This window comes from Astatotilapia calliptera, chromosome 2, assembly GCF_900246225.1.
Source record: "Astatotilapia calliptera chromosome 2, fAstCal1.2, whole genome shotgun sequence".
NCBI lineage: Eukaryota > Metazoa > Chordata > Actinopteri > Cichliformes > Cichlidae > Astatotilapia > Astatotilapia calliptera.
In genome coordinates, this window is record NC_039303.1 from 15,964,084 (window position 1) to 16,108,262 (window position 144,179).

The 144,179-nt window shown below is 42.0% G+C and overlaps 1 protein-coding gene across 5 annotated transcripts; it reads right to left on the bottom strand.

Moving 5' to 3' along the window:
• Positions 1-24,416: 24,416 nt before the first annotated feature.
• On the bottom strand, positions 24,417-85,169 carry LOC113032515 (uncharacterized). 5 transcript variants are annotated; one of them, XM_026185504.1, is made up of 2 exons: positions 25,700-26,889; positions 24,417-24,439 (listed from the first exon to the last, which is right to left on the bottom strand). In XM_026185504.1, the coding sequence occupies exons 1-2, from the start codon at positions 26,429-26,431 to the stop codon at positions 24,437-24,439; spliced, it is 735 nt and encodes a 244-aa protein (XP_026041289.1). In that variant the 5' UTR covers positions 26,432-26,889; the 3' UTR covers positions 24,417-24,436. The 5 variants fall into 5 exon arrangements, with proteins under 5 accessions (XP_026041289.1, XP_026041256.1, XP_026041281.1 ...); XM_026185471.1 differs by adding an exon at positions 85,060-85,169 and having other exon boundaries at positions 24,428-26,793; XM_026185496.1 differs by adding an exon at positions 35,446-35,570 and having other exon boundaries at positions 24,428-26,783.
• Positions 85,170-144,179: the final 59,010 nt, after the last annotated feature.

The following is a 144,179-nucleotide window of genomic DNA, read 5'->3' on the forward strand; positions in this document are numbered from 1 at the left end:
GTTTTTCAAAGTTCAGTTCTGTTAGCTTCCACATGCCGGTTGTTGTGTGCTAGAAACAATGGCCACCAGGCCAAAGCAATGGTTTTGACTCGATCAGCGTTAACCCCGGCCCCTGAGTTTGATGGGTGAGGCTGACAGATAAAATTATTTCATGATGAGAGCCAGGCGCCAGGACTGCCAAAATAAAATAAATAAATATATCATTAAATAATTAATTAAATGTGTCAATAATTAATTAAATAAATGTGTCAATAATTAATTAAAATGTGAAATACATAAATAATTAATTAAATGTGTCAATAATTAATTAATTACATGTGTCATAACTATTTATTTAATTAATTAATTCCAATTTTAATTAATTATTGACACATTTAATTAATTATTTAATGGTGTATTTAATTAATTCATTATGGCAGTCCTGGCGTTCCATAGAAATCACAGCTGACGAGACAGGGGAAACGTAAACTGAGCACACTCACATACGACACAGACCTTCACAATAAAACAGGAAACTCAGACACATGGAACCAGACAAGACATTGAACTAAACAGACAGATTCACAAACAGACGGGGTGACACCATAGACAGACAGATACAGACGCAGACCGAATATAACACATAGAACTCAAACAATAATAATAATCATGATAATAAATTGGAAAATGATAATAATGAACTTAAAGCGCTGGGTCACCGACCCAGGACCATGACAGTACCCCCCCCCCCCCTCAAGGGCTGGCTCCAGACAGCCCAACAGAAACACAAAAACTGCCCAAACCCCCCCCCCCCCCCCCCCCAAAAAAAAAAAACCCAAAAAACAGAAAACGACCCGACCATGGTGGGCGGTGGGGTTCCAGGACGGAGAGACATAGTCCAAAAAGGCCCAGACGGACAAGTTCAGGGGGCCGACTTGGAGGCCGACAGCGCCGGAGGCCAAAACAGTTCAGTTCTGGGGGCCGACCGTGTGAAAGGCAGCGGCAGTGGGGCAGGTCCGGAGGCCGGCCACGCAGTAGGCAGTGGCGTGGAAACAGTTCTGGGGTCCGACCGTGCGGATGGCAACAGCGGCGTGGAAACAGTTCTGGGGGCCGACCGTGCGGATGGCAACAGCGGCGTGGAAACAGTTCTGGGGGCCGACCGTGCGCACAACAGCGGCGGTGACAATGCAAGTCCGGAGGCCGGCCACGGTGGCGAAGATGCCCAACATGCGGCCTGGCAGATGACCGACGATGTTGAGGCGGCAGCTGGGGACCAGAAGGCTGCGTGGCCCCCGCAGTACCAGGTGAGAAGGAGGCTGGACCAGACGAGGCAGAAGCAGAGGCTGGACCAGGCGAGGCAGAAGCAGAGGCTGGACCAGGCGAGGCAGTAGCTGGACCAGGCGAGGCAATAGCTGGACCAGGCGAAGCCGAAGCAGAGGCCGAACCAGGTGAAGCGGGTGAAGCTGAAGCAGATGCTGGACCGGGCGAAGCTAATGAGGATGCTGAAGCTAGACCAGGTGAAGCTGATGAGGATGCTGAAGCTGGACCAGACGAGGCTGAAGCGGAGGCTGGACCAGGCGAAGTTGAAGCGGATGGGGAGGCTGGACCAGGCGGCGGCGTGGGTGAAGCTGAAGCTGGACCAGGCGAAGCTGAGGCAGAGGCTGGACCAGGCGAAGCCGATGAAGATGATGAGGAGGCTGGACCGGGCGAAGTCGATGAAGCTGATGAGGAGGCTGGACCGGGCGACGGCGTGGGTGAAGCCGAAGCTGGACCAGGCGAGGGTGAACCCGGAGCTGCAGCTGGTGAGGATGATGAGGCTGCAGCTGGCGAGGATGATGAGTCTTGGGGCTGGACGGGCTCCTCGGGCCCTCCAGCTGACGAGGCAGGAAGCTGGACGGGCTCCTCGGGCCCCCCAGTGAAAACCGTCTCAGAACCAGTAGGCACTGGAGCCCCTGGCACACACAGGACAGAACCAGCAGGTGCGGGGACCTCTGGCAGGCACAGAACAGAACCAGCAGGTGCGGGGACCTCTGGCAGAGACAGAACAGAACCAGCAGGTGCGGGGACCTCTGGCAGGCACAGAACGGAACCAGCAGGCGCGCGGGCCTCTGGCAGGGACAGATCGGAACCAGTAGGCGCGCGGGCCTCTGGCAGTAACAGAACAGGACCAGCAGGCACACGGGCCTCTGGCAGGAGCAAAACAGAACCAGCAGGCACACGGGCCTCTGGCAGGGACGAAACCTGAGGCCAGATGGGCTCCTCGGGCCCTCCAGCTGGAGCAGATGCACGGCCAGAGGCAATAGGGACCCCTGACCGAGGGTGAAGATGAGTGGCTGATTTAGCAGATGACAAAGCTAATGATTCCTCCACTAACTGCGCTACTGACTGGGCTATGGACTGTAACAAGGTTTGGAGAAAGTCTGAATGTGGTAGAACCTGAGCTATGGACAGCGGGGGTGAAGACTGAACTTGAGATGAAAGTGATGGTGGTGGAGTGACTGGGCTACGGGTGGCTGCTGAGCAGGGGACACTGGACACTGAGCTACGGTCGGCTGCTGAGCAGGGGACACTGGACACTGAGCTGAAGGTGGCTGCTGAGCAGCTGGCTGAGCTGAAGGTGGCTGCTGATCAGCTGACTGAGCTGAAGGTGGCTGCTGATCAGCTGACTGAATAAACAGCCCCAGAATGAAGAGTTCCAGACAAAACAGTTCTAACTCCTGGGTCCGAAGGAACATCAGGAGCACAGTCTCTTGAACCAGGAGGAAAATACACGTTCTCAGAACTACTGTAAATGCCGGCAAAGCCACTTTACTTTGCACTTTTATTTTGAAGAGTACCTTAGCACTTCCTCTTTTATTGTGTCAGACTTCCTGTTCTGTTCTCGGTGAGGCGACGCAAACATGTTGCTTCAGAGTGAGTAAAAGCGTTTGTTTTTGAGGGTACTCATGCAAAACTATGTGTTTTATTTATCTGTCACATGCTATAACTTTGAAAGTTTACTCAATGTGGTTGAATTCGTTTTTTATTGTGTATGCATGTCATTTGTTTGTGGTGTGGAAAGACTGGCTAAGAGATGCGCATGGAGGAGGTTGGCTAGCTGATTCAGCATGATTAGCACCCTTGGAAGCAGAAAGAGGTTGGTTAATGATTGCAAACGATTGTTTATGTATTTAAGACACAGAAAGGTTGTTGTTAATTTATTTTATTAAATGCTGTAACATAAATAGTTTAAAAACTATTGATTTATGTCAATATCACTATTTGGGTTAATCAAAATAATTTTCTATAGTAAAATGCGAACATTTCTGCACTTTCTACTTGAATGTTTAATGGTATTTGTTTGTGCATCTTTATAGTTTTCACGGTGTGGTGCTATGATGTGGAAATGCCGGGTGAGTCAGGCGGCACGATAATAATCCCTAACATTTTGTAGAACGCCTGTGCAGGCGTAAACTGGTTGCTTGCAGGCTCGTAGTAATCCTCCCGGGACCAGCTGGAGCGTTTTCTGTGAGACCGGGACGTCTGCGGGGAGGAAGCAGACGAGTGGGCTGTCAGCGAGGAACGGCAGCACGGAGGCCCTCCAAGCACTAGCCGGGTCCCGTCAAAACGGCAGCTGCGCTTGCACAGGGAGTCCGCTGGATCCATTACTGGTCGCGTCATTCTGTCAGGGCTCTGTGTGCAGGCGGATGGAGAGGAGGATCCAAATGCGAGACTCTGAGACTCTGGAATTGAATTGAGACTGAATTGAAACTCAAAAACCTCAGCTTTATTGCTGGTACGAAAACAAAACATGAAGTGAACATGGACTATGGAGAACCGAAACACACAGGCATAATCTGATGGTACGACACGACACTGACACAGAGAAACACAGGGCTTAAATACACAGACGGCAGTAATCAAGGGATGAGAGACAGGAGGGGAACACACCTGGGAGAAATCACAGCTGACGAGACAGGGGAAACGTAAACTGAGCACACTCACATACGACACAGACCTTCACAATAAAACAGGAAACTCAGACACATGGAACCAGACAAGACATTGAACTAAACAGACAGATTCACAAACAGACGGGGTGACACCATAGACAGACAGATACAGACGCAGACCGAATATAACACGTAGAACTCAAACAATAGTAATAATCATGATAATAAATTGGAAAATGATAATAATAAACTTAAAGCGCTGGGTCACGACCCAGGACCATGACAGGGTATTGCACCACTTTAACAATGTAATAAATCTGCCGGCTGTTCAACACTCAATTCTCTCAAATTTATTTTACTCCTCTCGAATCTAGTCTATAAGTTTAACCCTACTATACTAAGCAGATGTTACATGTGTAAAACATGAATTAAAATAGGACCTGTTTAGTGCTATTGTGGAATGAGCAATTAAACTAATCATAACCACACTCGGGATCATACAGTTAATAAAGACAGTGTTGGGAAGGTTACTTTTAAAATGTATTCCACTACAGAATACATGGCCCAAAATGTAGTTTTTAACGTAATCTATTAAATTTCAATTTAACTTATTCTGAATACATTGGATTACTTAGTATATTGTCATGCTTTTTACAACCACGTGAATGTGCTATTGCTGTGGAATTTATTTCTATTACTAAAGACTTCTCGCCACCAAGCTAACATTCGTAGCTGGCATTAGCTGAGGTTAGTTCATAGACTCCTTTCAGAACTGCACATAATTATTTGCACCTAGCAGGTTGTTAATCCTATCCATCAAATCTAACAGTCTGCAGTCTATGAACTAACCTCAGCTAAAGCCAGCTACCAATGTTAGCTCAGTGGCGAGTAGCCTTCAGTAATAGTAATAAATCACACAGCAATAGTGCATCGAACATACTAAAATGGCACATAAGGTAGCTACCACAATTAAAACAAGGTAGTTGCAGTAGGTAGGCTAACATTCGTTTTTAGAAAATAACTTACTTCCAGATGTTTCTTTAGGTTGGAGGTGGAGTCTTTTGACGCTGAGAGCAGCTTGGTTGCTGGCAAACAGTTTGCATTGCACGGTCAGATTTTGCCCCTCCCTTTCTTCTTTAAATTTCCAAGTAAGAAATGCATTCCTGCCCGTGCACTGCTGGCTCTGTTGTGCTGGCTCCGGGTTCATTGTGTAACTGACGCCACCAACATTAACAGGACGCTTACATTAGAGCCTCTTTTGTGTGATTTGTTTTGGTTTCCGGCAATGGTGGAAATACCAAAATTAAAGAGGAGACAGAGAGGGGATAGCCTAACATATGAAACAGGAAACGACAGTAATTTTTTTTTAATTATTATTTTCATGATCATCATTACAATTACAATTTATTCCAAAATGTCAGTAACTGTAATGAGATCAAATTAAGTATGATTTATGATAGTAGCCCTACAGATCTCACCTGATTCGTGAACAACAAATTCTGTATATGTTGGTAAATACGGGGCCCCGTTTGTAACGTGAAACATGCTGAAATTAAAGGCAACATTTTTCCACATTTAGCTCAAAACCTTATAAAAACATGTTTTTTCAGAGTCTTTCTTAAAAAAAAATTCAATTCAATTCAATTTTATTTATATAGCGCCAAATCACAACAACAGTTGCCTCAAGGTACAGTAGATCTTACAATAATAGATACAGAGAAAAACCCAACAATCATATGACCCCCTATGAGCAAGCACTTTGGCAACAGTGGGAAGGAAAAACTTCCTTTTAACAGGAGTGGCAGAACCAGGCTCAGGGAGGGGCGACCATCTGCTGCGACCGGTTGGGGTGAGAGAAGGAAGACTGGATAAAAGACATGCTGTGTAAGAGAGACAGAGATTAATAGAAGGTATGATTCATTGCAGATAGGTCTATTAACACATAGTGAGTGAGAAAGGTGACCAGACAGGAAAAGCTCAATGCATCATGGGAATCCCCCGGCAGCCTATGACTGTTGCAGCATAACTAAAGGGGGATTCAGGGTCACCAGCCCTAACTATATGCTTTGGTAAAAAAAGAAAAGTTTTTTACAACATTTAGTAAAATATTTGTAACCTATTTATATTTAAAACACAATTTTAAATATTAAATCTAAATGTTAAATCTACATATTATATTTAAATCTAAATGTTAAATCTAAATATTACAGGAAACAAAATATTTAGCTAATACTTAGCTTGTATGGATCAACGGAAATACCAAAACAAAGGCTTTACGAATCCTGCGGCGCGAAAGTGTGCTGGTGGTCAGGTTGTGTCTGCTCTCCCCTGACTGTCCCTTCTCTGGGCATGCTGGTAAACTGAAGCAGCTCATGGCGGTGAGAAGCTGAAAACATCGGAAGATCCGTTTTGTTGGCCATCCAAAGATTCAGCAGTAGTGCACCCTCAGCAGCTGCAATCTCCACTTCACAATCGTCGCACCCCATGGCCGACAAAACGGATCTTCAGATGTTGAGCTGTACAAGCTAAGCGAATAAATTTGCATGTTAGCTAAATATTTAGTTTCCTGCAACATTTAGATTTAACATTTAACATTTAGATTTAAATATAATATTTAGATTTAACATTTAGATTTAGATTAAATATAATATTTAGATTTAACATTTAACATTTAAATGTAACATTTAAAATTGTGTTTTAAATATAAAAAGTTACAAATATTTTACTAAATGTTTTGAAAAATGACTCAAAAAAACATTTTGGTAAGGTTTGAGCTAAATGTTGAAAAAATATTGCCGTTAATTTCAGCATGTTTGTCTTTACAAACGGCACCCCATAGTTAAATGTACTGATTCTTATATAGCGCTTTTCTACTTTCCCGGCGCACTCAAAGCGCTTTATACAACATGCCACATTCACACAATAACTTTCTACTATACTTTAAGTGTTTTCTAGCTAACATTCACATGGATGCATCTGAGTGTTAGTATGCCCAAGGGTATTTGGCATGTAAATATGGGGGAGCCAAGGGATCGGACCACCAATCCAAGTAAATTTGAAGTAAACTTATGAAGATGTGGCCAAATTTGGTTTTCACATTCCTATGATTTATTAGCTTGTTGCCACTTAAAAATTGCATTCTCATAGATTCTTAACTCGTGGCCTTGAGTTATTAAATTTGTGGCACCGCACAACAAACAAAAAACCTCCCCACTGGGATGGTGCCTAATATGCCAGATTACCAGCCCAGCCCTGGCTACAGTAATGCTGATGCTAAAGAGCCTTTTCCAGCTGCGTTATGATCTTACACTATACCTGTCAATGAAGGTGGAAAACACCAACATTATACAACCCACCAGCCTTTGTATTTCAGAAGAATGGAGTGTGTACCAAACAGCAGGTCATATCTTTTTCCCAGCTGTTTTAATATTAAGCCATGAAGGTTCTGATATAGCTGAGCCTTTTTTGTGCTGTATTTGCTCTGCAGTACTGCTTAAAATGTCCCTCAAATCTGTAGCACTTACAACTAGAGATGGACCAATCCGATATTACGTATTGGTATCGGTCCGATACTGACCTAAATTACTGGATCGGATATCGGAGAAAAATAAAAAATGTAATCCGATCCATTAAATATCACGAAAGCATCTCACAAAACTTGCAACACGCCGTAACTCCCCTCAGAACGTTAGCACGTCGGAGCAGCTGCTGTGGCATGCGGGACCTGTCGGTGGTCTGGATAGCATTTGGAGCTTCGCTAGCAACCCGGCATTTCATCTCCGACAAAGTTATCCCCGAGAGAAGTAAAGCAAGTGTGTAAGTCCATCTCTGAATGTTTGTAAAGCATTCCTACGTTAAGCTTAACAAACGATATATGGAGCGACTGCCTCTTTTTGCTGCTACTTCAATCATGAAACTGCTTAATGATCAGCTGATCAGCTTTTCTGTCGCGAGTCTGTCTCTCTTGTTTGTTTTTGGCCCACTTTGCACCAGAAAGAGGAAACCAGTGGATAAACAACAGCATTCCGTTTAAGCTTGATAAGCTGTTGTTAGAATTTATTTAATATTACTTTCTACAGCAGGATCTTTTTTTACGTAGCTGACCCTGGTAACTGGGCCGATACGGCATTAACAGGGAAAAGGGGAGCACAAAGACACACTTTTCTTTCTTATTTTCATTTAAAATGTCTAGCTTTTAATAAATAATTATCTGACACCCAAAGTTTTAATTTGATGTAAAATGAATAGAAGTCCATTAATATATATAGTAACTATTAAGTCTAATATATATACCCTAGTAAGCTATAGTACTTTTTCCTTTGGGAAGGTACCATCTGTGCAGTCTGCAATTTTGTTGAAGAAAGATGTTGAATTTAATATTTTAATATATTGAAAAATAATTGATTTCTCTGCATTTTTTTTACACTGCATCAAATTAAGGTTGATTACGTCGATTAAGCATCATGAGATGGAGCGTGAGGGGTGGTTCCCTATTTTTTATTTATTTATTTTTGTTGTTGCTGGGAGTTGGAACCCTATTAGTTAGGTTGCTTAATATTTACGCTAAGTACTCTTTAAAATACCAGAATAGGGAGGATGGTGTAGGTTTATTAGATTGATCAGTATTGCTGAACTATGAAATATTTTTTTTGCATACAGGTATAACAGAATAGCTTTAGTGTAGTTGTTTTAAACTTGAGTATGAACTTATACAAAATGCAGCAAGATATTTAAAAAAAACAGTTTTGTTGATTAAAAAACACTATATCGGATTCATATCGGTATCGGCAGATATCCAAATTTATGATATCGGTATCGGTATCGGACATAAAAAAGTGGTATCGTGCCATCTCTACTTACAACATGCACATTTATTATTTAAGACAGAAAAAAACATTTTGCTTTCTTCCTCTCCTGTCCTGAAAAACCCTCACTTTCATTCATGCTGTCTGCATTTGATCATCTAATCAATGTCCCGGTGGGAATTTTGCAAGAACATTGCTCTGGGATAATTATTGTTCTTACTTTAAAGTTTCAACTGTCCAAAGATAAAATAGAAGCAGTTGGATTGAGATAGGTGCTCTGTAGTTTGAGCCGTAACAGACAAGCAACCATGATGATGAGATGATTATTGATACGTGTGATGTTGATGGACTCTGGACCTCTACTGTGAGACACAAGCTATAAGCTAGATGACAGTGGCTGGCTGAGAGTGAAATGGCTATCATCCTGTTAGTAAAGTGATGGCTCACCCATGCCGTCTGACAGAAAGTATTATTTCAGTTCAGTTCAATACAGTTTTATTTATTTAAACACCAATTCACTACAACAGTTGCCTCAAGGTGCTTTATATTGTAAGACCTTACAATATTAGAAAGAAGCCCCAACAATCACACTATGAGCAAGCACTGGCGACAGTGGGAAGGAAAAACTTCCTTTTAACTGGCAGACCATGCTCAGGCAGGGGTGTGACCAGTTGGGGGAGAGGGAATAGGATTATGCAAGAAAGTAATTAAAAAAAGATAAAAAGTGAATAATAGACACCAGAAACCAGCTCCTATGCCAAAGCATATGAGTTTTAGTATACAGGCCTGAATTTAATGATAACGTACAAATACTGAACAGCTCTTTTTCACCAGCTATAATTAAATATTAGACAGAGGCCACATCATTGTCCCAAGACACGATATTCAGCTGGGTGACTGCTGACCAGTGCTGGGACTAACGCATTATTAGGTAACGCGTTACAGTAACTACGTTACTATTGTAGTAACGAGTACGGTAACTAGTTATTATGCCAAAATCAGGAACGCGTTAATCATTACTGGGATTTAGATAGCGTCGTTATTTGTTACTTCGTGTGGCGGCTATCGCAGAGCTTCCACTTAGTAACATTAGCAAGTGGTGGAGGCCAGCAGGTGGATGAGGGAAAGGGGAGGCAGGAGGAGGAGAGACCCGAAGCGGATGCCGTCCGAGTGTCAGGTGAACTGAACTTCAGGTAAGAAGTTATGACCTGCAGTCTATCTGGGTCAGATATAAACCAAGTTTAGGTGGAGTTTATTATCGTTGTGCTGACTTTTTCGTACTGGGTACTCGCTAGCATAATGTTCAGAAGGTTAATTATTAAAAAACGGAATCGTCTCGTATTCAGAGAAAATATTTCGTATTGAAGTGAAAAGGAACACAGTTTGTCCCGTACTTCAGCTACAATGGAAAAAGACACAAAGCTGGAGTTATTCTGTGTCTTCTTCTCTCATTCTCCCCCCCCCCCCCCTCTCCTGTTGCTACTTCAATCATGTGTAGAATGTTTAGCTGATTTAGAGTTTAGAAATGTGTTATCATAGAATGTAGAACTATTGTAGAGACACTGATACTGCCCTTAATATAATAAAGGGCTCATTCTGTTGTGAACTTAGGAGTAGATTGTAGGAGACCCCTTCCCCACTGAGTGGAAATTCCCCAGAGGATGTTTGGGTGGGGGTCTCAACATTTGTAACTGGATAACTGTGGTCTGGAAGGGAGATGGGTTTTATGACCTCTAGGGAGTTACCTACACCCACAGTGTTTTAACGGTTACGCACACACATACACACGCACACTCACTCATGTGCACTCACACATACACACAGGTATGTGTACACAGTCACACACGAGCACTCACATAGACACGTGGGAACGCGCACATGTAGGCATTCATGTGCTCGTGCACATAGACACAAACAGAGTTTGCAGCACACCGTAGGGGGTTTTATGATGGAGTCGCTTCTATAAAGCTGGCTGTAACTAACAAAGATGAAGATTTTTTGCAGAGGGACACCAGCCTCGTCTTCCCTTCTAGAAGTGCATGCTTAAATGAAGATGAATAAAGATGAATAAAGGTTTTGTGAAATGACTACTGAGTTCCGGTGGCGTCTCTGGAAGTTTCGACGAATAAAAGAACCGGAGTATCACTGATTTCTCAACACATGAAACTGATCAATGATCAGCTGATCGGCTTTTCTCTCTTGTTTGTTTATCGCCCACTTTGCGCCAGAAAGAAGAAATCAGCGGATGTCGCGTTAAACAAGAGCAACACGTTTAAGCTTGGTCAGCTGTTGTTAGAATTTATTTAATATTAATTTCTAGTATCAACTGATGTTTGCTGGAGCCACAGCTGTAAAAACTGCTGGTCATGATATCGGTTTGGATATGTGGTGAGAGGCAAACATGAAGATGATACCAGGAGATGTCCTCACTGAATCATCAGAGCTGAACAGGTGATGGAGAAACAGGTTTACCTTTTAGGTGACATGAATGAGTTGAAGGGAAGTTATGAACTGTTTCTGAGAGGCAAATAACACCAGGATCCTTTTCTAAGTAGCTGACAGCTGGTAACTGTGCAGGGGCAGGTCTAGCAAAGTTTTGTTAGGGGGGCAGGTAGGGCATTAACAGGGAAAGGAGGGCACAAAGAAATACAGTGGGGCAAAAAAGTATTTAGTCAGCCACCGATTGTGCAAGTTCCCCCACTTAAAATGATGACAGAGGTCAGTAATTTGCACCAGAGGTACACTTCAACTGTGAGAGACAGAATGTGAAAAAAAATTCCATGAATCCACATGGTAGGATTTGCAAAGAATTTATTCGTAAATTAGGGTGGAAAATAAGTATTTGGTCACCTCAAACAAGGAAAATCTCTGGCTCTCACAGACCTGTAACGTCTTCTGTAAGAAGCTTTTCTGTCCCCCACTCGTTACCTGTATGAATGGCACCTGTTTGAACTCATCATCTGTATAAAAGACACCTGTCCACAGCCTCAAACAGTCAGACTCCAAACTCCGCCATGGCCAAGACCAAAGAGCTTTCGAAGGACACCAGGAAAAGTATTGTAGACCTGCACCAGACTGGGAAGAGTGAATCTACAATAGGCAAGCAGCTTGGTGTGAAAAAATCAACTGTGGGAGCAATTATCAGAAAATGGAAGACATACAAGACCACTGATAATCTCCCTCGATCTGGGGCTCCACGCAAGATCTCATCCCGTGGGGTCAAAATGATCATGAGAACAGTGAGCAAAGATCCCAGAACCACACGGGGGGACCTGGTGAATGACCTCCAGAGAGCTGGGACCAAAGTAACAAAGGTCACCATCAGTAACACACTGCAACGGCAGGGAATCAAATTCCGCAGTGCCAGACGTGTTCCGCTGCTGAAGCCAGTGCATGTCCAGGCCCGTCTGAAGTTTGCCAGAGAGCACATGGATGATACAGCAGAGGATTGGGAGAATGTCATGTGGTCAGATGAAACCAAAGTAGAACTTTTTGGTATAAACTCAACTCGTCGTGTTTGGAGGACAAAGAATACTGAGTTGCATCCCAAGAACACCATACCTACTGTGAAGCATGGGGGTGGAAACATCATGCTATGGGGCTGTTTTTCTGCCAAGGGGACAGGACGACTGATCCGTGTTAAGGACAGAATGAATGGGGCCATGTATCGTGAGATTTTAAGCCAAAACCTCCTTCTGTTAGATTTGTATTGTTGATTGTTATTTATGCTTAGAAATATTTACTTATATATGCTTAGAGTTTTGTAATTAGTTGTAGATTGGTAGAGGTTTTGATCCTTGATAGTCTTCAAACTTTGTGTGTATTAGACAGCACTCTGGGAGCATGAGAGGTCGTACCGTGTCTTATTGTTTTATGGTAGGATTAACGTAGTTGCGTCTGTTCTAGTCTAAGTGCTCTTTGTTTAGATGAACTGCAGGACTTCCTCACCGTGTTTTCTAGGGTGAACCATCTAGGGTGAGGGGGAGGCTACCCTCTTCCTGACCAAGGATGTTTGACCCTTTGATCAGCAGTACACACACACACACACACACACACACACACACACACACACACACCCACAGGCAAGGTACTCTTTGTGTGTATGTAGACGTCATATGTTAATGAGTGCTATGGGGAGCCTGGCTGAGAGTCTGATGGAGGTCAAGTGGTGGGACGACGCTTGGCTCCAGCCAGATCTCCCTCATGCATGAGTAAACATGAAGAACCTTGCCTACTTGTGTCTTGCTTTGCAGTGTAATTATATTGTCTTCAACGTTCCAGCGGATGGGTTCAAGCTACAAACCTATCACCTTCCATCAGTGAGAACTTTGAAGATGAAATGAGGCTGGGTCTTCCAACATGACAATGATCCAAAACACACCGCCCAGGCAACAAAGGAGTTGCTCCGTAAGAAGCATTTGAAAGTCCTGGAGTGGCCTAGCCAGTCTCCAGACCTCAACCCCATAGAAAATCTGTGGCGGGAGTTGAAAGTCCGTGTTGCTCGGCGACAGCCCCAAAACATCACTGCTCTCGAGAAGATCTACATGGAGGAATGGGCCAAAATACCAGCTACTGTGTGTGCAAACCTGGTAAAGACCTATAGTAAACGTTTGACCTCTGTTATTGCCAACAAAGGTTATGTTACAAAGTATTGAGTTGTATTTTTGTTATTGACCAAATACTTATTTTCCACCCTGATTTACGAATAAATTCTTTACAAATCCTACCATGTGGATTCATGGATTTTTTTTTCACATTCTGTCTCTCACAGTTGAAGTGTACCTCTGGTGCAAATTACTGACCTCTGTCATCATTTTAAATTCAAATTTCAAATTCAAATTCAAATTCAAATTTTATTTGTCACGTACACAGTCATACACAGTACGATATGTAGTGAAATGCTTGGACAACTGCTCGTGACCTAAAGAAAACAAAAAAAGGAAAAGGCTATGAATAAGATAGGAAATCAATATGAAAAATTAAAAAGGGTAAATTTAACTAGGAAGGAATAGAATATAAATTAAGGTTAAAAATGAAATAACTGTACAACACAAATTAGAATGAAGGGTAAATTTAACTGGGAAGAATAAGATAAAGATAAATATATAAATTAAAGTTGAAAATAAAATAACTGTACAACAAAATACACAATACACAATATAGAACTATATAAGAATGTATGAAGAAATCTAAATATAAATAAATATATACACAATAACAGCAGCTGTACAAGTATTAACCGGAAATGAAGAATATAGTGACCAGTGTTGTGCAAAACCAAAGTCCAGAAAGTCCAGTGTGTGTGTAAGAACTGTATGTGTGGGTCAGTACTGTGTGGTGGTGTGATTGAGAGACCGTATCGCCTGCGGGAAGAAGCTCCTCCTCAGTCTCTCTGTGTTGGTCTTCAGGGAGCGGAATCGCTTTCCTGACCTCAACAGAGAGAACAGTCTGTTGTTGGGATGGCTGAGGTCCTTCACGATCTTCCTGGCCTTGGTCCAGCACCGCCTGCTGTAGATTGAGTGCAGGTCAGGGAGCTCGGAGCGGATGGTGCGCCCAGCTGACCGCACAACCCTCTGTAGAGCTCGTCTGTCCTGCATGGTGCTGTTCCCGAACCAGGTTAAGATGTTTCCCGCCAGGATGCTCTCTATGGTGCACGAGTAAAAGTTCCTGAGCACCTTGGAGGGCAGTTGGAAGTCTCTCAAGCGTCTGAGGTGGTAGAGACGCTGACGGGCCTTTTTCACCATGGTGTTGATGTGACAGGACCATGACAGGTCCTGCGTGATGTGAACTCCGAGGTATTTGAAGCTGTCCACTCTCTCCACTGGGCACTCGTTGATGACGGGGGTCTGGTAGTTCCTCTCCTGCTTAGTGCTGAAGTCCACTATCAGCTCCTTTGTCTTACTGACGTTTAGAAGGAGGTTGTTCCTCTGGCACCAGTTCTCCAGATTCCTAATCTCCTTCAGGTAGGCCGTCTCGTTGTTATCAGAGATCAGGCCCACCACGACGGTGTCGTCAGCAAACTTGATGATGGTGGTGGAGCTGGTAGTGGCCACACAGTCATATGTGTACAAAGAGTACAGCAGGGGGGTCAGAACACACCCCTGGGGGGCTCCAGTGCTGAGAGTGGTGGAGGCTGAGACATGTCCGCCCATCCTTACTGCCTGTGGTCTGCCAGTTAGGAAGTTGGAGATCCACTGACACATAGAACTTGCAGTGGGAGAACTTGCACAATCGGTGGCTGACTAAATACTTTTTTGCCCCACTGTACTTTTCTTTCTTATTCTCATTTAAAATGTCTAGCTTTTAATAAAAAAATTATCTTACAACCAAAGTTTGTATCTGATGTAAAATGTATAGAAATCATACATATACCAACAAGACAGTGTACATCACTGTCACAACAGCGTCTGTTTTCATTCAAAGGCTTTTCCTATAATACCTGGTGAGCTAGTCAAAATGCCCAGCCCGATTTTCTGTCACAGTCCAGCCCTGTATGCAGCTCATCTGCAGTCTGGTGTTAACTACATCTTCCTACTCGGAAGGCAGAATTTCCAAGTTCTGAGTTGAGGCTCAGGTGTGAAATGTATGATTTTCAGGGTTTTTATTGGTTTTCAGCGTTATTTTGTTATCGTTTTTATCATTAACTCGGTTTTCCTGGGTCTTTTCACGTGTGTTATGAATAAATCTTTTTTTCTGTGAAAATATTGTCGGGCATAAACCGGTCCGTGGCGCAAAAAAGGTTGGAGACCGCTGCCTTATGTGACCATAGGGTTGCCAACTCCCTAAAAAATAAATAAGGGACACCTCGTAGCCAGGGCCGGGCAACCCAGTTGTCTTCACCCTTCCCAGTGTGGTGAATTTTCTAGCTCTTTTTTTGTGTGTGAAATTATTTTTTTTAACCATGTGACTTGAATTTGATTTAAGTAGATGCATATTCTATTCTTTGTGATATGAACATGTGTGAAACAAACGATCATTTAGCCATTTATTTTTAGCTCAAAATGACAACATTAACACTTTACTGTCTCTTTCTTAAACAGAAGCCTGTCATGCTTAACTTTTGAGAATATAAGTAAATCTTTCTTTAAAAGAACTCTGTCCTGCTTAACTTAAAATAATAGAAAACAATAGAAAGAAAAATATTCTTGTAACTGTGCACATTTAGTGCATTTAGTACAATTGGCTTCAGTTGAGGTATTATTTAAGCTTTTCTAATGCTAATCAGCTGCTCCTGTTTGTAAACCCGCTTGTTCCCATGATTAAGCATCATAACTCATCATCATTATTCATCTATCTATTACTTTTATGTATTAGTCATCAATTTGTTGTAATCATCTATCCTTGCGGTTGTTTATTACACAAAATAAGTTATATTATCACACTTCTGGCCGCATAGCGCTGATATTCACTGCACATGCCCATATTAACTTTTTCCAGCCAGGTGTTTTCCTTTTCCCATTCTTCCCTTTCTCTGAGGGGAACAAACATTTCTGCTCTAACGCTGGGCTTACACTGTGCGGTTTTAGGCCCATTTTGAGCCAATTTTTGAGTCGTGCGACCGTTTTGGTGATCGGCCCGATTTTGGCCTTCATTGTGCATCGTGTAGTATACGTGGGGTAACGAGAAGTGATTAACACCTCGAGCAGCTCCCGATCATCAATCTCTTGTGAGGGTGTCACTGCAGCCGCTCACACTGCTCACGCGCAAACACGTAAACGTCGGTGAAAAAGACCGAATAGCATAGCAGTGCAGCGTGTGCACTATCCACAAGCGATGGAGGCACAACTTGTAGAACTTTGGAAAGCCCATCCAAGCCTTTTCGATGTGGCATCACAAAATCATCACGACCACAACAACCGTGAAAATAGTTGAATTTGCATTGCTGCTCAATCACAGCTGCCTGATCAGTGTTTTTCATTAGCAATTTAGAAAAGTTGATGGTGTGTCTGTGTGAGTGAAAGAGAGAGGGAGAGTGAGCGACAGATTTTCTGCTATAACCTTCATTTTATGGACGCACAGGGTGAGCTCTCAGGTCGCATCAGAGCATCGTGACCTACGAGCTTCTAACCCCTGCAAGTCAATCGTGCAGTTTGAGCAGGAGCTGAATAACGTGACTTAAAAAAAAATCGCACAGTGTTTGCTCAGCTTTAGGTGTACTGTCGTCCGAGACTTGCACCGCAGTGTTGGCGTTTGTTACCCTGTTGGCCAGGCTTGTTGTTGTGGTCATCTGTTGTCTTCCGGTATTTTCTCCGTAAGCGACCTTTCCTCGACCAATGAGATGAGCGGTAATCTGAATTGTCATACTCGGGCTGGGAATTATGTTTTCAAACAAAGCGTTAATTCCATTAACATTTATAGACTACTTTTGATTCTCACTGTATTACGGGACAAAGTGCGTCCCTTATTAGCTCAATACGGGATGTGTACTTTTGTTTCTAAATACGGGACGATTCCGTTTTTTAAGGGACGGTTGGCAACCCTATGTGACGAAGACAGTTATGTGTGATGGGCCACATTATATAGCAGAGACCATTGCTATGGTTGCGTGTCACTTTGATCTCACTTTGTGAACGTGGCTTGCTTGATGCAACTACAAAAAGTGTATTTACAAGTGACTATGAGAGTATAAAATACATACAACGCTTATGCTGCTACACACATACACTCAAACACAGTTGATCTGGGGCAAGTGTGCTTTGTCTTGGCAGGGGTTCCAAGCGATCCAAACAGGCAGTGGCGTGTCCAGCGGGGTGGCCTGGGGGGGCACAGGCCACCCCCCCAACCAGACTGGCCACCCCAGGTGCCACCCCAAAGGCAAAACAATAAAATTCAATCAAATATCAAATGTCAGATTATGTTTTCACGGTGAAGCTCAGATATCCGAGTGTAAGTGAATGCAGCATCGGCTTCTGCGCTATGCGCATCACGTTAGCAAAGGTAGGAGAGCCAAGCACGAAAGACGGCACTGCAGGAAACAATTTTTCAGTGAAAGAAAATGAGGACAGAATAAATGTCCCGGTAAGTAATATTAAGTTTGTTGAGTTTAGTAAACTTTGGTGAAATTAGAATACCAAGGAAAAAATAACACTTAAAGAATTATTGCAGCCGTCGAATATTTCAGACAGTGTGCTACTGAGGGCAGCTAACATAAGAGTTATGCGTTATAAGATATAATCTAAGTCGTAACATTGCTGTATGGAGCTGCAGATTTGGTTGCAGGTTAACATAGCTGGACTGGCCATCGGGCATACCGGGCATATGCCCGGTGACTTATTTTTTATTTATTTTTGTAAGGGCATGAACAATGAGAGGTGGTGGATTGGCCAGATGTAGGTCGATGTGTAAAAATAACTCAGTTATTTGGTGGTGGCTATGGCGGGGCTTCCACAGAGGCCAGCAGGTGGATGAGGGAAGGGGAGGCAGGAGGAGAGCCCCGAGGCAGCCGCCAGTCCGAGTGTCAGGTGAACTGAACTCCAGGTAAGAAGTTATGACCTGCAGTCTATCTGGGTCAGATATAAACCAAGTTTAGGTGGAGTTTATTTTCGTTGTGCTGACTTTTTACCCTCAGTTGCAATAACTCATACTGCGTTCTAGCCAGCTTGACGGAGTTTACATACAGCTGGGTGGGTGCTATGATGTTACTGATAGTGAACTTTATTTTATTCATAAGGTTAGTTAGTAGAGTTGCCAACGGCTCCTTAAAAAAATGGAATGGTCCCTCAATCAGAGAAAATATTACACGTTTCGTATTGAGCTGAGAAGAGACGCAGTTTGTCCCGGACTTTCGCTATAGTGAAAAAAAGACACAAAGCTGGAGTTATTCTGTCGTTACGCTGCACAGCTGCCTCTTCTTCTCTCATTCTCTCCCCCTGCCTCTCCTGTTGCTACTTCAATCATGAAACTGATCAATGATCAGCTTTTCTCTCTTGTTTATTTATCGCCCACTTTGTGCCAGAAACAGGAAACCAGCGGATGTCGCGCTAAACAGCAGCAGCACGTTTAAGCTTGATCAGCTGTTGTTAGAATTTATTTAATATTAATTTCTAGTATCAGCTGATGTTTGCTGGAGCCACAGCTGTAAAGCTGCTGGTCATGATATCGGTTTGGATGTGTGATGAGAGGGAAACATGAGCATGAAACCAGGAGATGTCCTTACTGAATCATCAGAGCTGAACAGGTCATGGAGAAACAGGTTTACCTTTTAGGTGACATGAATGAGTTGAAGGGAAGTTATGAACTGTTTCTGAGAGACAAATAACACCAGGATCCTTTTTCTAAGTAGCTGACAGCTGGTAACTGTGCAGGGGTGGATCTAGGAAAGTGTTGCCAGGGGGCCAGGTAGGGCATTAACAGGGAGAGGTGGGGCACAAAGAAATACTTTTCTTTCTTATTCTCATTTAAAATATCTAGCTTTTATTAAATAATTATCTAAATCTTACAACCAAAGTTTTTATCTGACGTAAAATGTATAGAAATCATATATATATACCAACAAGACAGTGTATATCACTGTCACAACAGCATTTGTTTTCATTCAAAGGCTTTATGGCTTTAATACCTGGTGGGCCGGTCTGTAGTCAAAATGCCCGATTTTCTGTCCCAGTCCAGCCCTGCAGGTTAATACTGGCAGTGTCACCATGCCAGCTGACTGTATTTCATCATCAGCCAGTGTTGTTCTTTATCAATATTACCAAAGTTTACCATAAGGCAGCAGAGAAAGTATTTACTTGCTTTCAGGTTTGTCAGGGGTTGACATTAGTTCAAACACAGATAAGAGAAATGAGACAACTGCAGACCGACTCAGAGAGTAATTAGAAGACGTGCGCACGGGTGTGAATGTCTCTGAGAAGACACACACACTGAGCACAGGCTTGGTTCTTTATTTATAGTGAAAGTAAGTTACATAGTACTTCCTCTTTTAACTGTAAAGGGAGAGGTCAGGCATTATCTCAGCTTATCTGACCTTGCACACATACTGAAAATAACAATGCAGAAGTATATCATGCTGTAGAGTACACCCAGCACAGACACACGCACACACAGGCAGGTATAGCCAACTTCCACGTTTATTGATATATTTGTATTTTGACAGCTGACTCAGTCGCACCGTCTGACAGCTCGAGCCCAGCTGATCTCTCTTGGCCGCTCCTCCTCGTCTCACTATAAACACAGCGGAGGAGACCATCATTAGTCCATAAACAATATCAGCTGTTCTTACCAGCCTCGCGGCGCCGCCCCGTTGAGCCTTCCGCTCCACTCCTCCCCTGCAGCTGCGCCCGGGGCCACGCCTCCGCCACACACCCCCACCGCCCGTTCGAGGCCGGGGAGCCGTCCGGCCGAGCCAACTCCCCCCCCCCGCGAGCGAGAGAGGAAATCGGCCACTGCCATCTGCGCCCCCGGCCTATGGATCACCTTGAACTTAAAGGGCTGCAACGCCAGATACCACCGGGTGATCCGGGCGTTGGCATCCTTCATGCGGTGGAGCCACTGCAGCGGGGCGTGGTCCGAACAGAGGGTGAATGAGCGTCCCAGGAGGTAATAGCGCAGGGAGCCGACCGCCCACCGGATGGCCAGGCACTCCTTCTCCACGGTGCTGTACCGGCGCTCGCGCTCTGCCAGCTTCCGGCTGATGTATAGGACAGGGCGGTCGGCCCCCCTTACCTGCTGGGACAAAACGGCTCCCAGCCCTCTGTCCGAGGCGTCAGTCTGCAGAACAAAAGGGAGGGAAAAGTTAGGAGTGTGAAGCAGCGGCTCCCCACAGAGAGCCTTTTTCACCTGCACAAACGCCGCCTGGCACGGCCCCGTCCACTGGACCAGATCCGGGGCACCCTTTCGAGTGAGATCGGTCAGGGGGCTGGTTAGCTGCGCAAACCCCGGCACAAAGCGACGATAGTAACCCGCCAACCCCAAGAACCGTCTCACCTCCTTTTTCGTCCTGGGGCGCGGGCAGGATGCGATAGCCGCCGTCTTCTCCACCTGTGGACGCACCTGCCCGCCCCCCAGGTGGTACCCCAGATACTGCACCTCCCTCCGTCCAACCGCGCACTTCTTCGGATTGGCCGTGAGCCCCGCCCCCCTCAGGGACTCCAGGACCGCGGCCACCCGCAGCACATGCTCCGCCCAGGTGTCGTTGTGGATGATCACGTCATCCAGGTAGGCGGCAGCATACGCTGCGTGCGGACGCAGTACCCGGTCCATGAGACGCTGGAAAGTGGCCGGGGCCCCGAACAGGCCGAACGGAAGTGTCACGAACTGGTACAAACCGTACGGAGTGGAGAAGGCCGTTTTCTCTCTGGCCTCGGCAGACAAGGGAATCTGCCAATAGCCCTTGGTTAAGTCCAGTGTCGTGAAAAAGCGGGCCGTGCCTAACCGGTCCAGGAGCTCGTCGACCCGAGGCATGGGGTAGGCATCAAAGCGTGACACTTCGTTCACCCTGCGATAGTCGACACAGAACCGTATAGACCCATCCTTCTTCGCCACCAGAACGATGGGGCTACACCAGGCGCTGTGCGACTCTTCTATTACTCCCATCCTCAGCATTTCCGCCAATTCCCTCTGCACGATTTTTCGCTTGTGCTCCGGGAGCCTGTAGGGCCGTGAACGCACCGTCACGCCAGGCTGCGTCACGAATTGGTGCTCGATGAGGGACGTCCGGCCGGGCAGGGGGGAGAACACGTCCGCAAAACGCTGTTGCAACGCGACAACATCCGCTCTCTGGGCCTGTGTGAGATGGTCATCACAAGGGAGGGAGGCGGGAATGATAGAATTTGGCACCTCCGGCCCCAACTCATCTCTCTCCTTCACCAAGCTCACCAGAGAAGCGGTTTCAACCTCTCGCCACAGTTTGAGGAGATTGAGGTGATAAATCTGCGTGGCTCCTCCCCTGTCCGACCGAGCGACCTCATAGTCCACGTCCCCGACTCGCCGTGTGACCACAAAGGGTCCTTGCCACTTGGCGAGCAACTTCGAGCTGGAAGTAGGGAGTAACACAAGCACTTTATCTCCCGGTGAGAATTGCCTGAGCCTAGCCCCTCTGTCATACAGGCGTTGCTGACGCTGCTGAGCCTGGAGCAAATTCTCCCGTGACAACCTCCCCAAAGTGTGGAGTTTTGCTCTCAGGTCCAACACGTACTGAATCTCATTTTTGGCGGGGCTCGGACCGTCCTCCGAGCTTTCTTTAATCAGGTCGAGCACCCCACGTGGCCTCCTGCCGAACAGCAGTTCAAAGGGAGAAAATCCCGTGGAGGCCTGGGGCACCTCCCGCACTGCGAATAACAGAGGGTCTAGCCAGTGATCCCAATTGCATTCATCCTCGTTAATGAACTTCCGAATCATGGACTTTAAAGTCTTATTCAGCCGCTCCACCAGCCCGTCAGTCTGAGGGTGGTAGACGCTGGTCCGAATAGATTTAATGCCCAGTAATTCGTACAGTTCCCGCAGTGTACGAGACATAAACGACGTGCCCTGGTCAGTCAGTATCTCTTTCGGGATTCCGACTCGGGAGATGACCTGAAACAGTGCCTGCGCCACACTCTTTGCAGAGATGGTGCGCAGCGGAACTGCTTCCGGGTACCGCGTTGCGTAATCCACCAGGACTAACACAAAGCGGTAGCCGCGTGCACTCCGGTGAAACGGCCCGATGAGGTCCATGCCGATGCGCTCAAACGGGACCTCAATGAGGGGGAGAGGGCGCAGCGGCGCCTTCGGTATGGCCGGCTGGTTAACAAGTTGGCAGTCCGGGCAGGACGCGCACCAGCGGCGCACATCCGCTCGGATGCCCGGCCAATAAAATCGGGCCGTTATTCGCTCCAGAGTTTTCTCGTAGCCCATATGCCCTGCCATGGGGTTATAGTGGGCCGCCGGGAAACGCTTTTCCAGGCGGCCCTGCGGCACCAACAACTGGGTGTGTGTTTCCTCGGTCTGAGTGTCACGACTCACTCGATATAACCGGTCGTTTAATAAGACGAAACGCGGGTAGGTCTGCGCGGCCTCAGGGCGCACCACGTGACCATCAATAGCCATCACTTGGTCAAAGGCTGAGCGTAGGGTGCCGTCACGAGACTGCTCCAGTGGGAAATCACCCATGGGGGACACTTCCGGGGCCGGCGGGACGTCCCGTGAGGGACCCGCCGGCTCCTCCCCCCCGGAGTCGGTGTCGGACGACCCCGCGTCACCGCTGAATGCCGCGCACACGCTACACCCCGCTTCCGGTCGTGATCGCACCCCCGCGTACTGCCCCAGTAGCTGATGAAACCCCGGCCAATTGGTACCCAGAATCAGGGGGTGCGACAGGCGCGGGCTAACCGCCGCCGTTACTCTATGCATTTTGCCCTTATACTTTAATAACAGCGGCACTATGGGATACCTGTGGACGTCACCATGCACACACCTCACCTCCACCCATTCTGCCTCCAGCAATGCCCCGGGGCGAACCAAGCTTTGGTGTACGAGGGTCTGCGTGCAGCCCGTGTCCACCAACGCCTGGCGTATACCCCCTCGAGTCCTTACCGGAATACTGTATGTCCCTCCTGGACCGGGGGAGGGTGCTGGGGCGCCAGCAACACGAAACACCTGCCCCACTTCCATAAGCGGACAATCCCTCCTCAGGTGCCCCGGCTGCCCGCACTTCCAGCACTCCGGCCCCGGCGTCTGTGCTGCTCTCCGTGGCTCGGGGCGGCTCCACTTGGCTCGGCTGCCCTGGACGGCACCAACGCCGCGAAAGGGTTAGTGGGGCTCAGCGCCGGCAGCCGCTCTGCCTGCCCTGGTGCCGGCACACGGCGTCTCGGGGCCGGCACTGGGGCCTGTTTGTTTGGCCTCCGTCCGGCGTCCCCGGGTTCCCCTGCTCCAGCGGCAAGGTGGTCTTCCGCTAGCGTCACCGCTACCTCCAGGCTTGCGGGCCGGTGGCACCGGACCCATCTCGCCGTCTCCGCTGGCAATCCCTCCGTGAACTGCTCCAGCACCACCTTGTCCACCAGCTTCGTCTCGCCCTCCGATGCTCCCGGTTGCAGCCAGCGCACCGCCGCATCGCGCAGCTGCCGGGCCCAGGCGAATGGTCGGTCCGTTGTAGCCAGCCAACAGGCCCGGAACCGCCGGCGATGGTCTTCGGCGGTGAGCCCCAGCCTGTCCACCACCGCCCGGCTCACGTCCGGGAAGCTGCTCCTCGACGCCGGAGGCAGACTCAGGGCCGCTGTTTGCGCCTCCCCAGACAGCAGGGGGAGCAGCCGCGGAGCCCACTCCTCCCGCGGCCATTGGCAAGCCTCCGCCGTGGCACGGAAGGTCTCCAAAAAAACTTGTGGGTCGTCCCCGTCCCCCATCCGGGGCACCGACACTGACAGCGGCGAGGGCTTCGGCGTGGCAGCGGCCCCGACCAGCCGTTCCAGAACTTGCGTCTGTCGGTCCGTCTGCTCCCGCAGCGCGGCCAGGTGGGCACGCTGGTCGGCCGCCTGATCCCGGCTCATCGTCGCCATCTCCGCCAGCATCTGCGCCAAGAATTGCAGAGGCTGGGCGGGTGGCGTGGCCTGTGGGTCGGACATTTCCCCACCGGCACTTTCCTGGGTTTCGGCACCACTTGTAGAGTACACCCAGCACAGACACACGCACACACAGGCAGGTATAGCCAACTTCCACGTTTATTGATATATTTGTATTTTGACAGCTGACTCAGTCGCACCGTCTGACAGCTCGAGCCCAGCTGATCTCTCTTGGCCGCTCCTCCTCGTCTCACTATAAACACAGCGGAGGAGACCATCATTAGTCCATAAACAATATCAGCTGTTCTTACCAGCCTCGCGGCGCCGCCCCGTTGAGCCTTCCGCTCCACTCCTCCCCTGCAGCTGCGCCCGGGGCCACGCCTCCGCCACACATGCTTATCTGACATCACACACTAAGGTAAGGAATGCATTATGTTCTCTTTAACAATAAGCTTGGTTATGTGAAAATATATGAACACACAAAATATAAGGCATACTTGGTTAGAATATAAGGCACACTTGATTATATTGTATTATAGAGATTTGGTTATAATGTATAATGTAGAAAATCTCTAACATTTCCCTCCTGATGTTAATATATTTCACAGGTTTATATCAATGCATAGTCACTTGTTAAATCACATTTTCAACTTGCATGTCATTCAGTGAAGTATTTAAACAACAGCTCCTAATAAGAATAGAAATTCTCCACTCTTTCCTCTATGTTTAGCATATCATACTGGCGAAAGGGATCCTCAACATTTCTCTGGATCAAGACATAATTTCCTAAAGTATGGTTAAACATATTCATCACCATGCGTCTCAGACAAGGGATAATGCAAGCAGCAAAAATGCAAAATAGTAACATCATACTGCAGAGGGCCAACAGGCCTTTAATCAGCAAAGATTTCCAGGAGCCGTTCAGCAACCAGTCCCACCAGCCTTGCTCATCGGTTACGTAGTCCTGTTGCTGAGCGTCTCTCAGTTGTTTCAGAACATTCAAAGAATTTGTCATGTTTAATGAGTGTATGTTGTCAGGTATGTAAGTGCAACATGTCTTGTTAAACAATATGCAGAGACCTCCTTTCTCTGCAAGAATAATGTCTAAAGCTACTCGGTGTTGCATGACAGTGATGCGGATTGCATCAATTTCTTCATTCTGTGATTTGTCAATGCGGGTGGAAGCTTTCAAAAACAGTCCAAAACGATAGTCTAAAGTCTCTATTCGTAGTGCGTGCTTTCCTACTCCTGTCCAGGGAAACAGAGCGTGGACTACCTTCTCGCCGGTGTTCCAGAGTTTGAAGTTCTCTGGAACGTCAGTTCCAAGGATTGAATCATGAGGCTTGATTTCTACATCGCGCTTAACTCTGGTCTTGTTGTGCACTGTTATCTTAAAAGTGTGATCTGAAATGAAGATAGGTGCACAGCATCCTGACCAATTGGGTGGCAGCATAAAGTATGCACGCTGTCCGCACAGCCATGCCATACCTTGTACCCAATAAGTACCATTTACCTGTCGATGTAGTTTGACTGTCCCGTATGGTACTGTTCCATAGGTTGTGTTGCAGTTGCTGGTCTGGCCCAGGGGGTGGCGTCCTTGCTCTGCTGCTTGGTAGAAGCACAGAGGATGCTGCTTCTCTGTAGGGGTCATAAAAACAGGGAAAGGGACAGAAGCATTTCTGTTTTTTACTGTCATATCTACCCAGAATTTGTCGTCACAGGTTCCATTCTTCAGGCCTTTTGTTTTTGCCCCTGGGAGTGAAGCTCCAATTCTGATTACATAATGTTGTCTTCCAATGCTGGCGAAACTGGCTGCACATTCACTTTGCCAGTGGCTGCTCATCATATGACCATATATGGTGGGATAGACTGATATACTAGGCATATGGGAACAGACATAACAGTCTTTGTCTTCTATTGTGTTGTACAGGTATCGGTACCAGGCATTATTCATCCATGGGTGAAGGTGATCTTGGGTCATTTCGGTCAGATGGGAATTGTCATGGGTCCACCTCTTGAGACGGGGAATAGTTGGTGCTGTTCTGGGGGCTCTTCCAGGTATCAGCCAGAAGAGCATCATCACTAAGATGACGGCCATCAGACAGAATAGGCGACACATGAGCCGTTTCCGTTGAAAGTGACAAGCACTTAAGCACAACAGCTTTGGGGCTGGTGCTAGTGACTCTTCTTCTCCTGGATTCATCGGGCTGATTTCGTGTATTTCAGGCGTCCCTGGTGTTGTCATTGGTTCTTCTCTTTGGTGGGATGGGTCACTCTTTATTATGTGTTTGTTCTTCAGGGCGACCAGGCACACCCGGGCTCCAGGTGAGTAGACCACTGGCGAGAAGACAAAAAGGCGGGATATACCCAATCGGCCCTTCCCTCCACCAGGGATCACTTGAGAGTCGGGGGAACCGGCGTCTTATTGTGGTGCAAACACTCTCTTCACGTGACTTTGATGGATCCACGAAGGTTTTTCAGCTATCTTGCAAGCTGTCGGTGTAGTTAGCAACACCTGGAATGGACCCTCCCACCGCGGAGCACTCCAGTTTCTTCTCTGGAGGACTTTAGTCAGAATCCAATCACCGGGGTTCAACCTGCAAGAGACTGGAGATGGATCACACGGCAGCTGATTGTTCAAAATCACTTCTTTATTCTCAAACAGTTTTGTCATCCATTCTGCCATTGTTGTTTCGGCAATAGATTTATTAATTGGCTCACTGGTTATGGGGAGAGGGAAGGGTCTGCCATGTATAATTTCAAATGGAGTCAGACCTCTTGCTCCTTGAGTTATTCTCATCCATAGTTTAACTAAACTCAAACATTCAGGCCATGGTCTTTTAGTTTCTTCCATACATTTTCTTAATCTCTGTTTAATTGTGCCATTAGTTCTCTCGACTAATCCTGCACTTTGTGGATGATAAGAACAGTGATGTTTTATGCTGAAACCTAAAGCTTCAGAGACTTTACTTATTACTTCATTTACGAAATGTGTGCCATTATCTGATCTTATCAGAGACGGAATGCCGTATGTTGGAATGAAATGGTTGCACAAACATTTTGCTACTGAGATTGCATCTGCTTTTTTCACTGGGTATATTTCTGGCCACTTGGAAAATACATCTATTATCACAAGTGCATACTTGGAGGATTGAGATTCATTTAGTTCTATAAAATCCATGTGGATTGTGTGAAATGGGTGTGGCGGTATAGGAAACCGGCCTCGTTTTGGTCTTAAATTGCCCTGAGCATTGTGTTTTTGGCAAATCATGCATGTTCTAATAAACTCTTTTGCTGAACTTTCAAAATTTTTTGTATAGAATTGTTTATTAAGTATAGAAACCATCCCTCCTGATGACACATGAGTATTGGAATGTGTCACTAAGGCGGCAGTTTTATGCAAAGATTTTGGAAGAACTGGTTTGTCATTGCACATCATGAGATTGTCTTTTAATTCTGCTCCATCTTTCAACCAAGATTTTTGTTCACTCAGTGATGCTGTCTTTTGTGCATCTGCTAGTATTTCTAATGGTATTAAATCTATGGTTTCTGTTGTTAAAACATCAATGTGTTTTTCTGCAGCTGCTTTGGCTGCTTTGTCAGCAAAGTTATTTCCTTTTGTTATTTCTGTGTCATCCTTTTGATGAGCTGCACATTTGCATAGTGCTAATTCTTTTGGCAACGTTATCACTTCTAATAGCTGTTTTAGAAGGCTTGCATGTTGAACTGGGTTGCCTGTGGAAGTTGTCATTCCTCTGTTTTGCCATATTTTCGCAAAATGGTGAACTGCTGAATAGACATATTGGCTGTCTGTGTGTATATTGACACTTTGACCTTCGTACAGTGTACATGCTCTAATGACCGCGGTTAGTTCTGCGCTTTGAGCAGAGTTTGAGGAACTGAGAGCTTTTGCCTCTACCACTGTATCAACAGTTGTGACCGCGTAACCCACACAATTTCTACCGAAAATGTCTTTTGACGCTGAGCCGTCTACAAAAACATTACTGAAACTGCTCTGGGGGGAACTATGTATATCAGTGCGAGGTTTTGTGTCTTCCTCTAATTTTTTAATGCAACAATGTTGTTCTCCATCCAGAGGGGTCGGCAAAAGTGTGCTTGGGTTCAGCTGGCCACACTTCTTTATTGTTATGTGTGATTGCGAAAGTAAAATCCCCACATAAGAAAGTTGTCTGGCGTGTGTGAGGAAAGAGAGATTTGCTTGGAGCAAAATAGAGGTCACAGCATGTGGGACTTTGATGATCAACTTATGTCCCAAAACAATGTCTGCACATTTTTTAACTGCCTCTGCTGCTGCTGCGCATGCCTGAACACAGGTAGGTAATCCAGCAGCTACAGAGTCAAGTTTGCATGAATAGAAAGCTAATGGGCGTTGTTTTTCTCCAAAAGCTTGAGTTAAGACTGCTTTCATGTACCCTCCTGCACCATCAACATGGAGAATAAAAGGTTTTTCATAGTCTGGTAATGCTAAGACGGTACATGTCTGCAATGCTATCTTTAAATCAATGAAAGCTTTTTCTGCTTCTGGGGTCCACTGTATTTTGTCTTTTAATGCTAGGTCTTTACCATAAATGAGGTTCTGTAGTGGCTGGGCCAGCAGTGCATACTCTGGAATCCAGCATCTACAGAAATTGCACAGACCTAAATAACTCATCATTTGTTGTTTGGTAATTGGCTTAGGAGCATTTTGTACAGCTACTTTTCTGCTGTCTAACAGCTGCCTGCCTTGTCCTGTCAGTTTGTGGCCAAGGTATGTCACTTCCTGGCTCCACAACTGCAATTTATGCTGTGAGACTTTATGGCCTTGCTCTGCTAGATGTTGCAAAATTGTCAGTGTGTTTGCTTTGCACTCATCCTGTGTATGGCCTGTAATCAATATATCATCTACATACAGCAGGAATTGCCCTGGAGCAGGGAGGGAGCAAGATGACATTGATTTTCTCAGAGCCTCTGCATAAAGAGTGGGGCTATTCTGGAATCCCTGAGGCAACCTTGTATATGTATACTTTTGATTGTCAAAGGTGAATCCGAATAGCTTCTGTGAGTCAGGGTGTAGTGGCACGGAAAAGAAAGCATTGGACAAGTCTATTACAGAGAACCACTGTTCCTTTGGTGTTACTTGATTTAAAATTGTGTGTGGGTTAGCAACCACTGGAGGTATTTGCTCTGTTACCTCGTTTATTGCTCTGAGGTCATGAACTAGGCGATATTTTCCTGTATTAGCCTTTTTTACTGGAAAAATTGGTGTATTACACGTGGCTTCATTAGTTTTCACGAGAATACCTGCTTTCTGCATGTCTGCTATGACTGGTCTAATTCCTTCTCTCGCTTCTGCACTCAAGGGATATTGCGGTTTCACAGGCCTATATGTGGTTGTAGTTTTCACCACTACTGGATCTGCTCCTTTAATTAGGCCTACATCTGTGGGCCCTTGAGACCATAATGTTTGTGGTAGCTTTTCTAGTTCAGGGTGTGTTTCCAATGTTAACACTTGTCATTCATCTTGTTCTGTTGTGGTTAAATGTGTAGCCGGCGTGGTGGTTAATGGCCAGCATAAAGTATATCTCATGCAGCCTGTCCTGCGGCCTTTTTGCCAGCCATCACACTCTGTTTTGTCATATCTGTCCATTTCTACAGATCTCAGCACTGTACCCAACTCAGACCAAGGCGTTTGGTCGTTGCGTGCAACAGATACGTGAGGGTTCAACATCTTGTTTACGCGCTGTACTGCGTCTGTCTGTAACACTGAGCATACTGCATTGCCACTCTGTGTCACATACAGATGTTGTAAGACTAGTTTTTGCGGTCCCAGTCTGTGTACTTGCTGATCATAAATTTTGTCTGGGCCTGGGACATGTTTATACCACAGGGTGTTGTGGTATTTCGCTGGGTCCTGCCTTTGTGAGTGCTCAGGTAAGTACATATTAGCTTTGGCCTCTAGAGGTTCAAGTTGTGGTAAATCTAAAGTCCAATAATAATTTGGCTCACCTAACCCTTCACAAACAAAAATGTCTTCAGTTTGGCTCTGACTTTCAGAGAGTAGGAGTCTGGCTTGCATGCCACTCTCTTCAGGGATAACTGCTATTTTTGATTTTGTTAAAGCATCTCTTCCTAACAGATTCAGCGGACAAGATGGGTCATAAATGCACTGATTTTTGCAGCCACGGCCACTTTCTCTATGTGACATGAAAAGGGGAACGGTTAGGTGCTGTTTTGTCACATGTCCTGAGGCTGATTTCACAATTAGAGTGTCTTTTGAAAAAGTTACATTTGGGACTTCTACTGTTAGTACACTTTTACACGGTCCTGTGTCGCAAAGAAATTTTAACGGGACACCATTCACGTGTACTATAACTGTTGGCTTTGCCTCTGATCCTAGCAGCAGTTGTTCGATATTGTAAACTTCCCCTTCATCTGTTTCACTTCCTTCCTCTCGTGCTAGTCATTCGTCACGACGTCTGCGCCTGTCATCATCACTTTCCTGTTCTTGGCTTACACTTCTACAGTCTCGAGCAAAATGCCCATTTTTACCACAGTTATAACATTTCATATCTCTTTTGTCTCTTCTTTGTCCTGCTTTTTGCTTTCCCTTACGTGGCTTATAGCCTGTTGTGTGTTTTTGCTGTCCTGAGAAAGCTATAAAGCCTGTCTCTGGGTCAATCATGAAAACTCCTTCTGTTTTTTCTTTCTTTCTTTGTATTTTTACTGCATGTTCCGCGTGCTGCAGAGCATCGGGCAGAGTGCCTGTATTTTGAGTCACCCACTGTTTGTCTACTTGTGCTTTTATTTTGGGCAGCAGGCCATTCAGAAAAGCATTTTTTAATTGTTGTTGAAAAGCAGACTGTGGATCGGGACCATGATTCAGCCCTGAGTTTTGCCTGAAAACTGGGCGTAGGCAATCCAAATAGTCTGATGCTGTCTCTCCTTCCTTTTGTTTGCACTCTCCTATTTTTCCATAATCTGGCCTTGGGGCTAAATTAACTTCTACTCTGCCGTACAAGTCATTTAGTTCCTGTCCTAACTGAGGAGTGTCTGGTCCTAGCACGTCGCCGTTTTGGTCATTTCCTGTGTATTGGCCTCTGGCTCTAGGAAAACGTAAACCTAATAAATCTTGAAGAACTTGCAGCATTTCATGTCCGTTCAATCCCCAGCCATGTCGAATCAACTCTACTGCGTTTCGCCACGGCTGGAAACCTTCGTTAAGGGGTGGCACATCTTTTAGCACATTCTCTCTGTCCTTATGGGACCAGGGTCGGAATGCGTATATCAGAGGCTCTCCATCTATTGGTATGTTTCCTTGGGCGTCTGCGGGCCCACAAGGTTGCCCAAACCTAGGATTTGATAAGGCAACCATTGGAAACTGACCTACAGTTCCTTCTTTTTTGTAGTGATTATATTTAGTCATAAGATTAAGGTGATGTTTTGCCTCTGCATAGGGATCTGGAAGAAAAGGGTTGTGAGGAGAGATTACAGGAAGTGGTGACGTAGGAATTGGTGCAGCTGCTGCTGCAGTGTGTGTGGGCTGAGGTGCATAAGGGGGGGGGGGGGGGGGGGGGGGGGTTTCTTATTATTTGTTGCAGCTTTCTGCTTATCTTTATTTTCTTGTTTTTGGGTGCGTTTAGCACTGCGTTTATCATTTTCTGCCTCCCATGCTTTGAAAAGCTGCCATTCTTTTACACGTTTTGCTTTTTTCTTTTGACTTTTTTCCTCATATAGTTCTTTTTGCAAAGCAGCTTTTAAAGCAGTTATTGACTCTGGGTTGCATTTGCCTTGCCAGGCTGGACAATAAATTTTATGTGGATTTCTCCACCTATTTGCACTGACTCTCCCTGCATTTTGACAGTTTTTTTCTAGCCATTCTTCATCTGCTGTTAATTTGACTTTGGTTTTAGAATTACCCATTTTGAACTAATTACGTCAGAACTGTGACACTGTCTCTGGTATGACGAAGCGGGCAGGTTACCAATAACAGCCTTCTACTCACTCGCTATTCGAGTGAGCGGTTATTGATTTTACGTGATGACGCACAACCTTATTTTCCCACTTCAACCAGTACGTGAGTGTGCACAGGAAAACAACTTTGAGGAATAGTTCGACCGCTTATTGGGTCGTAAATGACAACTTACTCCTGTATTTCAACACAAACAAAGCGCGTTTTTATGATTTTTATTGAGATTTTCCGTATTTTTTTTTATGTAACACCTTCAACCTGTTCCGTTGCAGCCACTCCTAGAGCGACCGGAACTTGTTCCATTACAGCTGCTTCCCAGAGCAACCGGAACTTTTAACAGCGATTTCTAGAATTTCGCTCTTGCCTGTTTGTCTCTAAGTCCCTTCTGGACTGAGATCTGTCGGCGCTAACCAGGTTTACACACTATTTTAAAGGAAAATCTCAATATCAACGTATTTTAGTGCTTGATGGAGTGCAGTGTTTCATATTCACCTTACTGTGGCGCTGCGTTTTGAATCCGGCGCTCATCGGGTCCTGGAGCCGTGAAGGCCTGTATAAGACGCTGACCGGAGATCGAATTCACGCTTCCGGTTTTTCTTGTTTACTGTGCACAGATTTTTCCCAGCGCAGGCGTCACGACGTCAGGATCCGATGAAGACCGTTCTGTGGAAAACTAGACGTTAAAAATAACAGTCAGTTATCCGGCTACGAAGGACCAATTTAATGTCAGGGGTTGACATTAGTTCAAACACAGATAAGAGAAATGAGACAACTGCAGACCGACTCAGAGAGTAATTAGAAGACGTGCGCACGGGTGTGAATGTCTCTGAGAAGACACACACACTGAGCGCAGGCTTGGTTCTTTATTTATAGTGAAAGTAAGTTACATAGTACTTCCTCTTTTAACTGTAAAGGGAGAGGTCAGGCATTATCTCAGCTTATCTGACCTTGCACACATACTGAAAATAACAATGCAGAAGTATATCATGCTTATCTGACATCACACACTAAGGTAAGGAATGCATTATGTTCTCTTTAACAATAAGCTTGGTTATGTGAAAATATATGAACACACAAAATATAAGGCATACTTGGTTAGAATATAAGGCACACTTGATTATATTGTATTATAGAGATTTGGTTATAATGTATAATGTAGAAAATCTCTAACAAGGTTTTATTCAAATGTTAGTCTTTTCAGTTGTTTCCCCACTTTTTTCCTGTTTCAAAATCAAACACCAGTTTGTGAGAAGATTATCTTCTTTTTTTAATAGGCAGATAAAGTTTTACATTGGAACTGGCTAATTTGTCAATTGTTTGTTACAAATGTTCGTATTTTAATATTCAAAAATGTTTTTGCCCAAAACATATGTGCACTACATGTCAGTAAAAATACTATGCAAATATTGCTGTCCTTGAATGCTGAGTAAACATTGACAAAGCACTGATTGTATCTCTGGTACTTTACCAACGCAGTATCTAAAAACTTTGCACCGTAGTGGTTAAAATCTCATTCTAATAAGAGTTAAAAGCGCATTCGGTTATTAGGTTTATAGGGTTATTGAATTATGGTTAACGGTTGGTAAAATTTTTTTTAAAACATTATCTGCCAATTACATCTGCCACCCTTCTCCAAATCTGTGCCCCTACCTGGCCCCCCCAACAAAAATTTTCTAGACACGCCACTGCAAACAGGTACTAAAATGTGACATCATGAGACTGCATGCGACTGATTGGCTGGTCAGTGGCGTCACTCAATGAGTCATGAGAGCTTCTTGTTCACGAAAATGAAAATGGTGTCCTGCCTTAATTCCTGAGATTCTGTTCTGCTGGGTTGGGCCATTGGAATCACGAAAGAGCATAAATGAATTCTGTATATTTACAAATCCTGTTTGCTTCCCTTAATGAGCTCAGCTAAAACTATACTTTTCATAAGAACACTGAACTCGAGAGCATATAATGCTTACTTGAGAGCTGGCAAGCTGTCACTTTCTTTTCAAACCCTCAGGAACACAGAACCCCCCCCCCCCCCCCCATCCCACCCCCGTCCCCCCGTCCTGCCTTCAGTTCAGACCTTTCACTCAGTGGAAATATTATAAAACTATTACATTATAAAATAAAAAGTACAACAAAGGAGACTCTGAGTGACTGAAGGAAGCATAGCATTTCAGCTTCAAAATGACAGCAGCTGGTCTCTTCAGTTTTAGCGTTTTAAGTAAAGGTGATGTAATCCAGTAGGGTAATGTACTCAAATCCCAACATGGTGTAGGCATCAGCTTATGTCAACCAGTTATTTCACCTACTAAAACAACAAGTCTCATTCTTCTTCAGCCACACAGGCTTTATATCCGTCCTGTATACCAACTGTCAGGTAAGTCAAGATCAGCTTTACTTTGACTTGACTGCTGATAAACTGAATGGGAATTACTTACAGGCTTCTTGAAAAGTACTTCTTGAAACATTAATAAAAGCAAAATTTTCTCTTAGACTGCATAAACTGCTAGCTACATAACAGATGATCTCTCATATATCATTCATATATAGATTCTTTTGTAAATTTAAAGAAATTTACAATCTGTGATGTTGTTTTATGTGTGTGTGCAGGGCTGGACTGGGACAAAAGCCATAAAGCCTTTGAATGAAAACAAACACTGTTGTGACAGTGATGTACTCTGTCGTGGTGGTATATGTCTGATTTCTATAGATTTTACATCAGATAAAAACTTTGGTTGTAAGATTCAGATAATTATTCATTAAAAGCCAGATATTTTAAATGAGAATAAGAAAGAAAAGTATTTCTTTGCGCCCCCCTTTCTCTGTTAATGCCCTACCTGCCCCCCTGGCAAAACTTTGCTAGACCCGCCCCTGCACAGTTACCAGCTGTCAGCTACTTAGAAAAGGATCCTGGTGTTATTTGTCTCTTAGAAACAGTTCATACCTTCCCTTCAACTCATTCATGTCACCTAAAAGGTAAACCTGTTTCTTCATCACCTGTGTGACAAAGTGGCTAGGACAGAATTCATTTACCATTTGTCACTTGCGTGTATTGTTATTCTGTGTTCTGTTATTTACAGTCAGCCATAATGCTTTAATTTAGACATTGCTGGTGTAACTTCTCTTAACACACAATATCCCGGGTTTTGTTTGTGGTAGCAGTAGTTACATTCTTTACATCCATGCATGTGTTTTAAAGCAAACACTACTAACCATCAGATCATCTGAATTCTCTTCTGTTTACAGGCACATGTCTAGTAATTTATGTTTCTTTATGTTGCTTTGGTTATACTTACCATGGTGTCCATGTTGTGCTTGCAGGTCCTATATGTGAGACAGGTGTATGGGAAGGGCCGCCCACTACTTCCTGTTTATATAGGGTCATGAGGTCAATGATTGGATCACTGGGTGTAACCAAATGGAGGGTTTGTTTTCTTTAAAGTAGCCTTTTGAGTTATATTGTATGCAGTGTTTTACTTTACAAACCATTTAGTTGGAGTAAATGAGTTTGTCAGTTTCATGCATGACTTTATTCCTGTTCTTTATTTAGAATTGTATAATTTGGTTTGACCTATTTTGTTCAATGGTAGGGACTAACGAGGTCAGGTGTGGGCAAAGTCTTGTATAAAGCCAGTGGGATTTTTGCATGCCTGATTGATTGTTTTATGGTAAAAGGGAGATGCTAGCAATAAAGTATGTTTAAAAAGAACTTCAATTGTCTGCTAATGCTATTTACTTATCACCTTCCTTGCTGCTTAAGTTATGCTACTTCACAACCTGTTCAGCTCTGATGATTCAGTAAGGACATCTCCTGGTTTCATCTTCATGTTTGCCTCTCACCACATATCCAAACCGATATCATGACCAGCAGTTTTTACAGATGTGGCTCCAGCAAGCATTAGTTGATACTAGAAACTAATATTAAACAAATTCGAACAACAGCTGACCAAGCTTAAACGTGCTGCTGTTGTTTAACGCAACATCCGCTTATTTCCTCTTTCTGCCGCAAAGTGGGCGATAAACAAACAAGAGCGACGGGACTTGCGTCAGAAAAGCCGATCAGCTGATCATTGATCAGTTTCATGATTGAAGTTGCAACGGGAGAGGGGGGGGAGGGAATGAGAAAAAAGAGGCAGCTGACAGCGTAAAGGCGCTGAATAACTCCAGCTTTGTGTCTTTTTCCATTGTAGCTGAAGTACGGGACAAACTGTGTTCCTTTTCACCTCAATACAAAATGCGTAATATTTTCTCTTAATACAGGACGATTCCGTTTTTAATGGGACGGTTGGCAACTCTACTAACTAACCTTAGGAATAAAATAAAGTTCACTATCAGTAACATCATAGCATCCGCCCAGCTGTGTAGAAACTCCGTCATGCTAGCTATTACACAGTACGAGTTATTGTAACTGACTGTAAAAAGTGAGCACAGCGAAAATAAACTACACCTAAACTTGGTTTATATCTGACCCAGATAGACTGCAGGTCATAACTTCTTACCTGAAGTTCAGTTCACCTGACACTCGGACCGGCGGCCACCTCAGGTCTCTCCTCCTCGTGCCTCCCCTTTCCGTCATCCACCTGCTGGCCTCCGTGGAAGCTCCGCCATAGCCACCACCAAATAACTGAGTTATTTTTACACATTGGCCATCCACCAGCTTTTATTGTTTATACCCTTACAAAAAACAAAAACAAAAAACACACATTGGCCCATAAAAACGAAAAATCACCCTCGGTCCACCAGGCAAATGCCCGGTAGGCCCGACGGCCAGTCCAGCTCTGTGTGTGTGTAGAGATAGAGAGAGAGAAAGAAAGCGACACCGCGGCTGGAGTCTCTTCAAAATGGCTACAGAAAAGGAAATACAGAGATACTGTGTCTCAGTTTCGGCAGCAACTATCCAAACTGAGTCTGTGTGTGTGTGTGTGTGTGTGTGTGTGTGTGTGTGTGTGTGTGTGTGTGTGTGTGTGTGTGTGTGTGTGTGTAACCCATCCATTCCCCCTAATATGTGATTAATGATAAGTGATGCCAGAGGCATTATCCTGATCATGACAGAGCAACACGACACCTCTGTCCTCCAAATGAGCTCCAACTAGTATGTCTGTGTTAGTGTGTGTGTGTGTGTATGCAGAGAGCTATAGCAATGAAGGGATAGGAGAGGAACAGGGGTGAAGAAGTGGCAAAAAGATGGACTGACAGCAACAGAGTGATGCAGAGGAAAACAGAGAAATGATATAAAGGCACTGCTAAAAGAAAAGAAGGTTAAATTAAGAAGCGTGAGGAGTTAAAACGATAAGCAGCATACTGAGACAAATCTTCACCAGATTTCAGCTAAAGAGCTCCCTGTTTGTTAAAAGTATGTGACTGTTTTTTTTGCTTTTTGGTTCTTTTGGGGTTTTTTTTTTTTTGGGGGGGGGGGGGGGGTGTTTGTTTGGTTTTTTTTGCTTTAACCCTTAATTGTATACCTCAGGTATTATCCTCCCCCAATCCATTTCATCCAACCAACACTCCATTCTTCAACCTCTTTTGTATAAAAAAAAATCTGGAAAAATAGCTGAAATAATTTTTCATACTATCATTCAAACAACAAACATATATCAAACTCTGACCAAGACAGAAAGTGTTTGTGGCATGTATAAATCAAGTTTCGTAAGGCCCTGGAAAAGACAAAGATAAGAAAAAGTTGCTGAAGTCTACAGAATGATTTCTAAAGACTTTTTCTGACTGTGGAGTAGTGATGCGCGAATCATGAACGAATCGTTCAATACTCGAGAATCACTTTACTGACTCATGAATCATGATTCACAAGCCCAACTGACTCATCCCTGTTGCTGTTAGCAGCAATGTATCTAGCTTATAATTAAAATTGTGGAGAAAAACACAACATCCAGTATCTTAACAAAAAAATTTCTGCTCTGAACTGGAAGAAAAAACCTTGAATAGAAGCTCACATCAAGAAATAGCTCCTCGGTTCACAGTAGCATCGCTCTGCTAACATGCTAACAACACATTTGAGCTACTCACCCCCTCCATTCCTGTGCTGAATCCTAAGCGTAAGTGAATCACTCAGGACTCGCTCACCCCCTCCCTCCTGTGCTGAATCAGAGAGCGAACGAATCACTCACTCACTCACTCACTCACTCACTCACTCACTCACTCACCCCCTCCCTTCTGTGCTGAATCTTAAGTGAATCACTCAGGACTCACTAACCCCCTCCCTCCTGTGCTGAATCATAGATCAAACGAATCACTCACTCACTCACCCCCTCCCTCCTGTGCTGAATCATAGAGCGAACGAATCACTCACTCACTCACTCACCCCCTCCCTCCTGGCTCACAGCTTCTTCTTCTTCTTGGTTGGTAACCAATGTTAAGGCGCATTACCGCCCCCTGGCTCACAGCTCAGTGGACATTTAGATGAGAAAATATATATTTAACACATTTAAGGAAAATACTAATAAAATAAAAATAAACAAAATAAATGTTTATTAAGCAATTTTGATAGGAAATTGCTTAATTTTAGAAATGTTTTTGCTCTTTTTTTGCTCTATAAAATAGTTTGGGTGTTTTTTAGAATTATTCATCTTTGCAGTAGGATTTACATGAAAAGACAAACAAATTAAGTTTGAGTGAAAATGTAAATTTTTTGCACTCTCTGGTCAACTGACTCAGTGAATCAAATGACTCAAAAAACCCGATTCACTTTGGTGAGTGACTCATTAAAACTCGATTCAGTAAAAAGAATCAAATTTACCATCACTACTGTGGAGACAGTGGTGGAGTGCAAACAAGAAATAGAAAAAATACCATTTTTAGCATGGCGAGCCAGACAGCATGGTTTATGGTGGATAAGGCCATCCTATAATTAATGAGATGGCCTATCTGACCTATCAGCACAAATAACAAGTTGCAGATCATGTAAATGTTCATAGTGTGTTTTCCATTTGATGCCATAGACTGCTAAAATATTGCACATTAAATGTATATCTTTAACTACAATTTTGAACATGATAAAATCAGTTTCTTTACAGGTCCTATATAAAAACTGGACATATCCACTGCTGCATTTATGCATGCTAACAAGGTTGGGTAGCATGGTTGGTATCTCACAACAGTCCATATTATTTGTCAGACTCATTAAAAGATAAAAGATAAGATCTCAAAGAAACACAGTCAATGACTTCAGTTCAGTGGACTCCACTTTAGCAGTTTCCGATAGCTCTGTGTGTCATCAGGGAGATGTCAGCACATCTGTCAATTAAAGTGGCCACACATCTCATCCCATTGTTCAAAACGATGGCCAAACTTGAAACCTAGTTCAACTCTGTGTGGAGCCAGCCTCAGCTGATTCCCACATTCTGGGACTTCAGTCATGGCATTAAAAAAAACAATAAATGCTAACGTTTTTATTGGCCAAGTATATGCGCAAACACAGGAACCAGGGCACCCCTAATGAGAAGTGGGCTACTGGAACAAGAAGGCATCGGTGGGCAAGACACGAAAATAGGGCATTGTTGGAATGCTACTACACAAGTAACCCTGGTGGAAGGGGATACATGAATAGGATAACCAGCACCGGTAATCATTAGTTCTGCAGTTTTAATCCATACTTGCATTTTATTTGCCCCAAAAACAGTTATGTACAAAATGAAGGACAACATGGCAGGTCCGTGCAAAGACAGAGCAAAAAAAAGTACGAGGAAAAAATCAAAGGAGTGAAAGGGTATACCCATACAAGCATACAGAGTGGACTGAAGACGTTAGCGTGCTGCCCAACTTGCATTACGCACATATTTATAATTATATGGTTCTAAGTGTGAATGCATACACTCACAAAATGTTTAGTAACTTCAGAGCCATGCAACAGTTTGGTGATTTGGACTATTCCATTTCACAGCTGTTGTTACATTTTTTTTCTTTATCTCCTGTACAGATCAATACAATCTACACTGTAAAACCTAATAAGTTCACAGAACTCAAAAATTGTTGTGTAACAGATTACACAACAATTTTTTAGTGATGTTTTTAAAAGTTTTAAGTTTAACTACAATAAAAATTATAGTTGCAGTTGCCTTAAATTACCTCAATGTTAACTCATAAATGTTGATATTCCTCAACTTATAATTAGGGAGTAATAAACTCAAAATGTTCAATTTTTTCAACTTAATTAAGGTGGGAAATACACTCAAAATATTTTACATATTGCAACTCATACGATGTGGGAAATAAACTCAAACTTTTTCATATTTTCTAACTTATAATATGGGAAATAACACTTAAAATCTTCAATATTTTTTAAAATACTGTGGGAAATACACTTACAAATAATTCTAAACTGTTTACCCAGTAAATTATAATCAGCTAAAAGTGTTATAAAACATGAAAGTAACAACACTAACAATTTAACAACTTTTTATTAAACACAATGTGCTTTTAAAAAGGCACAAACAACAGAGCTCACTCATAAAAAAGTGCTTCATAAATAAAACAAGAGAAAAAGACTCCAAGGGTCTCCATCTCAATTCTAAAATTCAATAACATTTTCAGTATTAACAGCAATTGCAGCTATTAGAACATTGATGCATTTAACACTTACTGTACCTTGACAGCTGCAGCTCACTTTCTTTTTTAAAAATACATAAAAAAAAACAGTACTGGTTTCCACTGCTGTACTTATAGGGAACAAACATCAAGGCAGTGCATTTACGTATTAGGCAACAGAACATTAAACATGAATAGTGAACTGAACAGTCATTCATCTTAAATGTGAGGTAGAAGAGGCAAATGATTAGGAAAAAAACAAACAAAAAAGCTTCCTCCATACTCAGCTTAACAAGTAGTCCATTCTGAGTGATTCACTCATTGAACAAATCATTCTTCAGCATCAGTAGACGCCCTTTCAGTGGTTTGTTGTCCTCAAGGCACATCACAACCTTCTGGATAAATGTGAATGTAAGCTCAAGTTTCTTTGGGTATTGTAGGTCTAATGCATAGATGTACCCAAAGAGCAGGAGAAATGACTCAGCCAGATTTGTGGGACCATTCACAAGTATTTCATCCTCAACGACAATGCAGATGCTTTCGGGACTGAAGAGGGCCGAATCAGTAGTGTCATCCGTGACAACTGTCAGCAGAGCCACAGGAGTGTCAGTGAGGTCTGGACCATCTGCTGACTGCAAAACAAAAATAATACAAGAATGAGTTCAGCCCCACAAGGACACAAATCATGCTATTGATTAGAGGTGTGAATCTTCATAAGTCGCACGTTTCTTTTAGGATTATAATGTCAACGATTTAATTTGATATTGCGATACATCATGATGCATTACAATAATCTTAATTTGGGTTTGGTTTCAAAACATATGTGTAAATAAATGTTTTCAATAATAAATATATGCCAAGATATTTGTTTTTGTTATTTACCAAACATTTCTCTGACCACAACATGGCACCTCCAAAAAAATAGAACACTTGAATTTTAAAAAGGGAGATAGTTTTTATCTGCAGATTTTTTTTGTATAATAATCTTTCAACTATTTTCATGTTTTCTGGTTTATGCGTAACAATCTTCTTGCAATCTTATTCAACAATAGTTGATATATGGGAGAAAACAAGTCAGATGAGGACTGTGTTGAACATCCTTCCTGATATACAGTGGGGCAAAAAAGTATTTAGTCAGCCACCGATTGTGCAAGTTCCCCCACCTAAAATGATGACAGAGGTCAGTAATTTGCACCAGAGGAACACTTTAACTGTGAGAGACAGAATGTGAAAAAAAAATCCATGAATCCACATGGTAGGATTTGTAAAGAATTTATTCGTAAATCAGGGTGGAAAATAAGTATTTGGTCAATAACAAAAATACAACTCAATACTTTGTAACATAACCTTTGTTGGCAATAACAGAGGTCAAACGTTTACTATAGGTCTTTACCAGGTTTGCACACACAGTAGCTGGTATTTTGGCCCATTCCTCCATGCAGATCTTCTCGAGAGCAGTGATGTTTTGGGGCTGTCGCCGAGCAACACGGACTTTCAACTCCCGCCACAGATTTTCTATGGGGTTGAGGTCTGGAGACTGGCTAGGCCACTCCAGGACTTTCAAATGCTTCTTACGGAGCCACTCCTTTGTTGCCCGGGCGGTGTGTTTTGGATCATTGTCATGTTGGAAGACCCAGCCTCGTTTCATCTTCAAAGTTCTCACTGATGGAAGGAGGTTTTGGCTCAAAATCTCACGATACATGGCCCCATTCATTCTGTCCTTAACAAGGATCAGTCGTCCTGTCCCCTTGGCAGAAAAACAGCCCCATAACATGATGTTTCCACCCCCATGCTTCACAGTAGGTATGGTGTTCTTGGGATGCAACTCAGTATTCTTCTTCCTCCAAACACGACGAGTTGAGTTTATACCCAAAAGTTCTACTTTGGTTTCATCTGACCACATGACAGTCTCCCAATCCTCTGCTGTATCATCCATGTGCTCTCTGGCAAACTTCAGACGGGCCTGGACATGCACTGGCTTCAGCAGCGGAACACATCTGGCACTGCGGGATTTGATTCCCTGCCGTTGTAGTGTGTTACTGATGGTGACCTTTGTTACTTTGGTCCCAGCTCTCTGCAGGTCATTCACCAGGTCCCCCTGTGTGGTTCTGGGATCTTTGCTCACCGTTCTCATGATCATTTTGATCCCACGGGATGAGATCTTGCGTGGAGCCCCAGATCGAGGGAGATTATCAGTGGTCTTGTATGTCTTCCATTTTCTGATGATTGCTCCCACAGTTGATTTTTGCACACCAAGCTGCTTGCCTATTGTAGATTCACTCTTCCCAGTCTGGTGCAGGTCTACAATACTTTTCCTGGTGTCCTTCGAAAGCTCTTTGGTCTTGGCCATGGCGGAGTTTGGAGTCTGACTGTTTGAGGCTGTGGACAGGTCTCTTTTATACAGATGATGAGTTCAAACAGGTGCCATTCATACAGGTAATGAGTGGGGGACAGAAAAGCTTCTTACAGAAGACGTTACAGGTCTGTGTGAGCCAGAGATTTTCCTTGTTTGAGGTGACCAAATACTTATTTTCCACCCTAATTTACGAATAAATTCTTTACAAATCCTACCATGTGAATTCATGGATTTTTTTTCACATTCTGTCTCTCACAGTTGAAGTGTACCTCTGGTGCAAATTACTGACCTCTGTCATTTTTTTAAGTGGGGGAACTTGCACAATCGGTGGCTGACTAAATACTTTTTTGCCCCACTGTACACCCTGGTTCTCCTTGAGTTCTGAGCGATGTCATATGGTTGATGCTGAGGCCAGTACACTTACATCACAAGTCCTGAATAACGTGGAGGCATCTTCACGCAGGTACACAGGAAGTGCACGAAGGACGAGGGCCCGTCTTGTATTTACATCATGCTGTTCCTAGATGAACACACAATATCTATTAGAATAGTATTTACACAAATGCAGAGTAAAAACAAAGTGTTGGATAGCCATGTTCTGATTGTCATTGTTATAGATCAGGGGTGTCCAAACTTTTTGTGTAACGGGCTAAACCTGTCAATCTAGAAGGGTAACCCAAAAAAAATCTAAAATTTTTGAATAATTCAAGGCAAAATTCTCTAGTTTCTTTGTATTTATTTTTTATTTAAATTGGGACACAAATTATAAAACTCACCCACTGACAACTGGTGAAATGTTGACTCTCTGTAGCGCTCTTTGCAGTCTGATATCTGTAAACAATATGTGCACAAAGACGACTTATTAATGTTCAAAAACATTTTTTGCACAGCACACACACACAAGTAGTCAGCTGATCTCATCTGATGCAGATCTGCTCCTTGATCAAGTGACATTTGTCCGGATTTTTGGCACGAGTGACGTCGAATCAGCACCGCAGCTGGATGGCCCGATTTACATACCCAGCGCAGCTGATACTCACCACAATAATTTACTAAGATTATATGCACTCCTGTTATTAAGTCCAGTTCAGTCTGTTAATGTTAACCGTTTCAAACTAATGTTGATAAGTGTGTTGCTAAGCTTAATAACTTAAATAACAAACTTGAAATTTACCCGTCCTATTTTCCCTTTTATTGTTTTTTCTCTGTGCTGTAAATCTTCTGTCTAAGAAGAAATCTGAGGCTGCTGTTCTGAAAATAAGCTACCAAAGCTTTTTCTGAATGAATCAATAAAGATCCATTTATGGAAAGCTGTGATGAAAGCAGTTTTGTCTTTAATTATATTCAACAATATAACATATTCAACCACTTTTAAGTGATTTTGTGATCTTTAATACACTTTAATACACTAAAGTTAAGGTTATTTACCTAATTTCTAGTAAGTAGCCCTCAGTGAAAAAAGTTTGGACACCCCAGCCTTACAGGTTAGGGAGTATTTGTGATCCGCACAGTCTGCATCAATGATTCTTTCTTAGCCTGGGAGCAGAACGCGGCTCTTTATTTTCATTTCATTTCAATTTATCTAGCAAAGATCGATAGGGTCTGGCTTAAAGGTGTCAAGGAGGCGCCTCAGTCTGGCTGGTTGAGCCTTGTCGAATTAGCGCGAACAATTTAGCTGAACTTCGTTCGTAGCACCGAGTTCGACCAGTGTATAATGTTAGGCTGAATCAGGCGATGCATTTTTCCGCAAGCCTTGACTTGTAGAGCTCGCTTAGTGGAATACCCCTCTAAACTGTTAAAAGGATTTCGAGATTATCTCACAACCACACATTTGAGACTACGAAAAAATACAAACGTGTCTAATTACCATCATGATAACACACTCATGTTGTTTATTATTGTTCGCTTCATGCTAGCACACACACACAGCTCAACAGCGTAAACTACTGACTGTGTAACACGGACACTTATTGAAATAAGTATACTCACAATACGCACGTACATTACCGGCGAATACGACAACCAGTGGAAAGTTTTAGTAGAAAGTTCAAATGCATGGAGCTAGAACTGCCACCGTCAACTTCCCGGGCAAGAATACAATGCATTATGGGAAATGTTGTCCCCCACGGAAAACCGCCAAAACGTTACATCATTCTAATTTGAAATAACATTACGTATTTGTCACATTAGAAAACTTCTAAAATTACAATTACTTGGATTCGAATTCATTTATAACAAACATTCACTGTGCACAAAGTACGAATATATTTCCAGTAAAAAATAAAAAAGAATGTTTATCGAAATTAAATTTAAACAAAACAAAAACACGTTAGACTTACCAAATTTAGGGCAGTTGATGAAAAAAAATAAGGTGGTGGTCGTGGTGGGTTGAAGTTGGGGACTCTTAATCCACACGGGCTGGCCAAAACTTCCCCGTATCAAGGTAAATTCAAGATGGCTGACTAAGCTTTCCTGAGGGAGCGACAAGACTCCACCCACCAGAACGTCACTAATATATGCTTCTTAAACTTTTTGAGCGTTCCAAAAAATTTAGCTAAAAAATATTGAGCCCTATTCAATTAAAGCTGCATAAAAGCCAACAGAGCTCAATACTTTATAGTTTGCTCAACTACAAAACGACATTTGAGTGTTATGAGCTTATTAGTTATGAGCTAGAACAACTGTTAGGGATTACAGTGTATTTGTCTTTTCAGGTTGTAGTATTACACAACATTTTCAGATCCAATAGAAATAAAATGTGTTTCGTAATTCATTCAATTTATTGTCTTCATTTATAACTGGCATTACTGTTTCATTCTATTATAGAATCTTACAAGAAAGAGGCAAAATTGCATTCTATTATGCTTTATTAGCTGCTTCGGTGAAAAACAAATCAACAATGCAAAAAACCCAAAAATCATTTTCAAAACAACATACTGGGAAACAGTTATTCATCACTTGACTGCCGCAAAGCCACAGTAAACAAAGCAGCATAGCGCAACAAATTCAATTCAAATCAATATAAGACTTATTTGTAACCTACATCAACAATTATGTTATGATAAATTACGTAATAACTACAACAGAAGACTTGGAGCAGACTAACATGTGAGCTGGAGTGATCTGGAACGTTGTATTTGGTCTTTGAATGGTTGCAATCCAGGCCATCTGTCGGCTCTTTGTTACTTCGGAAACATGGCTTGAACAATTTCTCTTCCACGACGGAATCCGATTAAAACCGATCTCTTTACCCGTCGGTTTCCCATGGCTGTCATGCGACCGGCTATTGCGGTTAATAATACAACAGCTTCTTGCCATTCTTTGTGTTTCTTTTTATCGCTGTGTGACTGTTTTCTTGTGAAAGCCTGCGTGGCATAGTACCACTTGCCACTCTTACCTACAATCCTTTGTGGTTTTACCCCAGAAATGACGTCACATTTTCAATCTGTATTCTGAGTTCCCGGGGGAAGAATAAGGGGATGAGAGGTGTGATGGACGTCATTGAGTCTGGACTGGGGGGGTTAGGGGAGAGGGTGGAGGGTCAGAAGCCATCTATGTCCACTGTGAACGACCCTCAGTTGGTGTCATAGGCCACCAACTGTCTGTCATCCATTATCTAGTTCTGAGATCCATTCCCAGACGCCTTGAGAGTCTGTCCATCTCAAAGCTACAGTAGAATGTATTCAACTCGTCTGCCAGGACCAAGTGTGTTCAACAGGGGGTGGGGGGCATCTGTAGCTGGTGATGTCCTGCAGACCCTTCCAGACTGATGCAGGGTTGTTGGCTGAGAGCCGTTCTTTCACCTTCTGAGAGTAGATCCTTTTACATATTTACACTATGCCCAGCTGGCTGTGCATTGTGCTTCCGGCACGCCAGAGTGTCCCTTATTTGATAGTTTAAAAGTTGGCAACTCTACATACAAGGCATGCAGGTTTCCAAAGAAGTTCTGAAGTTTTTCAGTTTTGACTTCAGTATTATCATGTGTCACAACGTGGCGAGTTACACACAGTAGGTCGGTGTGCCCGTGTGGCGTGCTGGCTAGACCCAAACGCGGCTAGGCTAGCGGTGGGTTGGAACAGACACGCAGTTATTCTAGTAACGATCAGTGCACGAAGCGTGGCTTCGGAACTGTCGTTACAGACAGACAGCGAGCGGAGCCGGGATGAAAAAGAGGATCGAAGGGAAAAATACTCACTGTTGCTGAATCAGGCGGAGACTGACGTCGGCAGAGTTTCGGAGCTCCTGACATGAAGAGAATGATGTCTGAGCGGCGAACAGGTGGGTGGTGTCTCTCTTTTAAACCCGACTCCGTGATCAGCTGATCACCGGCTGACATCATGCACAGGATATCAGTTATGAGGTTAAACTATTAAATAGGAAGTCTGAAAGTTATAAACAGGAAAAACTTGGACTTGATGTTTGAAAGTGAAACAGCATGTTTGAGCTACGTGGAACCAGCCACAGATTAGAGTGAAAAAGAGCGCTGTTTACAGAAGAGAATGTGGCAAACAGAGGGGAAGACACACAGAGCTAATGTGAATGTCTTGTTGTGACTAGCAGCTATTTCTTTGTCTAGTTATCAGGTAGTAATTAGTGAGCAGTGTTGGGTAATTATTAGGGCCTCTGGCTGACAAATGAAGCACGGCTGTCACCTGGATGAGATTTATACTGACAACCAGAGCCCATGTGGGTGTGTGTACTTCAGTGAGGTTGTATTTAAAACCTTCTATGTGACAAGATTTTATAAAATAACAGCATTTATACACAGTCAGGACCTTTCTGCTTGGTCCCAATCTTTCAAATAAGAAAAGGAGAGAACATAACTGCAGCCATTTGTGATCATTTGAGTGAGAGCATTTTGGAAGTAAAAGGACATTTTTTGTGAAGGGAATAGAAGTTGTTATGAGGCCAATGTGTCTGTTAAAAAGTAAGAAACAAGTTCTAAACAAGCATTGAACAAGCTTTTATTGAGTGAAGAAGCAGTTGTTAAGTGAGAACACTTTCTTCATTTATCTTGTTTACTGTTTCAGTTTTTTCACAGTTACTATTTTGAGTATTATTTAAAATGTATAAAAGTAATGCTGAACACTATCTAACATTAATTAAATATTACAGATAATAGTATTTTCATATTATGCAGTGTAAAAATATCTGCTGCTCTCTTGAACTTACCATAAATACACTATATTGCCAAAACAGTACAGGTTCATCTATCTCTACACTCATAATTTTGGCCGACCCCTTGCAGCTATAACAGCTTTGACTCTGCTGGGAAAGCTTTCCACGATGTTTACAAACATGTTCATGAGAATTTTTGACTGTTCTTCCAGAAGCACACTTGTGAGGTCAGACACTGATGTTGGATGAAAAGGCTTGGCTCACAGTCTCTGCTTCAATTCATTCCAAAGGTGTTCTTTCAGGTTGAGCACAGGACTCTGTGCAGGCCAGTCAAGTTTTTCTACACCAAATTCATTCATGTCTTCATGGACCTTGGTTTGTGCACTGGTGTGCAGCCACGTTTGAACAGGAAGGCGTAATCCCCAAACTGTTCCCACAAAGTTGGGAGCTTGAAATTGTCCAAAATGTCTCGGTATGCTGAAGCAATAAGAGTTTGTTTCACTGGAACTAAAGGACTGACCCTGCTCTGTGATTCTACATGTCCTACAAGTTTGTGGCTGAGTTGCTGTTGTTCCCAATCAATCACTTCCATTTCCCGACTGGACTTGTTGCACAGGGGCCATCATATTATATGAATGTTATGTTGAGTTCTGCTGGAAAAGGCTTTGACCTGCTAAGTGCTATACTTGAATTACAAGTATATTTAGGTTTGAGTTTTATTTTAATTTTATTTTAAATAATTTAGGTAAACTTGAGTTTTTGTTTTATCTTATTTTTAATAGAGCCAGCTACACAGGCTATACTGGTCTCTGAAGTAGTCTTAGCATTAACCCTCAACAAATGTGTTTTGGAAAAAGAAAAAAAAACAAACAAGAATTGTAACAAGGATAGAAAGAGAGGCCATATTTCCTTCATATAAACTTCTCTGCATTGGGTCTCTGTTTAATTCAGAATTCAATTTAAAATGTTTGTCACATATATATTACTGAGTGATTTAAAGATCATGTTATACAAATCGAACACTTCACTCTATGCAGCCTTATTTGTAATTCCCAGAGTTTCCAAAAAAAGAATGGGATGCAGGAGCTTCCAGCTATCAAGCTCCTCTCCTGTGAAACCACCCATTTTGGATTCAGGAGAAAGATTATAAAGATTAAGCTTTGTTACAAAATCAGTTTTACCCTGGTTCTTTTATTCCTCGTGCATCCAGAGATGGCACCGGACTCAGTAGTCATTTTCACAAAATCTTTATTCATCTTTACTCATCTTTTACTCATCTTCATTTACTCATCTTCATTTATCTTTACTCTTCTTCATTTATCCTCATTTAAGCATGCACTTCTAGAAGGGAAGACGAGGCCGGTGTCCCTCTCCAAATCTTCACCCCTTTGTTAGTTACAGCCAGCTTTATAGAAGCGACCCCATCATAAAACCCCCTACGGTGTGCTGCAAACTCTGTCTGTGTCTATGAGCACGAGCACATGAATGCCTACATGTGCGCGTTCCCACGTGTCTATGTGAGTGCTCGTGTGTGACTGTGTACGCATACCTGTGTATATGTGTGAGTGCACATGAGTGAGTGTGCGTGTGTATGTGTGTGCGTGACAGTTAAAAACACTGTGGGTGTAGGTAACTCCCTAGAGGTCATAAAACCCCTCTCCCTTCCAGACCACAGTTACAAATGTTGAGACCCCCACCCATACATCCTCTGGAGAATTTCCACTCAGTGGGGGAGAGGCCTCCTACAATCTACTCCTAAGTTCACGACACAGTGAGGCCTTTATTACTTAAAGGGCAGTGTCTCTACAATAGTTCTACATTATATTTTAACATATTTCTAAACTCTAAACTGTATTCTAATTTTTGCGTCATAACTTTTGCACTGTCCACTTCCTGCTGTGACAAAACAAATTTCCCACGTGTGGGACTAATAAAGGTTATCTTATCTTATCTTATCTTAAAATCAGCTAAACATTCTACAAATCCCCCTTTTTATCTGCCCTATGGCAGATAAAACTAAACTAAATCTCTCACCAGAATGTTTTCATACTGTGACTCCCCATTTCCCAAAAGTGGCATCATGGTGTCTGCCTTTGTATCAGATTCTCCCACAGCACAATTGATGAGTCTTACAAGGAAAGCTCTGATACAAGGCACACAACAACACCCACATGTCACTAATACTGCAATAAAACAAACAAAGTAACCATAATTGACATAATGAAACCTTTCCATTGCCCAAAGACAGAGGTCATCCACGCTTCCAGCGGGTCATCTAATCCCGTATACTCATACATCTGTAGGCCTTCCAGAACTCGGGTCACAGAGCTGTCAGGAACTGTGTTATTTGGAATGAAAGTACAATAGATATCCCCAAACATCGCGCAAACATACATATCTAACGCCATCCGATTTTGTACTGCCATTAAAGACGTTGGACTGAACTGTTCAGCAAGCCCTTGCATTTAATGACAGATCAAATGTATATGAGATTGTGGACCCTTTAACGTAGTCCAACGCTATACCGCCATAATAATCAAAACACTCATCTGATTTACCTGTTTCACTACGTTTGGTTTGCTTCACCGTGGCCTGTGATGGTGGAGTCGCTGGAATGGATTCAGGTCTGTCTCTGGGCAATTCACTTATAAGAAAAAGATTTAACACTAATTCATGAGTTACAGCGTGGAGGCTCACTAGGTTTTTCCTCTGGTGGAACTCCCATCCTTCTTTCAGGCCCTCAAGCTAAAGTAACAGTAAACATGCAACATTCCCAGTGATGTGAATTTTGGCTAGCACCAGAGAATGAGCAATTCGTCCTTCAGCAGTCCAACCTATGACAGCCAAAATGCTTGAGCATGATGCCAGCCAGTAAAAGTCGCCCACACTGATATGACTGACATGAACAGAATGTTCTCCTATTATGGGCTTGTGCAGCACAGTTTCACAGTTGGAATTGGGCATCCATCAACAGCACAGACATTATTAAGAAATTCTGCAGCATGAAATCTAAACACTGAGGCATTTCAGGGCCTGCCCTGCAGACCTAAAGTGTGGGGTGATTTTTTTTTTTTTGTAGAAAAACCAGATTCATTTTGTGTGCAGATTCATCTAGATAGTGTGGCAAACATATCTGCATCCTTCCTGTATCAACGGAGAATGTCTGAGAGTCTATAGCAGGGGTAGGCAACCTTTCTGATGATGAGTGCCATCTAAAATTTCCTCAGAAGTCAATGTGCCATATAATTGTGTTAGTAATAAATTTTATAACGCTCTATATTAACAATTACAAACTAAATAGAACAATTTTATAGAATTATATTTGTTCGCAGATGTTGGCAGCTATCAGCGAATAGTTATCAGCTATTTTGAAACAAAAAAGGACACTTTTTCTCCATAACAAGAACTCCATAACAGCAAATGAACTGTACAAAAGAAAATGGAAATGCTATTTAAGGTCTCCTCACAACAATGATACGAAAAATAAACTGGGCCAATATGGCATGATTGTTAATACAGGGATACACATGTTAATCTGATCTTTGGTCTCCCACTCAGAGACACAGTTCTCTGACTGTCCAGCATTCAGACGGCTACCTGAGGACACTCATGTGAGAGAAAATCTGCTCACACAGATTTGTAGAGCCAAATACTGTCAATAAGGCCACTGCAGTGTTCTGAAGACAGTTAAACTTGTCAGGTAATGATGTCCAGCAGGTAAAAATGCAAGCTCCATGAACACGCACAACTATGGATTCCAGCTGCGTTCGTAGTTCTGCAAACTTCGACCCCCACAGAGTCGAGCTTTTCAGTTCAATCAGCTGCATTTCGATGTCCTCTGTGTCCAGGCAGTTAATGCGAGACAAACCCAGGTGCTCATTAAAGCTTTCTGGTTTGATCAAAAAAGAAAACATTGGTCCATACATCTGAAAATCCCGAAAACACATTGTGAATTCTGTCTACAGATGTATCCTGTATTTCTGCGGTGCTGATGCTGCGCTGAGAGGACAGCTCCTGAAACATTTGAAGTGTTGGAATGTGGAAATTTCAACATGGCTTAAAAGAACTGCCAGCTCGCAATGTCCCTCTTACCAGAAGGCGAAGTTATTTTTAGCCAATTACAAGTTGAATCTGGTAGTTAAGATACCATGATTAATCCTTTAAGACCTACCATAGAACCAAGTCCACCAGAGCTTATATTATAATTTTACATGCTGCAGTGCAATTTTTGGGAGTATGTCAAGTTGCTATACATCAATACAACCATAATAGCCCAAATTTTAATAACATGTATGCATTAAGTGCATAGTAATTAAATACATTGCAAAAAAAGTGCAATAAACTACAAAAAAAATTGAAAATCATTTTCGTTTTAACATATATTTAACATATATTTTAACATATATTTCTAGTTAAAGAAATTTAAGAGGTTTATCCCTCAAAACTGTAAATACAAAAAAGTTGCATAAAATAGTTTACCACCACAGGAAATTTATTTTGAGTGTCTTCATAGTTTCATTTTTGAAATACACCAATTTTTATATACTGCAGGAAAAACTAAAATAAATATTATAGTGCAAATTTGCAAAAAAACAGCATATGCATCAAAATAAACTATTTCCAGCAGTGCAATTGGAGTTCTAAGCATCCCAGCAACTATTCAGAAAAGCATAAAGTCAAACATAACTTTTAAAAACACCAGTATATGCTTATAAAGCCCTGAAGGTAAAAAAAACCACATTTCTGCGGAAATGACATCACTTTCGGTTCCGGGCAGGTAATTGGGGACATTCAAGTGGTTTTTATGCAGTTTTTGCAAAGCTATATGTGGAAGGAAACCGTGACCTAGGGCAAGCTGATGGCATAAGATGTAAGTACAACTCCTCCGGTTTCATATGGAAAAAAATTTATTGCCCTAGCTTACGTGGTTCCGGTTCTACAGGGATTTTAAAATAGTTACGCAAAATGGGCCGTGCCCGCTCAGACCAGTTTTAAAGGGTTAAAAAGCGGCACAACTAATGGGTCTATGCGAACTAATTTGCAATGTGCACTGCTGGCCGGCCATTTATTTTTTAATGCATCTTCTCACATTAATTCACTGCGTGTCGTGCCCAGAGCTGGACTGTGAAAAAAAATCAACCGGGGCATTTTGACTACAGACCGGCTCACCAGGTATTGGATATATAGGTATAGGAAAAGCCATAAAGCCTTTGAATGAAAACAGACGCTGTTGTGACAGTGATGTACACTGTCTTGTTGGTATATGTATGATTTCTATACATTTTACATCAGATAAAAATTTTGGTTGTAAGATTCAGATAATTATTTATTAAAAGCTAGACATTTTAAATGAGAATAAGAAAGAAAAGTATTTCTTTGTACCCCCCTTTCCCTGTTAATGCCCTACCTGGCCCCCTGGCAAAACTTTGCTAGACCCGCCCCTGCACAGTTACCAGCTGTCAGCTACTTAGAAAAGGATCTTGGTGTTATTTGCCTCTCAGAAACAGTTCATAACTTCCCTTCAACTCATTCATGTCACCTAAAAGGTAAACCTGTTTCTCAATCACCTGATTAGCCCTGATGATTCAGTAAGGACATCTCCTGGTTTCATCTTCCCCTCTCACCACATATCCTATCATATCTCACCCACTTATCCACATATCACATATCATGACCAGCAGCGTTTACTGTGGTTCCAGCAAACATCAGCTGATACTAGATATTATTAAATGGTAAATGGACTAATTCTTATATAGCGCTTTTCTACTCTCCCGGAGTACTCAAAGCACTTTATACAACATGCCTCATTCAACCATTCACACAAGCACTTCTAAACATTCATAAACATTCACACTCCAATGAACGCATCGGAGAGCAATTTGGGGTTAATATTTGGCATGCAGACTGGGGAAGCCAGGAATCAAAACACCAACCTTCCAATCAGTAGCTGACCTGCTCTACTGCCTGAGCCATAGCCACCCCCATAAATTCTAACAACAGCTGATCAATCTTAAACATGCTGCTGTTGTTTAGCGCGACATCCGCTGATTTCCTCTTTCTGCCGCAAAGTGGGAGATAAACAAACAAGAGAGATGGGACTTGCGACAGAAAAGCTGATCAGCTGATCATTGATCAGTTTCATGATTGAAGTTGCAACAGAAGAGGGAGGGGGAGGGAATGAGAAAAAAGAGGCAGCTGACAGCGTAAAGACGCTGAATAACTCCAGCTTTGTGTCTTTTTCCATTGTAGCTGAAGTACGGAATAAACTGTGTTCCTTTTCACCTCAATACAAAACGCGTAATATTTTCTCTTAATACGGGACGATTCCGTTTTTAATAGGATGGTTATTTTCCACCCTAATTTACGAATAAATTCTTTACAAATCCTACCATGTGAATTCATGGATTTTTCTTTCACATTCTGTCTCTCACAGTTGAAGTGTACCTCTGGTGCAAATTACTGACCTCTGTCATCATCTTAGGTGGGGGAACTTGCACAATCGGTGGCTGACTAAATACTTTTTTGCCCCACTGTAGCTGCTCCTTGCATCACATGCTGTCCAGATGTTTATTCCACATTTCCCTGGTTTGCTTGGAATGTACACCTTGAAGGAACAGCGACCTCTGAAAGGAACCAGGCACTTATCAACTGTCACCTCAGGGCCTGGATTGTACATATGTGGTAGGCGCTCCAGCCACCTGTCCCAGATGTTCCTCATGGCAGCCAGTTTGTCATTTCTCCAGCGAACAGGTCTTGTATCTCTGTTATCAAATTGAATAATTCTTGAAAGGACATGAAACTGTTGTAAGGACATAGTTACCCGGAATATAGGTCGGCCAGACTCTGCATCCCACAGACTTTTTGTAGCCTCAATGTTTGAGCAATATACTCCTGCTAAAATCAACAGGCCTATGTAGGCTTGGAGGTCTAGCAGGTCGATTTCTCTCCAGGTGTCCCCAAACACACTTTTTCCTTCTAGGTTTGTCATTTCCAGTATAATTCCCTCAATTGACTCTGGTAAAACGAACTTGAAGCTGGACTTGATGTCATCCACATAAGTTATTGGATACCGTGTTGGCCCTGGCGTCATATTTATGACTTCCACTCTCGCTCTACTTCCTCTGACCTGGGGGGGTAAAGACCAGAGCAAGTGTCCACTCTTGGACTGGAATGTCTCCTCAGGTGCCTGTTCTTCAGGTGCCGCTCCCTCTCCATCTGTACACTGGTCAGTCTCCTCAAAGTCTGCATCAAAATCTGTGTTGTCCTCCACTTCTGACACATCCTCCTTTATCTCTGGTTCAATTTCAGTGCCCTCTTCATCATGTCCAAAAACCTGGACCAGAACCTCTTTGACAGATAACCGCTTGGTCAGTTGCCTGCTCATTGTGCTCAGAGAAAATGGAGTGCAAGGCAAACATCAAGCTATATATATATATATATATATGGGGTCTGTGTGAAGATGATACATTAGTCTGGAAGGTGTGGTTCAGGTAGGGGATAGGCACATTCAGTGCCTTTCAGTGGGTCATTAAGAGGGAGTAGTCAGTGGGTCGTTCAGTGGGTCGTTCATTGGGTCATTCAGTCAGTGAGTGAGTGGATACCCATTCATTTCCTATGGTGGTCACCTTTGACCAGGAACACCATTGATTAAAACACTGGCAATCAGATGTAAAACACAATATTTATGTGTTTTAAGTTCTAAATCAGTCACATTTGACCTGAACACGACAGGAAGGCTAGAGGAGACCTGCATGGAGGAATGGGCCAAAATACCAGCAACAGTATGTGAAAACCTTGTGAAGACTTACAGAACTTACAGACTTACAGAACAGACCCCTGTCATTGCCAACAAAGTATATACCCTTTGTATTAAGATGAAAATACTTATTTTCCAACATAATTTGCAAATAAATTCTTCTAAATAAAAATCAGTCAATGTGATTTTCTGGATTTTTTTTCTTCCTTTTGTCTCTCATAACTGAGGTATACCTATGATGAAAATTACAGGTGTGAGAACCTGCACAATTGGTGGATGACTAAATACTTTTTTGCTCCACTGTGCTCCACTGTATCTTGAGATTTTGTGAAAAGGCAAAAGAAAGGATTTATTTTCTATCTGCATCATATAAATACAAGACAGGCTTCTTCTGGGTGCACCAGATTCTCCAGCCCCAAAATACAACATGGTGATGTTTTAGAAGAGGAAAATGCATGCCTTGGCACATGGACCTCAAAGATGGAATGGCTGTTGAATTTCTGTGGGTTAAAGTAAGAACACGTGATAGTTTCAAACCCTGGCTCCCTGGCTCCAATACTGTGAAACGGTTTACCCTCCTCGCTACGCACCATGGTGGCCTCTTTTAAAAAACACCTTAAAACTCATCTGTTTAGACAGGCATTTGGGTAATGTTAATGCGTAATATGTTGTTTTATCTCATATTTATATTGTACTATTGCTTGTTTGATATGCTTTTATATTTCCTCTATGTTGCTATATTGTTTGTTTGACATGTCTTCATGTGAAGCACTTTGTAACAGCGTTTTTGTCTTAAAAAGTGCTATATAAATAAATTTTACTTACTTACTTACTAGTTTTTCTACACAGGATCAGTCTCTTCCTGCTGTTCAGCAATATTCTGTAATTTTTGCTCAAACTGTGTCAGTTTTTTAGCTTCTCCTGCACAGTCCCCCACCCAGTGTGGAACACATTGCTTTTCTTGCAGCGAAAGGGAAAACGAGCCAGCAAAGGGGTTAAAGCGATAATCCCACCCCCACAAAGCGCCTGAATAACGTCATATTTTACTACATAAGCCAGCAAATCCAAACCCGACTCTACACAATTAACATCAGCTACCAAAGCCGGCAAATAGAAGTGACACAAAAAAGGAGCTTTACACCATAAAGTACTACAGAGATAGATTTGTGGCTTGAACTGAGCTCAATACTAATTAATCATCCTGCAGACTCTAAGACTAATCTAAATACAATGGCTACGCTAGTTCTAATTCCAGTGTTGCTAGAATACAGTAAGTGACAGCACAAGTATAGTTGCTGATGTCTTGTTCATGAAGGCTGAAGCAGAGTATGTTGAGAGGGTAGCAGCACTTATTGGCTTCATATCCACATCGCAGGTGACCCTGTGCTCTTTGTTGAGCAACGAATCAGAGACCAGCATGGTAGTGATAAATAACTGTTAAAAAACTGTGTCTATATTTGATTGTTTGTAGTTGTATTTGATTATCAAGAACAAATACAAGTAAAAATAATCCACATACATTTGGAAATACACACTCACACACACAAATAAAAAACAACTATGTCAAATTATGTTGACTTGACAGGGCGTGAGACGTTTTCTATGCTATACTGTAAGTGTGTCTATTAGCAAAGACGTGTATAAAGTGCTTTTGCATCTCTTGATGTCAGATGATTGATTGACTGAGCAATAAGTGGAGAGTGAAGAAAGAGGTGAATCACTGGAGAAGTGTGTCTAAGGAGGAAAAAAGAAGTGATTGATAATAAGCCAGATAAAGGGAGAGTAGACAGGGAGAATGAGAAAGTAAGAGAGTGAGCAAGAGAATGGCGGTAGTGATTGATTGACAAGCTAAAAGTCAGGAGACGGCATGGCATGAGAAAAAAAATGATTGGAAAGACAGAGAGGAGAGTGATTGAGTGGAAGGATGGTACATTAAAAGGATGAAAGACAGTGAGATGGGGGTACTGGAGATGGGATGGCTCTGAGGGAATGTAAAAGGTGTGTGTGTCATAGGACAGTAGAAAGGTATGGTTTTATTAAGCTGTGATTGATTGCACTTGAGGTTTACCAAACATTCCAAATGTCATCAAACATCCAAACTTTATTCAATATCTCCGCTGCGTAGAGAAGCCTTTATTTTTAAATTCTAATTCTGCATGTTTGATCATATTTTTAATAAGATATCTGGATTTTATTTCTTTTTATTTTTCGCTTTGGTGTTAAAAAAAAACAGTCACTCTACATTCAGAATTGTTTATCAATTAGTTACAACAATCAGACTGCTCAATGGTGAAGTGAATTATATACAAACATTTCATTATGCTGTGACGTTACCTTTACAACACCCAGGTAAACCAGAAGAACCACAGCCCTTCCCAACTGCAGCAGTTTTAACTCATACACCCCACCACAGAACAGTTCAGGAAAAGCCCCCAAATTTCAAGAGTGCAAGGCTTTTACCCAACCACTAAACTCTGTACATCCCAATCTGTTACTAACATTCTGTTGCCAGAACGAGGAGGAGGTGCCAGGCTGTTGTGTGCTGCTCAACCCACAAACACATCTTCCGTACAAATGTCGCACTATTTTAGAGAAAATAAACAGGCAATGGTACAAGACTTATTGCCAAGAAGCATCTTGACAAAAAATATATAATCGACCTGTGGCGTGGGTGTGGTCTCTGGCCAGCTGCAGAGGAGGGGTGACGCAGTGAGCTCCCGGGGCGGCACACGGGGCGGCACAGGGGCGGGATGAGCAGGTGTGCTGGGATCTGAACGTGATTGTGACTCTTTATGTTCACAGTGACAGTCGGAGCGGGAGGAGAGCAGACTTGACAGCAGAGAGCGGGAGTGTCTGTGTCCAAGTGAAAGACGAAAAGCACAGTTACAAATAAAAGTTCTGCTGTCATCACATTCGTGTCCAGCATATGCTTAACGGGTCAAACGTCACACGACCAAACTAAACTGTACTTATTTTTTGTATCTTCTCAGAAAATTAAGCACGTTGTTCTACCTTTAGTGGTACATCAGCTTGTGTCTGGTGTGGCATCCTGCAGTACTGTTGATAAGTAACATCGTTTAGGTGTTTGAGAGGGATCACAAGTAACTGCCCATAGGTTGAGAGTACAGCTGCCTCAGCATCTGGGTGAGCACTTTTGTTCACAAAGCAACTATAGGTCGTTCAATGTTATCAGAATGATTGTGTAATTGTGTCTCAAAGCTTTGCAAACAATGCCAAAACTCTAGCTCTGTTCTGTTTTTCTATACTCAGTGTAGAGTATAGAGTGGTCAATATTCAGAGTAGGGTGACACACTGAGTACTCTTTACAGCCCTGCATGTTCTTGTCCACAACAATATTGCTATTTTACTGAAATAGAGCAAAACTAAACTGTAATTAATGCATTGAAAGAAATGCAATAGGCCTGTTGTTGAATTTACATATAGACACTTCACATATCTGACATGACTAATTTAATTTGTCATTTTAAACATAATTTAGGCTTGTAATTTACAAGTATTGTTGAAAAAATTTTCAAATCTTAAGTCTGTTTATTGAGGTACCATTTGTTTGCCGGTATATATATATTGTTGTTGGCATGCTACTACACAAGTAACTCTGGCAGAATCTTCAATACCCAACATCCACAATGACGGTGAAACAGCAAGTAGCTCAGTGTTCCAACACTCGAAAGAAGGGACTGCTCTCACAGCTAGAGATTAGTGCCTCTGTGCTGTCTTTCAGTCCAGCTTTGTCCAGCCACTGGTAGGATTTCTGGATATCAGCCACCTCCTCTATCTGCCGGTGGTACATACCGTGCAGGGACCTGTCCTTCCATGATGGTTCCTCGCCTTCCTCCACTTTCTTGGGTTTCTGCTGCCTGAGATATTCACTGAGCACGCTGTCAGTTGGGGCCATCTTCGTGATGTATTCGTGGATGTTCCTTGTCTCATCCTGGACTGTGGTGCTGACACTCACCAGTCCCCGGCCCCCTTCCTTCCGCTTAGCGTACAGCCTCAGGGTGCTGGAATTGAGGTGAAGCCCTCCATGCATGGTAAGGAGCTTTCTTGTCTTGATGTCAGTGGCTTCTATCTCCTCCTTTGGCCAGCCTATTACCCCAGCAGGGTACCTGATCACGGGCAGGGCGTACGTGTTGATGGCCCGGATCTTGTTCTTACCATTCAGCTGACTCCTCAGGACTTGCCTGACCCTCTGCAGGTACTTGGTGGTTGCAGCTTTCCTAGCGGCCTCTTCATGGTTCCCATTCGCCTGCAGGATCCCCAGGTACTTGTAACTGTCCTCTATGTCTGCAATGTTGCCTTCTGGTAGTTTGATCCTCTCCGTTCTGACTACCTTCCCTCTCTTTGTTACCATCCGACTACACTTCTCCAGCCCGAACGACATTCCGATGTCATTGCTGTATATCCCGGTGGTGTGGATCAGTGAATTGATGTCTCGTTCACTCTTGGCATACAGCTTGATGTCATCCATGTACAGGAGGTGGCTGACAACTGCTCCATTCCGTAGTCGGTATCCGTAGCCAGTCTTGTCAATTATCTCACTGAGGGGGTTGAGGCCTATGCAGAACAGCAGTGGGGACAGAGAATCTCCTTGGTAGATCCCACACTTGATGGTGACTTGTGCTATGGGCTTGAGGTTGGCCTCCAGTGTTGTCCGCCACATCCCCATTGAGTTCCTGATGAAGGCTCTCAGGGTCCTGTTGATCTTATATAGCTCTAGGCATTCCAGGATCCAGGTGTGGGGCATTGAGTCATAGGCCTTCTTGTAATCAATCCAGGCAGTGCACAGGTTGGTCAGTCTGGTCCTGCAGTCTCGGCTGACTGCTTGGTCTGCCAGTAGCTGGTGTTTTGCACCTCTGGTATTCTTGCCCATCCCTTTCTGTGCTCCGCTCATGTATTGACCTATGTGCCTGTTCATCTTAGCCGCTATGTCAGGTTCAAAACTGTGATTTGTAGTGATTTTCATGGAAATTACAAGGCCTGTAAGATGTTCTTAGCTAAAGTGGTGAGTAGCTGAAAACAACATACATGAACAGATGACGGGGTGTTAGCTGACGTACTGGAGCATATGGAAGCTCCATCTTGCAATTTCAAGGACTTGGAGAATCAAACAGGGTTTTGCACCACTAATACACCATGATTTTTAGAGAATTCAGACATTTCATAGTGATTTCAAACCCTTATTACACAGCATGTCTTGCAATAAAAATATTCCATTTCCTGAAAGACTATCATACCTTATAAATAACATTATGTAACATTCGACATGTTGGCTTTAAACCAGTTCATAAAGAGGCTGAGTAAAACAGGTTGGGTTCATACCACCAAATATCACAGTGAAAATATATTCATTCCTGGTCCAGCAAACACACAGTTTTAATCCCTCCAGGGCAAATATTATCATATCATCTGCCTTTGGTGTCTCATAACTGAATGATTATTCATTATTTATTTATTTTGTGAAATGCTATTCCACTATCCAGGTGTGTCAGGAAAATCCATCTATCATTATTTAGTCTAATGATGAATTTTTCCTGACTCTTTGTCTGTGACCTGACACTGACATAGTCAGTGTCAATGCTGTTTGTGCACAGATTGTCCATTGTAGCATCATTACCACCCCAGCCAGAGAATTCTGGAACTGAAAAACAGGCAACTCAGCCCCACTCTGAGCTTTAGGTTCATTGCTGTGGCATAACAAAGGGAACCTATATCACATCTTGTGCTCCTAGACTGTGACGTAAAAGGAAAGGTGTTTTTGTTTTATTCCCTTTGAGATTTATGTAAATCAACTTGTGACAAAAATATGCCACTGAGCAGAGCAAGCAGCACCTTCATCACACAGCGTGCCAGACACAAATTGTCATGGTCCTGGGCCATGTGGGCCCAGTATTCTTAGTTCCTTGTATTTTTGTATTTCGTTCCTTAGGCCATGTTTCCTGAGTTGCCCTGTTGTGTTGTTCCCTAAGTGTTTTCCCTTCGTGACTCTTACCCCCTGTGTGCCCCTCTGTGTATTTATGAGCCCTCGTCTCTCTTTGTGTTTTATTCTATGTTTTCCCCAGCCCGTTATGTCTGTGTTCTCCCCGTGCTCTCTCTCCTCCTGTCTGAACCTCTGTACTTCCTGTTTTACTTTGCCCGTCTCCCGTTAGTGTTGTGTTCACTCCTACCGTGTCTTGTTATGATTATCAGTGTCACCTGTGTTCCCCGTGTGCTCCCACTTCCCTCGTTAACCCTCTGTGCATTTATGTCTGCGTCTCCCTCAGTTCTGTGTCGCGTTCTCGCTCATGTTGTGTGTGTTCCTCCCTGTGTCTCTTGGCGAGCTTTGTATTTAGTTTTCCCAGTTTAGTTTTGTATTTCCTACGTTCTGCCTCTCCAGCATTAAAGCTGTGATTTTTTGAGTTCATCCCCGGGTCTGTGAGTTTTGCATTTTGGGTCCTCCTCCTGCCTGCCACACAGCGATCCATGACACAAATTGCATCAGCTTTAAGACTAATCCACCAAGGCTGGCACCCATAAACCTGTTTATAATTGGAGCATACTCTGATCTAATCAGACTTGCTGGCGACGATAGCTGCAAATTGCAGACATCATAGCTTTCCAAATAGTCACTCTCACCCTGATTTTACACCTGCTTGGTGTTGGTGAATTGGCTCTGATGGTGTTTTGCTTGGATTAGACTAAAATAAATAGTTTATTGTCCAAAAAGTGACATTTAGATAAAATCAGTCTATGTGTGATCATAACAGGTGCAAAGAGGCTTTATTTTCTGTCCAGGCCTGTTAGGAAGCTTTCATTTCGGTTTGCCAAATTGTTGCATGATCTGCCTTTCTGTTTCACATGTATTGGTAATACAGTATAGCCACATTTAATTTTTCTCCAAGCTCAATAAAACGCAAAACCATATCCATGTTATGATCCTGGGTCCTTTTGACCCAGCGTTTTGTGTTTTCTGTTCTTCCTCTGTTTAGTGTTTACTCTGTTCTGCCCGTGTGTTCCTGTATCTAGTCCGAGTTTCTTAGTTTGTGTCCTTTCATGCGTAGTTCCTGTTTTATTGTGAAGGTCTGTGTCTTATGTGAGTGTTTTCAGTTTGCCTCCCTAGTCTCGTCACGTTAATCACTCCCAGCTGTGTTCCCCACCTGTGTGTAATCTCCCTGTGTTCTCTGAGTGTATTTAAGTTGTGTCTTCTGTCATAGTAGTTGCTGGTTCGTCTGTGTTGTTTCCCCTCGGTCTCCCTGCATCTCTCCATGTGTATTTCCCCGGACCTCCCTGCATCTTCGTTTCGGGTTTGTTTTGTTAGTTTACCCAGTTTAGGTTCCAGTTTCATGTTCCCAGTGCCTTTGTTGTTTGTATTTCCTTCGTTAATAAATACTCACCTGCACCAGAGCTTCCGCGTCCTGGTCCTAAATGATTCCACACGGCTTGCCCCGGCAAACCATGACAATCTATCAGTCTATCCATGAGCATTTATGATCTAATTTTTTTTTTCTTGTGTTGTTGATATCTGGTAAGAATTTCAATAGTGTCGACATTAAGAAATATATTTACTTAGAAAATTAGTGGTGACATATTCAGTACTTACTTTACTTATTTTACCTACTGTGAATAACTTACTAGTATCTATTTAGATACTAGTAAGGTTAAAAACTGCATGCTTAGATTGTCAGAACAGAAAACTAAAGGTGACTGCTGTCTGCAAGGCTTCACCTCTTCAAAGTCAAAGAACTGGACATCTCTATTGTGTCGCCTTTTAGAAGATTTCGAACAGAATTATCTGACAAATATGGGCTTGCTGTGAGGATGAGGTGGCCAAGGAGTCTTTGCTTCAGATTTGATTAATGATATTAGGAATTTTATTAGTCTATCATTTTGCACTAATTAGCTGATACCTGTGTCTGTGTGTAGAATGTATGCATGCAGTTTGATAACCAAGCCTGCTACCCTTAGTTGATAACTTAGCTCTCTGCCATTGGGCCCAAATAGGTTCACTTTTACAGGTTGAGAAATAATGCTATTGAGTACATGGTGTATGAAAATTTGATGTCAAGGAGACTTCATGTATGACAAATTGGGAGGAAGATAGATTCATGGGTTAAATTTGCACGTAGGACGATGGTGGTGATGGATTCTTAGTTTCTACCACAAGAGGAGATAGATTTGTTCAAGAGGAACCTTCCTGTCACCATCCTTTCATTTTAGCCTTCACTTATCGTTCCCAGTGTTAAGGATGATGTGTATAATTACTCCTTCCCAGAACTCCATTGGTAGAAATTTCTCATAGTCCTAGCCCTGTGTTGAGATAAGCAGCATTATCATGGCATGTTTTTTTTTTACATGGGGGGGGGGGCAACTGTACTAACCAAATAAAATATGCCCTTTTTTTAACTGAACCAAATGTTTAAGTCTTCCAGTCCCACAACCTTTAGTATTGGGCCATTTTTGGTTGTCTTTCAGTTTTCCTAACTGGCCCTGACTATACATTTAATCATTAAAAGCTTTTCTGCACTCTCTGCTGTTCACACACACTTAACTAGCATTTCTGCTTCCACTGTTTCCACACAACATACAAACACATAGCCTGGCAGTTTTCAGTGGTTTAGTAACATTTTAGTCTGGAATATTTCAGCACACACACACACACACACACACACACACACACACACACACACACACACACACACACACACACACACACAGGTGGATTACTATTACCACAGTTTTGGAACCTGAAGCTTGCACCTATTCTTTCTGGCTGTTAACAGATCAGACTCTTTTTAGGCTTAAATGAAGAATACATTTTGTGCTTCTCTGAGAACACAGAGTGAACACATACATCCATACAAACAATATCTTTTCAAGTCCCAGAGTTCCCTTCCCCTGAAGGTCCACTCTCATGTACACGATGTGATTACAAAATTCAGTGCAGCTGCTATGTTTAGCCCTCCTCTGACCACTTGAATTGTACTCTGTGATTTTAAACACCAAACCAGAACGCAAACATCAGCTCTGTTTCAAGCTGACCTGACTACAACTGGATGGCTGCATAGTCCACAGTTTCCATGGTGAAAAAGGCATCAATGAAACTAGCAGAATGCATGTTATGATTGAACAAAGCCAAAATTTTGATCAGTTTTATATTGAGGAAATTAGCCCTTTATTTTGAGCAACTGGAATAAAAGGAAAGAAAGATTTTCTAGGGAAAAAGTAATGAAGTGTAACCTTTCTGTATTTTACAAGATTCACCTGATCTCTTCAGCTAATTTCTGGCTCCATCTTTTCATTGTTGGAGTCTTCTTGCTGTACAGTTCAAAGTAATCATTATTAACCTTATTCATCTTTCTGTTGACTGTTTACAAATGTTCATCATGTTTGCAGAGGACTAGTTTGGATTGGGCCTAAAGTTTTGGACATGTAAACTCTTGTATGTTGACGGTATTCCAGGTTCCAGATATAATAATCCCTATCTTAAAGCACTTCATAACCACTAAAGACATACAGAGCTATGGTTTTTGCAAGAATCACGTGAAGCATTTTTAGTTGTATGGACAGTTGACCATTTGAGGCATGGCAAGTGGATCACAAGCTAATTCTGGCAGTTGTTAAGTGTAGCAATGGAAACACAACCGTGTTCTGATGAACACAGTTTGATTTTCCATTCCAAAACCTGGACTGTGTCTATAATATTTGTAAATGATGATATTAAACCATGTTGGGGTATTTTGGGTCACGCAGAAGACATTTATTCAAAGCACAAATGAAGAACTACTCTCAAAGGAAGCTCATTCAAAGTTTTAAAAAGCCCCATTTCCAGCATAAAACGTATATTTAAGCCTTTTTTCAGTGCATCCAGAAAGTATTCACAGTACTTCATTTGTTCCACATAGCACCATGTTCCAGCCTAATTCCAAAATGGATTCAATTGGTTTTTTAAGCTTAAAAATCTACGTACAGTACTCTATAATGACAAAGTGAAAAAAGTCTGTTTGGAATTCTTGACATTAGTTTCTAAAACATGAATTTTGAATCATTATCAATCAGTATTCCTGTCACCTTTTGGAGACGTAGAACAGCAGAATGATTCTGCAAAGTGTCAATGAACCTTCTAAAAAATCCCAACCTCCCTCTACTCCTCTCTCCTGTTTCTCCTCCACACTCTCCTTGTCTCCTGTCCAAACCCTGCTAATCAGCCTTGACATTTTATCACTTAACAAAATAATTTAACCTCAAAAAGAGAAGCGGGAGACAAAGGGAAAGTGTGAGAGACTGACATTCACACACACCATTAATGTGTGAGGCAATGTGACCGAACTTGTTGTACACCCAAACCCTGGCTATATCTTCATGCTGCTAATTTGGACCAAACAGTGAGCGTGTAGGCCTGAGAAATACAGCCTCACAAAGACAGGGAATAAATCAGTGTACACACCAGCTACTGAGTATTGCTACTATGTAGTGTAAAATTCAAGCCATGCTAGTTTCACAATGAAAGACGTTAGTGCATCTATGAGTAACTGCGTGTGTGTGCGTGTGTGTGTGTGTGTGTGTGAGAGAGAGAGAGAGAGAGAGAGAGAGAGAGAGAGAGAGAGAGAGAGAGAGAGAGAGAGAGAGAGAGAGAGAGAGAGAGAGAGAGAGAGAGAGAGAGAGAGAGAGAGAGATCATGACGCTTAATTCAGAAAAATACTTCCTAGTCCCCTGCCTGAAACCTCATAACTTCACCCTTCTTAACCCTATGCTGCAACCTTCTATGTCATTCAGTTGTTGCGTTGGCCCACTGTGTAGTTATATTTGTCGGGAGGGCCTCGTCAGCTTACATGGAAGGTTTGGTGTAGGGTTAAAATGGGTTTCCAGTTATATCGTAAGTTATGACGCAGACTTCCATCAGAAGTCTAAATGAGACATTAAGATGCATTAGGAAATATAGTTGAAATCAAATATAGATTTTATATAAAAGATGGACATGGCCACAATGATATCTAGTTTCAAATTAGTTTCTAGGATCTCTATATTGGAGCCAGCAGTCACAGTATTTAGGCAACTGTTAGGTTTTAACCTAGTGTTTGCAAGCTTGGTTAGCAGCAAAACAGAAGCACAAATTTCTTTTGATAGTCTATTAATCACAGTGGGCTGTGTTATCATACTGTACCTGCTGTACAGGCATCTCCTAACACCCTCTAGTTTTGATATGTGTCCTGGTAAAATCATGCAGCTTACATCACTCTCAGGCTTTATTTGCAATGATTGCAATACAAGCATTTATAAATTTGTGTGTTTTAAGCCAAGCTGACAGATTATCTAAAACACAGCATACACTCACAATCTACACACTGTTCAACCCATCTGTCCTCACAACCTGGCAAACACAACATGATGCAAGGGCTATGTGTATATTCTCTGAGCAGGCAGACAGGACAAGTTAACAAGTTAAAAATAGATTTTTGGCCATGTAAACACCTGCAGAGTTAACTGATTCTCATAAGTTAAGGGTTTCTTACAGATTGTGAAGCTGACACTTATGGATGCCAGAGAAATCTCAGAAAAAAACCCTAGGGAGCAACGAAATTGAGGTAGAGCTGGGGGCGCAACCATAATTATTTGGCAGAGGTGTGATTGGTTTGAATTAGAATGTGAATAAGAGCACATCTCTTATGTGCTGGCACAAATCAAATGAAGAAAATCTAAGGTGATTGTCAATAAAGTAACAACAACAAAAACAATAATACTACTAATAACAATAATGTACCTAATATACTCCCAGCACTTAGAAATATTGAGACAATCAGTACAGCACAATGAACTGCATGTTGAGTCATCACCAACACTAAGGAAGCTGAAAAAGTAATGTCTAGTTGAAGTTACAAATAATCTTGAAAATCTAATCAAATAAATCTACTGGGTTTTTTTTCACTTCTGTCACTACAGGTTAGACCATAACACTTCTACAGACAGCTGTAAAAAAATCATAAAAAATGGGACTAGTCAATGGAAAAATGAAATAAATCAAAAGACAAATGACCACTGAAAATGATCTGCTGATGTCTTGGACCTTATTCCCCAAGATTCTTCTCAGGGTTGCTGGAAGCCAAGGTAGTGCAATCCAGACTAAGTATCTGATAGTTACCGCATTTCTACGATTATTAGGGTTAAGTACAATAACATTAGTTTTATATGAATTCAGAAAGAGGAAATTATAAGTTATCCAGGCTTGTATGTCTTTAAGACAGTCTAGTAGTTTAAGTAGTGTGTGTTATCTGGCGTCATGGATAGATGAAGTTGGGTATCATCTGCATAACAATTAGAATGTAGTGTATGCCTCCTAATAATACTGCCAAAGTGAATTTGCATTACTGCAATACAGCATTACCTAATAATGCAGTAATGAGTAATGTCTTATATATTGCTTTTCTTGAGTAACCTCCAACACAGGTGGTTGATCAGTGAGTCATCTATATACAGAAGGGGCCTCATGGTTAGTCCTGAATCTGTATCTGTATATCCTCTTTGTAGTGATAGCAATAGAGGCAGTGTATCAGCCTGTTGTATTCAGCACTTCATGGAGACCTGTGAGACTGCCTTGGATTTGGGCTCCAGTACTGAAGCACGTGCACACACATACACACACATAGTATAGACAGCATATTCTCAGACTGCGCCTGGAGGCGACTTTTGTTGTGATTTGGCGCTATATAAATAAAATTGAATTGAATTGAATTGAAATACTAAAGAACAACGAACAACCATGATTACTATAAAACACTTTCTTTGTGTGTGTGTTTTTTAATTAAAAATAACAACCACTTTTTTGTCCCAAATGGTTAGTTGAGTCCCCAGAATAGCAGTTTGTTAATAGATGTGCCTATAACATGAGGAATACAGGTATACATATACCCACACATTACCTCAAGTTGACCAGCTGAAGAATAAAGACAAAACAAAAGCCATTTTACATTAGGGAGATGTGTGCATACATATACCATGCAACAACACACACACAGCTCTCCAACTACTTCACCTAGACACAATAACACAGTACAGAACTTGCAGCTATTTAACTGATTTTGTGATGTGAAATGGTGCTCAAGCCCTTGTTATACTATAAAATAACTAAGAGAGTACATACATTTTTAGTGAACTAAGCTAATTAGTCAATAATTTTTAACGTCTAGATCCAAAGTGTTCTACATTGTAGTGGAACCTTAAGTCTATCCGTCTGTCAACACTACATATTGAGCTTTTCTCACTATTTTAGTATTTCAGTTCTGACAGGTTTGCTATTATGTGCCTTTTTGTAGTGCTTAGTGTAGAATATTTAGCTGATTTAGAGTTTAGAAATGTGTTAAAATATAATGTAGAACTTTTGGAGAGACACTGACACTGCCCTCACTATAATAAAGGTTGATTGTAGGAGTAGATTGTAGACCTCCCCCACTGAGTGGAAATTCCCCAGAGGATGTTTGGGTGGGGGTCTCAACATTTGTAACTGTGGTCTGGAAGTGAGAGGGGTTTTTTGACCTCTAGGGAGTCACCTACACCCACAGTGTTTTAACTGTTATGCACACACATCCACACGCACACTCACTCATGTGCACACACATACACACAGGTATGCGCACACACGCACACACGAGCACTCACATAGACACAGACACAGAGTTTGCAGCACACCGTGGGGGGTTTTATGATGGGGTCACTTCTATAAAGCTGGCTGTAACTAACAAAGGGGTGAAGATTTTTGCAGAGGGACACTGGCCTCGTCTTCCCTTCTAGAGGTGCATGCTTAAATGAAGATGAATAAAGATGAATAAAGTTTTTGTGAAATGACTACTGAGTTCCGGTGCCGTCTCTGGAAGTTTCGACGAATAAAAGAACCGGGGTAAAACTGATTTCTCAACATTAGCAAAGAGTTAGTTCTCATTACTTTCCCATACTGAATATTTATGGTCAAAACTAAACACACGTTTAGTTTCCAGTTGGTCCTACCCACATAAGACCATCCACAAGACCCCAATAGGCACCGGAAATTCATATTTTTTGATCTGACATTCTTTCATTGTCTCAGCATATCCTGGTCTGAATGAGACTGATATCAAAGGATCATATTTACAACAAATCAAAATCCCCATAAAAAGTCTTGAGATTATTTGTGAGGACTCTAGTGTGTGTGTATGTGTTAGTCCCCATAGGGAAATAGTTCCTCTGCATTTAACCCATTCACCCAGTGGGCAGCCACCAATGCAGCGCCTGGGGAGCAGGTGAGCAGCTCTAGGCAATCACTTATAGGCTTGGAAATGATGGATGAAACCTAACTGAAAATCTCCAGGGTCAGTTTGGAAGATGTATTTTTAAAGTTGGATTACTGTGCATTAATGGTGACTCTGAGAGCACAAGAGCACAGGGCCAATATTGTCATAAAGCACTGGCTAGAGCAATTCTAAGGTAGGTGTGTGTGTGTGTGTGCGTGCGTGCGTGCGTGCGTGCGTGTGCATGTGTGTAACGTGCCCTGGTTACTGCACCCTCACTGAAAATCTGCTGAAGACCTTAACTGCAAAGTCTGAATTTCGGTGCTCCATGTTTCTTTTTCTTGTTGTTTTCTCTTGTGACAAATCCAGAATAAGCAGCTTGGGACTTTTGCCAGGAAAAAGACAATTGTCAATGGTTTTGAAGGCCAAATTGTAAGAATGAGACATGAAACCTTCACCAAACTGGCCTTCCTTCCCTTTTCTCTGAAGTGATCCAACTGGTTTTCCCAGCCATTAAACAAAGATAAGACTACATTACCAAAGGACACAGCATGGCATCTATAATATGGCAATGTTGCTTTGCAACATGAAAAGCATTTATAACAGGGTTGGACATTTGAATTTCCAAGTATTTCAGTGACCCCCCCTCCGCCAAAGGACCCAAAATGCCATTACTATGACATACATGTTGCCTGGATCATTTGTATGTGGTTGATATCTGGAGTTCAACAAAGAGACTACAGTGGGGCAAAAAAGTATTTAGTCAGCCACCGATTGTGCAAGTTCCCCCACCTAAAATGATGACAGAGGTCAGTAATTTGCACCAGAGGTACACTTCAACTGTGAGAGACAGAATGTGAAAAAAAAAATCCATGAATCCATATGGTAGGATTTGTAAAGAATTTATTCGTAAATCAGGGTGGAAAATAAGTATTTGGTCAATAACAAAAATACAACTCAATACTTTGTAACATAACCTTTGTTGGCAATAACAGAGGTCAAACGTTTACTATAGGTCTTTACCAGGTTTGCACACACAGTAGCTGGTATTTTGGCCCATTCCTCCATGCAGATCTTCTCGAGAGCAGTGATGTTTTGGGGCTGTTGCCGAGCAACACGGACTTTCAACTCCCACCACAGATTTTCTATGGGGTTGAGGTCTGGAGACTGGCTAGGCCACTCCAGGACTTTCAAATGCTTCTTACGGAGCCACTCCTTTGTTGCCCGGGCGGTGTGTTTTGGATCATTGTCATGTTGGACGACCCAGCCTCGTTTCATCTTCAAAGTTCTCACTGATGGAAGGAGGTTTTGGCTCAAAATCTCACGATACATGGCCCCATTCATTCTGTCCTTAACACGGATCAGTCGTCCTGTCCCCTTGGCAGAAAAACAGCCCCATAGCATGATGTTTCCACCCCCATGCTTCACAGTAGGTATGGTGTTCTTGGGATGCAACTCAGTATTCTTCTTCCTCCAAACACGACGAGTTGAGTTTATACCAAAAAGTTCTACTTTGGTTTCATCTGACCACATGACATTCTCCCAATCCTCTGCTGTATCATCCATGTGCTCTCTGGCAAACTTCAGACGGGCCTGGACATGCACTGGCTTCAGCAGCGGAACACGTCTGGCACTGCGGAATTTGATTCCCTGCCGTTGCAGTGTGTTACTGATGGTGACCTTTTTTACTTTATCAGTGGTCTTGTATGTCTTCCATTTTCTGATGATTGCTCCCACAGTTGATTTTTTCACACCAAGCTGCTTGCCTATTGTAGATTCACTCTTCCCAGTCTGGTGCAGGTCTACAATACTTTTCCTGGTGTCCTTCGAAAGCTCTTTGGTCTTGGCCATGGCGGAGTTTGGAGTCTGACTGTTTGAGGCTGTGGACAGGTGTCTTTTATACAGATGATGAGTTCAAACAGGTGCCATTCATACAGGTAACGAGTGGGGGACAGAAAAGCTTCTTACAGAAGACGTTACAGGTCTGTGAGAGCCAGAGATTTTCCTTGTTTGAGGTGACCAAATACTTATTTTCCACCCTGATTTACGAATAAATTCTTTACAAATCCTACCATGTGAATTCATGGATTCTTTTTTTCACATTCTGTCTCTCACAGTTGAAGTGTACCTCTGGTGCAAATTACTGACCTCTGTCATCATTTTAAGTGGGGGAACTTGCACAATCGGTGGCTGACTAAATACTTTTTTGCCCCACTGTATATGTGTGGTAAATCTGTATCTGTTTCTACCTATTCGATAATCTAACACTCCAATTTCCCTGGTGTACTAGTAAACACATTCAGGTCAATTTGAAGTGAATATCCTGGAGTATTGCCTAGTCACTAGTGGAGACAAATGGATCCACTAGAAATGAAAAGGACTAAAGCCCAATTTTTGCCTGAAGAGTCAGATAATCACTGAGTCGCATTTCTTCATGACCTTTAATGAAACAGCTTTACTGTGAGGCTAAAAAGCAACTTCTCCTAATGAATAGCCCACTAGTACTGAGTTCTGATTTCAATGAAGGAGTAAAGCAGAGGGAAAATGACACTGACAGAGAGAAGGGAAGAAGTGCTTAGAGAAGCACACAGGCAGAGAGTTAGAGGGAGACATTTAAAGATATTACATTATTATTATTGACCTTCTAAATGCTGGACAAAGGTTGGAAATATCATACATGTTTCAGTCAACATGGGGAAGACGAACATATCTGGCAGGAGATTAACTTACTGTCTCTTTGCCTCAGAAACTTAACTCTACAGTTTTTCAATCATCTGGCCTTTCTTTAAATCGCAATCCATTCAAAGAGTATAACATATACTGCTCAAAGAAATTAAAGGAACATTTGAAAAAAATCTAATAATGAATATTTATACTAATATGGACTCTGTAATATGTTACGGGTGATGAAGATGCCATGTCGTTTGACGTAATTGAAAATTATCAGCGTACACACAAGGCCGATTCATTGCAGGACCCAAAATTGATTTAGGTCAAGTGAGCATGGGTGGTATCAATCCCTCCATCGTCCATGACCTCTTTGCACACCCTTGCCACATGAAGCAGGGCATCACTGTGCACCAGGGGGAACCGAATACCCACTGTACCAGCTCAGGGTCTGACAAAGTATTCAAGAATCCCAATTACTAATGGTAGTCAGGGTGATGTTGCCTAGTCTGTAGAGGTCTGTGCATCCCACCATCACCAAAAAGGTCATGCTGAACAATATTTGTCACGGTTTGCGGGGCAAGCCGTGTGGATTTGTAGTAAGGACCAAAAGGGCGGCAGTTCTGGTGCAGGTGAGTGTTTAGTATTTAGTATTTAGTATTTATTTATTTATTGTCATTGTCAAGAACAATGAAATTGCGTTTGGGGCTTCCATACAACCCAAAAAAAAGAAGAAAATAATAAATACCCCTTAAAACCCAAGTGTACATATTTAACCCAGTGTGACTCCAATGCAATAAGACAATCCTTAGCAATAATATTCGTAGAAATTCAGACAAAGACCTGAGAAACATGACAAAATACAACAATGCAACCCATTCAATATTATTGTACTGTGAGATATGATATCAGATATGATAGTTATCTATTTAAGAAAGAGGGGGGGGGGGGGAATAGTGGGTCAATACAAACAGCAAGGGTGGCAAAACATGAAACTAGAAACCTAAACTGGGTAAACTAATAAGACAAACCAGAAACGAAGATGCAGGGAGGTCCGGGGAAATACATACGGAGAGACGCAGGGAGACCGAGGGGAAACAACACAGACGAACCAGCAATTACTATGACAGAAGACACAACTTAAATACACTCAGAGAACACAGGGAGATTACATACAGGTGGGAACACAGCTGGGAGTGATTAACATGACGAGACTAGGGACGCAAACTGAAAACACTCACATAAGACACAGACCTTCACAATAAAACAGGAACTTACACAAGAAAAGACACAAACTAAGAAACGCGGACTAGATACAGGAACACACGGGCAGAACAGAGTAAACACTAACCAGAGAAAGAACAGAACCACAATCACGAAGAGAAAACACAAAACGCTGGGTCAAAAGGACCCAGGATCATGACAATATTAAAGGCAGCATAAGATAAATGCTTTGTATCTTTTTAACAAACCAAAGCCAGGCATCCACCGTGTTTTTGAAGACAAGTAATCTTCCAGAAAAGTGAGTGGTGTAGTGGTGAAGAGTGGACAGGCAGGTACTTTTCTTCTTGCAGATACAAAATTTCCAAAGTGAATGGCTTTTGACGAACACTGTTTTTCTTTGAGCAGCAGGAACAGAGGAGAGTAACAAAGTTATTATAGTGTAAAAGCATATTTCAAAAGCCAGTGTACTGAAATGTGAAAGCTAAAAATAATTACTTATTCACTAATTTAATATTTTGGATTCTGATTAATTAAATTATTTTATGTATGGAGATTTAAATCTTAATTAGGTTGCTAATCCAACCATAAAAAAAGATTTTAATAAGGCAAATAAGTTTGAAATGTGTATAACTAAAGTATAAAGAGAAAGAATTGCAGTACATCGCTCTCTCATTTTCTGTGCAGTCAGAAAGGAGAAAATTCAATTCTATTCAATTCAATTCAATTCATATAGCACCAAATCACAACAAAAGTCACCTCACGGCGTTTCATAGATACAGAGAAAAACCCAACAATCATATGACCCCCTATGAGCAAGCACTTAAGTGCTTAGTGACAGTGGGAAGGAACCAGGCTTAGGGAGGGGCGGCCATCTGCTGCAACCGGTTGGGGTGAGAGAAGGAAGACAAGATAAAAGACATGCTGTGGAAGAGAGACAGAGGTTAATAACAGATGTGATTCACTGCAGAGAGGTCTATTAACACATAGTGAGTGAGAAAGGTGACTGGAAAGGAAAAACTCAATGCATCATGGGAATCCCCGGCAGCCTACGTTTATTGCAGCACAACTAAGGGAGGATTCAGGGTCACCTGGTCCAGCCCTAACTATATGCTTTAGCAAAAAGGAAAGTTTTAAGCCTAATCTTAAAAGTAGAGATAGTGTCTGTCTCCCGAATCCAAACTGGAAGCTGGTTCCACAGAAGAGGGGCCTGAAAACTGAAGGCTCTCCCTCCCATTCTACTTTTAACCCTGGAGAACCCATGGGGTCAGATCCGACCCCATTGGTTTACTAGGGAAACCATGGGGTCAAATTTGACCCCATGGGTTCTCCAGGGTTAAATACTCTAGGAACAACAAGTAGTTCTACAGAGCGAAGTGCTAGGGTGATATGGTACTACAAGGTCATTAAGATAAGATGGGGCCTGATTATTCAACACGTTCTCACTCCCAACTCGTCAAACGTGTGATGCATGGTCAGGCTCCCTCTGCTTCACTTATGGACGCGAAGGGTACCCCCCTCGCGTCGAGTATTTACGTGCAGGGTCCTCTCATTGAATACTATAGAGCTCCCTAAACGTTGCTTATTGACGACAAGAGATTGCCACGGAAGAGCCTGTTGTCCGTATATTTATACATTTCCAAAATCACATTGTAGTGACGTATACATAACACAATAAATTATATAATGTAAGCAACTACCTGAGAAACAGCAGAGAAATTAATTATAGGCTATTACTTTTGTATCGTTTATTGCATTTATGGAGGGAGTGGTGATACTGGGTAATGGCACAGCTAGCGACTGGGTGACTTTATTCACCCGCTTCGGCTGTTATCAGTCCATACAATGGGTGTTATTAGCACAAATCAGTCCCATAGATATGGGCCATCTCCTGCTAGATTGTTCAGAAGGTTGTTCTCATCCATCCAGATGGAGGATCACTAACAGGAGCGTGGGAAGACTCCAGAATCCACTCTGGCTGGAATCCGGTGGATATGCAGTGTGTACAGGTAAGACCGTTTAAACGGACAGCATTTATAGAATGACTATTAAAAGTCAGCTAGTGTCAATAATGTTAATGTGGTTATGTTAGTAATACACCGACTGCTAATATAACAGCTTTAAGATGCATTTGTAGATATTATTACGTGTTTTACCGTCTTTATGGTGCTAGCTTAAAGTTACGGTGTAAACGTTAGCTTATATTGGAGGAAAGCTGTTACTGGTTAAACAATGTTAGCACAGAAATATTAGCTTCTGTCATGACTGATGAAGTTACTAGTTAATAAAGTTTCCAGTAAAGTGATTAATCGCAGCCACAGATTGACAGCAAATATCTCGATTAGCTTCAGTGCATCTATAATAAATATGTGCAAGTTTCAGTGCTTCGTTTAAACTGTATGATACTTATACTGACCCAGGGTCAGTGTAAAATACAATCCTAGCTGTGTGAACAAAGCCTGGCTCCTTTAATCCTGCATGACAAACCTCAGGATGCAGGTTATTATTACTCTTTCCTGCTGGCACACCTGTCACACCTGAGAGTCAGCTAGAAACGTACAGTGACGTGGACATCATGCAAAGACTGCCAGACTCTGTAATACTGCAAATGGTCAGTGACTCAGGTTAACACTAAACTTTAAACGGCACCTCTGTGTCTCTGTGTGTGTGTGTACATCTAGGATTGAGTCAGGCTGCATTGACTATGGGACTTTAATGTGTTAAAAGCAGGTTGAAGACGGCTCAGAAACATTTGAAGATTAAAATTTAGCATTATGGCTGCTGGTGGTTTGTAAAGCCTCTACTCAGCTGTATTTTTGTTACTAATTTATGTTTGTTGTTGTTTAACACAGATTTCAGAAGAGCAAAGATGCTTAATAGTTTAACTAGATTTCATTTGTCAGTGGGGGACTGCTGAGTCACCTGAAGAACTCATTTCGTTCATTCTCCACATGATGTTCATTTACAGAAATGTCTCACAGGAACTGATTTCTCCCAAAGGGTGAACTAGTGTGTTTCCATAGATTACCTCAGTATGAATGTACTTCTTAAATGAAGGCAAGTGTTTGTCCTTTTTTGTTCCTCAGGTACAGTACGTGATATCAAGGGCAGGCGGTCAACACAGGGGGGTAGACAAGAAGCAGACATACTTCCAAGAAGGAGCTGCAGTGAGGTCAGAGGTCAGAATCTGAAACAGCTCAGGTTTATATTTTAGGGGTTATAAAAAATCAAAATGTATTTATAAAGAAACCTTTAAATAATAGTCATAATTATGATTATTATAAGAAATGTCAAACATTTAAGTGGATATTCTGTTACACATATTGTGTTAGCCCTGCAATAAACTGGCAGCCTGTCCTGTCTTTGTCCTGTATCAGCTGGGATAGGCTTCATCCTCCCGCGACCTTGAATTGGATACATTGTATTCCAATTATGTAATCTCATCATTTACAAACTCAAGGTATCTAATCAAAATATAAGTAATAATTATAAAATTATTACTTATTACCACGATAAGGTAGCGATCCTCCTTGAATCGCTACCTTATCGTGGTGGAGGGGTTTGTGTGTCCCAGGGATCCCAGGGGCTATGTTGTCTGGGGGCTTTGTCCTCCTGGTAGGGTCTCTCATGGCAAATTGGCCCTGGGTGAGGGACCAGACAAAGAGCGATTCAGAAGACCCTTATGAAAAGGATACCGAGGGAACAGTTTACCCTGCCCGGGATAGGGTTACCGGGGCCCCGCCCTGGAGCCAGGCCCGGGGAGGGTGCCCGAGGGCGAGCGTCTGGTGGCCGGGCCTAAAGAGGCACAGCCCGAAGAGGAGACATGGGCCCATCCTCCCGCAGTCCCACCACCCGCAGGAGGAGCCATAGGGGTCGGGTGCATTGTGTGCCGGGTGGCGGCCAGGAGTGGAGGCCCTGGCGGACTGACCCCCGGCTGCCAAGACTGGCAATAGGGACATGGAATGTCACCTGTCTGGTGGGGAAGGAGCCTGAGTTAGTGCGTGAGGTTGAGAGGTACCGGCTAGATATAGTCGGGCTCACTTCTACACATGGCTTGGGCTCTGGAACCAGTCCCCTGGAGAGGGGCTGGAGTCTGTCTCAGTCTGGAGTTGCCCCTGGTGTGAGGCGGCGGGCTGGGGTGGGTATTCTAATATCCCCTCGGCTTGCTGCCGGTACGTTGGGGTTTTTCCCGGTGGACGAGAGGGTTTGTTCCCTGTGCCTTAGGGTCGGGGAATGGGTCCTGACTGCTGGAGGGTGCTCCACCTGGAGACTCTGTTGTCCTGCTGGGAGACTTCAATGCTCATGTGGGTAACGACAGCGAGACCTTGAGGGGCGTGATTGGGAGGAACGGCCTCCCTGATCTGAACCCGAGCGGTGCTTTGTTATTGGACTTCTGTGCTAATCACAGTTTGGCCATAACGAACATCCTGTTCGAACATAAGAGTGTCCATAAGTGCACGTGGCACCAGGACGCTCTAGGCCGTAGGTCGATGATCGATTTTGTAATCGTATCAGCAGACCTGCGACCATATGTTCTGGACACTCGGGTAAAGAGAGGGGCTGAGCTGTCAACTGATCACCACCTGGTGGTGAGTTGGATCAGGTGGCGGGGGAGGACGCTGGACAGACCTGGTGCACCTAAACGCGTAGTGAGGGTGTGCTGGGAACGTCTAGCAGAGGCCCCAGTCCGCGAGATCTTCAACGCACACCTCCGGCAGAGCTTCAACAGCATTCAGAGGGAGACTGGGGACATTGAGTCCGAATGGACCATGTTCAGCGTCTCCATTGCCGAAGCTGCTGCATTGAGCTGCGGCCGCAAGGTGGTTGGTGCCTGCCGTGGTGGTAATCCCCGAACCAAATGGTGGACACCAGAGATGAAGGGAGCCACCAGGCTGAAGAAGGAGTCCTATCGGGCTTGGTTAGCCTGTGGGACTCCGGAGGCAGCCGACAGGTATCGACAGGCCAAGCGGAATGCGGCTCGGGCAGTGGCTGAAGCAAAAACTCGGGTGTGGGAGGAGTTCGGAGAGGCCATGGAAAAAGACTTTCGGACTACCTCGAGGAGATTCTGGCAAACCGTCAGGCGTCTCAGGAGGGGAAAGCGGTGCTCTACCTGCACTGTGTATAGTGCTGGCGGAGCGCTGCTGACGTCGACTGAGAAAATTGTCAGGCGGTGGAAGGAATACCTCGAGGACCTCCTTAATCCCACTGACATGTCTTCCGAGGAGGAAGCAGAGTCTGGGGATGAGGGGAATGACCCGCCAATTTCCGGGGGCGAGGTCACTGAGGCAGTTAAACAACTCCTTGGTGGCAGAGCCCCTGGTGTTGATGAGGTCCGCCCCGAATTCCTGAAGGCTCTGGACGTTGTAGGGCTGTCCTGGTTGACACGCCTCTGCAATGTTGCATGGAGATCAGGGGCAGTACCTGTGGACTGGCAGACCGGGGTGGTGGTCCCCATCTTTAAGAAGGGGGACCGGAGGGTGTGTTCCAACTACAGGGGGATCACACTCCTCAGCCTCCCTGGGAAAGTCTATGCCAGGGTGCTGGAAAGGAGAGTTTGTCCGCTAGTCGGACCTCGGATACAGGAGGAACAATGCGGTTTTCGTCCTGGTAGCGGAACACTGGACCAGCTCTTTATCCTCTCCAGGATACTTGAGGGTGCATGGGAGTTTGCCCAACCAGTCTACATGTGTTTTGTGGACTTGGAGAAGGCATTCGACCGTGTCCCTTGGGGTGTCCTGTGGGAGGTGTTGCGGGAGTATGGGGTGTCTGGCCCATTGCTACGGGCCATTCGATCCCTATACAACCGTTGCAAGAGCTTGGTTCGCATTGCCGGCAATAAGTCGGACTCGTTCCCGGTGGGTGATGGGCTCCGCCAGGGCTGCCCTTTGTCTCCGGTTCTGTTCATAATTTTTATGGACAGGATTTCTAGGTGCAGCCAAGTGGCGGAGGGCTTTCGCTTTGGTGGCCTCAGAATCTCATCTCTGATTTGTGAAACCTGGCCCCACCTTATCATCTGATCTCAGGAATTCGCATAAGGTTGGGCCAGGTTTCACAATGAACACACCCGAAACTCTGGCTGATTGGGACCCACGCCCAGTTTCCCACCTTGGCTCAGGCGATTAGAGGATCATCAGGGGGTCCTTTTGTCCCTCTGTGGGGGGTCACTCCCACTAGGTTTATATCTGGGACTCTCCACCATTTGACCTTAGAACTGAAGAAGCTTCTCGGATGAGAGGTGAAACGTCTTCAAGCAACTTAAAGAAGTCCAGACGCTTTTCTTTGCAAGCTCCTTTGACTACGATGACCTGGATGACTGAGAACCTTCACAGACATCAGGTGATAGGGTTTAATTTAAAGGTTTCTGTGTCCCAATGAGCCATTTACACTGATCAGTGTCAGTTTAACAGTAAGACATTCATTATTTAGTTCCAACAGAGAAATAACTGAATGTAAAAAATGGCAGCCCTCAGGCCAGGTTTATAGAGATATATGCATGCATTATGAAATTTATGTATCCCAGATAATTGTTATACATCTAGTCATGGCAGACCCACCCTTTCCTGCCTAGTTAACTGCAACCCAAAAGAACTATTGGTATTTACACACTCACAACCAGTGTGGGGTAAAAAGAGCCACCAAAAAGCTGTCAGCCACAGATGTGCTATAAGAGTTAGAAACTCTACTTATGGAGAAACTTTCTAAGTCTAACAGAGGAGAGGTACTCCTGCCCAAATAACATGATATAACCCCACATACAGCCCAGCCATAAAGTGAACCAAGTCATTTAGTTAAAGACAGCATGGGACCAAATGCATGTAACCAGCCTGCATCAACCTGACATTTCTTCCTCCTGAATTAAATGAATGAATGGATGAAAGTTAAATGACTACAAACCTAAAGCCACTAGTTCCCACACTGGAGCTCCCTGACACTGTGTGTTAACTGTATTTAGCTTGTAGGCAAGGCAAGGCAAGTTTATTTGTATAGCACAATTCAACAACAAGGTGATTCAAAGTGCATCAACAGTTGTAACAGGCTAAGCCACCTGAGACACTGCATTGAATTTGTTCCTGTCTTAATGATTTCAGCTGACTGGTTTCAGCTCAGATGTTCTGCTTTTTCCTTTCAGTAGATCAAAGCACCTCATGCTCCTTCTGCTTCCAATTTAATGGCAAGAAGAAGAAGAAGAAGAATGCTTCAGCAAAGTGGCGTTCATGGTCTCAGTGAACAGTCACGGTCACACACTGCATGTGGTTTTAAAAGCAACATGTCTGTTCACCACAACAATGGAGATGTGTAATATTAGTGCAGCTATGGTTTGTTTTTGAACATCAGTTCTGTTTTCTACTTTGATCATTTAGACCAAAAAAGTGTTGTTTTCAGATTCTTTCTTTTACAACTATAAACCACCTGTTCATTTTTTTATTACAATTAGTTTCACATAAATGTTAGTGTTTCCTTTATGATCTTTTAATGCTTACACTACACTGTACATGTCTACATTAGAGACATTTCTGTTTCCTGTTTCTGTTGACTCAGAGTTGTGAAATGTTCTTTTATTTGATACACAATATAAAGTTCATAATTTTCTTACAAATAAAACTCTAATGACAACATATTGGGTGGCTGTAGCTCAGGTGGTAGAGCAGGTCATCTACTGATCGGAAGGTTGGTGGTTCGATTCCCGGCTTCCCCTAGTCTGCATGCCAAATATCCTTGGGCAAGATACTAACCCGAAATTGCTCTCCGATGCATTCATCGGAGTATGAATGTGTGTGAATGTCAGTTGTGCTTGTGCGAATGGGTGTGAATGGGTGAATGCACAAGTTGTGTAAAGCGCTTTGAGTGCTCAGAAGAGTGGAAAAGCGCTATATAAGAACTAGTCCATTTACCATGAACAGCTGTGCTTATTTCTGAGACATGAGTTTTTGAATGTGTTCATATTTAGACGGTGTGCATCTGTATGCTGAAACTGTAATGGTGAACCTGAGGTGATGGTCAACAGAAGGCAAATATATATCAATATAAAACAATATTGAAGTAATGTCTTTACCCTCTGCAGTGTGTGGACGCAATCACCTTATTCACTGTAGTAAACATGCACCGCTAGCTCACGTGACTGACTGTCTCCATAGTTACATCATATATTATTAGCTATGTAAACAGCTTCCAAAGATACCGCCATAGCTCTCTGCAACTGTAACACTTTCACACTTTGCAAATCATTTCACGTGTTTGATAGTTATGAAGACAGAATATGTTTTTAAGGTTGCTATGGTTGCTATGGTGGTGGACTTGGGTGGACCGCGTCCGATTCCTGTTATTAGCTGTCCGCCGTAGGAAGGCTGCGTTCCATTTACAAGTAGTGACAGTCTGCCGCAACTCGAACTCAAACCCCGCTTTGTTCTTTAATTATAGGCCTTTTATAGCCGTTCATGGCACGCACACACACACATAAAGCACTTTGCCTCACCATGAGAATGCAAGTTTACCTAACCTAACCTTTAAAGTATCTGATATAGGATAGAAAAATGAAGCAACCAGAGATTTAATGATGAAGACTCTGGGTTCTGTAGTTCACGTTTTACAGTCCCGAAAGACTCTTTGCATATGATTTATTGAAGAGGAGTTTAGAATGCACTTTATATTTAGACTGTTGCTGTTTAATTTTTTACATTGTTCCGGTGTTATGTCATGAATAAGGTTTACCTGCTGGGGGTTTGATGGATCAGCTGGACAATACAGTCAAAGACCGACTTCATTCATCATATGCAAGAACCCTAGTTGGATTTTTGTTTTCACTCATGTTTTTGAACCAAATATTGAAAACAATTCTGACAGACTGGATACCTGGTCAGGGTGTACATTACCTTTTACTCAAGCATCCCAGGACAGAGCCCTGCCCCACCATGAGCCTGGGTGGATACGTGGTTATAATATAAAAGGACCAATACTGAATATGAATATTTCATGAAAATGAAATTATAATACAAATTCCTAGGTGTTTGTTATATCCAGCAAGAGTAATATTGATTACATATGTCTAAATTGCTAACCCTAACCCTAGCTCAACAGACCACAATGCCCTGGACTGTCACTATTATTACATGCTGTGAACATAAGTAGCTTTGATCACAGTTTATGTTGTAAAAGAGAAGGAATATTTTAAAAAAAAAGGTCAACATTGTGATATTATTTCTTCCAAACTGACCAGAAACATGCTTGTCAGACTCTCACAGCAAAGGATCAGACTCACTGTGCATGACGGCTCAGGCCAATGATGTCTGTTAGATCGTCAGTTGTTTAGTGCTTCTGTACAGTTAGGGTCACCGTCTCTATTTCAGAATAATTAATATGCGGAAAACACTAAAAGTTGATTGTCTTCCAATATTCTAGCATAATTAAAAAAACTTTGACTTTGTAAGTACATATTGTTACAGTCCTGATTCCAATATAATTCTTCATAACTCCTGCTTTGAAATACTGAACTTTGAAATTTATCTGATGAAAGATCATTTACAGTGGCACTCTGTCAGGATAATTCTGACTGTAAGATCACTGTATTAATCTGAATCCTTCTGCAATGTGCTGTGAATGAATGCTGATGCAACTCACTGTGGGAAAGCTGTTAATAAAATGAATCTGTGACACATGCAACACATTCACAGAGGAAGAGGACACAAAGGGAGGACACGCAGAGGCTGTGTTGAAGTCAGAAATCCAAATCTTTATTAAAAAACAGGCGGCAGTTACAAACAGGAAGACAAGCAGTCCATCAAACAGTCTACAGGGTCAAACATACAGAGAATTCAAACAGCAGTAAAAAATAACTGGACACTGAAAAACATAAAGCAATGTGTGACGCAATAAAAGGAAGCAGCACAGTATATTCACTGAATTATCATCAATTACAAAAGAGAAAAACGATTTCTAAGGATAATTTTCTTAAATGCAGTTATAGTGTGGCTGGTAAAGATGGAAACATACAGAATGTAAACTGTGTGAGTTTGGTGAACTTTGTTAGTAACAAATGAGGAAAAAAAAAAAAAAAAAGAGACAAAAACTCAGTATTCATTAATAATTAGAAAGCATCTAAACATTCTGGTCATGGATTTTTACAGTCTTAGTTCCGCTCGCTGTTATCATGATCATGATCAATGGCGAGGTCCTGAGGTGGGTGGGGCTGTCTCTGGTGATGTCACCATGAAGGAACAGCATCTGGCACGTGTTGGTTAAACATCCCAGTACACTGGTGTAGTTTCCTCTCCAGCTGTTTGACATTTGACACTTGAGCATTAAGGGGAAGAAGAAGAAACAGTGTTAGGTCAGGTGACCACATGGTTTCTAAAGTAACTGACAGGAAGTAACCAGGCCATTAGAAATGGATGGATGTGTTTAGAGTTACTGGAGTTGGGTAACTCTACTTACCAAAAGCAGAAGCACACAGATGAACAAAGCTGCTGAATGTTGCAGGAACATGCTCATGTGTGGTGGTCATTCAGTGCTGCGCCGGCAGGTTAGACAGTCCAAGACTGATATCCTGCCCATCTGAGAGTTTGAAAACACACATGCAAAGATTTATTTTGTATTACAGTCAAAGTTGGATGTTCATTTTTGTCCTTTAAAAATGTTTGTGTATTTGAAAGCACTAACATTTAAGGATGACTTGGATTGTCTCCTTTAAAGGGGAGACAAGTGTGTCCACTGATCTACGTCACTTTACCTGGATGATGACTCCTCTCTCCCTCACTCAGAAACACTCCTAATATAACCAAGCAAATAAATGATATTGAAGATTTACTTACATCATTACAAAAACAGGAAAAAGATATCCCTTTGATTCTATTTCTCCATTCCTGCTGAACATCAGGCAACAAATATCCCAGTAAAATGTAAAGCACATGTTTTCTCTGCTTTGTCTAACCTCTGCAGAGCCCCTGTCAAGAAAAACATCTGTAAGCATAAAACAAATATACATTTCATAACACGTCACTGGACAAACCTCAGTCAGTTGATTTCCTCTGTGCAGTGCAGACGAACATCAGTCAGCAAGTCAAGGTGGTGAGATGGACTGGTGTCCTTTGTGACTCTGCTGGTTCTTCTGAGGAAACACCACTGTTACGTCGCCCCCCCCCCACCACGGCGGGGGCAAAGGCAGACAGGGGACAGCAACATTGGACAACCACAATCAATGAAGGAGGAAGACCACAGAGCAGTTAGGTATCAGGCAGAATTTAATGGTTGGACAGTCAATCTTAACAACAGAGAAGAGGTGGGGGGGGAGGAGGACTGGGCGGTTGATCCAAATCAAAGAAAGTAATAAAACAAAAAGAGGTCGGTAGCTTCCGGGGCCTAGCCTAACGGAAAGAAAAGTGCAAAACAAAAGGCCTACCTAGCTACTCGATAAAAGTCAGTGAAAACATACAAGGGTGGCAACAACCGCATAACCTAGTGTGACTAACAGAGTAAATTCTACAACCAATGTATAGGGTACATTACCTGTCCAGCCTCCCACCACACACAACATAAAGAAGCCTGTTCGCAAATGTTTGTCAAAGCAGAAGCCAGCAGCCCCAGCTGGCCAGGGAGCGGCTCATTTGTAGTGTTCCTTGGAGTGTGAGCCCAGACCAGCCAATAGACACCTGCCAATCAACTTCGAACTGGCCAATCAGAGGAGGCCTGACGCCTGAAAGATAAACAGAACACAAAACAGAGCACAAAAGCAAAGCCACACCCCTTGGCACGTAACACCCCCACCCTTCAAAAACCAAACTCAGGGTTTGGTGACCTCTCTAAACAGCACGGGAGAGTGCGTCTGCTACAATGTTTTCTGAACCTTTTTTGTGATGGATATTGAGGGTATAATTCTGAATAATCAGTGACCAACGCATAAGCCGCTGGTTGTGATTATACATCTTGGAGAGGAAAACTAAAGGGTTGTGATCTGTGAATACTTGGACTGACCTCTGACCTGACTCTGTATGGACTTCAAAATGTTGCAAGGCCCACAACAAAGCAAGGGTCTCCTTTTCAATGGTAGAATACCTGAGCTGGTGTTTGTCAAACTTCTGAGAGAAGTAACTTACAGGATGGTCAATGCCCTGGGTATCCTCCTGGAGAAGCACCGCTCCCGCCCCAACTGCGCTGGCATCTATTTCCAGTTTGAATGGTAAGGAGAAGTTAGGAGCAGACAAAACAGGGGTGCAACAAAGTAAGCCCTTAAGGCTTTCGAAAGCCTGCTGGCAACTCTCAGACCAAATAAACAGCTTTGAGGGGCTGGTTAAGTCAGTGAGGGGGGCAGCAACAGAAGAGAAATTCTTACAAAATCGTCGGTAGTATCCTGTCATCCCAAGGAACCGCCGCAGTTCTCTCCTGGTGGTTGGTTGGGGGAACTCCCTAATCGCAGTGACTTTGGCATCTGCAGGGCGCACTTTTCCTAGACCAACTTGCTGGCCAAGGTAGAGGACACTGCCTCTAGCAAAATCACATTTGGCAAGGTTCAAAGTGAGAGATGCATTTTCTAGGCTTATGAAGACTTCTTTCAATGTAGCCATGTGGGTTGACCAGTCACTGCTATACACAGCGATGTCATCCAAGTAGGCTCTGCAGTTGGGGATGTTTCCCAACACTTTATTAACCAGTCTCTGAAATGTTGCAGGGGCATTGCACATGCCAAAAGGCATAACCGTATACTGCAGAAAGTGGTCAGGAGTGACAAAAGCTGAAATGTCAGATGCTTGCTGTGTCAAAGGCACTTGCCAATACCCTTTTAACATATCGAGTTTAGTGATGTATTTTGCAGGCCCAATTTCATCAATGCAGTCATCGATAAGAGGTAAGGGATGTGCATCTGGTACAGTGACAGAGTTCACCTTTCGGAAGTCGGTACAGAATCTTGGGCTTCCATCTTTTTTTGTGTCTAAGAGACATGGTGAACTCCAAGAGCTGGAGCTTGGCACTGCAAATCCATTCTGAAGAAGATACTCAACTTCCTGTTTTATGATCTCCCTCTTTGCAGGACTAACCCGATAAGCGCGCTGTTTGATTGGTGTAGGGTTAGTCAGCACCACATCATGTTTTATGACAGTGGTTTGAGACGGGATATCACTGAACAGAGATGGAAATCCCGATATGAGTGTTATAATATCATTACTCTGTTCAGCAGGAAGGTGGGACAGGTATTGTGTTAGGGTCGACAATATCACAGAATTACCTAGTCGAGCACTTTGAGGCTCAGCACCCCGTAACACCAACCCATCTTCATCTGGAGTAATCTCCACCTTGGTCACCGAAGCCATCGGAAACATAGCCACAGATGGTACAGCTGAAGGTTCACGAGAGTTGTACAGCTTCATCATGTTGACATGACACACCCGAGTGGGACGTCTGCGATCTGGGGTCTGAATAATGTAGTTAGTCTTGCTGAGTTTTCTCTCTACAACATAAGGACCAGAGAACCTAACGGAGAGAGAGGAGCCGGGCACCGGAAGGAGAAGGAGCACTCTGTCACCTGGCAGAAATGAACGGTCAACAGCCCGCTGATCAAAGTGTCTCTTCATTTTCGCTTGTGACGTGGCTAATACCTTCCTGGTTAAGGAATAAGCCCTCTTCAACCTGTCATTTAGTGTCTTGACGTACTCTGGAAGGCTTTTGGCGTTGTCAACCGGTGTAGCTAGCCTTTCTTTAAAAACCTTCAAAGGACCCCTCATCTCACGCCCAAACACAAGTTCACAGGGACTAAATCCCAGAGATTCTTGGGTTGCTTCCCGACAGGCAAATAAAACAAGTGGAACACTTTCATCCCAGTCCTGTAGGGAACTATAACAGTGTTTCCTTAACATAGACTTCAAAGTCTGATGAAACCTCTCTAGTGCCCCCTGACTTTCAGGATGGTAAGAACTCGAGGTTATGTGTTCAATGCCTAATGTTTTCAGGGTTTGGGCAAACACTCTAGACTTAAAGTTAGTGCCTTGGTATGTTTGCACAACCTTAGGCAGACCAAAGGTTGAAAAGAATCTCAACAGTGCTTTGATAACAATCTGAGCTGTTATTCTCCGTAGTGGGATTGCCTCGGGAAACCTGGTTGAAACGCACATGACAGTCAACAGAAACTGGTTTCCAGTTTTAGCTTTAGGTAGAGGCCCCACACAGTCAACAATCACTTTTTGAAATGGCTCCTCTACTACTGGGATAGGACAGAGAGGAGCTGGGGGGATTACTTGGTTTGGCTTGCCGGTCATTTGGCATACATGGCAAGTACGGCAGTATTGAACAACATCAGATTTCAGTCCGGGCCAGAAGAAATGTTTCAGAATTCTGGTGTATGTTTTATTAACCCCCAAATGTCCTGACCATGGATGGTCATGTGCTAAGGACAGTACCTGGGTACGATAAGCAGTAGGTACAACCACTTGATAAACTGCAGACCAGTCTGCGTCTTCCGAGACCTCACTTGTCCATCACGTAACACCACCGTCTCTCCACACCGTCACCATCTGTGAGCACAAACTGCTGCTCTGCTCTGCCAGCATGTAGGAAATCACATATCACACACACAGGGGTGAAGAAACATTAGAACTCAACTTTGGATACTTTAGATCTAAACAGATCAAAGTAGCTCTTAGCTTCAACAATCAGTGAACAGACAAACAATGATACCATACTGATTCTGTATGAATACAATATGGTATTTTCAATACAGGTGTCAAATTAATTTATTAAAACTAATACAGATATATGTATATATATTTTTTTGATAAATTAGTTTGCTAAATTATAAGAATATATATATATATTTTTTCATTTAACAATTGCAACTGAAAGAAATTAAATATTGAACAAAAATATATTGTCACATTCTGAGCATGCTCAGCACGCTGACAGACTTGAAGTTGCTACAGATTTTAAGAAGTGATAATTATGGGGAAGAAAGTTCTCTTTTTCATCCGGCCGCAGAGAACGGGGGTGAGAGAAGACTCCAAACCTCCCTCCACCCGCTCATTGTAGTGTTGATGCATGTGTGTTCTAAGGTGCAATTAAAACCCAGGAGGGCACGGAGCTAGCTGCCAGAGAGCAGCAGGTAAGCGCATGGTCCCTCCTGCTAGCCCTCAATGTCTACATGTATTCAAAATTGAGAGGTGGGCAACGACACCAGGGGTGAGGTGTACACCCTGATGGTAATTTGGATTCCGTGTATCGTGCCCACCCCCAAGATCCTATATGTATGTGTAATGAGAGTGTGAGTAATGTGAATGTCTAAGTTGTGGGATAAAATTGAGGCAGAGGCGGCCAGAAGGGGACAGAGGGGGGGGGGGGGGGGTAGCCTCCTCTGCACCCTGGTGACATACCCCTACTCCAAGGCCCTGCATGTGTGGGTGGTTGTGGTGGAGCGGGAAGAGAGAGGCAGCTGGAAATGGGGAGGGAAGGAAGGGAGGGGCAGGTGACCCCTCCCTGGGGCCAGCTCCCCGCTGACCCCAGTAGGCACTCCCATACTCCGCGACCCACCAGGGAAAGGGGGGCCAGGCCCATCCAGACGGGGGCCCAGCACAGCAGCGCCCCCCAGCCCCACAGAGCCCGGGACAGTCCATCCAACCCCACCACGGAGAAAACTGCACCCACCCCACCATCCACTCATTTTCTAGACTACATGAGACAATAGACGCCCAGGCTGAGATCTTCCTCCACCTCTCCTGTATCTCCCTCCTGCAGAGAGTTCCTGAGGAGAGGAAAGCTCCTGCAAGGTGTGACAATCTCCCCCACCAGTTGAAGAGCCCCCCAGGTGGCTTGACGCACCGGCGGTACCCTGCGCCAGGGATGGGCCCCCATGCACCCACCCGCCCACAACCCCGGCAACACACCAACCAGGACCCAAGGCCCCGAGGCCCGGCCAGGGCCCCAGCCCAGAGACGGAGCGCCCCCAGAACCTCACGCCACTCCTTTGTTGCCCGGGCGGTGTGTTTTGGATCATTGTCATGTTGGAAGACCCAGCCTCGTTTCATCTTCAAAGTTCTCACTGATGGAAGGAGGTTTTGGCTCAAAATCTCACGATACATGGCCCCATTCATTCTGTCCTTAACACGGATCAGTCGTCCTGTCCCCTTGGCAGAAAAACAGCCCCATAGCATGATGTTTCCACCCCCATGCTTCACAGTAGGTATGGTGTTCTTGGGATGCAACTCAGTATTCTTCGTCCTCCAAACACGACGAGTTGAGTTTATACCAAAAAGTTCTACTTTGGTTTCATCTGACCACATGACATTCTCCCAATCTTCTGCTGTATCATCCATGTGCTCTCTGGCAAACTTCAGACGGGCCTGGACATGCACTGGCTTCAGCAGCGGAACACGTCTGGCACTGCGGGATTTGATTCCCTGCCGTTGTAGTGTGTTACTGATGGTGACCTTTGTTACTTTGGTCCCAGCTCTCTGCAGGTCATTCACCAGGTCCCCCCGTGTGGTTCTGGGATCTTTGCTCACCGTTCTCATGATCATTTTGACCCCACGGGATGAGATCTTGCGTGGAGCCCCAGATCGAGGGAGATTATCAGTGGTCTTGTATGTCTTCCATTTCCTGATGATTGCTCCCACAGTTGATTTTTTCACACCAAGCTGCTTGCCTATTGTAGATTCACTCTTCCCAGTCTGGTGCAGGTCTACAATACTTTTCCTGGTGTCCTTCGAAAGCTCTTTGGTCTTGGCCATGGCGGAGTTTGGAGTCTGACTGTTTGAGGCTGTGGACAGGTGTCTTTTATACAGATGATGAGTTCAAACAGGTGCCATTCATACAGGTAACGAGTGAGGGACAGAAAAGCTTCTTACAGAAGACGTTACAGGTCTGTGAGAGCCAGAGATTTTCCATGTTTGAGGTGACCAAATACTTATTTTCCACCCTGATTTACGAATAAATTCTTTACAAATCCTACCATGTGAATTCATAGATTTTTTTTCACATTCTGTCTCTCACAGTTGAAGTGTACCTCTGGTGCAAATTACTGACCTCTGTCATCATTTTAAGTGGGGGAACTTGCACAATCGGTGGCTGACTAAATACTTTTTTGCCCCACTGTAGATTGTGCAGCAGGGCAATGACTACAAGCACACTAGCAAGTCTGCCTCTGACTGGCTCAAAAAAATGGTGTGCATTAACTCAGTATAATGAGTAACAGTTTTGACATTTATGAGCAGCACTCCAAAAACCATCATAACCAAAGAAACCAGGCTATTCCTCCTACTAGTGATTAGCTAGACAGAGTCCCTCTTCTCTTCATGGTGCATAATTTACTTATTGTTTTTTGGGGAGAGAGTTAGATGCCGCAGAGAGCATTCATTAACAGTTTCCATAGAAGTTTTACTACCTGCTAGCAAAGTGTAAAACTACTAGAAACTACTAGAATTTTACACTCTGTAAAACTTTTCAGTTATTTATTTGTAAAAAATGTTTGGAATCATGTCTGATTTTCATTCCACTTCTCACGTGTACACCACTTTGTATTGGTCTTTCATGTCGAATTCCAGTAAAATTGATTCATGTTTGTGGCTGTAATGTGACAAAATGTGGAAAGTCCACTGTATATTGTTTTTTTTTTCTTTCCTTTTTTGGTCCTCTCAGAGTACTCAATAATCTCTTTATGTGAATGAATTAAAAATCTGGCATTGTGATTCCCAATAAAAGGCAGATTAATTGAATAGTATTGATAAGTAGATCCTTACGAACATGGTGAGGCAGTTTTGTTGATGTTTCTATGGAGACAAAACTTTAAATAGAAAGAAATGAACAATAAAAATGTATTAACTATGAGGATGAACCTTTCTCATATCAATACATACAACTTGAATAGTGTTTGATTTTTAATAAAAGCTTGATATCAGTCACTGAGAATGACTCAACCTGATAAAGTGCTGAAAGATAAAGTTCAGCAAACAGAAACAAGTAAGGAGCTTATCAAACATTCAGCTATGGAGCGGGGGACATAAGAGCTTGTCATGCTGAAATAATTCGACTATCTCTGATGAGACACATTTGTGCAAATCTGGTTCTGAGGTGCATGTTTAGATCGAAATTGTGCTGAGGAGGGAGGCTGAAGAGAGTAATACCTTTGCATGTGTTAACAGGCTGTATTGTGTGTTTGTGGTGTCCTTTACCTCTTTCTCATTGCCCACAATATGCAGGAGGGATATTTAAGATCAGCGTCTCCACCAGTTCTTTGCTAGTTCATCAGCTACCCTATGGTGGTAACAGGCCTCTTAGAAATTGCTTGTCTTTCTGTTTGTCTCATTTCAAGCAGCCTCACCATAACTCGATGCTACCCAACATTTATAATTTATAATACACATACTTCTATAATATAAATGCCCACATATTTAAACAAATACTTTAAACCAAACCTACATTGCACTAGCATTAACGGTTAAAAACAGTCCAAATTATTTTGTCCCCATTACAATAATCAGCGAAGCTGTTCTTCCAGGTGTAACAATAACACTTAACTCACTAATAACACACTAAGCCCAGAAACTCATCAGGACAATCAAACTGATGCTGTTAGGTAAAAAGATGTAGAATAAATCAATGCCCTACATTGGCACATAGGGCAGTAACACAAGGCAGAGCAGCATCCTAATCCCTTCAGCTAAACAACCTGTAGGCTGGAGAGGAAATGGCATCTCACTAATTTAATTATTCTCACTATTTCAGAGGATCTTCATTTAGCCTGGAAAAAGAGTTCTGCTCTGTACAAAGACCCTCTGTGAAGCTAGGACATCTTAGTATTCATCGCTGATTGAAGAAAATAAGAGAAACCCCAGGTTTCTTTTCAACACTAACTAGTAGGGGTGCAACAATACACAAAATTCACGGTTCGGTTCGATACTTTGGGGTCACGGTTCGATATTTTTTCGATACAAAAAAAATGTTCATGCCTTTTTAATTTGTCATTTATTAAAATTATAAATATATATTTTAACTCAAACGTACAGTTTTTAAATTTAATCTTACTGAAACAACAAAGTAATAAAGAAAATAAATCTATCTGATTGAGGAATCACTCATATTTGGAAAAGAGATATTATTATAGAGAAATGGCCCTTTCCAAAATAAAAGCTATACTATACGCTTCTTCTGGGCTATATTCTCAGCAGCATATTAAACATATCAGGTCCCCATAGGGAGAATCATGTGCTAACGGCTGTCTAAATGACTCGGGCAAAGTTTGTAGCATGCGTGCTTGTTGTTTTTGTCTGCTTCCACTTGTCTTTGCACTAGGATGCTGTTGGAGTAAATGTGCAGTCATATTCGTTGTGTTCCCACTAGTGCTGTCAGCGTTAATCTCGTTGAAATGACATTAACGCCACAACACGGCAAATCTCCGTTAACGAGCTACCGCGGATCGCCCCATGCGTGGGGCTGGACGGCCAACACGTTGGTTCGATATGGATACGAGTATCGTTGCACCACTACTAACTATTAATGACAGATGGATTTTTCACAGAATAATTTTTAACCACAAGAGACAGCTACTTTCAATACTACTGATCTTAGGTAGAGGTAGAGAATGAACTCAACCTGGGTGTCTATTGTCCTGTGTAGTTTCGGAGATGATTGGATGATGGGGTGGGTGCAGTTTTCTCTGGGGTGGAGTCGGGTGGGCTTTCCCGGACTCTGTGGGACTGGGCAGTGCTGCTGCTGCGGGCCCTGGTCCGGATGGGCCTGGGCCCCCTTGCCCTGGTGGGTTCCAGAGTGTGGGGGTGCCTACTGGGGTCAGCGGGGGAGCTGGCCCCAGGGAGGGGCCGCTTGCCCCTCCCTTTCTTACCTCCCCATCCTCAGCTGCCTCCCTATTCCCGCTCTACCACACCCACCCACACACGCAGGGCTTGGGATGCAGGTATGTCACCAGGGTGCAGGGGAGGCACTCCCCCTCTGTCCCCTTCTGGCCGCCTGTGCCTCAATTTTATTCTGCAACCTAGACATCAACATTACTCACACTCTCACATAACACATACATATAGGGCCTTGTGGGTGGGCACGTTTTACAGCATCCAGAGGATGGTATTCCAACCCACCTCTGGCGCTGGTACCCTACCCTCAATTTTAAATGCATATAGACACTAAGGGTTTTCGGGAGGAGCCGCGCTGCTCTCTGATGTTTTAAATGCACTATAGAACAGCACACAGCAACACTACATATGAGCGGGCGTAGGGAGGTTTGGGGTCTTCACTCACCCCGGTTCTGTTAGCCGTAAGGGCTGGGGGGCTGGGAGGAGGTGCTGGCAGTCAGATTGAGGTCCGGGATGCGGGACCTCCCTGCTACTGCAGATAAGGAGGTGGTCCGCTTGCCTCCACCCCAGAGAGAAGGGTCTAGGTGCGGCTTGCCCTATCTGGGGGCGGGGGTACCTGGACCTGGGATATAGAGTATGTTTGGGGAGTGTGACTATCTGTGCAGTGTCTATTTGTGTCTGTCTACAGTGAGTGGGTGAGTGCCGAGTATTTGGTTATGTATATGGGGGTGGGAATGCACGTTTGTGTCCGCGTGTGCCTGTTCGTCTGTGTCTATATGTCAGGTTGTGTCTTAGACCCAACCTCTCTGGATACATCTCAGGCCCTCCTAAGTACGGAGGCCTATCTCCCCTCACCACACTCCCAGCAGAGCCCGCAGGCATGCCACTGCAACCCCCTCTGGCCTCTGCTCCGTAGCTGCTGGGTGACCTCTCGTTTGGGGCTCTACTCAGCTCTTCCCAGGAGCGTGGCACGGTTCTCCCACTTTTGGTGGTCCTCCTCGGGTCCTCGTACTCTGGGGCCTCTGAATGTCTGGATGTCTGGATCTCCTCCATACCTGCTTCATACCCTGGGGGACGGGGCTATGGCTCCCCACACTCGCTAGGAGATCATTACATGAAGAAAACTTTGGAATACAAGCATGCTGATCCACACGGGTGTGCACACGGGTGTACACACGGGTGTTCACAGAAGCGGACTACACCTTTCTCGGCTGCTGCCTCAAAGCACATTGTGGGCTGTCTATCTTGCGTGCTGCACAATAGCGTTTAATATTTATTATCTACTAGGGATGGGTATTGATAAGATTTTCACAATTCCGATTCGATTTTCGATCCTGTTTAACGATTCGATTCTTTATCGATTCTCTTATCGATTCTTTTTTTTAAAAAAGGAGATCACTAAGGTTAAATAGCTTAGAACTTTGTTTTATATCTTCTCTTTGAACAAGATAGAAATTTAGGAGTAGCATGGGGTGTCACAGGGTCCCCGGGGAAAAAAATTGTAAATGTAAAAGAATAAAATAAATATTCTTCTGTAGAAATAACAAAGTATAACATAAATTATTCTGTAGCAATTACACAAGAATATTCAGTAATGTCCCTGCCTACAATTAAACACATTCACTTACTGAAAATCGGGGCATCTGCTGTGGCAAATGGGTGCAAGCCTTTTACCACAAACTCAGTCACTGCTCGGTGACGTTTGTCTATCCTGGCCTGAAAGGAGATGCTACCGGTAGACTGCAGTGAGAACTGCCAGCATCTGAGCCAGCCAGACTCTGTCTCTCTCATCATGGTCACCTAAATGCACAGTAATGGCAGGTTTTGTAATAAGGCAGATCAGTTGAACAGTTCAACTGTTAGTTGATTATTTACCTGCCGCAATAACGGGAGAGGACGTGCAAACGTTACCGCTGCTGCTGGGTTGAGATTCACGAGTCCGGAGCGGAATTAAAAACACGACATTCATTTAAGGTTATTGTGTGTTTTGTGAGCAAATGCTTTTGCATATTCGTAGTGTTTCCTCCCTTAAATGAAATATCTACTTTGCAAGTATTGCAAGTTGCCCTGTTGTCATCCGTTCTCGTAAAGTTCTAACCAAACTTTTGAGCGTTTTAGCCGCTTAGGCGCCATGTTTCCTGCCAGGTAAATGATGCTCCGCAACGTGGTGACGTCATTAGGGGCGACTGGAATCGATAAGGGAATCGTTTGCAAAAATGGCATACAATGCCAAGGAATTGAAACAGTGGGAACCGGTTCTCAACAAGAACCGGTTTTCGATACCCATCCCTAGTATCTACTGTTATCTACTGCTAGCTAGTTTATTGTGCTGGTGCTGTATTTATTATGTTGCTCTTTTTTTGTTTGCTTTCTCTTCTGTTTTTTTTCCTGGTGATCCAGGTGTTCTGTTTGTTTGTCTTTCTTTCTTCCCCCCTTTCTCACCGTCTCTTCTCCCCTCTGTTTTTCTTTCTCTCCCTCTCTTTCTTTCATTCTTTCTCCCTGTCCTATCCCCCAGTCATGTCTGTCCCGTTTGTAGCAACCAAAAATAAAATAAATACATAAGTATAATAAAGGTCAATCAAATGGACCAATATGGCAAGGCCATGATGATCCACTTGGTAAAATAAATCCGCTTGGCATCTTTCTTGGCCTTAAGACAACAATTCTGATGGCTGAAGATCCAAACGGGACACAAAAATAAATAAATAAAAAATACTACTGATCTTATTTAGACTCTTTATCGCCGGTTGCTCTTTCTGAGTTAACTTCAATAACTCCTGTAAATCATCAACTAGACCCCATTCCTACAAAACTGCTCAGAAAAGTCTGCCATTAATTCCTGCTTCAATCTTAAATTTGATAAATCAATATTACGGCTCAATCTCTAACCCTTCTTTTATTTTAGAAAATACACAGAGTATATGTAAAACAGCTAACTGATCTAACTGGTATGGCAACAGCACCACCTACAACTGCAAAGCTCTCCAGCGAGTAGTGCGGTGCTCTGAACGGATAATTGGAGGTGAGCTTCCCTCCCTCCAAGACATCTACAGGAAGCGCTGCCTGAGGAAAGTGGGGAGGATCATCAAGGACTCCAGTCACCCCAGCCATAAACTGTTCAGACTACTTCCATCAGGAAGGAGGTTCTGCAGCATCCGGTCCCGTACCAGCAGACTGAGAGACAGCTTCTTCCACCAGGCCATCAGACTGCTGAACACGTCATAGACACCTCAGCTTCACTACTGGAACTTTAACATTATGCACGCCATACTGTACAGTAATGCCACTGTTTTGCACATGTCTCAACTCTGTATATTTTTATATATTTTATTTATTGTTTACTCTATTTAATTTGTAAAATATGTGTACACACACACACACACACACATAGAAAAATATTTAGTATACACATCCAGAAATGCATATACTATTATATATTGTACATATATTTATTAGTTTCAGATGTAGCCATTCTTGTATTTTGCTTGTTTACATTATTGTATTTTGCACAACTGTGTTGCTTGTGAAGCTCGCACACAAGAATTTCACTCACATGTGCTGTACCAATGTACCTGCACATGTGATGTGACAATAAAAGTAATTTGATTTGATTTGATCCTCTGCAGAGAAAGGGTTTATTTGAAGAGTTTCAGTCAGGCTTCAGAGCTCATCACAGTACAGAACAAGTACTAGTGAAAGTTACAAATGATCTTCTTATGGCCTCTGACAGTGGCCTCATCTGTATGCTCATCTTGCTAGAGGAGCATTCGATACTGCTGACCGCAATACAGAGATTAGAACATGCTGTATGCATAGAAGTTAGTGTGCTCCAGTGGTTTGACTCATCTAATAGAGTCCAATTTATTCATGTAAATGGGGAGTTTTCTTCAGACACTAAGGTTAAATATGTATCGAGATACATAAAATCTTGTCATTTTTGACCAGGATCTGTCTATCAATGCATATATTAAAACAAATTTTAGGACTGCTTTCTTGCATTTGCACAATAACTAAGAAACATCCTGTTTTGATGCTGAAGAAGTAGTTCAGTTTTTTCAGTACTTATCCTACATACAATGTCTTGAATAACCTCATAATACCGTATCACCCCACTAGAGCTCTTCACTCTCAGACTGCAGGTTTACTTTTGGTTTCTTGGGTATTTAAAAGTAAAATGGGAGGCGGCGCTTTCAGTTTTCAGTTGCCTCTTCTGTGGAAGCAGCTCCTCAGTTTGGATTCTGGAGACAGACACTCTCTCTACTTTTAGGATTAGGCTTAAAACTTTCCTTTACACCACTTTGTATTTAATTGTTATTTTTAGTTATTATTAATTTCTGGCTCTCTTCCACAGTGTGTGCTTTGTATGCACAATTTCCTTCTCACTGTCGCCAAATGGTTACTCATGAGTTGTCTGATTGCTGGTTTTTTTCTTCTATTATTGTAGGGTCCTTACCTTACAATATAAACCACTTAGAGGTCACAGTTGTTGTGATCTGGCACTATATAAATAGAAAGCTATTTTCCCATATACTTCTACAGAATAGGATGACAAGTCTTTCTTGAAACCACAGTTTTTTCCTGTCTGGTGGCCCTCAGATCAAAAGCAGAGTTAAGCATTGTCTTTTGCATTGGCTTTAATTGCTCTTAATGTTTACAATTGACATCTGAATATGATATACTGTGTTGTCTCTGAATTATTTCTTGAAAAAAAAAAAAAGCTAGCACCAGCAAAGTTTGGAAGGTTCATGAAGCTGGGGTAGTTGACATATATTGACCTGCTACCCTGTGATTAACAACAGAGCTAGAGTTAAGCTAATACAATCATGTTAGCTTGAAGGAGCTTTCACTTTGTGTTCACAGCACTGTTGTTTTTGGACAGAGCTTGCTTGTGCCTTTGTGCAATGTTTTAAAGTAATCATTTTAATTGTTTTTGTTCTGGCTGACACATGAACTGAGATTAAAAGAGTTGTGATGCCTAATTGTGTGCAAAATTAGGCACGCTGAATCATTTCCCTTTTTTATCCACTCAGCAGATATTTCAAGAACTTGTGCAGAACATGTAAAGATCAGTAATTATATTGTGATTGCTAAATTTACTATAGTAATGTTCTATTGCATGTTATATCCAATAGTGCTTGGGGAGATTTTTATGATGATAATAACGACAGCGTTGGTTTCTTTTTGCGTAGGAGGATTTGTGTGTGTGTGTGTGTGTGTGTGTGTGTGTGTGTGTGTGTGTGTGTGTGTGTGTGTGTGAAATTGGTAAATGCAATCCTGACAATTAGTCATGACCCATGCTCACAGACGGACAGAGAGCAAGTCTTGCCTACAGCACAGAGGCCTGAAATGAGAAGACAGAAACCAAACCTTTCTTTAGTTCAAAGAGGTAAAGAGGAGACAACACACACACATACACACACACACACTTGAGGAAAGCAATTCATGGAAATCAGTTGGTCCCATTGCAAGAGGTTGCATCATGTTAAATGACTGAAGAAGAACATTGCTCCTCAGTAGACTATAAGCCTTGGTTTGCTTACATTTTAATATTTAAGTGAATTCAACTTAACTTTTCAGCCCCTGTTTTTGGAGACTTAGACAAAGACATTTTTAGCCTGTCTAAGGTGTTTGCATACAAGAGCATGCAAAATTAAATGGTTAGCTTCTCAAGTGGCAGGATTTGCTGTGTTTTCTTGTAATTTTTTACTACAATAACAATAATTACAACACTAAACACAATTTACAAACAAGAGGTTTGGAAGTGTCTGCTGAGCTCTTGAGTAATTGTGATATTTTCTGAACCTTTTTCATGGCAAATAGTCATAATTCACCAAATCAGCATATTACATTTTCATTAGTTGCCCCTCTATACCAATAGTTAAAACTACACTCTAAAAAATATCCATGGTGTTTGTAGGTAGAACCTAACAAAAAAGCATTTTTCTACTTAAAAAAGTAAGTTGTCTACATGTACACGTTTCAGTGAGTTGACTAATCAATGTTAAAAGTCAGTGCAACACAGAAATTAATAAACACCTCCTTAACTTAAATGTTTGAGTATATTGAACAAAATACTTTTGTCATCAATCAACAACACAAAATATTAAGTTTGTGTAACATGTAAAAGTGAGTTTGAACATCCTTCGTGTTTGAACTGCCCATAACTGGACCATAACGAAAAAATAATTACAACTGCCATAAAAAAAGACAAAACGGAAAAAAAACAGAGGTTGGCACCACTACCTGGTAAGTTTCTTGTTTTATAGTCTTTTATAAATATGTACTAGTTACAGGAATTTACTGCTTAAGTTTAGTCTGACAGTGGCAGCTACATGATGTGAATTGACACTCTGTGTTATGCTAGTTGTTACTCTATAAAAGTATAAAAGAGCGTTTGTATTTTTTCCTGTTGTTAATGAAATCTGTCAATTAAATCTGTCACTCTGGTGGTTACTTTGGTTAGCCATAGCTGTGTATGAGATCATGCATACAGCAGAGGGTAACCCCGTAGCATATGTTCGTATCATCACAGGCGTAGCAGTTGTCTGCATTCTTATCACTTTGTGGGAGTAGAGGTGTGTTTCCCCTAGACTGTGTTCGGTGAGTTAACTAAGCATTGAATTTCAAAATAGATTAATTACAAGTTATATTTGTACACTTTAAATTTGATGGTTTTAATCATAGTTTAGCATAGTAAAGTTGCTAAAGTTAAAGTTGTTAGCTAGCTTTCTTTTAGCTAGCAAACGTTCCTCGCAATTGTCAATTTTTCCACTTATACTTAAAATTTGTCACTTGTCAGGGTGCATTTGGTTAGCTGATAGACCTTGCAGACAGCAGAGCATGTTCAATTTGAACCTGTATATGTTCAAATTAACCAGTCAGCAGCTGCCTGCATTTTTATCATGGTGTCAGAGTAAATTTGTGTTTCCACGGTCTTGGGTGAGGTAACTAATTACTGACAGAGTGTGAATAAAAGTATTTCTATCAAATGTATTGGTATTTTAAGCTCAAATGTGAAATATGCCTGAGGTTAAAGTTAGTTGACCTAGCAAGAAAAAACAAAATTGTGTGTGTGCACACAAGACTTGCTTTCGTTACCTTCTGCAATTGTAAGCATAATGTGAAGTGTGGGATTGTGGCATGTCAACAGTGGTCTTCAAATAATTAAAAAGAAAATTCTTTCACACATTTGGATATGACACAATTTTTCCAATTTTAAACTAGTCTGTAGATTTATTTATTTATTTAGTTTTTGAATTTTGGATTCATCTTTTCAGTGTTTCATTGTAGTGTTTTAGAGAAGGTTTTATACTTAAAATAACTTGTTAACTCAAAAGCCTTGGTAAGCCTTTGTAGTCTTTTATAGAACTCAACAAAAACTGTTTGAAATAGTCTCCAAATCTAGGTTACATTTACATTTACATTCCACTTGTTTTGCACATATTCAACTCTGTATATTTTATATATTTTATTATTATTATTATTATTATTATTATTTTATTTTATTTTTTTACTATTTAATTTGTAAAAATGTGTATACACACACACACACACACACACACACACACACGTAGGAAAATATTTAGTATACACATCCAGAAATGCATACACTATTATATATTGTACATATATTTATTAGTTTCAGGTTGGCCATTCTTGTATTTTGCTCGTTTGTGTTGTTGTGTTTGCACATCTCTGTTGCTTGTGGGGCTCGCACACAAGAATTTCACTCGCATGTGCTGTGCCAGTGTGCCTGCACATGTGATGTGACAATAAAAAGTGATTTGATTTGATTTGATTTGATTTCACTCACCTTATCCTACTGCTAGCAAAGGGTCCATTGAAAGCAGGGCAGTATGTAACAGATCAAATTCAAGTTATAAAAATTAAATTGTTTATTTGTTAAAAACAAAAATTAAATCAATAATTAGCAAAACGCTAGTCCTATGAATGTAATATGTTTGACTTTTCCCTAGTAAACTTTTTTTATTCTCCAGAGTTCGGTGGAAACAAGAAGAGAGGTCGCAATCCGTTGCCTGGTGGTGTATTTGAAAGAGAAAGAAGTGGATCTCTTCAGAGAACAGCTGGTAGGTAAATCTCACATTGTTTTGTGTTATATTTTTAAATAGCACATAAAATACCGACATGTTTCTTTTTAACCTATACTTGCCAGGATGGTGAAGAACAGTTCTCAGAAGAAGTGGTAAAGATCGTAGTCACCAAACGTGCAGCAGTGTCTCTTCCAGCCGTCGCTAAAGTTGTGATTCAAGGAACAGCTGTCCTGGAAGTCCTTGATGTGCCCAGAGCATGTGCCTTAATGATGGGACTTATATACGCTCTCAATTTGAGCTACCCCAAACAAGTAAAGAACACTCTAGAGGTATTCCAGAAGGTGTTTCTGGAACTTGATGGGCTTAAAGCCAGCCCACGGGTAATGTCTCTTAAGTACAAACTTATATATATATATATATATATATATATATATATATATATATATATATAAAGACATAAAGACAAGAAAGCTCCTGACCATGCATGGAGGGTTTCACCCCAAGTCCAGCACCCTGAGGCTGTACGCTAAGCGGAAGGAAGGGGGCCGGGGACTGGTGAGTGTCAGCACCACAGTCCAGGATGAGACAAGGAACATCCAAGAATACATTGGGAAGATGGCCCCAACTGACCGAGTGCTCAGTGAATACCTCAGGCAGCAGAAACCCAAGAAAGAGGAGGGAGACGAGGAACCATCATGGAAGGACAGGCCCCTGCACGGTATGTACCACCGGCAGATAGAGGAGGTGGCTGATATCCAGAAATCCTACCAGTGGCTGGACAAAGCTGGACTGAAAGACAGCACAGAGGCACTAATCATGGCAGCACAAGAACAAGCTCTGAGTACAAGATCCATAGAGGCTGGGGTCTATCACACCAGGCAAGACCCCAGGTGCAGGCTGTGTAAAGATGCCCCAGAGACAATCCAGCACATAACAGCAGGGTGCAAGATGCTAGCAGGCAAGGCATACATGGAACGCCATAACCAAGTGGCCGGCATAGTGTACAGGAACATCTGTGCCGAGTATAACCTAGAAGTCCCGAGGTCAAAATGGGAGATGCCCCCAAGGGTGGTGGAGAATGACCGAGCTAAGATCCTGTGGGACTTCCAGATACAGACGGACAAAATGGTGGTGGCTAACCAACCGGACATAGTGGTGGTAGACAAACAGAAGAAGACGGCCGTAGTGATCGATGTAGCGGTTCCGAATGACAGCAATATCAGGAAGAAGGAACACGAGAAGCTGGAGAAATACCAAGGGCTCAGAGAAGAGCTCGAGAGGATGTGGAGGGTGAAGGTAACGGTGGTCCCCGTGGTAATCGGAGCACTAGGTGCGGTGACTCCCAAGCTAGGCGAGTGGCTCCAGCAGATCCCGGGAATAACATCGGAGATCTCTGTCCAGAAGAGCGCAGTCCTGGGAACAGCTAAGATACTGCGCAGGACCCTCAAGCTCCCAGGCCTCTGGTAGAGGACCCGAGCTTGAAGGATAAACCGCCCGCAGGGGCGTGCTGGGTGTTTTTTTATATATATATATATATATATATATATCCATCATGGAAGGACAGGCCCCTGCACGGTATGTACCACCGGCAGATAGAGGAGGTGGCTGATATCCAGAAATCCTACCAGTGGCTGGACAAAGCTGGACTGAAAGACAGCACAGAGGCACTAATCATGGCAGCACAAGAACAAGCTCTGAGCACAAGATCCATAGAGGCTGGGGTCTATCACACCAGGCAAGACCCCAGGTGCAGGCTGTGTAAAGATGCCCCAGAGACAATCCAGCACATAACAGCGGGGTGCAAGATGCTAGCAGGCAAGGCATACATGGAACGCCATAACCAAGTGGCCGGCATAGTGTACAGGAACATCTGTGCCGAGTATAACCTGGAAGTCCCGAGGTCAAAATGGGAGATGCCCCCAAGGGTGGTGGAGAATGACCGAGCTAAGATCCTGTGGGACTTCCAGATACAGACGGACAAAATGGTGGTGGCTAACCAACCGGACATAGTGGTGGTAGACAAACAGAAGAAGACGGCCGTAGTGATCGATGTAGCGGTTCCGAATGACAGCAATATCAGGAAGAAGGAACACGAGAAGCTGGAGAAATACCAAGGGCTCAGAGAAGAGCTCGAGAGGATGTGGAGGGTGAAGGTAACGGTGGTCCCCGTGGTAATCGGAGCACTAGGTGCGGTGACTCCCAAGATAGGCGAGTGGCTCCAGCAGATCCCGGGAACAACATCGGAGATCTCTGTCCAGAAGAGCGCAGTCCTGGGAACAGCTAAGATACTGCGCAGGACCCTCAAGCTCCCAGGCCTCTGGTAGAGGACCCGAGCGTGAAGGATAAACCGCCCGCAGGGGCGTGCTGGGTGTTTTTATATATATATATATATATATATATATTAGGGGTGCAACGATATTCGTATCGATATTGAACCGTTCGATACAGTGCTTTCGGTTCGGTACGCATATGTATCGAACAATACAACATTTGTAATTTATTTTATCAATTTTCCTTCTGACGATGCTGTCTGTGTTGAGCGCTCAGTGAATCTGTGTTCAACTACTCCGCCTAGGCTGCACTGTCGAGCGCAGATCCACTGAGCGCTCAACACAGACAGCATAGTCAGAAGGAAGAGCGCAGGGCACCTCCCCCACCCTCATTCAGATCTGACGTTTGGAATTATTTTGGTTTTCATGTGACGTATGACCCTGAAGGTAAGCGAGTCATGGACTAAAGTAAAACAGTATGTTGGATGTGCCATGCAATGCTCAATTACATTGGTGTGAACTAGTGTGCTAGCGCAGTTAGCTCGTTAACGTGTTGGCCGTCTAGCCCCATGCACGGAGCGATCGGCGGTAGCTCGTTAACGGAGATTTGCCGTGTTGTGGCGTTAAGGTCATTTCAACGAGATTAACCTGAAAGCACTAGTGGGAACACGACGAATATGACTGCACATTTACGCCGACATCATCCTAGTGCAAAGACAAGTGGAAGCAGACAAAAAAAAGCAAGCATGCTACTAACTTTAGCCGAGTCATTTAGACAGCTGTTAGCACATGATTCTCCTTATGCTGCTGAGAATATAGCCCAGAAGAAGCGGATAGTATAGCTTTTATTTTGGAAAGAGCCATTTCTCTGTAATAAACTCTCTTTTCCAAAGATGAGTGATTCCTCAATCAGATACAGGGCTTGCAATATCGCTAGCCCGACGTCCCGGAGCTAGCGATTTTTTCAGTCGGGCTACCAAAATCTATCTCTTCCCTGCCCGTCGGGCTATTGTAGGAAAAATATATGTCAATGCTTTTGCATTCTTTCAGAAATGTAGCTGGGTAATTATGTCATTGGCATCGGTAAGCCACTGTCAATATGTGACATATTGAAGTCGCGTTTGAATTTGCGCTTGTTTTTTTGCTTTCACTTTGCAATCGTGCGAACTGTGTATAGAGAGCGACAGTACTGATCTGTGAGTGATGAAAATTTGTGCACCAATTCCTCTGACATCGTCTTATTAATCGTTAGCTTACTATGCAAACATGACAAGTGAAATCTCCCGCAGCAAGCTTAAACATGTGAGAGGTTGATCGCGCAGAGAATCGCTGAGCTTATGTGAGTGAGTGTGTAAAAGCATTTCAGTTCTGCTGAGCCAAATAAGACAGGTCAGGGTGAAGAAGTGACAGGCAAAGAAAAGCTTACCACAAAATGGAGAAGTTATGACAAATCAGACTATAAGGCAAAAAGAAAGTGCAGCTTTATGGTTTCATGGACAAAAGAATTTCTGTGGCTGCGATATGACGAGCTAAATAACCAGGGCTGCACATAAGTGGTCCGCAGGTGCGCATTCGCTGTCAAAATAAAAAACACGCACAAGGGTTAGGGTTAAATTTAAAAACTGTACTTTTGAGTTAAAATATATATTTATAATTTTAATAAATGACAAATTAAAAATGCATGAACATTTTTTTGTATCGAAAAAATATCGAACCGCGACACCAAAGTATCGAACCGAACTGAACCGTGAATTTTGTGTATCGTTTGTGTACCCCTAATATATATATATATATATATATATATATATATATATATATTTGCCGCTTAATTTAATATACCTTTACAAATCTTTATAGTGGTTCTCAAAGTCGGTCATCAGGCCCCACTGCTCTGCTTGTTTCTATTAATAACTAAACACTGTTGATTGGCTGGTGTGTTCAGTTAATCAGAAGTTGTAGACACCATTGTGGAGTAAGAAAAACGAAGTGAATTGGTATGTTTTAGCTTCTGATTCAACACACCTTGTCCAGGTAATAAACATGCTACATTTTCTTTTGTTACTGAGGTTGTTTGCGGAGGAATTGTACTGATATACATTATTGTTTTTGCCCACTCATTTATAATTAAAGGGCTGCTGTAATGTTTGATTTATGTTGTATGACACATGATAGGTTTGTAGCTTGAACCTATTCGCTGGAACGTTGAAGACAATATAATTACACAGCAAAGCAAGACACAAGGCACCAAAGTTCTCTGGTTTACTCATGCATGAGGGAGACCTGCCTAGAGCCAAGTGTCGTCCCACCACTTGACCTCCATCAGACTCTCAGCCAGGCTCCCCATAGCACTCCTTTTATTGTGGTTACATGAATATGCATAGGGTCATTAACATATAGCATCTTACATAGGTATACATGTGAACAAAGAATACGTGTGTGTGTGTGTGTGTGTGTGTGTGTGTGTGTGTGTGGGGTCAGAGTGTGACCCCATAAACGACTTCCTTAACCTGCTGGTCTGGAAAATCCAACAGTTCATCTAAACAAAGAGCACTTAGACTAGAACAGACGCAACTACGTTAATCCTACCATAAAACAATAAGAGAAGGTACGACCTCTCTCGTGCTCCCAGGATGTGGGTGTGCATTCTAGTGTGGAATACACAACAAGCCTTTGCAGCCTGTTAAAGATCACAGTCCTATCACTACACAATTGATTATACACCTCTAAGCATATATGGTTAAATATTTCTAAGCATAAATGACAATCAACAATACAAAACCTAACAACACAGAAGTGCATTACTTCGGAAATGTTATGCAATAAACTGTTTCATCAGTTGGAATAATTTAAATGGCTATGTTTGCATGGATAATTGTGAATAGGATCAGTGGCGTGTCCAGCGGGGTGGCCTGGGGGGACACAGGCCACCCCCCCAACCAGACTGGCCACCCCAGGTGCCACCCCGAAGCTAAAACAATAAAATTTAATGAAATATCAAATGTACGATTATGGTTTCACAGTGAAGCTCAGATGTCCGAGGGTAAGTGAATGCAGCAGCGGCTTCTGCACTATGAGCATCATATTAGCAAAGGTAGAAGAGCCAAGCATGAAAGACGGCACCACAGAAAACATTTTTTCAGCGAAAGATTAACAAGTTAACATAGCTGGACTAGCCATCGGACATTTGCACAGTGGGCTGATGAATTATTAATTTATTTTTTTTGTAACGGCATGAACAATGAGAGGTGGTGGATTGGCCAGATGCTGGCCGATGTGTAAAAATAACTTAGTTGTTTGGTGGTGGCTATGGGGAGCTTCCACAGAGGTAACAGGTGGATGAGGGAAGGGGAGGCAGGAGGAGCAGAGACCCGAGGCAGCCAGCGGTTCGAGTATCAGGTGAACTGAACTTCAGGTAAGAAGTTATGACCTGCAGTCAATCTGGGTCAGATATAAACCAAGTTTAGGTGGAGTTTATTTTCGTTACGTTGACTTTTTACAGTCAGTTACAATAACTCGTACTGCGTGAGCTAGCATGACGGAGTTTCTATACAGCTGTTCGGTTGCTATGATGTTACTGATAGTCAAAGGAGCTTGGAAAGAAAAGCGTCTGGACTTCTTTAAGTTGCTTGAAGACATTTCACCTCTCATCCGAGAAGCTTCTTCAGTTCTAAGGTCAAATGGTGGAGAGTCCCAGATATAAACCCAGTGGGAGTAACCCCCCACAGAGGGACAAAAGGACCCCCTGATGATCCTCTAATCGCCTGAGCCAAGTTGTGAAACTGGGTGTGGGTCCCAATCAGCCTGAGTTTCGGGTGAGTTCATTGTGAAACCTGGCCCCACCTTATCATGCGAATTCCTGAGATCAGATGGCCCAGGATGTGAGTGGGCGTTAAGGCGTCTGGGAAGGGATCTCAAAACTGGATTATAGATGGCAGAGAGTTGGTGTCGTAAACACCCGCCTCTGTTCAAAGATGGTCGCTCACAGTGGACATAGATGGCTTCTTTCACTCCTCTTTCAAACCATCTGTCCTCTCTGTCCAAAATGTGAACATTGGCATCCTCGAAAGAGTGTCCTTTATCCTTAAGATGCAGATGGACTGCTGAGTCTTGTAATGTGGAGGTGGCTCTTCAGTGTTGTGCCATGCTCTTGTGAAGTGGCTGTTTGGTCTCTCCAATGTCTGGGCATTCCTCACTGCACTGTACAGCATACACCACATTGTTAAGTCTGTGTTTTGGCGTGTTGTCTTTCGGGTGAACCAGTTTTTGTCTGAGCGTGTTGCTGTGTCTGAAATGCACCGGGATGTCATGCTTGGAGAAAACTCTCCTGAGTTTTTCTGATACACCGGCTACATAGGGGATGACAATGTTGTTGCGTCTGTCTTTCCTTTTGTCCCTCTGTGGGGGGTTACTCCCACTGGGTTTATATCTGGGACTCTCCACCATTTGACCTTAGAACTGAAGAAGCTTCCCGGATGAGAGGTGAAACGTCTTCAAGCAACTTAAAGAAGTCCAGACGCTTTTCTTTGCAAGCTCCTTTGACTACGATGACCTGGATGACTGAGAACCTTCACAGACACGATGTTACTGATAGTGAACTTCATTTTATTCATAAGGGTAGTTAGTAGAGTTGCCAACGGCTCCTTAAAAAATGGAATGGTCCCTCATTCAGAGAAAATATTATGGGTTTCGTATTGAGCTGAGAAGAGACGCAGTTTGTCCCGTACTTTAGCTAGGATGGGAAAAGACAAAAAGCTGGAGTTATTCTGTCTTTACGCTGCACAGCTGCTTCTTCTCTTATCCCCCCCCCCTCTTCTGTTGCTACTTTAATCATGAAACTGATCAATGATCAGCCGATCAGCTTTTCTCTCTTGTTTATTTATTGCCCACTTTGCGCCAGAAACAGGAAACCAGCCGACGTCGCGCTAAACAACAGCAGCACATTTAAGCTTGGTCAGCTGTTGTTAGAATTTAGTTAATATTAATTTCTAGTATCAGCTGATGTTTGCTGGAGCCACAGCTGTAAAGCTGCTGGTCATGATGTCGGTTTGGATATGTGGTGAGAGGGAAACATGAAGATGAAACCAGGAGATGTCCTTACTGAATCATCAGAGCTGAACAGGTCATGGAGAAACAGGTTTACCTTTTAGGTGACATGAATGAGTTGAAGGGAAGTTATGAACTGTTTCTGAGAGACAAATAACACCAGGATCCTTTTTCTAAGTAGCTGACAGCTGGTAACTGTGCAGGGGCGGGTCTAGCAAAGTGTTGCCAGGGGGCCAGGTAGGGCATTAACAGGGAGAGGGGGGCACAAAGAAATACTTTTCTTTCTTATTCTCATTTCAAATATTTAGCTTTTATTAAATAATTATTTGAATCTTTTGAACAAAGTTTTTATCTGACGTAAAATGTATAGAAATCATACATATACCAAAAAGACAGTGTACATCACTGTCACAACAGGGTTTGTTTTCATTCAAAGGCTTTATGGCTTTAATACCTGGTGGGCTGGTCTGTAGTGAAAATGCCCGATTTTTTGTCCCAGTCCAGACCTGCAGGTTAATACTGGCAGTGTCACCATGCCAGCTGACTGTATTTCATCATCAGCCAGTGTTGTTCTTGATCAATATTGCCAAAGTTTACCATAAGGCAGCATAGAAAGTATTTACTTGCTTTCAGGTTTTATTCAAATGTTAGTCTTTTCAGTAGTTTCTCCACTTTTTTCCTGTTTCAAAATCAAACACCAGTTTGTGAGAAGATTATCTTCTTTTTTTAATAGGCATTGGTTTTGCATTGGCATTGGCTAATTTGCCAATTGTATGTTAAAATGTTCGTATTTTAATATTATAAAATGTTTTTGCCCAAAACATATGTGCACTACATGTCAGTAAAAATACTATGCAAATATTGATGTCCTTGACTGCTGAATGAACACTGACTGATTGTATCTCTTGTACTTTATCAACGCAGTATCTAAAAACTTTGCACCATAATGGTTAAAATCTCATTCTAATAAGAGTTAAAAGCGCATTCGGTTATTAGGTTTATTGAATTATGGTTAACGGTTGGTAGAATTGTTTTTAACATTATCTGACAATTACATCTGCCACCCTTCTCCAAATCTGTGCCCCTACCTGGCCCCCCCAACAAAAATTTTCTAGACACGCCACTGAATAGGATATTTGTAAAAAAGTAAGTTAGATTAACTCAACTAATGTAATTTGTCAACTCAATATTACCAGAAATTCTAAATTAATATTAGGTTGCTTAAAATATAATTATGCTTTTACAGGTCAAAGTAAATCATGTTGGTTTGTTGAACCAGTTGAGTTAGCCAAACCTAAAAATTACTTGCTGGATTTACTTAATAATATGCAAAATTTGTAACTTAAAAAGCTGAGTGGAAATTGTTACCTCAATTTTTTTAAGTTGAGCCAACAAAACATTTTTTAGAGTGTAGCTCCAACTCATCAGCTTCGTGACTTTATACTGTACTGCTCAAATCAGTCAGTCCACCAATCAACCAATCAGTCAATCAAGAGAACACTTTAACTTTGATTTTGAATCCAAAAAGAATTTGGATTTTGGGTTCCACTTCACCATTTTACCTCGTTTTGTTCTTAACAAATTACATGATGTATGTGAGTAAGTTGAATAACTTCAACTTAAATATATCATTCGTCAAGGGTATGACTTTTGTTAGTGGACTTTTTTCAGAAGTTCTTATCACAATGGAAAAGAATGTAATCTTTTACATTACATTTTTTCTGTTATTATTATTCTGTTATTATTATTTTACTGCATCTGGTGTTTTACGGTCACAGCAATTATTGTAGTAAAAGCATGCCACCTGTGTAAAAATCACAATCTCAATTTCTTCAAAATATTTCTTAAAATGACTGCATCAGCTATTAATTAGTTTGCTTTATTTAAAAAAAGGTATATCTTACAATAATTTCATGATGTTTGAGTTCATATTGAGGCATTAACAACAATATAAATGTATATGAGTGCACTAGAAACACCTTCTAGTATGCAGAAGGCATGAGTCAGGGTGTATAAAACAAGTTTTCCAGGAAAGCACTGAGGTAATTGTGAATTACTGTTCACTGTTCAAAAAAGTTTTAGCCATGGACACTACAATTCACCAAAAATACAATGATGAGTACACAACTAAAATTTGGCTAAAATATAAGATAAGATAAGATAAGATAAGATAAGATAAGATAAGACTTTATTGATCTCACAATGGGGAAATTTTTGCGTCACCTCAGCTCAAGTACAGATATATGAAGGAAATACAAAAATACAATTAAGTACAATCAATGAAAAAAAGTAAGATAATACACTATATACAATGGTAGCATACACAGTATGTGATTATGGATATAGTTGGAAATATGGAAATATGGAAGACATAAACTATATAGCTTGGAAGGTCATGGAAGGTCCATTATGCATGCAAATATCAAGTGTTTCCATATTTTGGAGTTGGAGGCTGGAGGTTACGCCAGGTGCTACAATATGAGGGAAAAAGCAGGGTACACTCGTGACAGGTCACAAGTCCATTAAAGAGACAACACACAATCATTCATATTCAAATTGACACTCATCATTCATAATTACTTGTTAACCTACATGCAGGCATTTGATCTGTTAGAGGAAGCTGGAGTACCAACTGCACCAAATATTACAGTACTTAAAACAATTAACTTTATCATTATCAACATTCTTGCAAACATTTGCTGAGTTGCCTGCTTTAACTTATAACCAGCAGAAAGCTAGCTCAAGTACAGAATCAGCTAGCTCAAGTACAAAGACTGGTCCAAGACACTAATGTTAATTCACTGTGCCAATCAAGTTTTGTAAAAAAAAAAGTTTAAATGTTTTTTTTACATATTAAAAAAAATGTCAATTTTCTGGAGCAGTGGCTTACTGCTGCAGGTGTTGCTTTCTATTTTGTATTAATAGAGACTATGCCTATCCCTATTCTCTAATCTAATATCAAGCTTTCATAATGTTATGCAGTACACCCCTCCTGTGTGCATAATGTCTTGCTTCATCTAGTAACTGATAAAATGCCAATTCAGAAGCCCCCAAGGCATCTCTCTGATATTCTTTGGGGTTCAGGTTAGCTTACTGTATAAAAATACTCAAAGTCAGTAAGACCCTCAAGTTCTGTAAGGCAGCTTGGTTTGGGGATAGTGGTTTAAAGAGCCCTATCTCATTTCAAAGTCTTCACACACAGTTATTAAGGATAACATAATGTCACATTTGAACAGATACATTTAGGCACCAGTGGTAATCAAACTAAACAGCTAAAATAAAAACAAAGCACTAGTGTATTATTTGTGTGATGGTCTGAGAGGAACAATCTGTTTCTGAATGTGATTAAGACCAGTGAGATGGTAATATATCAGATCGTCTCCCCCTGTATTCCATCCACTGTCGAGCAGGTGTTGTACAGAGTGTTTTCTCCGAAAATAGCTCTATGTGAGTGGACCATTGCAGTACATTTGTAGGCTTTAAAACAGAAGCTATGATCTTAAAGTGAACATAAAGCTCTACAGAGAGTGGAACTCCAGTAGTAGTAATTTTCTCACAACAAGCTATGCTTTTTACATACAATTCAGTATAGGATGTAGTACTCTCATATTACATATACATATATATATGAAAGAGTTTACCCTCTTGAGGCATTGCCACTTGAAATAAGCTGAACTCTACTGCAGAGAAGTGACCTCGAATGAACTGAAGGGAACTCAACAAGAGAAAACATAGAATAATAGGAGCCCAGGTTCACTGTGGCGCACTGAGTCTTGATCCAAAGGCAGCTGACAGGTCTCTCGTTTGAAAAACAGCAGGAGGAGAAACTATTTCTGAATGGGAGTTTTTTTTTTTTTTTCATTTTGCATTCAACGACTGACACTCTAAAAACGTGTTCCAAGACTATAAATGCAACACTTGTATGTCTGCTTGCTTGTAAAGTTACAGAGAAGTGTTTCTACGTAAAAATCTAATAATGGAATTTTTTAATTGAGTTCAGGCTGTATTGAAGAATTAAGGTTATCATAGAAATATTGGCTTTCAAGCTCATATCAAACTTTGTTTTTACCAGGTTGCTCCATTTATTTTTGCACATTTCAACAAATCATTGCACTTATATTATAATTTTCCAAGCAAGGTACAAAGAAATGAGGTGTGGCTTAAGACTCTGGTATTGTTCTATACATTACACGAAATAAATAATTGTTCCTTTACTAACTGCGATAAAATTACTGAATTAGGAGCTGTATAAACTATAATATAACTATATGAAAGATAAAATGTTTGTAAATTGAAATGATTCAGTTTTGAATTAACCAGGACACCTTTGCCCCCCAAAATTATCTTTTCAGACGAGTGGATAAAAAAACTGTCTTAATATAGCACATACCATGTTTTTTTTTCATGCATGAACTATTAGAATATACACAATTAAACTGATGTATGTAACTGTGAAAGTCATTATAGAGATGATACTCGTTTGATGTATTACTAGGCCAGAGTTACTATAAATTAAATTAAACGCATGAAATTAATGGAAGAAAATACAGAATGTCTCACAAAATGAAGTGAGGAATGTTCCGGTCATTGTTTCACACTGCTGTTACTTCTTTAACATTATGTATAAATGAACATGAATAACTCCGTAAGTCTGCTTTATTCCTCTGTGACTTCTTTTTAGCGTGGCATAATCAGGGTGAATATTTGTATGGTCACAACAACCCAATTAAACAAGTCGTCATGCTTCACTGAGTTAGAGCAGAGTACTTTCTGTCCCAACATGCTCACCCTGGGCAATATCTTTGTTACATAACCTTTTCTTTTCAGTTTAATTTATTGGGGAACCAAGGTTTGGAGGCCTATCTCCACCCACCACCACTTCCTCTGCCAGTGGCGGACTCCCTCAGGTATCGGTGCGTTGGTGGTTCTTTTTGTCCGGGGATGGGCGTCCGGGTACACACCAGGTCACTCCTTGGCGGCCGCTTATCGGGGCCTGGAGCTCGCTCGGGCCACTTCGGAGGTGGGGTGCCCCCGGCCTCTCGGCCTGGGGCTTGGTCACTCAGGCACAGCTGGCTGCCGGCGGAGCTCACGGGCGCGTCACTGCAACTCCCCCTGGCTTCTGCTCCGTGGCTGCTGAGTGAGCCCTCATCTGGGACTCTCCTCAGCTCTTTCTGGGACAGTGGCGCGGCTGCCCCTCTGTTGGTCTTCCTTGGTCTCTTGTGTTCTGGGGGCCTCTGGATGTCTGGAGTTTTGATCTCCTCCATACCTGCTTCATACCCTGGAGGACGGGGCTGTGGCTCCCCACACTCCCTAGCAGATCGTTACATGGAGAAACCTTTGGAAAACAAGCATGCTGATCCACACAGGTATGCACACAGGGGTACACACGGGTATTCACAGACGTGGACCACAGCTTCCTTGGCTGCTGCCTCAAAGCACATTGTGCGCTGTCTATCTTGCGTGCTGCACAATATCGTTTATTATTTAGTATCTACTGATATCTACTGCTAGCTAGTTTATTGTGATGGTGCCGTTTTTTTTATTATGTTGCTCTTTGTTGTTTGCTTTCTCTTCTGTTTTTTTTCTCCATACAGGTGACCCAGGTGTTTTGTTTGTTTTTGTTTTTCTTTCTTCCCCCCCTTCTCACCATCTCTTCTCCCCTTTGGTTTTCTCTCTCTCCCTCTCTTTCTTTCATTATTTCTCCCTGTCCTATCCCCCAGTCATGTCTGTCCCGTTTGTAGCAACTGAAAATAAAATAAATTCATAATTATAATAAAGGTCAATCAAATGGACCAATATGGCAAGGCCATGATGATCCACTTGGTAAAATAAATCTGCTTGGCATCTTTCTTGGCCTTAAGACAACAATTCTGATGGCTAAAGATCCAAACGAAAGAACCAAAAAAATATATATATATATATAATAATAATAATAATAATAATTTATTGGGGAACTGTCGTCACCTCAAAAGGTTTCAAGATTTGACACAACTTTACTTGAGTGTTGCAGCTTATTAGTTACGTTGTTGCGGTTATTTCTGCACACAGGCGTACAGGGTGTATCTAAAGATGAGACTTTCAAGACGTGTATCACTGACCACGATCAAGATCAAAAAAATGAAGGCCTTCCAGTGTGGCTGCGGCACAGGTGGGAGGGCAGGAGGTCACCAATTGGAAGGTCAGTGGTTTACTCCCTGGCTCCTCCAGTCATCTGCCCCTGATAAAACTATGTCAGTGTGTGCAAAAATGGTAGATAAAGCGCTTAAGTATAAAAAGCAAGCACTTGTATGAATACGTGTGTGATTGGTTGAATAAGGCCGGTAAAAAAAAAACTAAAAAAAAAAAAACGGTTTGAGTGCTCATTTAGAGAAGAAAAGCGCTAAATAAGTACCTGTTCATGTATGTTGGAAAACATTCCAATAAAAAGCAGCACATTACTTCTACATCTCTTTGATCAGAAAATTTCCAACAGATTCCTGAGATTCCTTGGTATCAGCCCATGGTCAGGGCCACCACACCCTCTCTTACCTGGAGCTGATTGAGGCAATCTTGCTCTATCATGTGCAAGCCAATTTTAAAATGAACAACATGCCCAGCAGTGCTAACTGGGGCAGTTATTAAATAACTAAATGAAAACTCAGTTTCCTACAAAGGAAAATATTATTTAAATAAGTGATAAGTGTGTGTTTCCTATAATTTAAGGATTTGATGGGGTTTTACTATTATAACTGTAATATACAGATGTCCCCACAATACAACTCATACAGAGTTAAATGGTGTTTATTATCTAAGATTTTTTAACTTCACAATTTGTTGAAAAAAATAATAAAAATATTATTGGAGCATCTATAGAAGAAACAAATGGGATTGGTTAAAGAATCTCTAATCATAACTATACAAAAGGAACAATTACACATTTTTTATACTATCACATTCGACTATGACTAACTTCAGAGAAATCCTATATATGGTCCTATAGTAGATGCTGTAAGCCTATCTGGAGGTTATATAATCAATGGGATTTGCCATGGCTTTAAATTAAAAATGTTAGGTTCCAATTACTTGCATACAGGAAGTCTGGATTGGCTCTCCATTTAAAGGGTCTGAGTCTCTGCTCCTAAAGAGTAAATGGCCTGTATTTGTATAGCGCTTTACTAGTCCCTAAGGACCCCAAAGCGCTTTACACATTCAGTCATCCACCCATTCACACACAGGTGATGGCAGCTACATTGTAGCCACAGCCACCCTGGGGCGCACTGACAGAGGCAAGGCTGCCGAACACTGGCGCCACCGGGCCCTCTGACCACCACCAGTAGGCAACAGGTGAAGTGTCTTGCCCAAGGACACAACAACCGGCAACCTTCCGATTACAGGGCGAACTTCCAACTCTTGAGCCACGATCGCCCAGATAAAGATGAAAGATAAAGAGTATTATCCAAGTAGGAATTGTTAGAAATGTAACTTTGCAAGAAGACAAGCCAAACCCTAACTGGCTTTGTCTGGATTTCTACACTTCTTCCTATGATGCTGGATTTAACTAAGAAGCCCTTTTTGCTAATGGTCCTGTTGACTCAACTCACCATTCAAAACCAGTGCAACATTATGCTGTACTATTCAGAATAAACCAATACCTTTGCTCATTCGTTATACTTGTTAAAGCATACTAATGAACCTAAACATGATTGTCATTGGTAGTTACATATACTGCAAATCCCTGCAATCACAGAACAGGGAACATACAAACACACAATTACCAATGTAATCCTTAAACACAGCTATTCTGACCCCTGTGTGCATGGCTCTACATGAAGGGACAGATTGCTTTTAGTACGTAGTACATATGTTTAGCTATGAATGATGAGTCAGATGTCAAAGCAAAGCTGAGGAAAAGGAATGTCATTTAAGTCATAGTAAATTCAACTGACCGCACTCTTCAAGCATCAGGAGATGCTAAAATGCTCTTAACTTGCACATTATATTACAACAGCAACCTGCTCTTCATTAACTGAACACACAGCTTTACCTCTGTAAATAAATAATTAGCTCACATTTAAAAAAGAACATTGATCCAGAACGTAAAGATTTTAACAAACATGGACTTCTGATATTTTACAGTGCCAGCAAGCTAACATCTGTCATCTGTTGGTTCCAACACAGTTACTGTGAAGCTGCATTTACTTCTATTCAATTCAATTCAATTTTATTTATATAGCGCCAAATCACAACATAAGTCGCCTCAAGGCGTTTCATAGATACAGAGAAAAACCCAACAATCATATGACCCCCTATGAGCAAGCACTTTGGCAACAGTGGGAAGGAAAAACTCCCTTTTAACAGGAAGAAACCTCCGGCAGAACCAGGCTAAGGGAGGGGCGGCCATCTGCTGCGACCGGTTGGGGTGAGAGAAGGAAGACAGGATAAAAGACATGCTGTGGAAGAGAGACAGAGGTTAATAACAGATATGATTCAATGCAGAGAGGTCTGTTAATACATAGTGAGTGAGAAAGGTGACTGGAAAGGAAAAACTCAATGCATCACGGGAATCCCCCGGCAGCCTACGTTTATTGCAGCACAACTAAGGGAGGATTCAGGGTCACCTGGTCCAGCCCTAACTATATGCTTTAGCAAAAAGGAAAGTTTTAAGCCTAATCTTAAAAGTAGAGATAGTGTCTGTCTCCCGAATCCAAACTGGAAGCTGGTTCCACAGAAGAGGGGCCTGAAAACTGAAGGTTCTCCCTCCCATTCTACTTTTAAATACTCTAGGAACAACAAGTAGGCCTGCAGAGTGAGAGCGAAGTGCTCTAATAGGGTGATATGGTACTACAAGGTCATTAAGATAAGATGGGGCCTGATTATTTAAGACCTTGTATGTGAGGAGCAGGATTTTGAATTCAATGTTCTACACATGTTAGTATGTAAATATAAAAAAGAAACAATTTCCCAGTACAGTAAAACTACAAATGTTTATACACAGCTTCCAGTTAAATGCTTATCTGTGGAATGAGCTCCATACTGGTGTGTGAATTTAAAAAAAAGGGACTAAAATAATTCTGATTATTTTTATTTCAGGGCCCACAGCTAACAACTCCCTATCTTTAGGTGTGACGCAACATAAAGCAGCTGTCATACAACATGTGGAATCCCCACCCCACTGCCAAAAAAAACCCTGTGTTTGAGCTTGTTTGGTTTGTAATGGCAGTGACAAGAGTTGACAAGCCCTTCTACTGAACAACATGGAAAAAGCAGGGCTGCTGCAAGCTTCAGCTGACATAAGTCAGTCACAGCACAAAGACATGCAAGAAAGCGAAGTACTGAAGAATCTCACACTCTCCAATGTTCATGTGCCGGTATATATATTTGTGGCTAACTGATCCTCATTTTCTTAGTCATCCAATGTATGTTTTCAGAGAAAACTCAGCTGCTCTGAAATCAGTACAATGTTGTTTTCACTGGGGTTGTCTGTGGCTCAGGTGTTAGAGATGGATCAATCCCCGGCTCCTCTAGTCTATGTGCCGAAGTATCCTTGGGCAAAATACCAAACCCCGAGTTGCCCCAGCAATATCTGTGTGAGTGTGTGTGTGAATGAATAAATAGAGGTAGGTATAGATACATATGGGTGTGTCATTAGGTGAATGAGACATATAATAGAAAGCGCTTTCAGTACTCAAATCGAGTAGAAAAGTGCTCTATAAGTACCATTGATTTTTATCACTATCTGTGTTGATCAGCTAATACTGCAGTCATATCCATCCTCTCCTTCTTTTCTTTCCCATATAAAACAGATTGCTATGTACATCTTTCATGCTCACTGACATACACACACACACACACACACACACACACACACACACACACACACACACTGTGGGAGGCAAAATCCACACTGGGGAAAGCAGTCTGAGAGTATACAGAAGAGCTTGTTTTGCTTTGCTCTTTAGAAACCTGCAGATCACACTGCAACCTCACTCTGTATGGCTCTCCAGTAATCTCTGATTAACTGTATATGACAGTACATGTGAGGACTCCCGTCTCCATCCTTCCTCTATAACCTCTTCTGCAAAGAGCGAATACCCTAAAGCTTTTCACTAACAATCACAAGCTTGACTTCGAAAGAGCTCATTTAACAAAGAAAAAACAAAACAAACAAAAAATTAATAAATATGACATCTTCAGCTGTTAAGTAAACTGCAATATCACTCATGTGTGCACCTTGGATACCAACTAACAGTGATCATACTATAGTGCACAAGACCGTCTCATTCTGTCTAAAATAATAAGAAATAAGATGCCATGCATCATAAACAATAAGTAAGAGACAAGTGTATACTTGCATTATACTGTACAATATAATGCATCGCTACAATGACAACAAAGTTGGCTTGGACATAACTACACCATTTTAAACAGCATTGCTTACTTTGTTGGGTTTTAGCTCACTGTAGCTAGCTATGATCTATTAATCATTGAAATCAGTACAATTCATAGATTTCAGTAGTCAGTTGCAAGCTAGCCATCAAGCTTTTCAGATGTGACTTACCGTAGTTACAGTGAAATAATTTAGGGTTAGTTTGCAGTGATTAGTCAGTTAATTTGCCATAAGGAATTTAAATCAATGAGCTTAGCTTATCCATTTCTGACAATGGTTCATAATACGGTGACCATAAAGTCATAAATATCAGTATTCATTTTGCTATCCTTTTGTTGAGCTTTTAATGGAGTGTGTGTTGGGAGCTGAGTTTTGGTGATTAGCGGAATGCTAGTTTTATTTAACTTATTTGATCGTCATACTGTCATTAGCGCCACATCATCTATACTAAATTTAAAAATATCTTGATCGCTGACACGTGTCTTGCTTTGTGACTCAACTGCAGTTTCTGATTGGGAAACTCCTTTAAATACAAACAATATCCTTTAAATATTAAAAAGAAAACAATAAAAAGAAAAAGAAACACTAGTGCTGTGATTTAGCAAAGAGGTGCAGTGTCAGCTTTTGGAACAAAAGGTGTGGACAAAGATAATGTGGTGGTTACACTTACTCTATACAATCATGTCAAAAAATGAAGACCCTTTATGAAAGCCTGAGTGTTTTTTTTAACATATAATATTTGGACATATAGTGGTCCCTCCTTTATCACGGTAGTTACGTTCTAAAAATAACCCGCGATAGTAGAGGGCATGACAGTAGACAACTTTATTTTTTACAATTATTATAGATGTTTTAAGGCTGTAAAACCTCTCATTACACACTTTATACACTTTTCTCAGACAGGCATGAACATTTTCACACTTTTCTCTCTTGTTTAAACACTCTCAAAGTTCGAACCTTCGTAGGAAAATAAGTCCAGTATTATAGATTGAAACCAAAGGCACCCGCGGTTGCCTTTGATGGTGCAAAACCTTTCATCGACATTATTGTATTTGTTGAGGAGAAGACTTGCAAACATAAGAGTCCTTCAAGGCCATTTGACAAACTCCAGGACAAGCATGTGTCATTTACTGGGGACTGGCTTTCATCTGACCACTCTCCCATGCAGCCCTGATTGGTGGAGTGTTGCAGAACTGGATGTTGTTCTCGAAGGTTCTCTTCTCACCACAGAGCAATGCTGGAGTTCTCTCAGAGTGACCATCGGGTTCTGAGTGACCTCCCTTACTAAGGCCTGTGTCCTGGTAGTTCCAAATGTCTTCTGTTTGTGGATGATAGATGCCACTTTAGATGATAGATGCTCATTGCTATCTTCAGTGCTGCAGAAACTTTTTTATACCCTTCCTCAGATCTTTATATAGATAGGTGTATGTGTTAGGGTGCCTTTTTTTCAGATCCCCAATTCTATTTAATTTGGCTGGACTGCATTCAGCTGTTTCTTTTAGGTATTTGTTAGCTTTCACTTAGCATGCACACACTGTGTTTTGGTTTTCCCAGATAATTGCACAATATGCAAAATGTTACTAGAAGGGCCGGTTTCTTTGCTAAGCACTGAATAGGCCTGCAACATAAAGCATTCATTGCAATTAATAAAGGGTAAGGCATTAATTGGTTTTTACTCTGACAGTACAGTAGGCACTATTATTGCAACAGACACTAAATGGTATTGTTATGACGACCACTAATTGGTAATGTTGTGACACATGAGAGAAAGATAGCACCTGTTCTCATTTTGCAGAGAACAGTCCAAGGCGGTTGCTAAGAAACAGATCCATGACTGTATGTCTATGTGTGTGTGAAAGAGAAACACAAATGGTGTGAATGTGTGTGTGCATGGAATTGGGAGGGGTGATTGTAGTAGTTATAGATATATTGTTTGGCTAACACAATGAAAAACAACAACTGTCATTGTTATATCAATTATAGCAACATCCACTATCTGACAGCAGTTACCTGGATTTTATAGGTCAGAACCTGTAAGGTACACAGGCTTGCAGCTATACGTGTATTATTGTAGGGTCTTTTAATATTACAATATAAAGCGCCCCAAGGCAGCGGTTGTTGTGATGTTGCACTATAGAACTAAAACTAAACTGAACTGAACACTATTCTTGCAATGATGTCCTCCAACAGGACAGTGCTCAATGAAAACAACAGGAGGATGAAGAAAAGTTGATCTGAACTGCAGACTCCCACAGGACCTAAAGGATCCCCCTTATGGGGCATGGGCAGCACCTAAGGGATGACCCATATTTAGTATTTATTTATTTATTGTCATTGTCAAGAACAATGAAATTGCGTTTGGGGCTTCCATACAACCCAAAAAAAAGAAGAAAATAATAAATAAATACCCCTTAAAACCCAAGTGTACATATTTAACCCAGTGTGACTCCAATGCAATAAGACAATCCTTAGCAATAATGTTCGTAGAAATTCAGACAAAGACCTGAGAAACATGACAAAATACAACAATGCACCCATTCAATATTATTGTACTGTGAGATATGATATCAGATATAATAGTTATCTATTTAAGAAAGGGGGGGGGGGGGGCAGGAGGGGGAAGAGAATAAAGATATGATGCACCAATGCAGACCAGTTCATTGCTATTAAGAAGTTGGATATGGTTATTGTCCGTGAGAGGGGGGCAGAGAGTTCAGGAGCCTCACAGCCTGTGGATACAGGCTGTTGGCCAGTCTGGATGTTCTGGCCTGTATAGACCTGTACCTTCTCCCTGAGGGCAGCAGATGGAAAAGGTGGCGCGCAGGGTGATGTTGGTCCCGCAGGATACTGTGCACCCTCCTCAGACAGCGAGTGGGGAAGATATTACTGATCTCTGGCAGACTTGTTCCAATAATTCTGCCAGCTTCCTTCACCACCCGCTGGAGTGCTTGCTGATCGGCCTTGGTGCAGCTGGGGAACCACACTAGAAATCCATACGTCAGAACGCTGCTGATGGCACAGTTGTAGAAGTTCAACATCAGAGATCTGGGAATGTGTGCGCTCCGCAGTCTCCTCAGGTAGTAGAGGCGCTGTTGGGCCTTCCGTACAACTGAGGTGATATGGTTGCCCCAGGACAGGTCCTCAGTCACAGTTACCCCCAAGAATTTAAAACTGCTCACCCTCTCCACCGCCTCACTGCCAATGAAGAGAGGCAGATGGTTGTTATGACCCCTCTTCCGGAAATCTACAATGATCTCCTTGGTCTTTTTGGTGTTTAAGACCAAGTTATTGTCGTGGCACCATGACTCTAGTTGTTGCACCTCTGTCCTATAGTTTGTCTCATCATTGTTGGATATAAGTCCGAGCACTGTAGTGTCATCTGCAAACTTAACAATGAGATTGGACGCGCAGGAGGAAATACAGTCATGGGTGAAGAGAGTGTATAGCAGAGGGCTCAGAACACACCCCTGAGGGGCACCGGTGTTGATCACAAGGGTGGAAGAGGTGTTCTTACCCACTCTGACACTCTGTCTACGGTTAGTGAGGAAGTCCACAATCCAGTTGCACAGAGAGGAGTTAAGTCCCAGTTGGTGGAGTTTGGGACGTAGTTTGTATGGCCGGATGGTATTAAAAGCCGAGCTGTAGTCTACAAAGAGGAGCCGTGCATAGGTATTCCTGTGTTCCAAGTGCTTCAGTAATGTGTGCAGCACTGTGGCGATCGCATCCTCGGTTGACCGGTTCTCCCTGTATGCAAACTGGTGCGAGTCCAGGGATGGTGGAAAAGCAGCTCTGATGTGTTTAATGACCAGTCTCTCCAGGCATTTGGCGGGAATGGGGGTGAGTGCCACAGGTCTGAAATCGTTCAGACATGTGACATTTGACTGTTTTGGGATGGGAACGGTGGTTGCTGCTTTGAAACAGGATGGTACCAGTGAACAGGACAACGAGGTGTTATATATAGAGGTGAAGACGTCCGCCAGGTCCGCAGCACAGTCTTTTAGCACCCGGCCCAGCACTCCATCCGGCCCGGCCGCCTTCCTGGTGTTAATGCTCCGGAACACACGCCTCAGCTCATGAGTGCTCAGGACCGGAGCAGGGTCGGTTGAGGGGAGAGGGGACAGGACAGGGTCGGTGTTCTCCCTGTCAAAACGGGCATAAAAGAGATTTAGATCCTCAGCCAGAGTAGAACTGTCGGCTGAGGGTGATGGTGTTCTTCTTTTGTAGTCCGTGATAGCCCTGATGCCCTCCCAGACCTGCCTTGGGTTTGTGTTGTTCTCAAACCTGGCCTCGATACGCCTCCTGTGCTGCTGCTTGGCAGTCTTGATGCCTCTTCTCAGGTTGGCCCTGGCAGCACTGTATGCCTCCTGGTCCCCGGATTTGAAAGCGTTGTTCCTTGTTCGAATAAGTTGTTGAACTCCGTGTGTCATCCAGGGTGGATTATTAGGGAACACACGGAATCGTTTCCAAGTTGTTACATTGTCCACACAGAAACAGATGTAGTCCAAGACAGTGGAGGTGTAACTGTCCAATGCGACACGATTGTCAGTGTCCTGCACCTTGAATACATCCCAGTCTGTGCAGTGGAAACAGTCCTGAAGCATCGGAATAGCATCCTGCGGCCATGTTCTCACGGTTTTGGTTGTAATCCCAGTGCTCTTGATCTTTTGTGTGTATATTGGGTGTAGCAGAAGGGAGAGATGGTCTGACAGACCCAGGTGGGGATAAGCCTGGGCTCTGTACGCATTCGCCATGTTGGTGTACACCTGGTCCAACGTTCTATCTCCTCTGGTAGCACACTTCACATTACGGTGGAAATTGTGAACTAGAGATAGAGAACAGCAGGTGATTTTAATGTTATGGCTGACTCAATTTTTATATTAAAATTATATTATATTAATATTTTATATTAATGCTACACTTATAAATATTGTATATTGCATGTTTATTGACAAACACCATAACAAATCTGCAGCTCTGTGAGATGTTTGGGTATGAGTTTGGTGAGTATGTCAGTGCTGACTGATGTTGAAATGCTCAGCTGATGACCCGGTGCAAAAAAATGCTTTTGCCCTCTAAAGTTTCTGTTGTCATAAGAAACGTATGGTGAGTAAATGTTTGTATAACTCATTCATTTGGATTCTTGAGGTAGGAGCATGATGACTCAAAAGTGTCCAAACATAAGGAGTTGTAGCCAATCACTGTCTACAAGGATATCAACTAACATCCCAAGAGCAGCCCAACAATGTCTTTTTGGTCACAGACTTCTCATTTTTTACTGTGTTTATGCTGTTGGGTCAGTCTGAGAAATCACAAGCTGTTTGGTTGAGGTTATTGAAATTATAGTCCTGCAACAGTCTTTTACTTGGTAATATTTATCAGATAATTAATGCCTCTGTACTGAAATAAGTAGTTAATTTTATTTTTTAAGCAATTTATTTATTGGTGGTACCTTAATACCGTTTTGTCCAAACTTGTGCTTCACATAACATAATGATGGCCAAAAGTTGAGACTGAGTCTTCAAAATGCAGAGATCAAAAGCAACAGGCAATGTGACTTTTACTTTGTCCATTTTTTCAATAGAGTCGATGATTAAACTCAGAGCTTAGTGAATTCTACTTTGAGTCACTGCTAGAGCTGGGCGATATAAGATTTTTTCATATCACGATATGTTTTTTTTTTTCCATTTCAGGCGATAACGATATCTATCACGATATAAGCCAAATAACTATATTTGTAAGATTTAAATGTGCCGTTGCTCACAAGTAAAATGTGAAATAATCAGCAGCTTGTTTTTATTTAAATATTTATTTCCCATAATAAGTTCAACAGGGTAGATGTACTTAAGGAACATGAGACTTTTTCAGATAAATAAAGGCAAATATTGCAAACTGAGAACTAAAAGGAAATTCTCAATCTCTCCTTGTTGTATAGCTTAGCTTTTCAAACAGTTTTAACAGGTACTTTAGTCTGACAAAAGCCGAAGGACGAATTAGCGCTTCCAGTCAGAGACTGAGGCTACGTCCACACGTACATGGGTATTTTTGAAAACGGAGATTTTCCGTTTTCGTTTTAAAAAATAATCCCGTCCACACATAAAGGCAGAAATGAAGGAAAACGCTGCTATGAACATGCCAAAGCAGCAGGTGGAGCTAGATTCCTAACCGTGCAGAAATGTTGGCCAATCAGAAGTCTAGAAGCCTCGGTGGGAAAAAGTAAAGAAAGCTGGGGCATAGAAGCAGAACCGAGTCGTATGTGTGGGGGGACAGTAACTGTGTGTGTATATGTAAGCATTTAAACACTGCAGAGAGTAGAATTAACAGTAACAGTATTGTAGAAATTCATTTCACCGAAACAATAACGTGGTGCACAGTGTGACGCATGCACCAGTTTATTGTATTTCCAGACTTGCTTTCGGCACAATTTACAGTGCACGCTACTCTGTTTGTTGTCAGACTTGAAATAGCCGAAATACCTTCACACTACAGAACTTCTATGGCTCTTCCGTTCGACAATCTCCGGCATTGGAACCATCATCTGTTTTCTCTTCGGTAACCTTCGGTCACGCTCGGTTGATTTTTCTAGTCGGCACACTCATTTCCTCCATTACCCGGGCGGTAAGGTGGCTGGCTGCTTCCCAAACAAATACACATGTGCGGCTTGGCACTTGTGCTGTACGTAACAAGTCACGCGACGTGACGCTGCGGCTGTGATTGGTTCGGCTCTGCGCTACTTAATTTGGATTGGCTGTCCTTTTGTTTTTTTTTTTAAGAGGACAAGAGCGGCGAGGTCTATCGCGATAGTTTAATTTCTCTATCGAGTAAAAGTTATATCACGATACATATCGTTATAGTTCTATCGCCCAGCTCTAGTCACTGCTTTAGCTTAAGGTAAAAAGTGGTATTACACAAAATTATATAGAAAGTTTGCACAAAAAGTCATGGCAGCTGTTTATTCATTCTGTCAGTAGTTTTTGTCATTATAATCTTTTAAAATACTTTTTTTTAATCTGGGGAATTAACAATAACTAACTTTAAAGAGGGTTGTTAATGGGAGATCTTTTTATGCACAAAAAACTACACATCAACATAACTGGGCTGCAAAGACACAAGATGAGAGAAGGGTTCAAAAGATAAGACAAATCACTAACACAACCATGACACATTTTTGATACTCAGTAGATGGAGAGTGATGATAAAAGTGAATTATAAGTTCTATCACAACATGTGTAGATCTCCAAATACCTCAGTGGCTTTAAAGTATGTCCTTGATTATTCACCATCATCTGCAGGAGAAAAAGTACTGGACTCGATAGTCAAGTTATTGTATATAGCATTCAGAGAGATGAGGGCAATTCATGATGATGGAGCACAGGAAATAAGGTGCATCACTGGTGGATTTTGCCAAGTGTGATCAATGATGTACATCACATTGTGTATCCCAAACAATTAAGCAAACATTATTCCCCAACAACCTCAAGCCAAAGAAATGATATGCTTGCACTGTTCCCTTTAGTGTAATGAAAAACCGATCAGCTGTGTCTGAAAGTCTGTGCTTAACTTTACTAAGTTATAAATATGCCTTTTGACCAATCAGCATAATCTGAATGTGCCCAAAGAGAGCCATGACAGGCATTACTCTGTGGACTTTTGCCTACTTTAGATCGGTAAGCATCATGAGATACTAAGGGTTATTATGCATGACAGAAAGACAGATGGAGCCAACCCACCATGCCTCCACCCATTTGATCAAGGCAGACAATATCTCAGACACTCAACTCGGCCATTACTCCCCCCACTGACTCTTAAGTAACTTTCACACACACACTCAAGCTCCCAAGACGAAAATGGCTAATGTCTGCTAAGCCTCATAGTAATGTGGAGCCACAGTGTGGCAGTAAATAGAAAATGTCTGTGACAGGCACAGCTGAAGGATTAGAGGATATGCCTCACTGCACTCTTGCTACCTGTGTAGCAAGAACCACTTTCTAGTCATGGACCACTTGTGGCCCCAAGGTTGCACAGACAAGTAAAAGTAAAATGTTTAAAAAATCTTGACCAGTAGTTTTTTTAGTCAACTGTTGAAGGTGCATTCCCTTCTCTCTGCTCTTGAACTCAAATATTACTGTGGCTAAAACATGTACCAGGATGAATTTCAATTATATTCTTTTGACTCTTCTTTTTTGTCTGTACCTAAAACCTATGATGAAGGCCTGTAGAGAAACATCTCCCCAAAAACATGGGGCATCTTTCTTTGCCTTTAGACAATAATTCTGATGGCAAAAGAACCAAATGGGACAGGCGAAAAAAACAAAAAGCAAAACATGGAACAGCTTCTCCAGGAAACCAACACAGACTAATCTGCATCAGAACATTAGTGGGGCTGAGGACTCTGATCGGTACACGTGCAGAACACAAACACACCAAGTAATGTAAATTATTTAACTTAAATGATAATATGTTTGTTATCATTTAAAACAAACAGGTTCGTCCAATGGAGAAAGCACTCAAAGCACAAGCTTCTAAAGCTTACAAAAACTTCACTGTACAAGTCTAGGTGTTAATACCATGTTTTTTGACTTTTTCATTAATGTTTTATTACAAAGTGAATAACTAACAAGACAAAGTAGTAAATACAGTAGAGACAAATGGAATATTGCTGTTGTCACTACTTATACGTGCAAAATTTATGGATTGCTGAGAGGAAAATTGTTATGCTCCAAATATACTACACTAAGACCAGACTTTTTTATTGCAACCCAATCGTTTGTCAGTAGTCAGATGGTGTTTTTCGTACAGGAATGAAGAAGGGAAATTTAAATGCTGGCAACCTGGAATAAGTGTTTGCATCTTTCCAACAATTTTAAGAAAGAGATGTTCCCCCACTTCTTCAAATACCTCCAGGTCAGACATTACATCACATTTGGCTAATTTGGAAAATTCTGGGCGATACAAATTGGATTGGTGTCTAAAATATCTTGTTCGGTCTAAAAATACAATTTCTTAAGTGTAAGAAAAGAACAATGCTTTACTACTTTTTCCATCTATTTGAGGCAACTCATTATACTAAATGCTATTAAACTATTTGAATTTCGACCACCAGCATAATAGACAAAACTAGAAAGCGAAAAGTTCGGAAGAAATTTTAAGTGTGCCTATGCTGCTGCTAATCAGTGTAGTTTGCCATTCATACGGCTACAGAGAGCAAAACTCAGCAGAGCAGCCATTCTCCACCATGAACTATGGTAAAAACAAACACCGCTCACGCCTCACAGATGACAGCTTACAGTTTTGTGTAAAGATGAGGTGACTTCGTACAGCCCCAATTTGCAGACGCTGTGCACAGAGGTTCGTGAGCAGAAGTCCCATTGTACCACAGCAGACCCGACAATGTTTGCATGAACACGCTTTGAACCATTACGTTATGGACCACTTTTCACACATGGTTGGTGTACCCACACAGCTGGCTGTAGCTTTTCAACTCACAGCCCAACACACGCCCAAAAAAGAGCCGAGAGAGCACAGACTTTACGCCCGTAGGTCCACCTCCCCTGCAACAGCACTGCAGACCACGCCCCGCCACACACATCAAACACGTAAAATAAATATTTATGCACTTTTGGATTCACTTTTTGTTTTTTGTTATTTTTACACAGTGTTCTGAATGATTAGCAATGGTCTACAGTAGGGCTGCACGATTTTGCATAAAATGAGAATCACGATTTTTTGGCTTAGAATTGAGATCACGATTCTCTCACGATTTTCTTTTCCAATATAAATATTTATTGCACTTATTAACTGCACATCAATGTCGTAACAGTTGAGACTGAACATAAATAAACAATAAACAACAATAAATAAACATAAAAACAACAAATGTCTCACATTTTTTCGTTGCCACAAAATGTTGTACTGCTTGAAATTCCGTCTCCACCGTTGCTCGACACTGCGTGTATAGAGCAGGTAGTGCAACAATAGAAAAATAGTTCCGGGACGGCACTGTGTAGCGTTTGTCTAGGGTGTTGATCATTCTCCTAAATCCCTCGTTTTTTTTTTTTTTTTTTTTTCTATTCATTTATTGCAATGACTTCAAATTGAACAAATAATAAAAGATTTGTACATAAGAAATGTTTTTAAAATAGTCAAAGTGTCACAAAATACACTTTTACACTACAATCAGATAGACCTTGAAAGTAGCAGGACCCTCTTTTGTCTTTCTTTTTTTTTTTTTTTTTTTTTTTTTTGGCCTGTCCCGTTTGGCTCTTTTGCCATCAGAATTGTTGTCTAAAGGCAAAGAAAGATGCCCAACGGATTTACTTTACCAAACTGACCATCCCAGCCTTGCCGTAATGGTCCATTTGATTCACCTTTTATTGTTTATTTTATTTTCACTTACTGAATACGGGACAGACTTGACTGGGGGAAAGAAGGGGAGAAAGAAAGAGGGAAAGAGAAACAGCTGAGAAGAGGGACGGGGGAGAAGGGCAAAAGACAAAAACCAACAGAACGGGAAGAGAAAAAAAGTGCATATATCAATCACCTGGTTCACCTGCTGAGAAAGAAAAAAGAAAGCAAGCAGAAGAGAACAAGAGTAATAGAATAAACAACATCACAATGATATATGGGAATATGACAGTAAATACTAAATGTTAAACATTATTGTGCAGCACATAAGATCAACAGAACACAGTGTGCTTTGAGGTAGGAGCCAAAAAGGGTGTAGTTTGTGGGTGTGATCACCCGTGTGTACACCTGTGAGCATGGACGCGCTTGTTTTTTGTTTTTTTAAAAGGTTCCTTCATGTAATAATCTGCTAGAGGGTGTGGGGGGGGCCTCGTTTTGCACAGTGTTGATGAGAGCCATATCTTTGGTCAGGTGATAAGTAATAGCCTCCGTAATTTCTTTGTGCCTGCGGGAGTTCGACAGGTATAGGGAAGCGCTGTATAAGGTTCGCGTTATTGATGTTTGGGTAGTTGACCGGGACGGATTTTCTCCTGTCACTTTCTCGTCATCCCTGACGTGCTCTCCGTTGTTTTTTCCCTGCTAATTTTAGCATCACACGGTACAGCTTCTGTATCACGTGGTATAAGGCTCTGCCCTTGTCATTTGTTGAGCAGGAAGAGTGAGCGCTTGTTTTGATGCAGACTACGTCCCGGATCAAAATGCGGTACAATCGTCGTCTTTTTTTTTTTTTAATCGTTGTCATTTGGAAATGAGATCGCACATAAGTATGAATCAAGATCGCGATTTTCTAACGATTAATCGTGCAGCCCTAGTCTACAGCCAATCTTGTGTATTGTTATACAAACTTTGGTTGTAAGATTCAGATAACTATTTAATAAAAGCTAAATATTTTATATGAGAGTAAGAAAGAAAAGTATATCTTTGTGTCCCCCTTTCCCTGTTAATGCCCTACCTGGCCCCCTGGCAAAAGCTTTGCTAGATCCGCCCCTGCACAGTTACCAGCTGTCAGCTACACAAAAAAGGAGCTTGGTGTTATTTGTCTCTCAGAAACAGTTCATAACTTCCCTTCAACTCATTCATGTCACCTAAAAGGTAAACCTGTTTCTCCATAACCAGTTCAGCTCTGATGATTCAGTAAGGACATCTCCGGGTTTGGACCAGCCGTTTTTAAAGCTGTGTCTCCAGCAAACATCAGCTGATACTAGAAATTAAAATCAAATGAATTCTAACAACAGCTGATCAAGCTTAAACATGCTGCTGTTGTTTAGCGCGATAAACAAACAAGAGAGAAAAGTCGATCATTGATCAGTTTCATGACTGAAGTTTCAACAGGCGAGAGAATGACAGGGGAGGCTGTCTTAAAGTTCAACATCACTAACTTAGCGCGCACACAGCTGTATAGAAACTCCGTAGTGCTAGCTAGCACTCAGTATGAGTTATTGTAAGTGATTGTAAAAAGTCAGCACAACGAAAATAAACTACACCTAAACTCGGTTTATATCTGACCCAAATAGAGTGCAGTTCATAACTGCTTACCTGAAATTCAGTTCACCTCACGTTCAGACATGCAGCCACCTGCTTCTCCTGCCTTCAGTTTCCCTGATCCACGATTGAGCTCCACGTTAGCCACCACCGGTTGATTGGCGGCTGCCTCGCCGCCTCGTATGTCTCTTTCCCCGCATGTCCTTTCTGTCACACACCGGTGCATAGCTGCCCTCTGTTCTAGCTCCGCGTTAGCCACCACCAAACAACTCAGTTATTTTTTCCACATCGACCAGCATCATCGGCCCATATAAACGAAAAATAAGTCCCGCTAAGACAAAGACTGTGAAAGGAGTTAGAGATGCTTCACTGAAAGCCAAGCCCATGTGCTTTTTAGCGAAGGGTCACTAGCCGCGCTAGGTAGCTAGCCGGCTAGCAGCAACACGTAAGAGAACGGTTGCTAATTTGGGAGTTCTTGATAAAACGAGCATATATTTGAAGTTTACACACTGACATTCTAGCCTGAAAATATCTTAACAGTTTATTTTGTGACCTAGAAACACCGCCATTGTTTGACTCTGTAGAGGTGTGCTATGAATTGTGGGATATGGAGTTTTCCACCAAGCATACACCCTTGCGGTTACCGTAACTATTCAATGGTTCGCGCAACCTTAAAACTTCCAATGGTTCCTGAAAGCAGCGACGCTGTGTGCGCCGTTGATATTCTCGTCATTACGGTAATCCAAATACGGGTAGACAGGCCGTACCACTCCCGACATACCACTAGAGAGAGCCAACACACCACAAATGAAGTTTGAAATCTGTTTCTATGGGGCCAAAAGTTGAGTCTTTCTCATGGGCCTAGAAATGGGCCAAAATTTGCACTAAAATCTAAATATTTAAAAAACTATAAAAGTCATAAACACCAAAAGTCATAGCATACCAGTCCAGACCCAGCCGCACAAAATGATATAACATATTTAACCCTTGTCTCAAAACTGTGCGGCACATAAGTGCGAGAAAATTTTCACTAAAATATTAATATTTAAAAAACTATAAAAGTCATAAACACCAAAAGTCATAGCACACCATTCCAGATCCAGCCGCATAAAATGATATAACATATGTGAACATTGTCTCAATACTGTGGGGCGAGTTATGTGTCAAAATTTAGGCGGAAGATGAAGAATAATAATACGAATAATAAATCCAACGAATAGTAATAAGTGTGCCTCTTGGCATAGGCACACTTAATGAATAGTCAGAGCTGTCCTTAGGTCACAATAGCAACCAAGGCATTATCATAATAGCAAACATTCTACCAACTTGTGTGTAACTCCAGGTCACTTTCAGCTAATACAGAACTAAACGTCTGTATAGAAAACACTTGAGAATATTATTCCGGGTAGGACTACTACCATTAAGGCAAAATTGGAAGCAGAGATGAGTAATTGGTTAACAGAGGACATCCAGAACACACCATGCCTTGAAAAAGTTGTTTTACCTCTTGAACCTTCCTATATTTTGCCTTGTTACAACCTTTAAAAAAACTTTAATGTTTATTGTGTGGATGCTTTAAGCATCCACACTATTGAGTTCCTGTTTCTCTTTATTCTTTATACTTTATTGTGTGGATGCTTTAAGCATGCGTTGTTATGGTTGCTATGCTCTTGGCTTCCAGTGTGTCACTGAAGGTTTTGCAGTCTTCTCCTCATGTCCGAACAACTTCTTGCTACTTGCTCAATTTTCACTCAATTTCCACAAATTATACATCAAAACGTAGGTATTTTTGCTGGCTTTCAGAAAATGGCACTATCATTGTTGTGGGATTTATAGAAATTTCGCAAATCTCCTCAGACCAACACAAGGTCTCAAAACTCTCCATATAAAGTCAATGGAGAGCTTGTTCAAAATCATCGCTGGATTTCTGTAATGAGAGGCATATTCGAATCGTCATATCTCCTTAATGAAGCAAAGTTAAGACATGAGGCTTGTCCCCGAATATCTTCAGACACTCCTGACGCTCACAATTCAAGAATTTCTTTCTTACCTATTACCGTTCTGAAATGAGTTGGACTTGTTTGAGGGTAGGAAATTTGTCCCTCGCTCAGATTTCTTCAGATTTCAAAGTCTGGAAATGAACCACTTTTTTCTCTCGTCATAACTTTTTGTTGGATTTCCACAGAGACCTGAAAATTTCCATGACTGTTCACCAAAGCCTGCTGTCTCTTACGGTGAAAGAATGATATCGATACTCCAAATAGATTTAGAGTTACAAAGCGTTGTTTGAGGGCAAGTCAAGGCAGTTTTTGCTTCGCTCTACTCAGTTATGGTGCATTACAAGTCAAATATCTTTAATAATTCATATTTTAATGATAAATTGTTAACACTTGAAGATTCCCCCATCTCTTCTGAGCAAAACGGTGTAAGAAGAGCCTGTGTTTGTGTGTCCCTCTGTGCATTTGTGTTTCAATATGCCTCCATAGTTGTAATTTTGTAAGTTATTACTATTCTGCTAAATCATAGTATTTCTGGTACTTTTCGGTACTTGTGCTAAATACAGTATTTCTGCTAAATCATACTATTTCTGCTTTTCATAAGATTTGTGCATAATATAGTATTTCTGCTAAATTATAGTATTTATTCTTTTTATAGGATTTGTGCCTAACATAGTATTTCTGCTAAATTATAGTATTTCTGCTTTTTATACTATTTGTGCCTAATATAGTATTTCTGCTAAATTATAGTATTTCTGCTTTTTATACTATTTCTGCTTTTTATAGGATTTGTACCTAATATAGTATTTCTGCTTTTTATACTATTTGTGCCTAATATAGTATTTCTGCTAAATTATAGTATTTCTGCTTTTTATAGTATTTGTGCTAAAACATAGTATTTCTACTAAATGTAGTATTTATGCTTAATCATAGTATTTCTATATATATATTTGCCAGGTCCCCAGGCAGCCAATCCTCTCTGAGGACTGAGACATTCAAATTTTCAAATCAGGGCCTGCACGGCTTCCCAGCCAATCATATATGTGTCCTGAGGCATTCAAATTTGCATATTGGGGCCTTCATGGCTTCTAAGTCAGCCAATCATATCAGGGCTGAGGAATTCAAATCCACAAATCAGGGCCTGCACAGCTTCCCAGCCAGCCAATCATATATGTGGCCTCAGCCATTCAAATTTGCATATTGGGGAATTCGTGGCTTCTAAGTCAATAAGTCATCCATGTCATATATCTCTAAAAATTCATATTTGAATGATAAATTGTCAACACTTGAAGATTCCCCAATCACTTCTGAACAAAACGGTGTAAGAATGACCGCTCTAGCCCCTACAGTTAGGAAATTATGGTCATTTGTTTGAGGGGAGTCCTCACTATGAGAAATAGACTGCAATAATCCTGTGCCTCTCTGTGCTGCGTGTGTAAAAAGATGCACCTGTTTTGGCGGGAAAACGTAAACAGCCACTCTGATTGGTGGATTTAAATTCGGCAGCTCTCTCCCTCTGTGTCTGTGTGTGTGTGTGTGTGTGTGTGTGTGTGTGTGTGTGTGTGTGTGTGTGTGTGTGTGTGTGTGTGTGTGTGTGTGACAGAGAGAGAGAGAGGGAGAGAGAGAGAGAAAGGCTTTTAATGGGATGACCTCATTCTAAGATTCAAATTCAATATATTCAGACTGGTTGACTGAATTGGATCTTGTGTGTGTGTCTCTCTGTGCATGTGTGTTTCCTCATGTGTACATATTTGTAATTGTGTGGCTGTCATAAATTTTTTTGCTGATTTTTGTCATTTAACAAGTATATTTGAGGGACCCTCAGCATGTTCAGCATTTTTTCAGCTGTCCATTTTGCTTTTCCAATTTTTCTGTTTAACTTATTACTATTGTGCTAAATCATACTATTTCTGCTATTTTATAAGATTTGTGCTTAATATAGTATTTCTGCTAAATTATAGTATTTCTGCTTTTTATAGTATTTGTGCTAAAACATAGTATTTCTACTAAATGTAGTATTTATGCTTAATCATACTATTTCTGCTTTTTATGGGATTTGTGCCTAATATAGTATTTCTGCTTTTTATAGGATTTTTGCTCAAACATAGTATTTCTACTAAATGTAGTGTTTATGCTTAATCATCCTATTTCTGCTTTTTATAGGATTTGTGCTTAATATAGTATTTCTGCTAAATTATAGTATTTCTGCTTTTTATAGTATTTGTGCTAAAACATAGTATTTCTACTAAATGTAGTATTTATGCTTAATCATAGTATTTCTATATATTTCTGCCAGGTCCCCAGGCGGCCAATCCTCTGTGAGGACTTAGACATTCAAATTTTCAAATCAGGGCCTGCACGGTTTCCCAGCCAATCATATATGTGTCCTGAGGCATTCAAATTTGCATATTGGGGCCTTCATGGCTTCTAAGCCAGCCAATCATATCTGAGGGCTGAGGAATTCAATTCCACAAATCAGGGCCTGCACAGCTTCCCAGCCAGCCAATCATGTATGTGGCCTCAGGCATTCAAATTTGCATATTGGGGAATTCGTGGCTTCTAAGTCAACAAGTCATCCATGTCGTATATCTCTAAAAATTCACATTTTAATGATAAATTGTTAACACTGGAAGATTCCCCCATCTCTTCTGAACAAAACGGTTTAAGAATGACCGTTCTAGCCCCTACGGTTAGGAAATTATGGTCATTTGTTTGTGGGGAGTCCTCACTATGAGAAATAGGCTGCAATAATCCTGTGCCTCTCTGTGCTGCGTGTGTAAAAAGATGCACCTGTTTTGGCGGGAAAACGTAAACAGCCACTCTGATTGGTGGATTTAAATTCGGCAGCTCTCTCCCTCTGTGTCTGTCTGTGTGTGTGTGTGTGTGTGTGTGTGTGTGTGTGTGTGTGTGTGTGTGTGTGTGTGTGTGTGTGTGTGTGTGTGTGTTTAGTGGGAGAGAGAGGACCCTGCCCTTATTTGGCAGCATGTCATTGTAGGATTTAAATTGAATATAGTTAGACTGGTTGACTGGATTAGAGCCTGTGTTTGTTTGTCCCTCTGTGCATTTCTGTTTCAATATGCCTCCATATTTGTAATTTTGTAAGTTATTACTATTCTGCTAAATCATAGTATTTCTGGTACTTTTCGGTACTTTTGCTAAATACAGTATTTCTGCTAAATCATACTATTTCTGCTTTTCATAAGATTTGTGCCTAATATAGTATTTCTGCTAAATTATAGTATTTATTCTTTTTATAGGATTTGTGCCTAACATAGTATTTCTGCTAAATTATAGTATTTCTGCTTTTTATACTATTTGTGCCTAATATAGTATTTCTGCTTTTTATAGGATTTGTGCCTAATATAGTATTTCTGCTTTTTATAGGATTTGTGCTTAATATAGTATTTCTGCTAAATTATAGTATTTCTGCTTTTTATAGTATTTGTGCTAAAACATAGTATTTCTACTAAATGTAGTATTTTTGCTTAATCATAGTATTTCTATATATTTCTGCCAGGTCCCCAGGCAGCCAATCCTCTGTGAGGACTGAGAAATTCAAATTTTCAAATCAGGGCCTGCACGGCTTCCCAGCCAATCATATATGTGTCCTGAGGCATTCAAATTTGCATATTGGGGCCTTCATGGCTTCTAAGCCAGCCAATCATATCAGGGCTGAGGAATTCAAATCCACAAATCAGGGCCTGCACGGCTTCCCAGCCAGCCAATCATGTATGTGGGCTCCAGGTATTCAAATTTGCATATTGGGGAATTCGTGGCTTCTAAGTCAACAAGTCATCCATGTCATATATCTCTAAAAATTCATATTTTAATGATAAATTGTCAACACTTGAAGATTCCCCCATCTCTTCTGAACAAAACGGTGTAAGAATGACCGCTCTAGCCCCTATGGTTAGGAAATTATGGTCATTTGTTTGAGGGGAGTCCTCACTATGAGAAATAGGCTGCAATAATCCTGTGCCTCTCTGTGCTGCGTGTGTAAAAAGGATGCACCTGTTTTGGCGGGAAAACGTAAACAGCCACTCTGATTGGTGGATTTAAATTCGGCAGCTCTCTCCCTCTGTGTGTGTGTGTGTGTGTGTGTGTGTGTGTGTGTGTGTTTAGTGGGAGAGAGAGGACCCTGCCCTTATTTGGCAGCATGTCATTGTAGGATTTAAATTGAATATAGTTAGACTGGTTGACTGGATTAGAGCCTGTGTTTGTGTGTCCCCCTGTGCATTTCTGTTTCAATATGCCTCCATATTTGTAATTTTGTAAGTTATTACTATTCTGCTAAATCATAGTATTTCTGGTACTTTTCGGTACTTGTGCTACATACAGTATTTCTGCTAAATCATACTATTTCTGCTTTTCATAAGATTTGTGCCTGATATAGTATTTCTGCTAAATTATAGTATTTATTCTTTTTATAGGATTTGTGCCTAACATAATATTTCTGCTAAATTATAGTATTTCTGCTTTTTATACTATTTGTGCCTAATATAGTATTTCTGCTTTTTATAGGATTTGTGCCTAATATAGTATTTCTGCTTTTTATAGGATTTGTGCTTAATATAGTATTTCTGCTTTTTATAGTATTTGTGCTAAAACATAGTATTTCTACTAAATGTAGTATTTATGCTTAATCATAGTATTTCTATATATTTCTGCCAGGTCCCCAGGCAGCCAATCCTCTGTGAGGACTGAGACATTAGAATTTTCAAATCAGGGCCTGCACGGCTTCCCAGCCAATCATATATGTGTCCTGAGGCATTCAAATTTGCATATTGGGGCCTTCATGGCTTCTAAGCCAGCCAATCATATCAGGGCTGAGGAATTCAAATCCACAAATCAGGGCCTGCACGGCTTCCCAGCCAGCCAATCATATATGTGGCCTCAGCCATTCAAATTTGCATATTGGGGAATTCGTGGCTTCTAAGTCAATAAGTCATCCATGTCATATATCTCTAAAAATTCATATGTTAATGATAAATTGTAAACACTGGAAGATTCCCCCATCTCTTCTGAACAAAACGGTGTAAGAATGACCGCTCTAGCCCCTACGGTTAGGAAATTATGGTCATTTGTTTGAGGGGAGTCGTCACTATGAGAAATAGACTGCAATAATCCTGTGCCTCTCTGTGCTGCGTGTGTAAAAAGATGCACCTTTTTTGGTGGGAAAACGTAAACAGCCACTCGGATTGGTGGATTTAAATTCGGCAGCTCTCTCCCTCTCTGTCTGTCTGTGTGTGTTTGTGTGTGCGTGTGTGTGTGTGTGTGTGTGTGTGTGTGTGTGTGTGTGTGTGTGTGACAGAGAGAGAGAGAGAGAGAGAGAGAGAAAGCCTTTTAATGGGATGATCTCATTGTAAGATTCAAATTCAATATATTTAGACTGGTTGACTGAATTGGATCTTGTGTGTGTGTCTCTCTGTGCATGTGTGTTTCCTCATGTGTGCATATTTGTAATTGTGTGGCTGTCATAAATTTTTTTTGCAGATTTTTGTCATTTAACTAGTATATTTGAGGGAACCTCAGCATGTTCAGCATTTTTTCAGCTGTCCATTTTGCTTTTCCAATTTTTCTGTTTAACTTATTACTATTGTGCTAAATCATACTATTTCTGCTATTTTATAAGATTTGTGCTTAATATAGTATTTCTGCTTTTTATAAGATTTGTGCTTAATATAGTATTTCTGCTAAATGTAGTATTTATGCTTAATCATACTATTTCTGCTTTTCATAGGATTTGTGCTTAATATAGTATTTCTGCTAAATGTAGTATTTCTGATTAATTATAGTTTTTCTACTAAATCATAGTACAGTATTTCTGCTTTTTATGGGATTTGTGCTTAATATAGTATTTCTGCTAAATTATAGTATTTCTGCCAAATTATAATATTTGTGCTAAAACATAGTCTTAATTTAAAATTACAATATTCATAGTTCATCACAGTGTCTCTGGTAAATCACAATATTTCTGCTCTGTTGTACTATTTTTCTAAATCATAGTGTTTCTGTAATGTTTAAGTATTTTTGGCTAAATATATTCTTTCTGTTATCTTATACTATTTCTCCTAAATTCTTGTATTTTTGAGAAGTTATCATGTTTCTGGTAAGTTACAATATTTCTGCTAAATTCTGCTATGGTATTTCTGCCAAGTATTATGTTTCCTCTAAGATATTGCAGTTCTGCTAAGTTATTCCATTTTAGCAAACTTCCTTTGCTTCTGCAAAGTTTTTACAATTTCTGCAACTTTTCAGCTTTTTCAGCTACTTTTTGCATACAGCTTCAGCTTTAAGCATCCACACTGCATTTTCGCAGGAAATGCAAATTTTTCTAGTTTAATATGTTTTACTGGGATTTTATGTGATCCAGCAGCACAAATGGGTGCATAATTTTGAAGTGGAAAGAAAATGACACATAATGTGCAAATATGTTTTTACAAATCAAAATCTGAAAAGTGTGGGAATAATTTGTATTTACTCTGATACCCCTAATTAAAATCCAGGGCAACCAACAACTTTCAAAAGTCACCTAATTAGCACATTGTACACTTTAATTTCATATAAATACAACTGTTCTGTGAAGGCCTCAGTAATTTGTTAAAGAACATCACTGAGCAAACAGTATCATGAAGACCAAGGAACACACCAGACAGGTCAGGGATAAAGTTGTGGAGAAGTTTAAAGCAGGGTTAGTTTCTAGAAACATATCCCAAGTTTTGATCATCGCATGGATCATTGTTCAGTCCATTATCTAAAAATAGAAAGAGTATGGCACAACTGCAAACTTACCAAGACTAAACTGACATGTAGACGTGGTGTTATGATCCGAGTGAGTGTCCGGTGTTTTTCCATTCTGTCTCTGCCTTGAGGCATCCACCCCTTGCGGCAGAGCCCGGGGTTCCACACCTGCACCAGTCCACCTGTTCCCCAGCAATCAGCAGGACAATACTTAAGACCAGTGTCTTTATTAGTTCTTCGCCAGTTGGTCAGCTACCCTATTGTGGTAACCAGGCCTCACAAAACGCCTTGTCTTTGTGTCCATGGTAGTTACTTACCTTGTTCTCTTCTCGCCTCAGGCAGTCACGTCTAGTCTCCATGCAACTTACCTGCAACTCTTCTCTCTCTGGACGCTGGTCCCTGTGACAAAGATGCTCACCCTTTCCAGTAACTCGTTTCTCTCTCTCTCTGCGACTGTGTGTTTCCTGGGTGAGAGAGCGCCTTTTCGTTGTTGTTGTGCTAAGCTAACAGGCAGAATGCTACAAGCATAGCGCTAAAGAATGTAGCATCATGGGCAGTGTAGTCCGTGTTGCAGGGAGAATGGACTGCCATACACGTTATGGGTCTGTGAGAGCGAGGAGGGAGACAAAGGGGAGTGGAAAGGTACGAGTTGTCATCGAGGAAAAACGGGAGCTGGAAGCATGTAAATATAATAATAACCACTGCAGCCAAGAAGAGTGCCTGAGGAGCCCAGTTGTAAGTAAGCTATTAAGACTCGACTGTACACCGTGTTCGTGTTTTCCTCCGAAACATTAAGCAGCCTTTCAACGCCTCTCTCTGTCTCTCGCAAGAAAAGTTGACCCACACAACAAAGTAAAGCTATTTTTCGGCTACAAGCCGACAGGGACCCCGCCGTATTAGTCAGAGGTCCCTTTACTACAGTTCGGAGTCGCGGACCTTCAGTAATAGTAATAAATCACACAGCAATAGTACATTCACGTAGTTGTAAAAAGCATGATAATATATTAAGTAATCCAAAGTATTCAGAATGCGTTACTGTCATTGAGTAACGTAACAGAATACGTTACAGAATACATTTTAAGGCATGTATTCTGTATTCTGTATTCTGTAATGGAATACATTTTAAAAGTAACCTTCCCAACACTGCTCACTCCTTCCCGAGCCTCTCGCCTTCTTCATTGAATAAACAGTAATCAGTTGCAAACAGTAATCTATTGCAACTCCTTGTGTTTGCCACAAACTCATATTTTGCCTGTGTTATCCTGGTGTGCTTTAATAAACTATTGAAAATCCTATCTTTCACTCCGTGTTGTCTGTATTTGGGTCCACTACCAAGAACCAGCCTTGCGGCCCTGACAGGTGGAGGCAAAGGAAGCTAGTTAGAGTTGGTAGGAAGATGGATGGAATACATGAGCTACCTGGAAGAAAATCTGTTAGGGGCCGCAGAAGAGTTTCCACTCTGGCCCTAAACAATCAACACTACAATAGAATGGTTTAGATATATTTGAATGGCCCAGTCAAAGTCCAAAGCTAAATCCTTTTGAGAATCTGTGGCAATGCTTGATATGTGCTCTTCAGACATTTTCCATCCAATCAGTCTTAAATTGAACTATTTGAGTTACAACCTCTTGATGTGCAAAGCTGGTAGAGATATACAAAAAACTTGGAGCTTGTGGATCCATGAAGTATTGACTCGGGGGGGGGGGGGGGGCAACTGGACTTTATACTTTTTAGATTTTCATATGTAAAAAATGTAGAACACCATATATCATTTTCCTTCTACTTCCTTCTATTTTTTGCAGTAATCATCAGGTGCCTTCCTTTAAGCTCTTAAGTGTGGAGGCTGTTCTCATTTATATAATTGTAGTGCTGAACAATATCCCTTGGAGAGCTTTCAAATACCCTGTGTGTACTGTTATTCCGAAAGTGCATGCTGTTCTCCTGAACATGTCCTCTGTGTTGTAAATAACAACCAAAAGTGTTGTCGGGGAAAAAAGTGAAAAGATTTCCGAAGGCAGGCATTCCTCCAAACAGCTGGTTAAAAGCATTTGTTTAATAGCAGCTACACATCCGCAAGTGGTATATATGGCCAGTGTGACTTTAACTGTCACACATATTGCCATAAATTGTCCCTTCAGCTTGTATTATATAATCTATAACGGCTTTCCCAGGAAGTCAGGCAATTATACGTTTGTGTCACAGGTGGTAAAGGGGAGGACCCAGATACAGACTCTCAGGCAAGTGAAGGTGAACAAAAAATGAGCCGCTTATTAAAGCTGATGAGTAAAATACAAAATAAAGGCAAAAAAACCCCAACCCAGAAATAAAGGGGGAGGAGAAATGCAAGAGGGAACTAACTAAGACAAGAGACTAAGTACTAGAAACATGCATAAGAAAACTGGGAAATACTAAACAATGAGGAACAAGAGCAAAACACAAAAATGAATCAAGAACTCAGAAACATTGAATACTAGGAAAAAAATCCACCAATCATGACAGATATATGAGAAAGATAAACCATCATCATTTTTCAATTTTAGAGCAACTTCTTTTTACTTTTACATATTTAGTACATGTCGGTTTTTGGTTGGTAAACACAATTGTTGCTGTTACGATTATGCATGTTATTCTTGCTACTGATTATTATGGCAAAAACATTTATTGAAATGGAATAGAAATATTCGAGATGTATTGTTCTACATCATTTATCACATGGATTGTACATGAATGAAAAACAAGACTGTGCATTTTTCATTTGCAGCACAAATTGAGCAGCACAAATTGTTAAGAAGGACCACCACAGGCTATCCACTTTAAGCAACTTGAAAGAATGATAATAACATACATAGACTTTGACCTATTGGGGGAAATGAAAAACTTCTAGAGCTTTAATATTATATGAAACACATGACATAATAAAAAAGTCAGATGGCACATTTGGCCAGTCAGGAGATGGTGACCTCCCCAACCTCTCACCCTGGAGAACTTAGTTCGCATGGCAAGTATGCGCACAATTCTTTAACCTCTTAGGGGTCTCTTCTTTCGAGGCATCCTTGGGTTGTCAGCCTCCGTTGTTCCTCTCGGCTAAGGGTGATCAATCAGTTCCCTTCATGTCGTCGATTGTGGAAGGCAGCATGGGTGGCCCTGCTCCACACTAAAGATTCTAGCAGATATCTCAGGCACTAACACAGCTGATGTCCAAAAAATACAATAAACAAAATAGCAAATATTTAATCCCATATTTATGTGCTGAAACTAAATTGTGGCATTTGGCATGCCATGTCCAAATTTGTTTCATTCTCTCTTTTTTACTGATTTTTTTCCTTGCTCAGGTCTGAAACAGTCTGAATTACTCTTAATGAGATATTTTTCACAAAGTTACATGTGCAGTACTCTGTACCGCTTACTTCCTTCGACAAAAATAAGAGGAAGCATTATATTGTAGACATAGATATTGTCTAATGCTTCTGTGTTTGTGTCCACTTTCCTGCAGGTGACGATGCAGTAGCACAACTGAACCAGGACTGTGAACCAGCATTTAAAAAGCACCAATGACTCAAAGGTAAAGCTGCCCTCAGATCAGACATCAGCACCACCCAGTGACAACAGATAAATCATTTATTGTCCCCTCTTAATGCTGAATACACTTAATATTAGAGTAATTTGAAGTAACTCCAGAATTAACTGATGAAAAAAGTACAAGGGCTCATATGACACATATCAGTGAAAATTGCAGCTGTTTTACTGACAAAAGTAACTGGTGTAACTCGTGTCAGTATATATGAGCATAAACAGTAACTGTTTGGTGTTACACTGAGTGTAGTCAGCTGCATGAGGAGGAAATTATATTTTCTCTAACAGCATTAAATAAAACCTGATGTAATTTCAAAGCTCTTCATTTGTATGTCGAAATAAAAACATTATTCTGGAATTATTTCA

Bases quoted from the DNA above. Each gene is read 5' to 3' on its own strand.
- LOC113032515 (XM_026185471.1), bottom strand. From the start codon at position 26,431: ATGACAACACCAGGGACGCCTGAAATACACGAAATCAGCCCGATGAAT.